The following is a 121,896-nucleotide window of genomic DNA, read 5'->3' as shown; positions in this document are numbered from 1 at the left end:
TGATGCAATTTGAATCCTAGTATCCAAAGTCATTGAGTATCCAAAGCCAGTGCTCAAACCACTACACCACATTGACTCTCACATTTTTGTATATCCCGGGTCAAAATAAGAAGAATTATTACAAATATTTCAAACCGCAAGACTAATTTAGCAGTCCATCTCTGATGCTAGTCAGCCAGATAGCTCAGGAAAGTTCACAGCTGGACATAATGGAGACAACCCCATCACCACCTCTTGTCCCTGAGTGGTTGCTTGTATTTGCTCCTGTGACTGATAATCAAAAGTATATTGCTTCTGCACATTTTCAGTCCTTGTGGCAAATAACCTCTAGGAGACTGTCCTTCAGTGAATCTGGTTAGTTCAGCCTCAACCTTGTCTCCTCCACAAATCTGAGGCTGATGGAGATTGTAGTTCAACAGATCTGGACGGCTGGACTAGTCTCTTTCTATTTTAATTGCTAAGTAGCCATCACAACATCTTCTGGCAATAGACTTCCATTGGTTGTACAGTTCCACATAAGATTTTGCACTAAGAAAGAAATGAAATGAAAGCAGGCATGGGTGTTTTTGTGCATTTCCTGCATGGAAAGTATAAGTAACCCTGGGGTCAGGGAAAGATCCATGCTTTGGACTGAAACTTCCACAATCCTCTGCCTTTATCCATGATGACCAAAGTTGAATTCTAAAACATTTAGAGAGCCAAAGATTCCCCAGCTTGGAAGTTAACACCAGCCTGCCCATATCAATTATGTCTGCCCTCTTCAATGTGGTGCCACCCTGTATGTTTCTCATTTAGGAAAAAAATGGGATAAGAACAAGCCTGCTTCCTAGGAGACATCTGAGTAGATTTGGCATAAACTTTCACTGATTCTTGCTCTACTTCATTACTTGCCTGAAATAGAGGGCTCACATGAACTGAGCTACACTGGAAAACAGACAGGCTATTTCTACACTATAGACTCAGAAGTGGAATAGTTGTCATGTCCTTCTTTATCTCAAAGGTACTGGATCCTTGGGGTATTGTAGTTGTTTCAAGCTTGATCTATTCAAGGACCCATTTCTTTGTCTTTTGTCTTTTGATTATCCACAGCACTCTTCTCCAGCACCACATTTCAAATGAATTTGAATGATTTTCTTATCTGCTTTCTTCACGGTCTAGCTTTTACATCTGTACATGGTGATGGGGAATACAATGGCTTGGTTGAGTCTAACCTCAGTGCTTAGTTGTGTATCTTTACTCTTTTGGATCTTTTCTAGCTCTTTCATGGTTGCCCTTCCCATTCCTGGTCTTCTTCTGATTTCTTGACTGCAGTCTCCAAGGTACAATTTTGCTTTTTATAATATTTCACTTAATATAATTTATTATATTTTACTATTTACTATTAAACTATTATGAAATCAAAAATGTGTTCATGTGGTCACAGCTTTAACATGGTGAGAAGCAAAGGATAGCTGAAAAACATTCTTCTGTGTTACACAACGTTCGTGTTTGCTGCAGCATTAAACATAAACAACACTAAACTTCTATTGGAACTCTAAAAATTGGATTTACTGTATAATGAAATGGGAAACAATTGACCTTTTATTGTGAATCACCCATAAGCCTTTCATGAAATCGAGAATAACTCAGGCAGATTTGTTAATGAATTCCTGTTCACTACTGCTAGTCTCTGTTTTCAATTGCCGTACGAGATAGTTCTATTTACAAATAGCCCAGGGGGATTAGATAAATTTCAGAAGAATAAGGCTTTCAGTGGCTACTAATCATGACAGTTAAATTTTACTTCCAATATTAGAGGAACTAGAGAACCAGTGCGGTGTAGTAGTTTAAGCGTTGGACTGTGACTCGGGAGACCAGGATTAAAATCCTGGCCTCAGCCATCTAAACCCACTTAGTTACCTTGGGCAAGTCACACTCTCTCAGCCTCAGAAGGATGGCAATGTCTAACCCCCCTCTGAAGAAGCTTGATAAGAAAAACTCACGACAGGTTCACATTAGGATCGCCATAAGGTGGAAATTACTTGAAGGCACACAACAACATTAGAGGAACTATGTTTCTGTATACCAGTTCCTGAGGGATATACATAAGAGGATGCTACTGGATTCAAGTCCTGCTTAGGAGCTTTCTGGAGACACTGGTTGGCCACTGAATGGTGGATTAGGTAGACCTTTCGTGGATTAGGTACACCTTTCGAACATAGGCTTTTCCTATGTTCTTTATGTAAAGTTTGCAGCTATAATGTTCAGGTACGCTGACGCATATGCCTTTTACCAAGATACTTCTGGTATCCATATTTTTCCATTCTTAACATCCCATTTGTGTCCATCCTACACAAGCTATCTAAAAGTACAGCTGTATTACAATTTAATTCACATTGGCGGGCATCCTGTTAATGACATATGCAAACATAAGTCCATCTTTTGCTTGCATCTGTCTTCTTTTGGTCATTGCAGAGGTAGGTATTCTCTTTCACCCTTTATAATGACAAAATCCCTTCTAGGACTCATGTTTTGCTGAAGAAGCCCTGTAGGGGATTGGAGAAGTGTCTGGTTGTTCTCCATGGCTAGAGGCAGATTGAGGACATCATCTTACAAGATCCTGATGGACCCCAACAGAAGATGCTATCAGTCTGTGTCTAACTGGGACATAGTCAGGTGCTTCTACCACTGCACTGCTCTCCACATAATGGCTATTCAGGGAGGCTATTGCAACAAATGGTGAGTCTTGAGCGTGGTGAGTGGTGAGTTATAGTGGAGTTCTGCCCATGGAATCCTTATACGATGCTGAGCAAGGTAGGATTTTGATTTTTGATTGCTATGATTCACCTTCTGAAAGGATCTCTGTGAAGTGTGTTTCTGGAAAATAGTAAGGCTTCACAGAGAACAGTTTTCCTCCCTAAGTAACCTGTCTAGCTTACTTTGGGGAAGCCAGAACAGCTATCACTTTCTCAAAGTTTAGCTGTGCCCAGTCCATGAAGTATGTGTGCCAATGATGACTGGACATGCACAATGGCCAAGCAATGCTGACTCTTTTGGGAAAGTGATGGAAAAATGGGGCAGGTAGAGAAGGTTAATGGAATGGAGTGATTTGAATTTGAAACAGCAGCATTCTATGCTGTAATATATTTTTTTAAGGGCAAATATTATGCTGTAATATTTTGTTGCATGTCCTGCAGACATGGATTCATTTTAATGTGGGTATCAGAACTTGGGTGAGAGCCAGCATGGTGTAGTGGTTTGAGTGTTGGACTACAACACTGGAGACCAGGGTCCAATTCCCAGCTTAGCCATGAAACCCACTGGGTGACCTTGGGCAAGTCACATGCACTCAGCCTCAGGGGAGGGCAATGGCAAACCTCCACTGAACAAATCTTGCCAAGAAAACCCCATTAAAGCTCACAAGCAGGAACTGAATCCAACATAGGGTCACCATTAAGTCAGAAATGACTTGAAGGCACACAACAAACATGCAATATCAGAACTGGGAAAGAATAAAGATTACACTAAAAAAAGTGATCAATTTATGTTACTTATTACATGTGGAGAAACAATCCACTGGTATTACTTGTTACAGTGTTGAAAAAAGGGATTTGATAGATTGCTTATTACATAGCTTGTTATTTTTGTTATTTTCCTGAGAGGAAAAATTAGTATTCATAAAACAATTGTGTAAGACTTGAAAAATTCCTGTCAAAATTCCTCTACACATACCTTTAAAAGTAATTTTTAAAAGCAACCAGGAGCTGTTAACCTGTTATACCAATGCAGTAGTGCCACTGTTGTTGTGTGCCTTTTGAAATATAAGTTTGTTACAACCTCTTTTTGCTCATTTTGTAATTATGTTACATGGAACCCCTCTATGCTCTGGAAGGTAAGATCCCATGTTAAATGAAGGAGATCTGAGAGTTCAGGAATTTAAAAGGATGCATTTTCATCATGGTGTAGTGGTTTGCATGTTGAGATCAGGACACTGGGAGACTAAGTTCACTGGGTGATCTTGGGCGAGTCACTCTCTTAGCCTCAGAGAAAGGCAAGGGCAACCTCCTTCTAAACAAATTTTGCCAAGAAAACCCTGTGATGGTTTTGCCTTAGAGTCACTATTAATCAGAAATGACTTGAAGGCATCCAACAACCAATTTTCATTGATACAGTGAACTGAATCGTAGAAGTGTGAGTTATTTAATGCATCTGTTTCAGCACCCAGGAGAGCTCCCATTTCACTTTAGCCTCACGCATCATGTTGTGATGGCATGAGTTGCCTTGCTAAATCAGGACAAAGATCTCTCTTGTTTCCAGAGGGACCAGAGTGATGCCCCTAGGAAATTAACCAAAGCATAATGATGACAGCCATCCCTCCATCTTTGCCCTGAGCAACTGTTGATCAGTGCTGAAATGCATATGAACTTTGCAAGTCTTTTTGCATATGTCATTCCTAATTTGGCTACTAGCTATTCTGTCTGTCCATTACATCATCCTGACAATAGGATGTGTCCTATGGTAGAAAACTATAAATACCAATCTGACTCCCTGCCACCAGTTTTGTTAATGTATGAAAGAGGTTGGCAACTTCCCATGTGTCAGAGGATGTGCTTTCCCCCATCCTCAGGGCCCACACCTTCCTGTTGCCAACATGCTTCTGCTACCCTCCAAAAGTGTTTTTCCAGTGAGAAACATGGAACATGGGAAGTACAATTCTATTGGAAAAAAAGGTGTGCACTCTCCATACACCATGTTTCCTAGCAGATGCATAATGCATTTTCTGTTAGCAGTATTGGCAGCAAGAACAAGGTGGGGATGCCCCAATGGCAGGGACCTATATATGGTTTGTTCACCATGTCCTGCAGACAACAATTGATGTATGTTTCCAAGAGTCAATGTATGAACACATCCACAGAGTATGAATCTGATCCCTATTATCAGATCCATATAAGCCAACATTTCTGGATCTTAAATGCATGCATTCTCAGAAATAACAGCCAAGTGTCTTAGTCAAAGAAAGGGAAGATGTCCCTGCCAGGTGATATTGGACTGCTAGTCATCCCCACCACTGGTTATGCTAACTAGGATAATGGGCATTGTAGCGCAACATTTGATGGGCCACATGTTCTCCACTCTTGCCTTTAGTGATATTATTGTGTATGCCTACTCTAAAACTGGCAAAGATGAAATTCTGGTTTTAAAAAGTGAAAATCCGGGCTGGATTCCTGTTTCTTATTCCCAACAAGAAAAGACCAGTTGAATCAATGAGTGAATGGCGAGTCAGCACACAGTAAACCATTCAATGATTTTGGTCAAGGCTAACGATTTACTCTAGTCAGGGCTAGCAAATAGGCCCTGGCAAAATGGGTGGTCCTGAAGAAATAATTATAGGATTGTGTGCCATCCTTTCCTCTAATAGTAACTTAGCTAGGATAGATGGAGGGGTGTATATAAATACTTGCAGCCTTCTTATTTCTCATAATTGACTTGCGATACTGAAGATCATTCAGATGTTTGACCAGGGAAGAACTCTTTTACTCCCCTAGTTCTATTAACTCAAGTGTCCATAATCTGGAATGTTGGAAAAAATAATCTTGCAAGGGAAATGGTTAACATTTGCATCCAAATTCAAGTTAGAAGAGTTTGCTTGAAGCTACCTGTCCCTCAATTTTGTCATGCCACTGTTAAATCAAAATAAGGTTGTAATCCTGTATATACACACATTTCAAATGTAGCATTCAGAAACATAGCAGTGTGTCTGGAAAATCAGTATGCAAAGGGATCTAGCAGCACCTTTGAGACTAAATGAAAGATAGATGTTGGTAGCATGAGCTTTTGTAGACATCTGAGGAAGCATCTGAAGAATGCATCCGAGGAAGTAGCGCTCATGCTACCAACTTCTATCTTTCAGTTAGTCTCAAAGGTGCTGCAAGATCCCTTTGCATACCATTTCAAAAGTGTCTGGCTGTGTGTAAATTGTAAGGCAACCCAATCTCATCTGTGTGGCTTGTCTGCTGAATTTGTCAACTTGGAAAACTAGGCTGGAATCCAGCTGGTGCCTTACACTAGTAGTTGCACTTTTTTTCAGGGTCATGCAGCACTTGTAAGAGAAGGCAGGGGAAAAAGAATTGGTTCCAAGCACTGTTTCTTCTGTGCTTTCTTTCCTTGGCAGCTGCTGCAGCCTATTCCCCCCACTTCTGCCTCCACTGCCAACAGGACTTTTGCCCTAACCCTCCTTATCACTGGGGGAGTTGGAGAAAGCTCCAGAGTTTTGATAAAATGGGAATCTGGATGTGCAAGGAGAGCAGTTAGCTACTGCCATCTTGTGGCTTTAATGACTTCTACACCCGAAATATGGAGCAGAGAAACTACAGTACGTGTGGCAAATAGCCAGCAGTAGTTCTGATGTCACACTCTGGAGGTGCATTTCTATACAGTTAATACAAACTAGACCCATAGCCTTGGCTGGTGAAGGCTCTGCCACTGTAGCATCCCACAGACAGAGGTAGGCAGGACAGCTTCCTAGCAAAGACGCATGTGACAAGTACTCCCTCAAGATGTGATGTTAGAAGCAGGGCTTATTCTGGATGAGACTGGCATAGTGGTTTGAGTGTTGCACTCTTTAGACCAAGGTTTGATTCCCAGCTTGGCCATGAAACCCGCTGGGTGACCCTAGGCAAGTGACATGCTCTCAGCCTCAGGGGAAGGCAATGGCAAACCTCCACTGAACAAATCTTGCCAAGAAAACCCCATGATAGGGTCACCTTTGAGTCACCATAAATTAGAAACTTCTTGAAGTCACACAACAACAACAACAACAACGCTCACTGCAACCAGTATTTATTGGATGCTTTTGCTTGCCATCTTTGAATGCATCAAGTTATGATCTCTTAGTACAGGAGCATGTTGCTCTTGAGCACAGTTCTCGTATGAGGAATTCAACACAACCATTCCCCACCCAAAGGGAAAGGTCTCCTGTGACAAAGAAGAAGAGGGCTTGAGCATCACTAGCAAATCTAAAAAATTTCCTGACTAGGAATTGCTCACAGTGGTATTTTACCATGAATTATTAACTTGAGCCAGATCAATTCTTTCATTAGATTTTGGGACAAAATACAGAAACTAGAACAAAATCGTTTCATTGTTGTTAAAGCACTTAATGTATTGGGAAGGTGAATGGAGTTTTCTTTCTATGGCACTGTTTTATATCCTATTACATATAGCAGGTCTGGACAATTTGTGAGCTATTGAGGTGGCAACCTGGCTCTCTTCTTGGTTTTGCCAAGATCTTGTTTGGTGGAAAGTCATGAGGGCTGCTTCCAGACTGTGGAACTTCTTATCAATGTAGTCTTGTCTGGTAACCTTCTTTATGCCCTTCTTTTGCTATACAACCCCCTTTTTATTTGAATAATTTGCCCTGTAGAGCTAATTGGGTTTCTCTGCTCCTTCATGGTGTTGTTGTTGTTGTTGTTGTTGTTGTTGAGCGCTTTCAAGTCCGACATGGCAACCCTAAGCAAACCTATCATGGCATTTTCTTGGTAAGTTTCTTGAAAGGGGGTTTGTGATTGCCATCCTCTGGGGCTGAGAGAGTGTGACTCAGTGCTCAAGAGAACTGCTTCTACTACATCATGCTGGCTCTCTACTTCATAGCTTAACCTATATTTAAATTTAACCCTTATCACAGGGGAAATTTAGGTTCCTGAAGTCATGTTTTGTTGCAGAATTCATATAGAACTAGACCTACAGGGGGAGTATTTTATGATTTTGACATATCTGGGAATGCCACTGCAACTTATGGACACTGAGAACATGTGACTTGCCCAAGCATTTTTAGTCATATTTATATTTGAGACCCAACTGTCCATCATTATTTTCACACAGGAGAGTGATGTGTCTAATAATCATATTCTATACTGCATGTTATGGTTTTTGATTTAAATATTAATGTTTCATCATCTGCTTTAAAACTAGACAAAAATATGCAAAACAACAAAAAATATTTGAGTAAGAGACAAATTTAATCTGAAATATCACCTAACCGTTCCAAAACATCCTTCCCCATGAGTGCCCTCCTGAAAAAACAACAACGAATGAACAAAAGAAAGAAAGAAAAAAGAAAGAAAGAAAAAAGAAAGAAAAAGAAAGAAAGAAAAGTATTGCAGCCAAAGTCTAAGCCTAGATATCAAGAACTATATCCCAGTATCAAAAAAGCCTGCAGGAACATTTGCTGATGCATTTTCCTCCTTAGAAATAGGAAAGAGAGTGCTGGGTTGTGTTTTTGTTGGCATCTTCAAAGCAAAGGTATCTGAAGAGATGAAACCCATGTTATCTAGAAATGAATACAAAATAAATGTACTGTAAATATATATTTGTGAAGAAACAGAAGCAAACATAATAACTAACAGATTTTAACTAATGGATAATATAACCAATAACTAATAGATAATGGTTCCATTCACACTATGGAAATAACCCGGTGTGAAACTGGGTTATTTCCACAGTGTTCATGCTGGCCCCAAATACACCTGGCACCATTTTTTGGGGGGGGAACCCACCTAATCCGGTGTATTCAACACCAGGTCTCTTACCACGTCTTTTTTAAAGGTCCAGAATGATCTGGATTTTCGGCAGTGTGAGTATGCTACCGAATCGATCCGGATCCATGTGATTGTTTCCAGAAATGGAGGTACTTCCATTTTTAATTGAACTGGTGCATGTGTGAATGTTGACTATGGTTTAAATGCCCCAGAGAGACTTGGGCACATAGATCGTAGTGGAAACATCAATTTGGTATTGTGTCACCCCAGAGATCCGGATCTCCTTGGGACAAAAATGTAAGTGTGAATGCCCCCAATAACTAACCGAGCCCAGAATCCTATATGAGCTACATTTTCAGCTATGAAGCTGAAAAAAGCTTCGTTTGGAGTGTGGGTAAGAAACTTGCTATAATCATTCTTATAATGCTAGGTATACCTTTCTTTTATAATAAAATAGGGACTATTTGAAAAAAAGTCTCCAGGGTTAAAATGCATGGGGGGATCAATTTTCCTTTAGAAATTAATGACTAAAGGTTGATTGCAGACTACCATTTACTATGACATTTACAACCATTTACTAGAAGAATGCCTAGCAGTTCTCTAGGAATGGTGGAAGTTCAGAGGGCTTTCACCAGTCCCACACCTGGTCTACCTTTGAACCCACCACATTTGGTTTTTGGAAAATCAGCAGGAAGGTTTGATGAAGGACTTTGGGACAGACAAGAGCAGCTCACACTTTCTGAAGAGTGGATCTTTGGGTGGAATGTTAAGATCCCTTACACCTAGGTAGCAGGCCCACCCTACTCTAAGAGTATATCACTATTGTCACTGATGCTATGAGATAATCTGTAAACCCAACTCCTTGCTATTTTCTAAGGACTTGGGAAACCAGATGGAAGTGACAGTTACAGAGCTTGCAAAAGTTTCTTTTTTGGAATGGAAGCTCCCAGATTTTGTGAGTCATGATCCCATCCACCTCAAAAAGTTATGTTTCCCAGCTCTAAACAGTTCTGCTATTTTGCTGCAGGGGCCTGCTAGGTATCTATTGGCTAAGTTTGTGATTTAAATGTGCTGTTAATAAAGCAGAGGCAGACATCATTTGGACAAGAGTGCCCCACTAACAAATATTTCAGGCTGGCATTGTAGTGTACACTGACTCCACATGCCAGCCCCATCCCTATGCTTTGAGACTAAGCCCAATTAAAGGGGGATCAGGCAGGAGAGCAGACCTGACTCTATGCCAGGTTGAGGTCAGTGAATGTCTCTTGGTCCTATCCAGGAGTGCCACAAATCCCAATTGCCTGTATCATATGGGGCATGCATGCCACAGGTTAGCTACCTGTTCAGTAAAAATCTTAAATGGCCTTTTGAGCCACAGTGGAATCTTACATACCATAACCCTTAGATACTGTTAGAATAAATAACGAACCAGTTATTCTACCACTGTTCCCTTCACTTTGCACAAAGGTTCCCCTCCCTCCTTCCTATGGCATAATCTTATTGAATTATATTCTTTTGCTGTCTCAGAAATTCACCTGTGTAAATCTCAATGTTTTCTGCAAATGTAGGGATTTCCTGACTCATTCCAGCAGAGAGGAGAGGCCAGAAGATGGAGCCAGAGACAATATTCCTCCAGGTTTCATCTAGGCTAATGGCAGAAAAATAGCAAGAGACATTGCTTGCCAGGCCCTTTCAACAAGCCCTGTGGAAATTTTTCAGAGGCTGGTCTTGCTCCTGAAGAACTAGAGAACATTAAGGATAGGGAGCATGCTAAGCTTCAGTTTGATTCTCGTTTCCCCAGGACTCAGTCCAAGAGGCTGTTTTCATTGCCAGGACTCATGCTCCAAAGAATAGAATATGGATAGATTTGGGGCAGAGCTCTGTATTACTGTATAATGCCACACAGGGATAATTGTCAGCATCTAACAACAACACAGTCAGACCTCTAGTCACATTTTAAGAATAGATGTCCTGAGATAAAACAGATGTTCATACATGCTCTCTCCTACTAATAAACAACAGTCCCTGATCTGAATTCTTTAAAAGGCCTACAAAACAAAAAATCTGATCAATATCCTCTGCTGGACCAACCTCTACCAAAGGGAGACCATGCAAGCTTTTGATACTACACAGTGCTCTCCATCAGGTAGGACAGACGGGTGTAATTCTCAGTTCACCAGCTAAAAATTGACAGGCGAAAAAGCAAAGGAAAGTATTTACAAAGGGAAGTACATTGGCTACAGTTGGAAATTCTGGGAGCTTTTAGAACCAGGTTATCTACAGAATACAAATAAGCAACTGTCTCATCACCTCTTCTCAAATGTTCCACTATTCTAGGATAGGGCAGAAACTTTCACATAATATTCCCCTCCAAAAGGGAAAGGCATGCTGCCAGAAGTTTCCAGGGTTCACAGTTTTCCTCTGAAATAGGGTAGACCCCACCTTATTTTGGCAACCTCCCAAACCCTAACTTTTTAAAAACTTGAAATGACCTTCCGATCACTACTTCTTTCATCTAGTAGAGACAAGGTGGTCCCTAGACGGTCCAGGATTTGGGTTGGAAATGACGACCAAACCCTTTGAGATTGTCCATCTCTGTCCTAGGGCATCTCTTCCTGAGCGCCCCTTGTTTGACCAGTGCATTCTGTATCACACAGTTACATAGCAGCACCAGCTTCTGGTGGTTGTTAACAATGACACTATGGCTGCAAGTCTGTATGGTTCAGCATAGTGTAATAGTGCTGCATGTGAACCTACACCAGGCTGAGCTATATAAATTCTCCCAAACTTAGGACTTTATCACACGAGGCTAAAAAATGGAATTTTAACAGGATAAAAGCATCTTTGGCCAGTACTTATAGCATGACATTATGTCCATCCTGTTGCTGCCCTGAATTCCATTTGTTACTGTAGTGCACTTTTTCATTGACGGGCAAAACCTGTCAATACCTCTAAATGTCACGAAACATCTCTTCACTTCAATTCACACAGCAGTCATGTGGCAAGATGGGACCCAATTCTTCTCCTCTCTCCCTCTCCCACTTGCTGTTCCAAAAGCAGGCTAACTCTGTGCCTGTCAGGGTTTTTAATTTTTATCTCTGCTGGTTTTGCATACTTAAAGCAAAACAATATAATAAAAATAATTTTAATCCTTTTTGTTGTAATTACACAAACACAGCAAAATTGAAAATAAACAGATCAACATGCATGGAATTAGCCTGCTTTGGAGTAGTGAGTAGGAGGGGGAGAAAGGGGAGACTTGTGTCCCTTGATGGCACTGACAGCCGTAATGTCAGAACTGCAGTGAAGAGACTTATCACATCCAGGACAGGAGGCATTTTCAAAGCAGTGCAGTTGTGCAAAAGAACTGACGTGTGATAAGAAACATTTTCAAAGCAGTGTGTTTCTGTTTCCTTTCATAATGCGATTGTCGTGAGATACAAGGCTGGTGTGATAATGTCCTTACTATATAGTCTCCGATGCCCACTCTGCCATCATTCCATGTGCTATGGGGAGCAGACAGCACTGGAGAAGTATCTATGGTGAGAAACACACTGCAGAAATAATTCAGTTTGAGACTGCTTTAACTGCCCTGGCTCAGTACTAGGGACTCCTGGGAACTGTCGTTTATTATGGCACTAGAGCTGACAGAGAAGGCTAAATGTCTCACAAAACTACAGTTGCCATAATTCACTAACATTGTACCAGGAGAGTTAAAGCCACCTCAAACTGGACTATGCCTGCAGTGCATTCTGGACATATGTCCCCATAGCCAGATATCCTGCTATGTTATGTAGTTGTAAAATGTTTTGTATAATTATTCAAACTGTTATTGTGCTTCATTATTGTGTAATGCTGAGGGTTATGATTGGGAAGAGGTGGGGATTAGGGATTATTTTTTTAATGTGATTTTATTGTAATTTGCTTTTTATTGTCGTTTTCTGTTTTGTAATCCGCCTTGATTCCTTTGGGAAAAGGTGGAATATAAATATATTATTATTATTATTATTATTATTATTGACTGATTACATCAATGCTGAGATCTGTTGGGGTCCACTGGAGATCTCAGTGCTGATGTAATTATGTTGCATCTGGCTGTGAGGACATAGCCAGGTGTTTCTCTGACTGTGTCCATTTCTCACGAGCCACAGAATGGCTGTGCAGGGGAGCTTGAGAAAATTACACTAAATCGGGGGGTTGCTTTACCACTGTGGAGGGAGAAAGAGAATACAAACCTCTGCAGTGCTCCAAAATGGACATATGCAAACGTAAAGGAAAGTACTGTACACAAACATATGTCTCCAGTAGGATGCCTGCATATGTGTTTCAATCATCATCACTGCTGTTCAGTTAACTTTAAGCTACCTTAACAGGAAGACAGCTAGCTGATGAAGCCACAATGGCTCTGGCAAGCGAATACTTACTAAGCAATGGAGAACAGGCACAGTGCCTGCAGCACTGGCATGACACTGCAGATGGAAAGCACAAGGAGCCACAGAGAAGGACCTTCAGGAAGCCTGAATGCTCTGCTATGTACCTCCATGTTGTCTCAGTATGACAAAAGTGAAGCAGCCATCTCAGCCAATGGATTTCAGAAACCATTAGGGATGATGTAGTGACACATTATGATAAACACATACTTGCATTTTCATGTGCATTTTTAAAAATTAAATAACAGTTGCCAGGGTGTTGGTACAATACATGAGGCCACAAGATGGATTGAGGAGCATTTTGTTTGTAGGAAACAATGGTATCTTATTTGCTCCCAATGGCCAACAGCCACCATAGGGTGGAACATTTTCAGGCTTGCACTACAAAGGAAAGGACTGAACCCTGTATCGAGCTATGCTGAGGTCCTAATTCAGACTGATGGGTAAATGGTGTTGGCTGCTACTTAAAATACACTAACACCACATGCTGAATGTAAATTGCAGATTGGATCTGAAAAACAGAATAATCTAAGCCATGGGATCCAGTTTGCCGGGAGACTTTGCAGCAGCTATCCTCATGGAAATGAATCAGAGTTCTGCCACAATACTGGACACAAGACAGAAATGCCTAATGTGGAGGACCCCCTTCCCAATGGCTGCAAAAGGCCTCCCCCTTTCTCCTTCCTCAACAACATCAACTGAACCTTGTTTTACCTGCTGTTCATCTTTCTTCCATATCATATGCTGGCATGAGATAATCTTTCGGGACAATCCCCACCGTGCTGTTCAGCAAGCCAACCCACCAGCCATACATGTTGTATTCCTGGAAATCAAGCAAAGACATCATTAAGTGAAAGGACTGAGACTTGCAGGTTTTAAACCAGCATACACCAAGATTTTTCTTGCTGTAAATAATCCATTAAGGCTCTTTAAGAGGAATAACAACATCTGAAGTATTTTTATGTACTCTCAGGTTATTAGCACACCATAGAAATTTTAAAGTTTGCTACCACCATCTGAAATATGAGAACAACAATAATGTACCAATTTTATATTGTTCCTAGAAGGATTATTGAGACAATACAGGTGAAGTGCAACATAAATGCTAAACATAGTGGATTATTAGTAATGAATAACTACTAAACTGGTTGCTGTATTATTAATGAGCTACTTTACATGTACAGTCCCTTATGTTCTCTATATATTAACAGGACAAAGCAAAATATATGCATATCCCCTAATAATGTGCACACAGGAATGCAGGGTGGGCACCATGTAGTCCTCTATATATTACTGAATTGCAGGTTTCATCATCTCTAGCCAGTGAGGGATGATGGAAGATGCAGTTCAGCCACATCTGATGAGCCACTGTTCAACCCTGTAGGCAAAGATGACTGCAGAACTTGAGGTCTGTTCCCTTCTATGTGAGAGGGAATTGCTAGGTACACAGTACCGCACCTGCTTCCATCGAGAATGACAGAGATCTGTGGCTGGAGATGGAGAAAGGTTTTATCTACCTAACCTAGCACTGTCTTAAGGAAGACTGGAAGGGGGCGTTGCATTTCAGGGTCTTTTTGTTTTGGAAGTTCTTTCCTACACTCATATCCCATTTGACTTTGCTTCCTGAGAGCCTTCTAGTTGAGGTGAGCTAGGAAGGCTGCATGCCATACTTGTTTCTTGCTGCACTGAATTCTGCTGCAATTTGACCTTACAAATCTTTCTGTGTGTGGGAGGGAGAGAGAGAAAATGGTGGTCCATTGCACCCATCTCTACCCAACTTCTTCTCTGCCCTGTGTCTAATTTGTCCTAACAGCTCTTGCTTTGATGTTCCTCTTGCCATAATTAAATAGTTCCTCCAATACATATCTCTGTTGGGGGGCCCTCCACTTCCATCATTTCAAGGTTGGCATTTGGGCACATATGCCCATGTGGGTGACACCAGATTTGGGAAGAGTGGGTAAAAGCTACAGCCATGCTGAGCAGGTGCCATGGCCAAGCAAGCCAGTGCTCCCTGACATTTATCACAGAGGTAGTGAAAAGTGTTTCTTTAAAGCTGCAGAGTACAGTGGAAGTCTACAAAAAATGGGAGCCAGGGCAAACGTCAGCAGAGAAGTACTGCATCCTTGGCAGAGTGTGTGAAAGTTACTCTTTTAGGCAACAGCTTCCAAACACCCAGCCTGATTACTGTGAAAAAAGTGCACAAATGAGCAGTGTAATAACCAGAGGATGTTGCATATTGTTCAGTCAATGTCCAAAGTCTCCAAATGATGTTGAGAAATGTGTACAACAGCAGGGTGTTTCATACTTTTATTACCTGGTTCTTATACATCTCTTGCCTTTAGTCACCATGCTCATTCAGCAGTCAAAATGTGAAATCCTCATGTCCTCCAACATTAGATGGTTTATGCTTATTGACGGGACAATCTATAGTATACCCCTATTTGTGATGCCAGTTTGAGACATGTTCTATGACTTTTAGGTTAGGGGTGATAATCATAAGACCCTCCAAGTCTTATGGAGGCTCAAGTCTATGGAAGCTCATACTACCGGATTTTTTCTTTCACATAGAAGGTTATTGCATGGGGGCAAAACCGTCCCCCGATGTGTTCTAACGAGCACGAGCGCGGGCGCGCACGGAGCTTGATGGGAACCCGATGGGGCCCAGAACGCTAGTTTACCGCACAGTGGAATGCCGCCGCTGCCGCCGGCGTTCCCATCGGGTTCCCGATGTGTTCCAGGAGGCGCCATTTCTGGGAACAGTTTCAAAAGCGTTCCCAGAAATGGCACCTCCTGGAACACGTCGGGAACCCGATGGGAACGCTGGCGGCAGCGGCGGCGTTCCACCATGCGGTAAACTAGCGTTCTGGGCCCCATCGGGTTCCCATCAAGCTCCGTGCGCGCCCACGCTCGTGCTCGTTAGAACACATCGGGGGACGGTTTTGCCCCCGTGCGATAACCTTCTTAGTCTCAAAGGTGCTACAATATCTCTTTGCATACAAACTTTAGTTGCTAATATTCTACATGATTCTTCTGGTTTTTCTGCAATACTGCTATTCCCCTGGATTTTATATTTTTCAAAATAGGATAGAGGAGAGAGAACTAGTATGAAATAGAGGTTTGCTCAGTAAGTCCATAAACAACTCAGATCTTAATAAGCTAATGTCACAAAAGGCAGTAAAGCTTTCCCTGGATTTCCTGGTTAAATATTCCTTTATGGACGAAACTCCCTTCACCAGAAGAGTAGCTACTGAAGGTGGTGCATTACTGACCCAATTAGGAATTCTGCTTCCCAGATGAAATTTTCTTTCAGGCCTCAAACATCACAATACCTAAAACATGAGAGTTCTAGGTATGCATGGTTTTTATGTCTCATTCTCTACAATACAAGGAACTTGGGTACAGAAGAAAATGTTCATTTGGGGGGATGAAACAGAATTCTTAGGTAGGGAAATGCTCTCATTTTAAAACCCTTCAACAGTTACACCCATACCGTGAGCACAGAAAAGCACTACTACTGTATTTTCCTACATTTTTGAGGGGTCGGGGACATGTATTCTTCTGGTGCATCCTGAGGTAGTATAATTCAACAAAGTTTCACTGTTTAACACTGCTGACTGTATAAACATATCCTTAGATAAAAGGCTTTTTAAACATTGCCGAGAAGAACTGGAGGAATTTTGTCTGCGGGGGGGGGGGGGGGGGCGAATATTGTCTAGTACTGTCAACTCTTTGGGTCCAGCCATGTTGCTTGTGGCCTCCTCTTACTGAAGGGTGTCTTGCTGGTTAGGGGAACATGTTCCCAACAACAACTTGTCCATTAGCCTGTGAGAGGAGCCAGGCTTTTCTATACAGTGAGCTCTTTGTATACACGGGGAATCAGTTCCAGACCTCCTCACTTATGGCAAAAAACACAGGACCTCAAGTCCTGTTGATTCCTATGGGCATGTGCTCCTGTGCAGTGTGCAGCATATGCACCACAAATGCATGTGCCATTTTAACTCCCCGGGCTTAAATCTGAGTATGGCAAGTCTGCCTATGGCATAGGTGCGCTATACTGTATTTTGTTTCTTGAGCAGCTGCTGGGACATGTCAAGCAAAAGTAAAGAGGTTCTCTGGGCACATTCAGAATGATTTCCTTGTGTGAAACATCCATATATGGGCTAGCACTCATTGCAGTTAGGTATTAATAACCTAGAGTTATGAATCTGTAATTGGTTTGTATTTAGTAAGACTAAGTAGTCTTACTGTAAGACTTTGTAAATGCCACCCCAGCCCACCTTAAGAGCCATCAGCCGATCATGCAAAGGAGTTCCACTTAGTTTCTGATTGTGGTGCAAGAAGGTAACGTTTCCACTCCATCCTGCCAGTGAGTGAGACTGTAAGAATCAGAAGCAGGACTCCTGTTAAAATTCCTTGTCATAAGCTCATTCGCTGGCAGGAGCAGGGAGGAAATGTGATCCTCCTGCTGCTCCAACAGGAAGCACAACAGATCTCCTTTGTTTGATTTGGTTGCTGGCTCCTAAGGTGGTGGTGGTGGAGTTGGGCCAAGAGATGTTACTTAGTTATGCAAACGTAACTAAGTAGCCCATGTAATCCAGAATTATTAGTAGAATCTTAAGCTACAAGAGTTTCCAGATATGTTTAAGTCCCAGCAACATTCATCAAAAAGACTCTGGGTTGTTTTTCATGCACGTATGTTCACCACTTGTTGGCTACCGTGTCAAATTCATGGTGAATGAGCCATTACAGATTAATCACCACAGACAGAAGGACAGCTTTCGTGTCACCTGATGTCATTTTGTGCACAATGCTTTTCAGTCAGAGTCAATTCACACATCCTGCTGCAGTCATCAAGCACAAAGCAGTCAAGCAAGGTACGTCATGGCATGCATGAACTGAGCCTCAGGCTCAGGGAAAAGGACACAAAAAAGGGGCAACCATGCCAGACGGGTAGATGCAGAAAGCAAAGATGGAGGCACAAACCACCTTCGCGATGTTGATTTGGCCTGAACACTGTGAGGTATTTTAAAACAATTTCAGATTTGATGGATTGCTGGGAAAGCGGCGATTGCTCATAATCAAAAAAAGGAGGAAGGGAATGCAAATGAGCCCAAGCCGAGAACCATCGGCGCCGGGCGCTTTATTTCCCTGTGCTGTGCCAAAAAGAATTAAAACAACATTAAACTCCCAGCAATAATGTTTAAGCTCTCGTTTCCAAGTGCCAAATTGCACCGCTCTGGATCATACAGATGTTCGTTAATTATGCTAATTTTTATTAAACTATTAAAATGGAGGAAGTTGCACTGGCAGATCCCCGGCCCGAGGTGAACTCTGCCTTGCGTCTGGAGGTGCTAATTTGCCAGCTTCCCTCCATAAGCTGCTGATGCTGGAGATTTGTGCTTTGCTTAGTGAGGAGGATTTGGGGAGGAGGCAGTAGGGGGTGACTTCTGCAGCAGAGACCGTTAAGGCAAATTCCAGTGAGCATTAGACCCTTTCCTCCACCTGTATGCATATAGTGATCCAGATTGCACTGATCATCAGGGTAGATTAGGTAAACCATGTGCTGGTTCTGGCAGGACCAGCCCAATTCAAGGGATGCTGCCTATGCATGAACCAACATATGGGTCCAGGATCTTGGTCCCTTTAAAATATATATATATATAAGTAAATAACTATGTACAAGACATATCACAACAATAAAGCAAAATAAAACAATTCATCTCAAGACTTTGAATTATGCTGTGGGTCTCCTTCTTGGGTTCTGTTCAAAGTCAATGGTCATTTTAAAGTCCAGTGCTGTCTTTGTGCAAATCTAGTCCAGAATGTCCAGCCAAAGGTTCAGATGAGATGGAGGTTGTCTTTTCTTGTTTCTGTCTTTGTTGAGATTTATTCATTTGTACCATCTATTTATTTGTTACTTTTATACCTTGTCTCCCCTCTAATGAGCTCTGAGTAACATGCATAACTCGCTTCCCTTGAATTTTGTCTTCACTTCAAGCACCTGAGGTACACCAGGCTGAGAGAATAGCCCAAGGTGATCCAATGAGTTTCATGGCTCAGTAGGGATTAGAGCTCTGATATTCTAAGTTCCAGTCAGTTTTTGCTACCTCCCAGGAATTCCTGGCCTCTGCAATGGCCATTTTCTGTTTTGAAAAACAAGGGTGGCCTTTAAAGACCTATAAAAGTTGAAGGGGGCTGAAACCCCTTGCCACAAATGTGGCAAAATGGGTCTCTGTATCTCTCAGAAGCTTTGGCTGTGCCATTGGCCATTCTTCGAACTCTGCTCTAGACACGATTTAAATTTCCTACAATGTAATGGAACAATGTTGCCCTGTGGCACTATCGGAAACAGTGGCTATACTCTGACATTTGGTGTCACCCAGAGTGGCAGACCAGATTTTCTTGTAAGGCCAATTGCTTTATTTCAGACCTACTATGGTGCTTCCTGCTATGGTGCTGGGTCTTCAGCAGCTCTCTTAAGAATTCCATATGTTGATCTCAGCCCTGTTCTGGGCTGGCCTCCATCTAACTTTGGAAGATACTGGACTGGGAGATACTAGGCCTCAAATCACTTCTGGATGTTGTGAAAGCATCTAGAAAGTACTAGATTTCTCCTTCATTCGAGCAAGGATTAAAAATGATTACTCTTTCTAGTGTCTGGGTTAACTATTTACTATAGATAAAAACCACTGCATAAAAATATGTTTTGCTTGTTGAAATAAAATAGAGATGCACTGTATTAAAGCAGGAAGAAATTGCTGTTTCAGGATTAGAGATTGGATCATAGCCAAAAGGATGCAATTGTGGTACTTCCTTTTTTCCTTGCCTGGCTAGGTGCACAAAAAATGTTCTGTGAGTATTAACTAGCAAATGTGGTTATAGTCTCAAGAACAAATATGAACTCATCCCTTCCTCTTATTTTCAAAATCCAAAGTCAGACAAAAGAATTTAGAATTAAAAGTACCCATTCTCCCCTCTCATGCCACCCACCCACAGCTCCCAAAATGCATGTCAGCAGCAAATCTGCAGCAGCTTCATTGGTGTGCATGTGTGTGTGTGTGTCTGTAGGCTCTATAAAGAGATCACACAGACACTGAAAAACTTATGTGGCTGATGTCCACCAGCAAATGGAAGAAATGACACCTAACACTAGGAGAAAGGGCACATACTGTATAAATGAAAAAAGGATGCTGACAAGCAACATGGAGAAAACCTCCTCATGGGCTTCCCTGTGGCCATTTTACTGCTTTTCAACAGTGTCACAGCGTCCTTTGCATACCTCCTTTCTCAGTGTCTGGATCTCTCTACCATGCCATGAGAAAATGCCTAAGCAAGCAGGTAGCCGCAGGGAGCAGAGGGGGAGTAAGACTGGAAGGAAACAGCAGGCACCCCTCATAAGCCCGAAACGAGAATGAAGACCCCTGCTATAGAGCTGCTTGCTTTTAATTTCCATCTGCCCCCACCCCCACTGTTTCCCCATTTGTGGAATGTTCTGCTTGATAGCTCAGCAACTACCCAAGATGACCACTGAGATGCCTTTAACAGTCAGGACAGAAACATCATAGGGCTGCAGGCTGTACTTAACATACAAAAACAGGCACTGGGGCTCAGATCTAATGGGATGCCATTCCTATTGACCTGGCAGCCTTTCCTAGAATCCCAGATGAAGCTTTTGCTTATAACAACTCTGTGGTCTTGGGGACATTGTGAATCTTCTGCATATTGAATTGGTCTGTTTAGTCCAGCACTGCTGGCAGTAGCTCTTCACCAAAAATCCTTTCATCTTAGGGCCAATCTGACCACTAGGCAGAGTGATCCAACTGCCATAGGTTGCAGAAACTGGTGGTGGGGGGGGGGGTAGCAGCAGCATACCCTCCAACATTTCAAAACTGAAAACTGGGACCTACCTGGCTGAGCAACGTCAGAGTAGGCTCAAGATGGTGTTTCCACAAAAAAAGAGGGTAAACATTAATGAGGAAGAACAAACTAAATTGCTATTTTTAGCAGAGAAGCCTGGGAATTTATATATTGAGTTTAGGAAAGCCTGGGGAAAAATAAACTTACTGGGAAGAACAAGACTCTGCCCACCTCCTCTTCTCTTTCTCCTGTTGAGTTAACAGAGTACAAACTACTTTTGCAGTTTGAACTCAGTTTACAGCAACTGAAGAAAACTGGGGGGAAAGGGGGGGAAGTTGGAAAAGAAAAGAGAAAACAGGACATTTTAAAAGCAGCTTAGAAAATGGGATGACACAGCATCAACTGGGACTAATCCTTCCAAGCTGAGACACTTGTAGGGTATGGAGCAGTGGTGCCACCCCAAGCTGTTCCTTCAGAGCTTCCAGGGTTTACTTCTCTCTTGGAGAAGAGAACAATATATGCCACACAGCTGGCACTGCACTTGCAAATGGAAACCAGATTAAGCTGATCTATTGCATATAGGTGAACTACCCACATTGGAGGGCTGGCTTTGTTCTGTCATAGCTCATGCTTGGCAGAGCTGCTGGGGCAAAAGAAGCCTTCCCTAGAATGAAAGCCAATCCTCTCACAGAATTTGCACTGTCTACTTAGGAATTTTTCTTTCTGGACAGCATCATAGTACAAGAAATACAAGTGTGGTATGTGCATGGCACCATCAGCAACATGGTAACTTTAGTCATTGAGGATGTTGGAGCATTTGCTTCAGTTATGTCATTGATAATCCAGTTTTGCTGTTCTTCTTCAGCATGCTGGAGAACTGTGTTCAATTACCAGATTTGAAGTAGGGCCTAACTGTCAATCCAGTCAGATTCTGTTCATTTCTGTCTTGGTAAGTCGCTTTATATCCACCAAAGCTCATGCAAAAATTAAAAAAACGTTAGTATTAAAGGTGCTGCTACATTCCTTCCCCCACTTTCTACTTTTTAACTTCCATTATATTATTGAACAGCTCTTATTATGAGGAAACTCTTTCTAATGTTTAGACAAAATATATTCTTTTGTAATATCTCTAGGTGTTACTCTTCATGTGTGCTGTTTTTCCATGATCATGAGAAAAGGTTGTGTGGAAGTTAAACAACTCAAATACTGGCTCTAACTTGCAAATTAAGAACAAACATTGGTTACAAACCTACATCTCTTTAGCATAGGATAAATATCTGCTTGCCAACATATGCTATTCTAGCATTATGCAACCCCCACAAGAAATGCAGCAGTGCACAACACACATCCATGAATGGGCCCCATTGTACATTTACATTAAATGGTGTACCCTTTGTGCATCCTCATGGGCGTTATCACATGCAAAATTGCACTTCTGTCACTGTCAGCAGAATACAACTATTGCACAATGTCACATAATTCACCTTGCATGCGTAGAGCCTGATGCATGTTGCTAACAGTATGCCAGCCCCTGTGTGTATACGTGGGAGTGGTGGGATGTGTGTGTTGGATTTCAAGCACATTTTCCAAACACTGACATTTGCTTACAAAAATGGCAAATCTTTTGTTTTCCCAGTGATGGCTGCCTTGGGATTTAGGGTTTATTGGTTGCAAAAGTTTCCTTAAAACCATCAGCTGACCACAATGCTGACTATGAAGAAATACAATGATTTATAGCATTTTCAATGAAATTGTCAAGAGGAAAGGGAAATGGCAACGTGGTCACAGATAAGACTTACTAGGAGTAGGAAACCTGGACAAACTTCACAATATAGTCCATTAGGCAAGAGGCAAAGATGACAGCTAACTTTCTGAAAAAGGAAATGCCTGAAATAGACCCACTCAAAGCAATTCCTTCTTCTAGTCCCAGATGTACAGAGACTGGATATCCTGTGGTTTCTCAAGGCAATACTACATGTTATGAAAGATGCAAGGCCCTGTTTTTTCTCCCTTTCCTCTTCCTTAACATGTAGTAAAAGCAGCCTTGTGTCCTACCAAGGTCATCATGCTGCATGTTAGCCTTGCTGTTGACAAGCAATAATGTGATGTAATGGTGAGGAAACACACAATGCAGTGTCAGAAGATTTAAGTTTTCCACATTATGGAGCAGACAGAACACTAAGTTTAGATGCTGGTTTAGCTGGTAGCCCAGTTTCTGTTTGAGTTAGTAACCTTTGCATGGCTATACTCACTGGAAGTTAGTTTGCATGTGACTGTAGGAGTTTGGGCATGGCATGTCTATTGCAATGTTCACACCCACTTTCTTCCTGCATCATGTAGTCTTTTCTTGTACTCTGGGATCTCATCTGCCCTCAACCCCCTCCCTATCCAGCTCTCCTACATGAAGCTTGTATGATAAGAGCCTCTCTAGATGAGATGCTTCAGATTTAACTGTAACCATGTTGTATCTTTCTTTTTAAAATCCTTTTTCAAGAATGTGAACCTGTGTTGATCATTCATAGGTAAAACTACTTTTAAATACCTAAGAAAGAAGAGTATGGCCTGGTACAGACCACCAGTTTGCGGTGGCCTGGGGCCGATTTCAGGGCTCAGGACTGTGGAGCGTCTGCACGCACCCGAGCCCTATCATGCCGCAGTGGCACCATTATGGTGCAGCCCCATCCACATGGGGGCTGCCATGATGATGCAAACATGGTGCAGCGTTCACACGTTGCAGCACCACATCAATACATGACAGTGCACCAATGGCGCACTCATGGCATCCGCCATGCACACCAAAAAGAACCCACTTTTAGCGGGTACTTTTTGGTGCTGAGGGAGGCCGTGCAGTTTAACTGCAGTGGTGTCCCTCAGGAGGAAAAATGGGCAACTCCAGCCTGCCCTTTTGGGGTGGTCTGTCGAGCCCCTTTCTTTTAAAAAAATCTCAGCTAGAACATGTGTGTGAGCTGGGCTGTGAACTATTCAGCTTCTGGCTTATGCATTAATTTCTCTGCTTGAGAGTTCCACTATCTCTTCCATTTCCCAGCATTTTAAAAAAATAAAGTGTACATTCTTCCTCTCTTTCTAGTGCCTTCTACCTTTCCTAGCATCATTTGTCTTTTCTAATGAGTTGTGCCTTCTCATGATATGTCTGAAGTATGACAGCCTCAGTTTAGTCATCTTGGCTTCCAGGGAATGTTCATCTTGATCTGTTCTAGGACCCCTTTGTTAGTCTTTTTAGCTGTCCATGGTATCCTTAGGACTCTTCTCCACATCACATCTCAAATGGGCTGATTTTTTTCCTATCTGCTTTCTTCACTGTCCAGCTCTCACATCTGTACATGGTAATCGGGCTTCAATAATTCTGACTGCATATCTTTGCACTTTAGGATTTTGTCTAATTCTTCATAGCTGCCCTTCCCATTCCTAATCTGCTTCTGATTTCTTGACCATAGCCTCCATTCTGATCAATTTTTGATCCAAGGTATGGGAAATCTTTAATTACTTCAATTTCCTTGTTATCGAGGTTGAATTTATGTAAATCCTCCATGGTCATTATATAATCTGCTTCCCAGTTAAGACCAGGTGGAGACTGCAAGTGTGGAGGCAGCCTTTCTTCCCTCTCTGTAGTAAGATGTTACCTTTTCTGGAAAACAGACTGGCTCTGTACCCAGCCTTGCCAATGCTGAGCTAGCAATATTTACCCCTCATCCCCACTTTAGCTCTAGTTACAGTCCAAGCGCCTCATAAACAACCCTGATCCTACTTTGGTGATGCAGTTAATCAGCCCCAGTCGCTCACAGAAGATCAATGGCGGGATGACGGATGCCTGAGGAGAAAAGCCAAAATCAATCACAGGCTTATCGGTATATGATTGCTTGGCCCCATTATTAGCGCCGGAGTGTCATACATTATTGTTAGTAAAATGGAGACCTCTAATTCATAGGTGAGCTGTGTCACACATTATTGGAAGGTCGCTTGACATGGGAGGGTTTTATATTGGGTTGCCACAGACATCTGTTTACCTCAAAAACTGGCCCAGGGCTGAAAGCCATCTCAGAACAAAATTTAAAGCTTCTCACAAGAAATGAAGAGACCTGAGCATGGTGGCTAATTTCTAAAAGGAAGAGAGGTGTCAGACCTCTCCTTGTCTTCCAGGGATCCTCAGCTGCTGTTCCCATTCATTCCTCTTGTGTTCTTGTCCAGGGATTTCATTGGAGTCTGAACCAGGGAAATTCCCAGTGGGTTGTGTTTTATCAGGCAGAACTGACTCCTTATGCTATTGCTCCAAATCTGCCTCCTCAGATGGCAGCCCTATATTACCACACAGAGAAGCCATAGTGTGCCATGAAAAACCCATAGATTCTGCCACTGAAGACTAGCTTCTTTTGGACCTGGCAGCTGGATCCAGACTTGGTCATACTGTAAATCAGTGGCATCACTGGACTGATGGTGGTGGGGATACAGACCACACCAATGACACCCCACAAGAGCGGTGACACTCTAGTGGGGTTTTCTACCCACTGCTGAGGAGGGGCAAGGGCACCCTTCGTGGCTTCGTCACTGGATCACTCTCTTCCTGGGGAGAGAACCAGGCTGGTGATGAAGCTAGAGGGGCAAGTAGTGGGTGGGAAGGCATGCCACTATTACTGGTCCTCCTCAGCAGCCCTCCCCCCCCCGGTACATCAGGTGTTACCAAGCCATGTGATGCCACTGCTGTAAATAGACCTGTTCAAAGCAATGGTAATTAAGTCACTCATGCTGTGGCCACAACACTTGAGAGAGGTATTAAGCATTAAGCATTAAGATCCCAAGTTGTTTGGGGCTTTGAATGTCACAACAAACACCATGAATTCAGATTGGAAATGTACTGACAACCACTGCTATTGCTTTATGACCAGTGTTACATGGTGTCTAAAAGGTACTCCAGTCAGTGATCTAGCTATTGCACTTTGTACTAGTTGTAGCTTCTGAGTTATCTTCAAAGGTACCCCTTCTCATGCAATACAATACTCTAATCAGGAGGCTACCAATGCATGAAATACTATGGATAGGTTACCTCTGACCTGGAAATGGCATAGCTGTTGCCCAAAGATGACCCATGCCACTCTGAGTCACAGAGTACACTAGGGCCTCCAGTGATAAAGTTGGATTTAGGACCACTGCCAAGCTATGCACTTGTTTCCTCAGCAAAAATAATGGCCACATATGATTACACAACTTGAAGTGGAAGATGCAGATACTGAAATAGCCAAATGCTTTCTACATGTTGGCACAGTCATAAATCGAAATGGAGACTGTAGTCAAGCAATCAGAAGAAGACTAGGACTTGGAAGGGCAGCTATGAAGGAACTAGCTAAGATCCCCCAGTATAAAGATTTATGACTAAATATCAAGCCAAGATGGTCTGTGCGATGGTATTTCTTATTTTTATGTATAAATATTAAACAGTGAAGAAAGCTGACAGGAAGAGAAACAGCTAATTTTGAAATGTGGTGCTGGAGGAAAGCTGTATGGATACTGTGGGCTGCCTAAAAGACAAACCAATGGATCCTAGAGCAAATCAAGACTGGACTATCCCTAGAGGCCAAAATGGCTTAACCAAAGCTATTGTATTTTGTCTATAATATCATGAGATGGTGTAACTCATTAGAAAAGACAATAATGCTTGGTAGAGTGGAAGATGTTTTTCTTTAGCTTTTACTCTTTATTTTTACTTTAGTGTTCTTTTTTAAAGCTTTACTCTAATTTTTTATATTAGCAGTCCATGGTCTGTGCCACAATCTGCTCCTGGTCTTGTTTTTGCAGAGAATGGAGCTTCTCCATCTTTTGTTTCAATTATCTGGCCTATTTGATTTCTGTACTGGACATCATATGAGACTCTCATACTTTGGACATATCACAACAAATTAGAAAAATTAGAAAAGACAATGATGATTTGGAAGGTAGACGGCAGTAGAAAAAGAGGAAGACCCTATTACAGGTGGATAGAGTACGATATAGAGCACAAGCATGTCTATACAGGACATTTAAACTGGTTTCCCTTGCCATGGCCCTCAATTTGAGCAGTGCTATTGATAAAAGGGTACCTCCAAGCTGACTTGATTGCAATAAACAACTACCATATCACAGAGCTAGTCCAATAAGAAACCATAATCAATGGTATCAAAAACTGTGGAGAGAGCTATGAATATTAACAAGGGTAGCACTCAATTGTCTTTCTTCTGGAGCGGGTTGTTGTTCAGAATAACTAAGGCCATTTTAATACCTTGTGTGTGTACCCTTGTATAATGAAGGTTTAATGGAGGAAAAACCTCCAGTTTGGGGGTATCTGAGTAATTTATATTGATCAATTCTAGGAAAGACAGTTTGAAAGCTGAGCTACATTTTTTAATACAGCAGATATCCTCCAAAGTATAGCAGTTATCCTTCCGGGAATGCAGTGGTTTAAGATGATGGAGAGAAATTATTAAGTAAGTAAGTAAGTAAATAAATACATAAATAAGCAAGAAAACTCACCTAGAGAATGTTTTGGTGACAATGGCACACTGCAATGCCTTTGATTCCTTTTTCTGCCACTCCTTTGATCACATTCCAGGCTGACTTCCCTCCCTTCCAACTGTTTACTCAGTTCTCCTCCTCTACTGAATATTTGTATATTCCAGTGTTTGCCTCTACACATCACAGTGAGAATCAATTATTAAATCCATATGAACCTGCCTGAATTCTGAGATTTTCAGGGACAGTTTTCTCTGCCATTAGGCTGTGGAGCTCCTATCATCAGGAGGCTTGAGTGGTCCCTGTCTGTTTTCCTTCTGCCAGCAAGCAAAGACTTTGATTTCGGCAGGTTTTGGCTACAGCTACCTGTGGCAGAAGCACTTTGAAGGGTGTGTGTGTATGCTGTATTTGTTTTTCTTATTTTAAGTTTCAAGTGCTTCTAGAGAGTTTTTAATTCAGTCTTGTTTTAATGTCATAACTAATTGTTTTAAATCGCTCGTTAATGTTATGAATGAATTTAAGATTGTATTTTGTTTTAACATGTGCTATAAACCAAACCGAAATACCCCAAAGGCACCATATCCCATCTGATTTTGAGAGGTAAGCAGATTCAAACCTGGTTAGTACTTGGATGGGGGACTGCCAAGGACCACAAGGTGCTGCAGACCATTTTTCAGAGAAAGGCAATAACAAACCATTGAGTATTCCTTGTCTAAGAAAACGCTATTTAAGTCCAAGCTGGCATAATTTCAATAAACAAGTGCCATATCACTGAGCTAGTCCAATAAGATATTATAATCACTGATATCAAAAACTGTAATTCACAGGCTCACCATAGGTCTAAATGAGACTTGAAGGTACATATATATGCACATGAGCTGCCTTGGGTCCTTTAAAGGAGAAAGGTAATCAAATAACCAACCAATTCAATCTAATGCCACCACCAGTGTTCACACCATGTTAATTATTTGCTATTAATACTGGGATGCTGCAGAACTCCTGGAAGGGATCTCATAGGAGCAAGGCCAAGGCTTGGCAATATATTTTCAGGAGGATGCAGGATCATTTGGATGGTGGGCAGTGGGAATTGCAGAGATGATCTAACTCTGATGAAAATCTTCTCCAGGTACTTGATTTGAGCAACTTACATTCATTTCAATCAGGCTGGGACAGGGCAGCTTCCCATCTGGGTTGCTGTGCAAAGGATATTCAATTATTAGATTTCATTGTAAAGATGAAAGGCACGAGGTCTCCTGTAATGTGCACCTCAAATAGTTGCATTAAGTCTTCAGAAGCTCTCATGTGTTCAGGTACCTTGATTCTAACACATGATGGAGATTTGATTTGCTCTTAATTTAAGCTTGTTGCATGTAGGGGCCTCAATTATATCTTTATAGGGAAATTCTTCCAAGTCTGGAAGACTCCTATGTGAGGTGGATAATGAGGACTTGCAATATACAGAGATGGTGGTGACAGAGTAAATAATCAATAAACATTCTTCAAAGATTAATGAACCCCACACGAATAACAGAAATAGGCAATCAAAAAGAAATGTCATCTATAGTACACCACTAGTCTCCCCTGTTTTGAAAATGTTAAAATGTAATTTTGAAATAAAGCACTCAAGATATGTTAAAATAAAACCCTGAAGACTTATGTATTGATAAAATTTAAGGCATGGCCTGCCATATATATTATGTTTACAACTTGTTTGCTGGCATCCATAATGGGGATGTTTACAAGGGGGAGAAAAAAAATCAAATTTAATGAGAATTTGCTTGAGAATTCTGATTCCACTCCCCATATTGTTAAAGTGTTGATAGGTTTGCATTAGTTTCTTCTAAGATAAGTGTTTTATATAAAAATATTCCCTTCCAAGTTGTTGTTGTTGTTGTTATTACTATTGTTATTTTCTTGAACTTCCAGCTGCAGAAAGAATCTTACGAAACCAAAAAGCTTGCATGCTGGATTTGCAACATTTTGACCTACCAAACAGTACTCTTTTATGCACCCTGGGAACTTATTCATTGATTTATTTCCCAATGAGTGACAGCTCCTCAACATAATAACAGCAGGGGGGAACGTCTATGGCAGTGTGGTTGTGGTACTGCTGCTGATCCAATGGCCTTTCTCAGTTCTAGGACTGTAACAATACATGTTATTTCTTTTTGTGTTTACGAAGTGCTTCACAATCCTTAAACTGTTCACCCTCATCCCGCAGAACAACAGCAAAACCCTGTAACCAAATTCAGAGACAATAGCCTCAACATTTCTCACCTCATCCTCCCCCCTTTTCACAACCACCCCAAGCCAACAGGATTGTGAAATCACGTGGTGCCACTGTATTAATATTTATTCCATAAAAGCGTGGCTGCTTCGTACCACTCCGCTGCGCCGCTCTGACCGCAGTGCCAACCCTCAGGCACCGCAACACAATTTGGAAACAATGTGACGGAAATGTTTAATCTGTGCAGCCCATCTGTGCTGCGTATTTCTCCACATCTCCCCGAGAGAGGCGCCTTTGAATCTCCACACTGCCTTTAATATTCTCCTAAATCATTCCCCCCACTGCACTTCAAGGGCCATTGCTACAATTTCACAGGTTCATCGAAAGTGCACTGGGGAGGGAGGGGGGATGTTCTGGGGTGGGGGAACAGGGGTAATAGGGCATTAGTTGTCTGAGATTTCTAATGTTTTGAAATGTTCTCTTGTAATAATAATTCCTACTAAAGATTACACCTCTTCCTTCCTGCTGAAAATAGGCAGTGGGAAGGCACCTTTAATAAAGGCTGCTGGCATGATTTCGAGCAAGATGGTTAAAAAATAGCAGGCAAATATTATTTCCTAAGAGCTCAGTTCTATTCAGCCTTCCACTTTCAGGGCAAGGGGCCACAGTCTGTCTTTTGGGCTTCAGTGGGAATTACTACAATCCACAGATCCAGCAGATCCCAGTATATGAAGAAATTCACCTTTCTTGTGATTCAGAGCTTCATGATCCCATACTAGTCCAGGGGAGCCATGGTTAGAATAATCTGCTCCAGTAAATCACTAGACTAATGGCAGCCTCATGGACACCAAATCAGGGCATAAGTCTGCTGTAAATGGAGGACAAACTCTTATGTTCTCAGGTATGTTAGAGACAGCAGCATTCATTCAATAACTCAGCAATGAACCCACTGATTATTCTGCAAAGAGTCCCTTGTACCCAGGCATGTGTACTAAGCACCCTGAATTCTCAAGTCAAAACATGAGCGTTTTCAGCTACTCTGTGGCTCCCTTGACTGGAGCAACATGAAGGCAAAAAAGCATCATGTAGGTGTCTTAACCAGAGCTTTTGAACTACCTCTCCCAGAATTCCCAGCAAGCATGACCATTGGCTGTGTTGACTGAGAGGGGCATTATAGGCATTATAGTCCCCCAAAGTAGCCCTTCTCCACTCTGGATCATACAGCTGTTTTACCCTGAAGCTGCTTTACAAATACTTTAGATCGACATCGCTCCTTCTGTCGGTCTCCCCATTTATGTGTGTGCCTTCAAGTTACATGTTGACTTATGGTGACCCCATGAATTTGGAATATGCAGAGGTACTTTGCCAGTTCCTTCCTCTAAAATATAGCCTACAGCACCTGGTATTCATTGGAGGTCTTCCATCCAAGTACTAACCAGTTGCTTAGACCAGATGGAATCTGGTCCCCAGGACTTCCTAACAAAATATAAAGCTTCTCTTCATTTGGTTAGAGCTTACTGATGTGCTTGTACAATATATCAGCGACCCATGAAGGTGCCAGCCACAGATGCTGGTGAAACATCAGGAATAAACTCTTCTAGAACATGGCCACATAGCCTGAAAAACCCACAAAAAACTATGGATGCTGGCCATGAAAGCCTTCAACTTCACAACCCATGTAATTTTTTAAAAAAAACCTTTCCTTTTCCTATGTACATACTTTATATTGGTGATATATAGATCTTAACCTAGGTTAGTGATTGTGACTGCAGAACCAATGGAAGGGGGATGGAGGAAGGCATCATGCAAGATTCATTAGCAGGGAGAACAGGTGATCTTGCATCTACTGTATGTTTTTGGGTGCTTGGCTAATATAGTCTAGGGGATGTATCAAGATGATCTTTATCAATCTTGTTGAGATTAACAGAAGAGACAGGATAATCTTTTCAGCAGTTTGGCCAAGCGTGCATTAACTTCACTGGCTGAGACTAGGATGGGAGAGGATGTGAATTCAAAACAGGAATACTTCATGAGACTAATCTTATGTATACTCCTCAGGACTGAATCCTACTGTTAGTCTCAATTTGAGAAGGCCTACCGAATCAGTGGAATTTACCTGTGTGTCAACTCACCATTCAGCAATTGATTCAGTCAATCCACTTTGGGTGGGTCTAGCCAACAGGACCCAATCTCCTACTGAAAAATCGACACAGTCATTTCTATTTGGGATGAAACCTCATAGTCAGTAGGATAGAAGAATATATTTTGTCTTATTTTCAGAGCAGATTAATTTATTTCCAAACAAAAAGGATAGTCAGAATTTGCCAATGAAGTCCAATCTTTCAAGTCAAATGAATCTGGGTCTTGCCAGGAACCAAATGGAAGATGACCATGCAAGATCCCCATATACACTACTCTGAACTCCTTGGAGGAAACCAAGTGATAATAAAAATAATAAATTTCTATGTATAACTGCCCTAATCTGACCTTTAGAAGCAGAGAATATTGCAACATATAAAGCTTGGACATAATAATATTATGATATTAAATTACAGCTCTGGAAACAGACCTGTAAAGTATAATATATCTATAAAAGCACATCACTGAAATGTACTGCTAAAATAAACCTTACTTACCTTGGCTACTAAATTCTCGTCCAACCAGGAAATTTACAGTGTTGTCTGAAGTTGCTCAAGCTTCAGTGAACCTCAAAAGTACAGAAAGGCCTGGATGGTCCCCACAAATTGAACGTTGAGGGTTGCAATTTTATAGATCTTAAAGGGCTAATCTCTTATGGCTGCATCTGCACTGTAGAAACAATGCAGTTTGACACCACTATAACTGTCATGGCTCTATCTCATAGAATCCTGAGATTTGTAGTTTGTTGTGGCAGCAGAGCTCTCTGACAGAGGTGGCTAAATATCTCACAAAACTGCAAATCCCAGAATTCCATAGCATGGAGCCATGGCAGTGAATGCAGTGTCAAACTGCATTATTTCTGCAGTGTAGATGCAGCCTTATGAGTAACAGGGGAAAAAAGTGGGCATTTAGGAACAAAACATTCAGGAGCTTTAGAAGCCTTTGTATCTAAATTATACCTGAAATGATATGTGTGTATGCGTGTGTGCATGTGTGTATATATAATGCTGTTTTATCCATCCATGCTAACTGACTGTAGCCCTAAAATCAGTACCCTTTTTTCAGCTGTACTTTCAAAGCAGCAGATTTCCAAATTCCATATTCAACTGATTTCTCTCTTTCAGTTCTCTAAGCTTCGATTAAAGGCTCCAGATACAGAAACATCCCTATGTTTTGGGCACCATCACATTGTCTCAATACAATCTTTAGTCAGAAGGATTTTGCAGTGTTAATGCTGCACAGTGAAAATATTATGAGCACACAGAACAAAGGTGGAAACCATCATCTTCCAGATGTTGTTGAGCTGCAACTCCCATCAGGAGAAGTCAGCACAGTCAATGAGGAAGAATGCTGGAATTTGCAGTACAGTATCTGGAAGGCTGCATCATTCCCATCCCTGTTGTGGATGGATTACTAAACTAAAAGAAAGACTGAACTAAAGCAAGAATACATATTTCTTATTCATGAAAGTGTACTTTGCAAGTAGACTATTTCAAAATGGTAAATTTTGGAATAGGTGACAAATTTTTCAGAAGGGATTTTAAATATTAAAATCTGATCTGTTGAGTTTTTTCAAAATCAGTATAATCTTTATTTGATAGTCTTGTACCAAAAGAAAAAATAGTAACAAGTAAAGAGAAACCAGGTCTATGCTAATTTTGACTTTCAAAATTGTAAATATCTGGGTTTATTACTCACAGTTCAGATCTTATAAGGTAACCCTGATGTCTAGAAACTCTGAAACCTAGATTTAATTCATCAGATCCTTGCCTTTGCCCTTGCCCTTGTTTTTTGCTTAAGGCAATTTTCCTGGGTTCAGGTTCAAATCTCACAATGTTTTATTGCTTGATATTGGGCGCACTATCTATTTCTACTGATAGCTGAGGCACAAGGGATTAAAAAGCGTGTACTGAGTAGCTCTGAACTAGATCAAATGTGAATCAGTGAGTAGATCTAAATTTCAGATCTCCCAAAGTATCATGGATATCCTTAACTTGAACCAAAAATATTAGTAAAAATAAAAAAATGACTGTTTTGAACAGAAGGGTGAACGTACCATACCTCCAATCCCTATCAAGGCAACACAGTATTCCCCTTATATGGATTCTGAAATTAACATTGGAACTTGCCCTTCACAATCTTCATGATTTGACCATGCACCAGATTTGCCCAGAGTTGTTATTGAATATCTACTGAGAAGATCTCTCTCTCAATGGCAGTGATATGTTAGAGTTGTATGTACCACAGATTTGCCATATACCCCATAAAGTAGTCAACTTCTTCTCTCTTCGTGCATAGGAGAAGCTGCTACCCTTTCAGTACTGTTGATGCAAGATTCAACCAACTAGTCTTGGACGGCTTCTGTTCATGGAATGGGTATGTGTGTAGAGGGTCCTGTACATCTCAAGCTACAAAATGCTCACAGAATGTATCTCTCTGTGTGTGAGATGCCCGTCTTAGGCAGCAAAATATTTGAGCCAAACCTTGCAGGGTGGGGGCAAAAGATCTGTCCCTTCTTGAACGGAAACACCCTTCCTTCCTACCAGCAATTTTCAATCCATGGTTATCAAATCTTTGGCTCTTCATATATTCTGTACTTCAGCTCCCAGAAGCTCCAGCCAGTGTGGCCAATGGTCAAGGATTCTGGGAACTGAAGTTCCAAACATCTGGAAAGCCAAAGGTTGAGAACCACTGCCTTTATCCACCCTCTCCGTTCCACACTAGAAAAGCAGAAAGAAAGATGAGATTTAGAATTGTGCCTAGCCCAATGTAAAGATACTTCCCGATATCTATGGGCTCCAGACGGCTGACTGATACAGCCCAGGCCAAGACAATGGACATGGCTGCTGGTGGTGGTAGAAATAAAGTCCAAGAAGGAAAAGACATGCTGCAGTAATGCACATGGAGAGCTTTTGATTTCACAGACCAAAAGTCAAAGAGGTATGGGGTGGCGGCGGCAGACTATACATTCTGCCCATTCAAAGGAAATGAATGAATCTGCTTAAATGAGCTCCAGTTGCCACAGCAAGGGTTATTCATGTGTCTGAGCAGCGTGCATGCATGTGCTAGTGCATGTGTGCCAGGGGACGTGGGGGAATAGGACGCGCATTCCACTTTGCCAAGATTTCCAGGCCGGTGGTGCTGTTTGTTACATCATCTGTTCAACAGAGGTGTTGCTATAGCAGCTGCTTATAGCTTCATTTCCTGGATACCCCCCCAGGGGGGTGTCACAGCCGGATCCACCTGCTCTTTTACCCTACCCTCGGTGGGGTCATCTTAAGGTCGCCAAAATAAATGAACGCCGTTGCTAATGATCTGTTTGCTGGCTGTTTATGCTCCGCGAGTGTCAGGGGCGCTCACATTTAGTAAACTCATTATGGGTCCAATTAGACTTCACCATTGCTAGATATTTAACTCTTTTTTCCCTTTTAAATTAGCATTTTAATAACATTCTATCCAGCAAGGATTGGGAAATGGGGGGGGGGGGGGAGAGGGGGTGCAGGGAACAAAATGACCATTTTTCACGGACAAAAACTTCTTTAGCCGTAGGTGGGACTTTAATGGCAGATCTGCAAGGGCGGCATAAGAACAGGTCCACCTTCCGCCCACCCCCTTTGCTGTGCCAGAGAGGAAACGAAAAAGGGGGTGGGTGGGTGGAGGGAAGATAAAGGAAACATTTCTATTTGCTTTATCACACACTCAATTTCCTAAATTTGTTCAGCAGCCAATTATTTTCCGCGTTAACGTCTTGAGCCTCTCGCATCTGATGAAAATGAGCAGCCATCAGAGTTAAACTTTGGAAGTGACCTGTGAAGGGGTTTGGAATAATTACGTAAAGGAGTCAATTTATTTCAGATTCCCCCGGCTGGAAGAACAATCCACAGGAAAGTGGAAAAAGTGAGAAGGGGGGGAAAAATTAAAAGCATCAAGTGCTGATGAGATGATTAGAATTATCAAAATATCTCCAGACTGGAATCCCCCAGAGGGCCACTTCTTTTTAAAAAGGTCACTCCAATTATTCTAGTGCCTTTTCATTCCCTGAGATGACTGTGCGGAGCAATTCCTCCACCCTTCCCACCCCTCAGCAACCTGTAATGACCAATTCTGCAACAGAAAGGGGTGATGGAAAGGGTAACTTGAGGCATCACATGCACTGATTTTCACCAAGGACCAGTGCCTGTTTAAGGAAATAAGAACTGTTTGGCAGGGTCAGATCAAATGTCTCTTTGCAGTGCAATCCTATACTTTGATTAGAGAGAAGCCCCATTGTGTTCAAAGCATCTTACTCATACGTAAGTGTGCATAAAATTACAGCTTTGATCCAGTACCCTTCTCTAAAAGTGGTAAAGCTAGAAACCCTGGGGAAACTAGGTGAAGGGGCCATCATGTTCGACTCCAGCATCCAGTAAGCAATGATATATCATGTTTAAATATGGAAGCTCTATTTCTAGTGGTCATGGTTACAAAATGTCTCTGAAGTATATAATGTAATTATTTTTAATAGCCATTTACTTGCCATGAACTCTAGATATTTTCTGAGGTTATGCATCTATGTCATCCTCTCACCCCGTATTTTATTTTTTGAATGCTTAAATTCCTGGGCATGCTGGATAGAAGAATTTTGAGGTTATATTCCAAAAAGTAACTTTTCCAAGGTGCACTACTTTCTTCAGGTCTAGGGACTTTATCATATGGGGAAAATCGGGGGTTTAAACAGTGATTATCCCATGAAAAATGCGTGATCGCGATTAAGATTTTCACACAACATTGCGATTAAAGAGCCATTATTCCAGGAATTACCAGGCAATAAACTGCAACAACTCATTCACAGGGAAATCCCTGGTTATTCCTGGGATAATTACTCTTTAATCATGATGTGTGTGAAAATCGTAATTGTGATTGCATGATTTTCATGGGATAATCAATGTTTAAACCCTCGATTTCCCCCCTGTGATAAAGTCCTAGGTTAGCAGATCCAGTTCATTTATCCACTCCTATTCACCAATGATTCTCTTCCATATTTACCTTTATCAGTACTGTATTTATGACAAGTCAACAATCTTAGAAACTTCCCTGTATAAATCTCAAGAAAGAACTGTTGACTGTGGATGGAATAAGGCTTCATATCACATCAGAAACTCCAAATACATGAATCACTCAGAATATGTCTTGTACCTGCACTGCACTATCTTTAACTAGGGCTGCTAACCTTGAGTGTGGGAAATAACAGAATTTGGAAAAATTAATTTTCAGACAACTTTCAGGAACTCTCAGCCTCCAACCAGCATGGCTGCTACCCATGCTGGCTAGATGATTTTGGGTGTTGTTGAACTTGTGCACTTGGAGGCATATCCTTCAGGATTTCCATGCTGCATCCAAGGATTCTGTAGGATAGTGTCACAGCACTTAAAGTTGTGTCAAACTGTTGTAATTCTGCAGTGTGGCTACACTCAAATAATTTTGTCATAGTTTTGTTCTGTACCTGTAATTAAAACTGATAAACTTTATAAATGGGCTGTTCCTGAAGGAAATAAAAACTGAGAGAACTGGCCTTTTGCTACTGATCAGAAAAGCTGCCTAGATTTTCTGAACTGTCTTTAGGAACATGATTAAGTTACAATGCCAGAATTCAAAGACATAGCCATGTTATTCTGGAAAATCAGTATGCAAATTTCTGGTTTCTGAACATCCCCATGGAGACAAATGAACACATAGAACTTAATGAGTGAACCACATAATTCCCACCTCTATTTTAATGCCTCCTTCAAGTTACTACAAATAAAAAATAAAAATAATCCCATTATATATATATATTACAATTCCAGATCAGCTGTGCTTTTAACTTGTTTTTCTAAATTTTCAGAAGAATTTTGGGGATGTTTTCATCATTTTAATTCAAATATTCTCTGGTGGCGAGTAGAATAATAAAATTTGCTAAGATATTAATTAAGTGTATTTGCACCTCTGTATTAACTTCCGCCTTTAAAAAATACTGTCAACACAATCTAGATCCTAGAATTGTATGTAGTAGAGAGGCTTCCACTCATTAACCTTCTGTATTGGAAAATGGACACTCAGTAACAATTTCTTTAAAAATGCCCTGGAGGTTAAAGTGCTGTTACTGTCTGCAAAATCTACATTGACTATACAATTGCACCATACCTCCACATTTAGTATATGGATGAAGACAGAACTATAGCCCAGTGAGATTAGTTTGGAAATATTCACCCTTTGTTCTGGGCATACATTCTTTTTCCTCTACAAATAACTTCAGTCCGAGAGAAAACAACAACAATTTTGCTTACAGAAGGCATTTTCTATCACTGAAAGGGTCCCTTGGCTAATATCTATGACTCCATTGAGAAATCATTCCCCCAAGACCCAGGACATTACAAATATATATGACAGGTTAAGGTATAAACAGATACTGTGTATGCAAGTATATTTCTATTTTAAAATGTGTATGTGCTAGTTAACAAAGTAAGCTCACCTGAAGGAAAGACATTTCTTGACCTACAACTGTTCAGACAAGAAAGAAGTAGCTGGCCTTCTCTTAAGAGTGAAGAAGAAATCAAAGTGCACTCAGAGATGGCGTGCACCATCATCTTCTCAAAGCCTGTATCACCTGCATCTTTATCATTTGAATTGTTTCCCATTTCCTTCCTCTCCTTACTAGTCAGCAGCTAGTGGTGGTGGTGGCAGCATCTCCTTGGGCACAGATGTGAGGTTTTGGATGGGACACAAATGGCTAAAGAATACCCCCTGCGCCTCATTACAAAAGTGAGGTACACATGACTACCAGAGCAGTCCTCGGACAACGCTGGCCTCGGACAACGGAGATGAGCACCACCCCCTACAGTTGGTTACGAACAGACATTCATGTCAAGGGGCTACCTTTACCTTTTATTTATAGGTTATGGACACAAAATTAGGAACAGTTACAGTAACAGCAGCAAGTAGTGTAGTGCGCCTGCGCCAAGCGTGGGCTTGCCATGAGCAGTGTGAACTTCAGCAGATGGCGAGTCTTGGCTTTCTGAATGGGCGCATGGGAATACGCAGCCATTGAAAAGAATGGGACTTAAGGTGCCATGTTTTTTACTATCCGTGGTTCTTTCTTATACAGTTCTTTCTCAACAAAGTGTGAAAGAATGTGACCTCTGTGTTGTTCACTCTGCTGTCCAGGTGCTGAATTTTGATGGGCAATGTCCAAGAGAACAACTGCATGAGAAAAGAAAGCTGAAATGGGCCAGGAGAGTAGTGGTGTTCTCTGTTCCTCTCCGCATGCTGTTGAAGCACTTCTGTTCTCTTCCAGAGGGAGAAGGTTGTAAAAGCACGTATTTTGTTGTGCTGGAAAAATCAGTTTGGCAAAAGCTATGCTTTTATGACAGTCTTTCTCAGTAAAGTGCTATGACATCATGTGGAGAGGCAAGGAGAAAGCCATTTCTCTCCTGATCACTTTTCTTTTCTCATAGCGATAAGGCTCCAAGTCTCTGCTTACTTTTTGCTTACAGTGCTTTATCTTTAAACTGAACTTTGGCCAGGCAGCCTTTCAAAGAGAGGACTATCTTCCAATAAATAGGTCATATGGCCAACTGATTTCTGAGAAGGCAACTGAACACACTCAGATGCTCTTTTAAAAATCTTATGAACATACACTTCACTGTGGAGTGAATGTTGGGGGAAAATTCTTCTGCAACTCCATAACATTTTGTCACTATCCTTCCACATATTCCTGTTCCACTGTTGGGTACCCTGAGATACAGCATGGGGCAGATTCAGGTAGCAGCTATTTTAAGAGCTTATGGTCCACACTGAATTGACTCATCTAATTTGTAAGCCTGAGGGTAGTGCTTGTGTCTCATTTTGTTAAGAGAAGTGAGTTGCTTTGTGAGATAATTTCTCTGAAAAATGGAATAAAAATATAACAGCACATAAAATAAATGAAATACAAGAACCAGAATTTCTAAAAGAGTTCTCTAATTCAAGTGTTTAGGAGACAATGATAGCATAGGGAGTATTGTTTCAGATTATTTCTTTTTTTACTATTCCTCCACACTGAAAAAATATCTAATCTAGTTTATAGAGACAACTTTGTACAAGTTTTCTACTTTCAGGGAAGGTTGTGGATATATATATATATATATATATATATATATATATGGGGAGGGGGGAAATTCAAATTATGGCATACTATCACAGGATTCTACCATCTCATTCTGCTTCATCTACAGATCAGTCATGGATCCTATAATGTATGTGAAATCTGATCTGTGATACCTCCGGGCTTTGAGCTGTAAAGTTCAAGGCTAGGAACTTCTTTCTGAAAAACATAGTTAAAGCCACCACAGAGTATTTTTTAAAGTGGCTTCAGTGCAGTTCCCGGTTTCCAAAATACATACATGACAAGAGAAGAATCTGTATACCAGTGAAGTAGCTACAAGCCTTGGTTTACCATGCTGAACTTTCCTAGGAAAGTCTGTCTGCAGAAGGCAACTCTATAATGGATAATTATTCCCTAGTTATGTTGGTGGAACATGGACTTCCCAACCCATTCCAGAGGTGAAACAGCCATGGAAGGAATCTATTGCATTCATTCAGTAATGGAGTAGCAGCAAGATTGAGAGCCTATTGATGGTGTTGCCCATATGAAAAGATGCACTATAGCAACTAAAGTAATTCAGGGCACAGAAACAGGACAGACACAATGTCATGTGATAAGTACTAACCAAAGGCACTTTTATTCTGTTAAAATTCTACTTTTCAGCTTCATGCAGTAAACTCCTAAGTATGACAGAATCTGAATCCAACCTATTATATGGAAGTACCCTAGAAAACTCAAGTTGTCCCACAATAAGTTATTAATTGTTCAAACCATAACACAATGGCAGCAGGTGTGAAATACAAATACATTATGCTGCATTATGACTTAGTGTTCATGTGCTTGCATGTCATACCACTGCAACTGGTAAATGATGTGCATGTAGACATGCCCTATAGAGATTTAATTTTCAGAGAAACTACCGGTAGTGAGGGAGATGAGACCTGAAGAAAGGTGACACAAGAAGCTCCCTTTAGGAATATTTAACAAACAATTCCCATAAGTGCATTCTCCTCATGACACATTTGGATTTATGGGAAAATTTAGTTGTATAAAAGAAAAACAAGGCTATCTAATGTAATGCATGGAAACATCTGATGATTCTTGCTACTTCTGTTAGATAGTGGTTTTCTTTTCACTCTTTGTGAAACATCTAATATGGTAAGTATATGGTTGTTCTTGTGGATTTTTAAAATCATATGGTTTTAAAATCCTCCAGAGGCAAGAAGAGTGATAAGAATGGAAAATGGGAACAACTGGATGACTGGAAAATGGGAACAATTGGACAGTACATGGTCTTGTTGCATTTGACATTCTGCTTCACAGAAAAGACAGCTTGTGCCCCAGTATTCAGTGCAGTATGCCTATTGTGGAGGAGTATGTTTAGGTTAGGGAGTTGGCAATTTGTCCTCCAGATGCTTTACGCTGTAGAACACAATGCTTAGCTGTTGGGCATGTTTTTGGGGCTGATGGGAGGAGTGGTATAAAACATCTGAAAGGACTCAGCAGTACTTCTGAAACCTTTTCTTCCAGAAGTATTGGCTAGCACTATACAGAAGAAGTGACAGATGTCACTGCCTTGCCAGGTGGCAATACCAGTCCAATACAGAGACTCATCTCATCTCTGCTCACCAGCCTGCAATTCCCCAGAGGAAGAAGCAATGACATTTGAGTATTTTAGGTTATGGCACCTTCCCTGTAAAACCTATATGGAGTTTTCCTACTTTGCTCTAATATTTTAGAAACATATTTTTCTAGGAAGATACTGACAGTGCAAACAACTGGAACTCTCCTGGCCAAGATACGTGCATAATGAAATAAGATATGATTCTGTGTTTATTGGTTAGGTTGAGTTTGGTTTGGAAGAGATCAGAAAATTTGGGCACTGACACCTGCCCGAAAGTCCAAGAAAGAACTTGCTCTAAGCAGCCTGTTTGTTTCTCTCTCGGCAGCAAGTAGAGCTTTGAGAAATCCAGATGGCCCTAATTTCAGGGAGCAGGTGCATTGCTTCAGTGCTTCTGATCCCTGCAGCCCAGACATGTGGGCTACTTTCACTGGTGTCGGTTCCCAGTAGTCCACACATCTGATAGGAACCATGGGGGCAATGTGATTTGCATGGTTGGCTCACTACACTGAGGGCAGGCAGGTATGTGACTCAAAGCAAAAGATATCTACCAGTCTGAGAGACATCTCCTATATACTTCCTTGTGTTCAAGCACCTCTGACTTGGAAGGTACCCTTTGATGTTCCTCCCTTGCACTCAGGCATGCAATTTCTCAGGATTCTGTAGGTCAAATAAAGGAAGTTGAAAATGGAAAGTCATCTCCAATTCCCTGCAGTTTCTCTCCTGCGAAAATGAAGATCTTCAATTGCACAAGGGAGACCTCCAGGAGAATTTGGGGAGGAAACAGAGCAAGGAAAAAGAAAATCACTTTTTTTTTGCAGCAATGGTTTAAATGTTTGCTTTCTGTATCAGCTTAGCTGCACCTTCGAAACTGCTGTTTCATAAATACAACTGGAATAGCACAAGCTATAATTTGGAGATAGCAACCGCAGGACATATCTAGATCCGTTTGCACTACTTTAATTAAATACTGCATTATGGCTTGTGACAACTTCATCACTAAAGCGTAAATGAATGTGGAATTAAAGTGTTACTTAGGCTTTCCATATCATCATCTTTTGGGGTCTTTTTGTTTTGTTTGGTCTGTTTGTGCTTTCTTCGTCTTCTTTTGTTCCTCATTCTCCATTTCTCAGTTTAACAAAGAACAGAGCCATAAAATTAAGATGTTTGTTCATTTACAGATGGAGCCAACATGAGGGGGGTGGGAAGAAAAGAAAAAAGAAAAAGAAAGGAAGGAAGGAAGAAAAGAAAAAAAGAAAGAAAGAAAGAAAGAAAAAGAAAAAGCGTGCCACTGTTACCAGGCTCTATAGCACTCTCTCTTCTGTGGATTCTCTGATAGCAAGAAGAATTCCTTTCATGGGGAAATGCTTGAATATTAATTGCATGTGTGACTCTTATCTTTGAAACCGGGCTCCTTATGGATGATAGTTCTCATGGCTGTGGGATTCTGCCTCTTTTGTGTGGCATTTGATAGCCTACTTTTATTTATTTAATTTTTATCTATTGATTTGTTGCCACTTCAGTACTACCGCACTCTGGATAAATTCATACAAATTTCATTTTGGGTCACTGCAAAGGGTGCAGAGTCCCCATTCTCTGTTGCCCCCTTTCCTCTCCCCTCCCTTATCCCTCTCCTTCCTTTGATCGCACTGGTAAACTTGAAAGGAGTTATGGGGCTAAGCCAAACTTATTTTATTCTCAGAGATGCAAGCCTCGATCCCATCAATCTATCTACTTCTCCCCTAATGAAAAGCCAAGGCCGTGTGTGACATTTTGTGGCACCAACCACTTTAAATGTTACCGACATCAATCGGGTTTTTAAATGTTAGTCGCGTCTCACACGGATTGGGAAATGGTTTTATAATTATCTCCTGCTCTCTAAACGAACTGAAGCATTTCTACTGTTGTTGTTGTTCTGATTTTTTAAAAAAATCTTTATCACAGCCAAATGAAATGACAAAGGCGTATTTATATTCTGAAGCTCAAGGAGATTAAAATTTTTTTTAAAGCATGGCAAGTTCTGTTAAGAGTGTATATGCTCCTTCTCTTCAGCTCTGTCATATTGAAAAAAGTATTAAAGAATTTGATGAGTAATTTTTGTGGGTTTTTTTTTATTTTTGGTAGAAGTGTAATTGGATTTTATTTTTTTAAATCCCTGTTACGATCTCTAAGCCAGTTTAAAATAGCCCTTGGAAGAAAGGAAGGAAGGAAGGAAAGAAAGAAAGAAAGAAAGAAAGAAAGAGGTACGAAACAAGGAAGCAAGCAAGTTCTTAAGTTGTAAGACTGTTTCTTTCTCAAAGACGTATGCTGAAGCAGCCTTTACAATTCATACTATTGAACTCTGCAACCCAAACAAAAATGTTTGCTTCCCATTATCATCCTAAGAAATAATCAACATCCTTCAATAATTACTAATGTGAAGAATAAAAGCTTTTCAATGCCAATTTTCAATAAGGCGTCACTCGGAAGCATCACAATTCTTCCTTCCTATAAGTAACCCGGGCAGATTAGCAAAGTGGTTCAGAACTAAATCTTTGTCTAATAACGGCAGGGTTGGTTTTCACCAAGAGCGGCTTGTTATAAACCTGCCTTTGGAAAATGGAAGGAACGTCACATTTAAAGACACAAATTTCCTTGATAATATATTCGAATGGAAACGCACGGAATCCACTACGACACAGGCATAACTAATAAATTTGCAATATTTCAGCCTCAACAGCCTACAACGGTTCGTTTTAAAGATTTATGCGGTAAAAAATTACTCAGCAATGAATGGAGTTTATTCTGTGCCGGATTGGAAGGTATAAGGAATTAAACTACTGTCTTTAGCAGTGTATTTATTATTACCTCTGTCAAAGAACGAAGCCTTTAACAGCGTCCATGATAAATTTCAGCACAAAATAAACAGGGTGGGGGGAACTGCACACATGCAAACACGTGCACCTATATATTATATATAAATATTGCACACAACATATATTATAAATAAACATTGCACACACCACACACAGGAAAATGCTGCACCCATTTGTCTAGTTCTTTTTGTACACTTGATCATTTAGGTTTCTAAACTCAAATAAAGGGAGAATTTGAAAATGGGATGACTGAAATGGCAGGCTATTTATTATAAGGGTCAGTATAAGGGACCAGAATATTATAAAGTAAAGGCTGATCCTTTAAATCAAAGGATGCTTCCAAAATAAATGAGGAGCTCAAGGCCCAAAAGATTCCTATGTGGCAATTTTTGCATGCTCTCAGGAGAAAGGCAGTTACACCAACAAGCCTCAATTATACCTGTCAAGAAAGTGGGCACGGTCTTATCCAGGTGAGATGGGCGTTTCCTTTCTGAAGTCAGGAAGAAAGCTTGAATGGAACTCACAAGGGCTACTATGCTAAATCCTAACCCCATATTGCCAGCTCAGACTGTCAACGTGGAAAGAAGCAAGCAAGATAAGTAAAGGTGTTTCAATATTCCGGGATTAAAATCCAAATGGAACCTCCCTCCTACCAGTTAACAATCTACAGGGATGTTTTCCTGTTCAGCATTCACTGAAATGAAGTTCTCCGCATAGCTCCTTGTTCATTTCAGACCATTAAGTACTTCAGATCCACCTATTGCCCATTGTGCCGTTCTGAATGGCAGTCGACCTATATACAGCCTGACTACTTTACAGCAGGGTCACCTCTGATTCGCGGTTCATACCTCAAGATCATGGGCTGCTGATTATATTTAACAGCTTTTAAATTCTCTGATGCTGTCACAATAGGAATCCTAAGAGGGTGGATTTCTCTTCCAGCCTTCCGTGCCTGCTTATGAGTGAAGTGGGGATTCCAATCCACATTAGTGGTTGAATTACAGAACCAGGTGGTGGTAGTAGTCCTTCCACTTTAATTAAGAAAGGGGGTGAGACTATTTCCCTCTCTCTCTTTTTCTCACTCTCTTGAATTGTTCAGCCTGCTTTGTCTAGCTTTAGCTTGCTTGTTAATCATAAGGCTTTTTCATATTGACACAATTATAGTGTTATGATTCCGCATTAACTGGCACGGTCCCTTCCTATGGAATCCTGGAAGTTGTAGTTTGTGGGGCATGGCACTTAGAATGTTCAATCAGAGATCTCCAGTGCTTCACAAGACTACCAATCCCAGGATTCTGCAGGGAGCAGCCAAGGCATTGAAAGTGCAATCAGAGCCCTACAATTGTGTGAAATGTCCCATATACTCCAGTATAGTCAAGCCTGGGTGCATCTGCACTATAGAAACAATGCAACTTGACACCACTTTAAGTGCTGTAGCTCCATCCTATGGAATCCTGGGAGTTGTAGTTCTACAAAATCTTTAGCCTTCTTTGCCAAGAGTGCTGGCGCCTAACTAAACTATAAATCCCAGGATTCTGTAGGATGGCATTATGGCAGTTAAAATAGTGTCAAACTGCATTTCTACTATGTAGATACACCTTCAGAAATTAACTCTGGATTAAAAGAGCAGAAGCTGTGTAGAATCATTAACAACGTACGTCCTGAAGGTTAGCTTACATCTTTTAAACAGCCTCAACTCTTTACAATCAGGGAAGTTACAGTGATAAAAAAGGGAATTTCCCATGCTTTCAACATTCGTAATATGGATGTAATGCGTGATTAGGTCTGTATCAGTAAGATTGGAAAACCAAGGAGGAGTGTGTGCTTATTCATCTGGATCAATTACTGCTAAGAACAAGAAAACATACCTGGGGTACCTGTGTTGGCCATGTAGCAAAGTACAGTACAGTACAGTAACATGTAGCAAAGTACAGTAACATCCAAAATCCACAAAACTGTGATACCTTTATTGGCCAACCAAAATCCACAAAATACATGCTGCATGTATTTCTCCTGTATGATTTTTAACATTTTTGCCTGATGGAGAAGCCAGTGGAGCTTTGCCTACAGCATGTATTTGTGCATTTTGGTTGGCCAATAAAGGTAATACTGTTTTGTGGATTTTGGATGTTACAGTACTTTGCCAAGAACAAGACAATGGATCTTCTAGGTATATGACATAAACAACTGAGATCAATCTCACTGATAGTGGGATAACTTGAGAATTTTGAAAGTAGGGAAACAGTAATAAATTCTGAAAGAAGTGTGCATGTTTTTGAAGTTTTCAGGAAAGAGTCTGTTGCAGTGAAAACCATGGTCTTGCGGCAACTTAAAGGCTAACAAGTTACTTTTGTGGCTTAAGCTTTGGTTGACTCCAGCTCATTTCATCTGCTACAATCCTGATATACAGGATAATAAAACAAAACAGAATTTAGGGGAGGAAGGGAAAGAGTGGCATGGGGACAGGAGGAACCACCAATTGCTGTTACATGGCTTTAGACTTATTCATTTTGGAATGGCACAGCTATTGGGCAACGACAGATTATTGCAGGGGTGGAATCACACACCCTGCCCAATCCTGCCATTGCATAACCTTTTTGTCCTTACACAAAACAATGTATAGAAAATTACATGGGAGGAATGGATTGTCCCAGGGTTTGTTTCTGGATGGCTGATTCTTGTCTGAGGATGGTGATGAAGGGGGGCTGTGTTAGGGAAAGCTTTTTGAAGAGGGGATATGAGGTGATGAAATAGCCTTAAGCCTGAATTTGACCGGTGTATGACCGTTGCCTTCTAGCTGACCTCAGAGTCTATTCCCAGGCCTTTCCCAATTCTATAGTCTTCTGTCCCCGTGGGGGTTATTAATGGAAGCAAAAATACCCCACCCCCCCAGGCACCACCACATCCTTCGTCATTGCAATGAAGCTTGTTAAGGGTGGCAAAATGTATGAGGGGCAACACAAGGTGGTGGGGAGGAGGAAGAATGATATTGGGTCTGTGCGCCATTTGCAAAAATGGCCTTTAGTTGAAAACAAAGATCATTGAGGCTTCTGACTCCTCGTCTGCCCCCCATCATCCTCCCCAGACCCAACACCATGCTTTCCCCTCATCTGAACTCCCATAGAAAGGCCACTAGATGTCACCCGCCTCCTCCTTTCACTCCAGGGTTTGGAATAAAACAACACTTTCCAGCAACAGTGGGAATTCATGAGGCTGGAATAACTGGAAGCACAAAGTTGGGGAAGGGAATGCTGAACAACAGAAGTATAACAATGCTGTTGTCATTTTGCTACAGTTCCCCTACCACCACCACCACCCAATGATTTAGGGATTGCAGAGAACAGTGTACATACTGTTGTATTTGTTGAGAAAGGACAAACAGTATTAAAATTTTGGAAAGCACAGAATTTTGTCTTGCCTTTACTCTTGTCTCCCATATGGTAACATTGTCTACTGTCCATATTTCTGTAAATGCAGATTACGTTTGTTGGTATGTAGGAGCTACTTCTTGAGGTGTCAGGTGAGTGGTGAGTTTAGGGATCCTGGGATTTAAAACCAGAGGGCCACGTGAAGCCATTGAGTCATAGGCAAGGGCCTTTAGATGAACTTTAGACAGAATCATCAAGAAGGAAAAAGGAGCAAGATCAAAGCACATCCAGCTGCTAGTAAGGAAGCCTTCCCATATATGATCCATTACTCCTACCACAAATCTTCCTACAAAATCTGGGATATTACATGCCACAACTGTAAACCAAGATGAATAAGACTTGTAGGCCTTACAAAATGTATTTGTAGAATAGAAAGCAAAAGACTCAACAAGTGAGCAAAGCTGCATGCTCCAGGAGAATGCAAACTGTTGCCTCCAAGGTCACTAGCCAAAGATAGATACTGGCAACTGAAATGATTTAGGTGTATACTAAAGATATACATATTAAGAGTACACTTAAGATTGTAAACCACTAGCTATTATTTTGTCCAACCTTTGCCATTTCTTTATTCCCCTTTTAAAAATGTAACTTTCTGTAGCCCTAACCAGCACAGACAGTAGTGAGGGTACATGGGATTTGTAGTCCACCAATATGTAGATGATGGTCATTCCCCACCCTTGATTTAGTTACTTCCTTAGCCATGAAGCTCACCACATCTCACTTACATCACAGCTTTGCACGAGTCTAGAAATGACTAAATTCTCCATTAGGGCTTCCTCATGTATGATCTTTGTTAATAAGGTTCTTGTTTGTATCTGATTGCAAAGCACTTTTAAACTCTTCCATATTCTATACAAATAAACCCTAACAACAAGACACCCCAAATTCTTTTATAGGGATGCAGAACCAAAATCCTGGTAGGGCACTATATTAATATAAAGGTAATTGCATAATTGGTTCTGCTTTCTTAGAGGTTGCATAAATGTGCTAATCATTTTGTAAACACATGTGTGTATGTACACAGCTCTTCTTCACCTTTTCCTTGGTGGTGGGGAACTATTTGTTGCTCAAGAGGAGAACTCAAAGGCACAATGCCCAATGTGTAATCTGTTGTATAACTAACAATGGGATTCAGCATAAATGCATGAGTGTAGTTTACATCAGGCTAAAAATGTTTAAGATTTTGGATGCTTAAGTTCTAGTTATAGAACACAGGACTTTGGGGACATATCTGACATTTTCATATTGGTATTCAATATAGCACCCAGCAGCACTTTGAAATGTTACTTTCTTTTGTACTGCAGCTCCCAGAATCCTTTATCCAATACAGCTGCTAAGATTAGGCTAACTTTGTCAAATGCATCTGAGGAAGTAGGTTCAAGTCTATGAAAGCTCATGCTACCAATTTCTATCTTCCACTTAGTCTCAAATGTGCTGCAAGATCCTTTTGTATACTGATTTCCCAACAAATATAGCTATGTCTTTGAATTTGTCAAACTCTGTATTTGTCACATCATTGGTGGGTAAGAAACATCAAAGATTAAGGAACAGTTCTTTTAAAAGATAAATGCAAAGACATCTGGTAATACTATGGCCAAGCCTGACTGCTAACAGTGGCAATGTCTGCTACAAGCCCTGTGTGTCCCTTAAAAGCACCTGAGGATGCAAGCTGGTTCAAGCTGTTGAGCATAACCACTGACTGCTCTGTTAATGGTGCCAGTGGGGAGCTCCAGAAGTGCATTACTGGTGGCACCAGAGGTATGTTGATAGCTCAGCATCTCCAGCTTTGCTGTGCTCAGAAAGACTGACCATGTTTTAATGTTGGAGCCACAGCATTAAAAAAAGACTGAATATTGTTGATTTTTTTAAAGTCCTGGAGCTTACATAGCACATGACATCCTGTCACAGACCTCAAGGCAACAGTCAAACATCTGCAGGCTACACCTATCCTGGGGCTGGTAATGTCAGCCTGGAATCATGGAGGCTGTGTCAGGCAGCAGTGCCAAGAGCTGTGAGATCAAGGCTAGGGTTTACGAGAGACAAGCTGGTTATGCACAAAGAGGAAAGTCACCTTTCACCTCACCCTTATGAGAGAGATGAATTAGCAGATGTCTAAGACTGAATGTTCTTTTTGCAGATTGAGGGTGAGTGAAGGTAAGCACAATACTTACTTGGGGCTGGCAGATGAAAACAGTTTTTTAAAAAGCCTTAAAAAGCAGTTGTACTGCTTTATACAGGAATGTGCACATCCTTTAAGTTTCATATTTGGGGCTGCACACATATTTTCAGCACACACTGGAAATCACTCTTTATTTTCTTCAGGTATGATGATTTTAGCCTTTATGGGCAGAAAAGGCATGCTTGAAATTAATGGGTGGAAAGTCTTTGAATGTTTTACTAGTTTGCAGTACAGATGCACTGAGAAATGGATGCTGCTACAAATTCCTGTGCACAAATGTTAAAGAGCTGTTTGGAAATAAGTCCCATATTGGACTCCGTGCAGAAAAGAAGGCTAAGGAAAGGCATTTGTAATGTGATGAGCATTCTACCCCAAAAGGTGAGTTTAACAGCATCACCCTCAACTAAAGGAAAAGCCACTTTGAAAAAAGCCACTCATGGCTGAAAATCTGCTTAGGCAAGAGGCTTTTGCCAATCCTCCAAACTCTGCCAGCAATGCCAAGGCCTGTAGCTGAGAGCCCTCTATATACAGTAAGGCTGAACTCCACCTGGCCTAGTAAATAGTTCTGGCAAATTTGAAAGCTTTCATCTTTCTATTACATTATGTCTACCCCTAACAAAGATATAACTCAACTGTACCGGCAATGTTTTTAAATTGTACTTTAAAAACGTAAAGTCTAAATGTGACTGACCAAACTATACTTTACAGGCAAATGTATGTAATAGTAGCCAAAAGATCCCCTTTCAACAGAAGAAGGAGCTTAGATTTTCAGTTTTAAGATGAAGGAAATGCTCAACACACCCAAATGTCTTCTGCCATAAAAGGAAGCCACATGGGAGATTATTACCTATTGATTTGAATGTTGGACTAAGACTCTAGAGACCAGGGTTCAATTCCCAGGTCCACCATGAAACCCACTGGGTGCCATTGGGCAGGTCACATGCTCTCAGCCTCAGGGGAAGGTAATGGCAAACCTCCTCTGAACAAATCTTGCCAAGTAAATCCCATGATAGGTTCACCTTAGGGTCACCCTATATTGGAAATGACTTCAAAAAACACACAACAACAATCACGCTATTGGATTATAGGATTTATAGTTTGTTTAGGCACTAGAGGTCTCTGGGCGAGAATTCTCAAGTCCTGATGAAACTACAAATCCCAGGATACCATTGGACAGAATAATGACAGCTAAAGTAATACCAAAGTGCTGTAATTGTGTACTGTGAAAAGGAACTGGGTTTGTTACTATGCAATGTGTAAATCTGGCCACTGGATGTCACTGGTGAAAAGATCTATACACCCAGAACCAGAGGTTTTCCAACAGAATGTGTATAGGATTCGAGGTTGTTTGATGAAATTTACATTTGACTTCATGGGGATTTCCTGGCAAAATCTGTTAAATAAATACATTTTAAAAATAAAAGTACATTTACATTTGACTATATTGAACACAATTTTGATTTTCACTGCTAGCTAGGAACTCTTGTTATATACTAGATGGGGAATGTCTATGATGTAGAAAAGTAAGAATCTATCTTCTGTTTAAAAATATGTTTAGAGTGAAAACTGAGGTTTATGCAGCCAGTTCCCCTTGCCCCAGTAGTAAGATTGGACAGGTCTTTCCTGCTGGTTTTTGAATCTCAGCCAACTACCCCCCCCCCCCCCAAATCCAAAATCACATCTCCCCATGGCTGATGCATGAAATGTCAGACAGGACCTTAGCAGCAGACGGCATGCATTCCAAATAACACCAGATGGATTTTTATATTAGCTACTATTTCATGTTCAAGGCATAGCGACCACACTGCTTAAAAAAAAAGGAGAGGGGAGAGAAGAAAAGGGGGGGGTGGTGACAAGAAAAAGAAAAAGCCAGCCTGCCTCTGCGGCACTGCCACACTGGCTTCTGTGAGATTAATTCCGCAAAATTAATTGGGACAAGATTGAAAAGGAAATTAAAATGCAGCTGAGTGAACAGGCTTTTCAAACACCTTTTTCTCTCTGTCTCCTGCTTTGCATCTGTCCCAACCCCCAATCCACCAAGGTTTATCAAGCATCAGTTTCCTGCACGATTATAGGTGAGTTCTGTTGGCATGCAAAGTAATTTATGAAAGGCAAACACTCAGGACCAACTGGTTACACGTGAGGAAGTTGTGATGGAGCTCTAATGTGGAGCCACTGAAGGGAGTTAAAACCAGGTCATGTTCTCACGTGGCAGAGGAAAGAAAGGAAGACAGACAGTGTATGCTACTTCGCATGAGAACCTGCATGTGGTAGGGGAAAGAAAGGCAGGCAGGTCTCACTAGACAGTGCATGCTACTTTGTATGAGGATCTGCATGTGGCAAGAGAAAGAAAGGCAGGCAGGCTTCACTAGACAGTGCATGCTACTTCGCATGAGGATTTGCATGTGCCAGGGGAAAGAAAGGCAGGCAGGTCTCACTAGACAGTGCATGCTACTTCGCATGAGGATTTGCATGTGCCAGGGGAAAGAAAGGCAGGCAGGTCTCACTAGACAGTGCATGCTACTTCGCATGAGGATCTGCATGTGCCAGGGGAAAGAAAGGCAATCAGGTCTCACTAGACAGTGCATGCTACTTCGTATGAGGATATGCATGTGGCAGGGGAAAGAAAGGCAGGCAGGCTTCACTAGACAGCGCATGCTATGTTGCATGAAGATCTGTCACAAATGATACCTGTTAGAGCACTAAATTCTACAGTCCTCCCTCCGTTTTCGCAGGGGATCCATTCCAGACTCACCCACCCACCTCCTAGAGAAAACAGAAAATAGCTCATATTTAAGCCCAATTGGCTTGAATGGAGGTGTGCCCCAGCTTGGCGTACAGGCACACACCATGGGCACGTGCCCTATTTTAACCCCCTCTGTCCACCTCCAGTGGGTAGTCAAGGGACACGGATCCCAAGTCTGCGAGAACAGAGGGAGGACAGTATAAACAAACTGGTGTTTTAAAACCTAGGCATAAGGCCTTTAAAATAATTATATTTGAACTGTGAAACATTAAAGGCACCACATCCTATCTGATCTTGGAAGCTAAGCAGGGCAGGATAGAAGGCCACCAATGAATACCAGATGCTTTGGATATATTTTAGAGGAAGGAACTAGCAAAATATCTGTTGCATATTCCTTGCCTAAGAAAACCCTATGATCGTCATGGACCATATGTCAAAAGGTGACTTGAAGGCACCTACACACATACACATTTTGAGGGGAAAACGATAATCTGGAATACACTGAATGATCTGGAAGAAATGCTAAGAGAAATCACAACAGTACTGAAGAAGCAATTAATGAAAATATTGGAAATAACATTTAAAAAAACCCTAAATTCCATGGATGACAGAAGACTAGAAAACTGAAATGTTCCATCTGTTTGTCAGTCACATTTCTAGTCCTTATGGTTGCAAAGATAATATGAGCAATATCTGCTTATGTCTGAGAAAATGAAGAGGGGAGCTATAAATGACCTCCCATGATTGAGGGAAGAAGGGCTTCATTGCTTTGCTTAGCTCCTTGAGTCTTCCTATGTGCAAAGAACAATAAAACTCCCAGAATTAAGCAAAATAAGAGAAACCATGCATGTCTGTATAATGTATAATATCACAGATTCAGGCTTTTATGACAGGATTTTTTTTAAAGCACAGAATCCACATGGCATTGTTAGTATTGGTAAATTGCATTAATAACTGGAAAGCCTTGCATATTTGTGAACTATTCCTCATCAGTAATGTCCTTCCCAAATTTTGTTGTTAACTGGCTCATGGTGACCTTGTGGATAAGACATCACCAAGACCACCTGTCCTCCATTGCTCTGCTTTGGTCCTGCAAGCTCAGGCCCATGATCTCCCTGATTGAGTCAATCCATCCAGCATGCGGTCTTCCTCTCTTTCTACTGTCTACCTTTCCTGGCATTATGATCTTTTCTAATGAATTATGCCTTCTCATGGTGTAGTCAAAGTATGACAGCCTCAATTTGATCATCATGGCTTCCAGGGAATGTTCAGGCCTCATCTGTTTTCGGACCCATTTGGTTGTCTTTTTGGGATCTTCAGGTATCCTCAGCACATTTCAAATTAGATGATTTTCTTCTTATTGGCTTTCTTCACTGTCCAACTCTCACATCCATACATGATGATGGGGAATACAATGGCTTGGGCAGTTCTAACTCTACTGCATTGTTGTGTATCTTTACTCTTTAGGATCCTGTCTAGTACTTTCATAGCTGCCTTTCCCATTCCTAGTCTTCTTCTGATTTCTTGACTGCAGTTTCCATTCTGATCAATGCTTGATCCAAGATACAAGAACTCCTTAACTATTTCAGTTTCCTCATTGAATTTATGTAGCTCCTCCATAGTCACTATTTTTGTTTTCTTCATATTCAGCATTAAACCTACCTTTGCACTTTCTCCTTTGACTTTCCTTAGTAATTTTTCCAAGTCTGCTAGTAGTATGGTACCATCCACTTATCTTAGATGGTTGATGTTCCTGTCTTCACTCTTCCTTCTTCTGAATCTAAACATCCTGTTGTATATTTTCTACATACAAGTTGAACAAATAGGGTGATAAATGCAGTCTTGCTAACCCCTTTGCCAATTGAGAACCATTCTGCTTGTCAATATTCTGTTCTAACAGTAGCCGCTTGTCCTGAGTACAAATTTCTCACCCTGACTTTCAGATGTGGTGGCACTCTCATGTGCACTAGAGCCTGGAAGAAGAGACTCCACCCTCCATAACTGTCATCTTCTGGCCTATGAGGGAGTTGACCAGGCAGGCCCAGCTCCATCAGGGCTAGCCTGAAGAAGAAGAGCCCTCCCTCCAGTCCATCTGCCTTGGTCCAGGCCTCAGAGGGAGAGAAGAATGCTGGACCTGATCCCCTCCCCCTATCACCATTCCCTTCTCCTTTTGTGTCATGTCTTTTTTTAGATTGTAAGCCTGAGGGCAGGGAACTGTCTATTATCCCTTCTGTTGTAAGCCGCCCAGATTCCCAGTGATTGGGCAGCATATAAATAAATCCTATTATTATTATTATTATTATTATTATTATTATTATTATCCACAGTTTTCCGTGATCTGCGCAGGCAAAAGCTTTGCTAAAGTCTATAAATCACATGCTGATTTCTTTTCTTTCCAAATTACCATTCCTATAATCACACCATCTGTAAATCACCAACAAGGCACTTAAGTGTGGGCTACTGGTAACCAGGCATTGGCACTTTACCATTTGTAGCAGCATGTGTTCCTAATGAAAACCTGGAGAACTCTTGGGTTATAAGGCTGCCATGTTGGTTACAGTCCTGGCATCCAGTCAGATGACCCTAAGGACCAATGGCAGATCATGAGGTCCTATAAAGTCCCAGCTTCAGAGCCCATTCCTGACAATTTATCTCTAATGTGAACAGATCACTGAAGTCCTTGCTCTTTCGTCATTGCCATGTATCCTTCCTCCTAGCTGCACACTCAGAGTCTCTGGGTCCTAAAACCAAGTGCCTGGAGCCGAACCCTTGCTTAGACCAATTCATTCATCCACATCTTTAGAAACTGAACAATTTATTCTTCTGCACATTTGAGTCAAAGAAAGCATTTTGTGTCACCATATTCCCTCTTCTTGCACACACACCCTGCCTCTACCTCACACCTGACCAAGCAGCTCAATTACCCTTGCAATTCCTGAATGATTTACACACATGCTCAGCCTATTACTGAGACCAGCAATACTGTGAAGAAAAAAGAGTTTCCAAAAACAACTTTCCGACTCCAGGTGGGAGATTAGAGGTCAGGATGAAAGAAAAGAAAGAAATCAGAATGAGGATAGTTTAATTCTTTTATAATTTCTGAGAATGTTTCCACATTCACTTGTGTGTCGTGGAGCCACTGTCTGTGCACAAATAGAATCCCTGCATGTTGCAGAGGTTTCTTGGAAGTGTTTTAGGACAGACACTTGTGTCATGGAAGAGGCTGGCCAGGTTGGTTGGCTAGTTCACTATTTCTCTCTATAAACTGGAATATGCCCTGAAGAAGCCTTCCCAACACACTGGACGTTATCAGACAAGGGAAACTGGAAGTATAATCCAATGGCAATCTGAACGCAATCATGGGGTTTCATGTTATTGCGTGAGAGGTGATCACACGCAGTTTCGGGCAATGGCAAGCTATTTTTGGGCAATGGGAAGTCAGTTAGAATGCAATTTGAATTCATGTAAATTCGCTGAACTAGCGAATTCACGTGAATGCGTTCTGGCCCTACTTTCTTTTCATTCAAAATTAAGACAAATTCCTCCCGTGTGATAAACTCCATTGTCTTTCATGCTGGATAGCCATTATGTAAGTTGCAGTGCAATACATCTGGAGGGCACCATGTAGGATCTGGATGCAAGCTACAGGAAGAGAGATTCCACCTAAATATTATGAGGAATGTCCTGACACTAAGAGCTGTTCAACAGTGGAACACACTCCCTCAGAGTGTGGTGGAGTCTCCTTCTTTGGAGGTCTTTAAACAGAGGCTGGATAACCATCTGTTGGGAATATTTTGATAGAAGGTTCCTGCATTGCAGGAGATTGGACTGGATGGCCCTTGTGATCTCTTCCAACTCTATGATTCTATAATCCTGTTCTAGAGCATGTTCTTCTTCCTTGGCATCCCTGATACACCCATTGATCATATTAAGTCCAAATGAAAGAGTTTTGCCTTTGGAGATTATCACATTGGGGGGAAAAGAGGGAAGAGAGACTAAATTGTGCCATTGCATGGAAGATTTTCCCACGATGTCGCACTTATCCCGGACTTCCTCTGTGAATAACCTGGCATGCTCCTGCAACAAACAATTCATGGGGAACTCCTGTGAATGGTTTCTTAATAGCATAATTGAAGAGAAATTGTGAGAGTGCAGAGGCAACTAGGGATACCCAGAATGCATTGTGGTGAAGGCAATCTGTTCTCATTACCAGGATTAGTTTCACTGTTCTTTTGAGGTGTGGGGCACAATTTCATCTAGACTGGATGAAAACAATGTGCTGAAGTAATAAATTTTATTTTGCTGTCTTTATTCTGTGCGGCCGGGGAAAATGATTTGCAGACATGCGCCGAAATGCCACATGCACAAAATAATATAAATAATATAATAATATAATATTTATTTATATCCCGCCTCTTCATTCCGGTATCTAGGCGGGTAACAACAGATCAATTACAGTGCACTAGCTATTCATTTACAGATGTGTGTGAAACGCAACTGTGATATTAAATGTTAATTGCACAAATGTGCACCTAGTGAAACTATCAAGTGCTATAGCACTAGCATTGCTTTTTATTTACATTGCCGCGATTATTGCTGAATTGGATGTGGTGTGATAATCTCCTTTGTTGATTGAGGTAAAAACTTCAAAGAATTAAGTCCCTGTTCAATGAATGCAGCCATGTGCAATCCTATGACAAAGAAAATACTTTAATTTTCTCTCTCTCTCTCTCTCTCTCTCACACACACATACACACACACTTTCATTCCTTGTATCCTGCAGCTGCAATGCAGGAATCGTTTAGTACAGTAGTTTTAAATTAAGAAAACACTAACAACATCATGAATACTTTTTCCTTTTCTGCCACAGCAATGACCTGCCATTGTGTAGTCGCAGCTGCATTCAGGATTTTAAATGCATCATATTTACCTACCCCATAGCAAAGCTAATAAGTGGGTGTGGGATGGACATCATTGTGTGAAAGCAGATTATTGCATTAAAAAATTATTAGAAGAATTGTCAGCAAAACAGTCAAATAAGCACAGGCCACCAGGTGAACAACAACAACAACAACAACTCCAAACTACAGATCCACTTCCCAACAACTTTGAAATATACCCTTAACATTAAGCAATTTTTTTCCCCTTGAAGAGGAGGAATTCCTGGGCCAAAACAATGCTTGGAAATATAGTAATAAAACTTCATTTATCATGGTTAATTCAATGAATTTTTCAGTGATTAGCTATTAGCGCCAACAGCACTAATTTTGAGCAACAGTTAGTGTTTCTTGTTATTTTAATTGTTGATTGGTCATTTTTAGAAATTTTTATTAAAGCTTTTTTAATTGAACAACTTAACTATTTCAAGAATACTCAAAGAATTAAACGACAAAGTAATTTCTTTGAACAATTTAATGTTCATACTTTAGTGATAGCACTAAAGCTTGCAAGTTCTGAGCCACAAGCTGTGATGGCAAAATGGCATTTCACACATACCTTGCTGATGATATATATTAAATCTCCGCGCTGGAAGGAGAGCTCATCTGGATGGCCACCACTACAGTCCCATAAACCTTGATAGTAATTTGCGTAACTTCTCATGAATCCTTCTATAACCAAACAGAAAGGGGAGAGAGGGACACAGTATATTAGGAAAATACTACATCAGAAGTTCTTAGATTTAGGTTGTCTCCAAGCAACATTCAAGTGATCCACACAATGTTATAAGACAGTTGAGAATATTGATACTTTGACCTGTGATTCATTCTCTCTTTACTATTCTCTCTTCTTCCCAAACCCAGGCAAACTTTCTATTGACCAACAGAACTTCTGTTCTGTCAGGGTTTAATTTCATCTTATTCATCCTCATCCAATTTCAAACCTAATGGCTGATCAAAGAGAAATGCTTACTGTATACCGGCTTACACTGACATAGGCGCAGTACAGACTGCCTGAAAATGGTGGTCTGCAGGTGCCCATTTTAACTCCAGAGGGATGCCGCAGCCACCAAACAGCGTGACGTCCCCCCGAAGTAAAAAGAACCCGGTATTTCTGGGTTCTTCTTGCGGCACCTGGATTATGTTGTGAGTGAGTGTGCCACTGGTGCACTCACGATGTAATGGACACACAGTGATGTGCAGACACTGTGCATCCCTTATGTAAAGATGGTGGTGACTTAGACAAGTGAGGAGTGTCAAGAGCTGCTGGACATTTGGCCCTCCAGGGCAGGTCCCCAAAGTCTGCATTCTTTACGGTTGTTGTTCTGTGCCTTCAAGTTGTTTCCAACTTATAGCAATCCTACCACAGGGTTTCCTTGGCAAAATCTGTTCCGAAGAGGGTTGCCTTTGCCTTCCTCTCAGGCTGAGTATGACTGGCCCAAGGTCACTCAGTGGGTTTCCATGGCCAAGTGCGAATTTGAAGCCTGGTCTCCAGAGTTGTAGCCTGATGCTGAAACAGCTACACAACATTGGATTAGAAACCATATTCTTTGGCAAGATTTCCACAGTTCTACAACCAGAATAAAAGGATACAGTTTTGCAGGTAGGTGCTCATTTTGCATAACTGATTTGATTTCTGCTATGCACTGGGAAGAGAACTACAGAACTATACAGACAGTGATGTAAGGTCTGTGGGGTCCGTTAATTAATGTTAAAAATAAAATCAACCAAACCTAATCTAATTACAAAATATATGGTGGCACTTAGTCTGGACCCCACCTTCCCAAAATCCTGGCTACATCCTTGATACAGAGCAAACCAAGAGCCAAAGCAGATATTGCTGAGTCTCATGGCTGTGCTGCTGAAAGAAGCAGCACGCATACTGAAGGTGAGGGCATCTCTCCCAAGAGCAGCCCAAAATCTGGCAGTTTCCAGTTGCTAGACATCATTGGCTAGTCTCTCCGAACTTGGCATTTGACAGTAACAAAAGAAGGTGTGTAACTTTTGGGCATGGGTCCCAAGTGTGAATGCTGATCTCTTCCTGACCCCCAACTCACATTTGGTTCTATAAAGCAGGGACAGGCAATCGTGTCAGCCTTCAAAACATGGCTGAACTTCCAGCACCCCTAGCTAGTATGGCCAATGGTGAAGAATGCTAGAAGTTTCAATTCAGCTACATCTGGGAGGGCCATATTTTGCCCACCCTTGCAGTAAAAGCACAGGTACAGCTTCTGGATTGATCCTAGTTGGGTCTTTCTAGTCAACCCTCTGCTTTATGCAAAATGCCTTATTTATTTTCCATGTGTAGTTTAATTCACACACCTGTATCCAATTACACCTTCTTGTCTTGAGGAAAAGACAATGGCAAACCTTCTCTGAATAAATGGTGCCAAGAAAGCCCTATGATAGGGTCACCATAAGGAAGAATTGACTTGAATGCACTCAACAGCAACCCACCATCATTTTTTAAAGTGACTGTGCCACTCTGGAACAGTTTTTAAAAATCTTTTTAAAACAGAAATCTGTTTGGTGAGGGAAAGAAGTTGAAATTGTGTTTGGCACAAGGTCCAGCCAATCAGGACTGTGGATAACTATAGTTAGGAAAGGGGATATAATTTCATTATTTTCAAAAGAGCTAACCCATCCTGTAGCTTCTGGTTTTTAAAAACTGGAGAAGAGATGAACAGTTCTCATGAATCCTGACCTGTCAAGAAGATGTCAGTGAATACACTTCCACAGCAGGGTTACTGCTAAGACGATGTATGCCTGTCTTCCCTTATTCAGCAGACACTATTCATAAGCTTTCACAGAACTTGGAAATAACACATTAAAGGAATCTCAGCTGTGAAGTTTCTTTTTTGGTTTAGCATAGGAAAAATGACAGTAATAATAAGAAAAAATGATTGAAATGATAATGCTGTTACTTTTTCTTTGCTTTGCTATAGTCATATTCACTCCTAAAACAATTCTGGTGGGGGGATTAGTATATTTTTTTACATGTTTGTATTTAAAAATATTAAAAGAAACTAACTCCCCCAGGGTATTGTTAATAAATTATTTAAAACTAATAATAGGAAATACTGAGTAGTGAATTGTTGTTTGTTGTGTGCCTTCAAGTCGTTTCCAACTTATGGCACCCTAAGGCAAGCCTATCATGGCAAGTTTCTTGGCAAGTTTCTTCAGAAGGGGCTTGACATAGCCATCCCCTGAATCTTGAGAGAGTGTTACTCGCTCATGGTCACCCAGGGGGTTTATATGGCCAAGACAAGAGTCAAACCCTGGTCTCCAGAGTCTTAGTCCAACACTCAAACCAGAGTCTTGGTCCAACACCATGCTAGTTCCAAGCTTCCTTTTCACATTCGATCTCTCATGAGAACTAGAAAACTGCCTCCAAAATTATTTATTTAATTATTTACTTTGTGTATTTATCTCCTCCAGCCCCTCTTCAGCCACAAAGGTTCGCTACACATTGTTAATTTGGCTGTTGTCTGCCGTCAGGTTTACAATCTAATGAAGATATGACACAAAAGGAAAAGGGGATGACAGTGTGGGAGTAGATCAAGTCCAGCAGATATTGCAGTTTTTCTCTCCCTCTGAGGCTACAGCAGTGGCATTGGTATGAATGGAGGGCCTTTCATCAGCTTCTGGATTTGGAATATCACATGTCTCACAGAATAATGAACTGTGCATCTCAGAATATCAAAATACATGTGTTAGTAATTTATTTTTTTCACAAGGGTGTCATAACGGCCGTTTCTGTAGTAGGATTTCTAGGACTATGTACTGGTGTCTTTGTGAGCAGGATGTGTTCCTTAGTTGCTCTCTGGTTCACAAGTTAGAGCAAACTAATTGCTACTACTGAAGTCTTAGCTGTGCTACAGGAAGAAAATAAGACAAGGGAGGGGAGATGGATGGACCTGTTTTGATTTGGGGATGAGGGACATCATGATCGGAAAATAAAGTTTGGATTAACATGGCCAGTTTTAGATTACCTAAATTTGCAAGGGGCATTTGTAGAAAGAGATCATGAGCAGGGAGAGTGCATATCCTGGCAACAGCACTTGAGAGAAAGTAGGTCTGCTTTTTTGTGAGATATTGAAAAGGGAACAAGGGCTGATATGCAAAACTGGAAAGAGAGAGCAAAGGAGCTCATGTAGAAAATTAAAAATTTGCTCAGGGCTCAAAAGTTGTGATCTAAAAAAGCATCAAGCATGGGATTCATCACTAGGCAACCATAAATGGGCAGATTCAGGAGTCACACCAGTTTTCCTCCCTTCTGTTTTGATTTTTAATTTCCCTACCCCTAGCTGCTGCTCAAATCTGTCTATGTGCTGAACAACTTGTAATTATTTGAAGCATTGCCCGGGAGGCTGTAGTTGGTTCCCTGTTCCCAGTTCTTATGTAATGTGGAACTACAAGAGCAGCCTGTATACAAACTTTACACAGCTTTTTATCTCAACATGAGCACTGTGCTATTTCAAATCTTATCTCCGCATCAGAGGAGTGAAGCACCACCCCCTACAAGATGCCCCACACTGTTTCCTAAATTTTCCTTTGTTGCTCAAAGTGTCATATCCCCTTTCGATTAGTGCCAGTACAGCCATCAGTAAAGGAACTAGTAGGTGTAACTCTAAATAAACGAGGAGATCACGATTTTGAATGGTTGGGAGCTCATTTTGGGAGTGCAGAGGTGTGTAAATTACATTTCCTTATTCAGGCTGTGAATGCAACTCTGTGCTGAAGGAACTAGAAGCCAGGAGCCTATTTTAGACTCATACTTTTCCTACAATATAACTGGATATTAAGCTTGCTTTCACACTAAGCTCCTTTAGAACTGTGAGGCATTAATTAATTCCTGTACAAACAGCTTCTGCAACCTTAATTGAAAGCTCCCTCCTAGCAGCTTTTTCTCTAATTGCTTTTTCTTCTGGGCAACCAGAGAATCAACAGAGGACTGAGACCTCTTTCACTTGAACAACCACTTTAACTACCATAGCTACATCCTGTGGAATCCTGGGAACTGTAATTTGGTGAGGCACTAGAGCACTCTGGAAGATAATTCTGAGTATCTCACAAAACTACAAATCCCAGGATTCTGTAGGATGGAGTCATGGCAGTATCAGAGTGCTACACCTGAACAGTGTGAAAGGGGCCATAATCACTCCGTTTCTGTTCACACAAGACACCCTTTTAGTTCCTGTTCCACAAGAGACTTAAACATGCCTAGGACGAAACTTGGGGCCCAGATGTTTTTACGAAACTGCTGTGACGAGGAACCTAACTTTATCAGGGTTCTGGCTCATGGGAGCTTTGTAACCACATTTAGTTCTCCGTTGTCACACATCCCACTTACATGCACATTCACACCCCATCCTGAGTGCTAAACCCCATGCAAACACACAAACTGACTTAAGGAGGGAGATTAACTATTGATTTCCATTCATCTATTTGCTTCACTTTTTTAAAATGGTGGAATAGCACTATTTTGCAATATAAAAACTGTATAATGATCAATAATTAAAGCCTCCCCTTGTGGAGAAGAAGAACCAACAAATTAAGGACCAATTAAAGAGCAGTAATCCTGCTGAGGAAGCAATCAGAGACAGAAGATGCAAGGAGGAAGCTTCTAATTAAAGGCAATAGCACTTTGCCAGTCCACACTAGACAGGTTGGCATTGCAACTGCATTTTAAGAGGGGGAGAAATGTTACAAAGCAAGTTTGCGGAGAGGGAATAGTAAAGAAAGGAACAGGTTTGCAGTGTGTTACTGGGACTCTTCAATAAAATGAAGCAAATAAGAAGGATGGCAATTCTAGACTAAGCAGCTATTGTGGAAGCAACTGAAGAGTTTAAAGGCTGGTTGAACTGAAGGTAAGAACTTCTCTCAAGATTCTTTTTGGGTGTTGTATCTAACAGGAGCTTCAGTGTTCCCCAAACTGTTGGTTTCTGTAAAATGATTAGTGATCTAGTTAAAGGACACACACCCCACCCCAAATTTGTGGCACAATGTTCCCTAATACATTTCTGTTGCTTTGCCATTTAAAAGAAAATGTAAGACTTGCTAAACTTCAGAAGCTAAACAATTAAAATCTACATCATGAACTAACCATGGTTAGGAGAGTGTTGGAGAGATAAAAAAAGAAACAAAAATCATTATAACAATTTGCTTGTGTAGTGTCCCTTTTTTCATTTAAGACAACATAAAGCAATAATAAAATGATATTAGAAAACATTAAAATAATTTTTAATAGTGATGGTAGTGGGGGGAAAAGAGTGGGGAAGGAACCCCAAGCTTATATAGGTGAATCCATCAGTGCAAGGTTTATTTTAAGAAGGATCTGTGTTTGAAGAACTATTTGCAGTGGTGACGTTTGGCCGCAGAACATAACAAAGCAGTCATACAAAGCAAACCAAGTCTGAGAGTATGAAAAGTACCACGTGAGGTTACATTTCTTTCCAACAGAATAAACCACACCCCACCTCCATATGTCTCAGAATAGGGCACGCATCCTCTTGTTCATAGAGGGTACCTTTTCTTATATCCTTTTGGCAGATTTGAGACACAGGGCCTAAACAGACAGGCCAAAATAAAGCTGCTTTGGGCCACTTAGGAAGTTTGCTGTTTGAATGATGCAAGTGTCTTAAGAGGCCATAAGCCACACTAAAGCCACGCACCAGTCCTAAGGACATGGCATGGCTTCTGGCCTCTTAAGATGCATGTGTCATTTAAACAGCATACCTCCAAAGTGACCCGAAGCAGCTTTATTTTGTCCTGTCTGTTCAGGCCCACAGTATCTGTTTTGGTATATATTAAGCTCAGCAATGGTGTGTCCCCACAAAGTCTTGTCCAGACTTCCCCAATGTCTTGGTACAGATATAGAAACTAAAATGATCTCTTCAGCCCCCACAAAGAGGATGGGGGTAGAAATACCATCTCCATGGCCTCTATTAACCACTTCATTTGTATGCTGCTGTTTCCTGTGCCGTGAGTATACAACGACACTCAGAACTACAGGAAGCTCAAAGCAGCTCCACCTAAGTGCTTCTTTCCTGAACAACTAGGTCTATAAGTTTTGGCATGGAGAAAAGCAGGTGGGAGGGTGGGGAGAGGGAAGGAGGAGAGAGGATAGGTGGGGACTGGTCTGGTCCAGGAAACAGGCTTTCCGTTCAGCTCCTAGATGGATTGAATTCTGAAGGAAAAGGCAAGGGTGGAGATGAAGGCTCCCTCCCCAGGCACACTGGAAGGGCAGGGTCCCTGTGAGCAGTGACTGAAAAGGCAACAGACCTTCCTTGCTGTCTTTTCCGTTTGGCACAGGCAGCTGTGACTCGTCTTCCACCCTATTGCTACTTTTGCAATGGTTAAGCATCCAACTCCAACTTTCCCTGCCCCTTCACTTTTCTTTTCTTGAGCACTTTGTCGTTTGCTTTTCTCACTCCCTGGTTGCTCTTTCCTCTCCCTACACGTCTGTTGCCTGAATTTTATGGGCCTGGCTCTTTCTCAAAGTCTTTTCAATACTTTCAAATCCAGAAAACATATCAAGGGGTAGCCATGTTGGCCATACAGCAAAATAACATCCTCAATCCACGAAAGGACTTTGTCTCCCAGAGCCCACATGGCCAAAGAGAGGAGTAGCCTCTGCCTGCACTGATATTCCTCCCGACTATCTTAGCTGACAACAACAAAACAACATCTTGACAAAATGTAGGCCTGTGACTTAAAACTGTCTTTTTTTCTCCTTATCCTATATGATTTTAACATCTTTACCACTTTTGCTTGATAAAGAAACCAGTGGAGTCTTGAATGCTTGCATGAAGTATTTTGTGCAGTTTTGGTTGGCCCAATAAAGGCATAGCTGTTTTCTGGATTGTGGATGTGTAAGATACCACTTTCCCCCCATGTTTTCAGTTCTACAACATGCTGATTTCCTGTGCTAAAATTAAAGAAAATGAAAGAAATCCTCCATCTATTCAGGTAGCTTAATTTGATGTGATGGTCAGGGAAAAGTGTCATCCCTAAATTTTTTGTTTAATCTAACATGATGGTAACTGCACTGTGTGCAGATCACTTACCTATCCTCTCTGTATTTTTGGCATCATCTTCATCAAAAGGAGGTGGGAAGTCAAGATCCTCATCTAAAGTGAAATAAGAAACAAAATAAATCTGATAAATCTAGCTAGTCAATCATACCTCATTATGATCAGGATTTCAGAGGCAAGACAAGTCTCAGAACTGACACAAATAAAAATACAAATATCTGGGTCTACGAATCTGAATTGAAAATAATGTAAGAAATTATTTAAATTTAAATAAATTTAAGAAATATTAAAGTAAATCATGCCATAGTTGCCCACTCCCATAGCTCCAAACTCATTTGGTCTCTCATTAAATAATACCAGGGCGTAATACGAACTGGAGCTCTGCCTGGGAATTTACAAAAAGATGCTATGAATACCTTCCTCCTTCTACTATACTATAGTACTTTTTAGAGTCAGACCTGGGGTGTTTGAAGCTTCTTGAGAAATGATTAACAAATGTTTCCAGGCACTGCCATTACTTCTCTCCATAATTTGTTAGCAAATCTTCCATTGCTGCTCACTGTTCCATCTTATATGGTCATGAGCTTTTTATGTATATTCTCATGCACACGCAAAGAGTTTGTCTTCATTTTAGATATAAATATGGGTGTGCAGGATTTTAAAAAAATCCTACAGCTACAGCAATGATGATGGATAGAGCAGAAGTGGACACTGCATGACAGGTGTGGGGAATGCTTGACCTTCCAGATGTGGCTGGACAGGAGTTCCCAGCAGTACTAGCCAACACAGCCAATGTTTGAGGGATGGAGTTGCAGCTCAACAGCATCTGGAGGACCCCACATTCCCCATCACTGGTGTATGGAGACAGCAATGTCGGGGGTAAGAAGAACCTCTATCCAGTTCTAAAGCCAAAATTGAACTATGTGATGAGGTGACATGACCATGCCACTCTGCACCTTAAAGGTGCCAGAAGGTTTCTACTGACATCATATCAGAAACAGTCCTTTCTCCTCAATTTTAATCCTTAAACAGCACATGCATTACCTCCAGATCAAAGAGTTTGCCTCGTCCCAGATGCTTTACAGAGATTCTCTATTTCACAGAGACACCACCGTATGTATGTGGTCAAACATTTGTTCCTTTGTAAAGGATTTAAAAAACAAAAAACAAAAATCTCCTATATCAGGGAGAGGAAATGTCTGGCCCTGCAGATGTTGTTGGATTATAACTCACACCATCCTTCACTTCTGACTATGCTGGTTAGTGCTTTCACAATCTCTATCCATGCCTTACATAATGCTTGATATTTCTCAGCCCTCTCCCCTGTCCCTGGAAGCTTATCTCAGCTTCAGGGTAAAGAGATTTCTATCAAGGAAGGGGCCTGGAAGAAAAAGGTTAAACCTGACCAGGCTGCCTTCCCACATTGCCATAGTAGATGAGGGCTACTAATAAGTATCCACTCAACAACAGGAGGTGCCAGTTATAGATCTCTGGCTAGTGAGGCCCTTGATGAATTTATACTTCTTAATGTGCTTATGTAAACAGAGGTTAAAATGACTGAGAAGCCTGCAACATCTTAGAGGTATTTCGTAATGCTGCAAAATTCTCATTTTAGATATAATGGGAAGCACGTCAGTAAAGACACTGACATGTGTAAATGGTAAAATACAGTATATACATCTGTATACATTTTGCCTGATCCACATGCCCAAGAAATTGTGATCAGGCAATTTTTTTTGGGCGCTATATCTATCTATATCTATTTATAGCTATATCACCAACACCTATGAGATCACCACATAAAAGACTCTTTAGACTATATCGAGGCCCATCTGTGTTTCCTTGCTTATAGATCTTTTGCAACATTTGAAGTGGTCCTAAAGTTGCATATACATTCCTCTTGTTCTTCACCACTTCACACACTCTCAATGAAGACAGCTATGATTCTGATGTGGCCAACATGCAAAGAAGTTTTTGCAATGGTTTCAAAGAACTAATATATCACAGTGGTTAACAGACTGGATTGTGAATCAGGCTTATTTTGGTTGCATTTTTTTCTCCTATGAACTCATTAGGGCTGGAGACAAGACAATACTTTTTAGGAAACCTGAAAGTGCTTTGACAGCAATTTCAATTTTTATGGTGTATGAACCTCTTAACCCTGGTAAAGAAGCCATATGCATTTTGAATTAAAAAAACAAAAGCAAAAAGTCTGCTGTCCCATGTCCACACTGTCACCAGCACAACTTCCCTGCAGTTATTCATGGATTTTTTTGGTACAGTGAAGGAGGAGCATATTAATTTTAAACCTTTCTTTCTTTCTTTCTTTCTTTCTTTCTTTCTTTCTGACATTTCTTTATTGCTTCTTGACCCACCAGGGTTCCCAAGGTGATCTCATCACATGTCTTATATAAATTAATGCATATACACATGGTATAGGTCACCGGATGCACATAGGGACAGTGCAGACAGAAAGCTGATTTAGCATTTGACTTGCCAGACTGAATGTGGGCAGACAGGATAAGTCATGAAGCTGGATTTACTTTGTAGATGATGACCCCACTGTGATTATTATTATGAGTGATTTCTCTTCACTTTCACCTTCCTTCATCTCTTAAGACTCTGTCCCTATTGTTAATATAATTATTTATCTACCTTACCAGATTATTGTAAGGAGTGACCAAGATAATGTATGTGAAACACTCTGAATCATCTAAAGTGCTATATAGATATTGCTGTTGCAGATGATGAACTTATTAAATGTCTAATATTTGCTAAGCTATTTACAGAGATTTTTGAAAAACGTGTCTCTGATGATAGGCTTGCAATCCAACAAAATGATACAAAAGAGAAAAAAAAGAGGTGTGGAGGGAATTAAAAAACATGGAAATTTAAGTACAAATTCAGGGGGTTATATAATTGAACTTATACTGATAAACCAGAAGTGGATAGTTCAGGGAGGAGCAAAATGGCAGCTGCACACATCCAAGTTGAAGGAGCAGGCCCTGCTGTCCTATCTCTCTTTCTACATAGATAATAATGTCGTATTATCATTTCTACTACCATTACACACACAACTTGAGGGGTGATGGGATCAGCTGTTGCTACTGTCAAAAACTCACTATTGACTATTCAGCATACTTACATAGTGGCATTAACATTCCACATGACTTGGTTTGGCTGGATGGATTTGTTAAGTACTCACATCATTGCAATACCTCCTGACCACATGACCCTGGGTACATACAAGCAATTTGGAGAACCCAATTGGGAAAGTCCTTTACCCCCTGCCACTTGTAGACTACATATTCAGTAGCAACCCTTTGTGTAGTGACATTATAAACAGCCCTTGCTCCCTTTTCTGTCTGGCAACAACCTATATACCAAGGCTTAACATATAGAAAAGGAAGGGGAAATGGGTTATCACCTGCTAGCAGAGGGAGGTAATATTTTAAAACATGGTCCATAAACCTATCAATTGTTATTTAAGGCAGTAATAGCAATCACTTGTTATAGCATCGTAAATTTACATGGCACTTTATAAGCATAACACAAGCGGGAAAGCTTCCTTAGCTTTGACAAGTATCTCCGGTCTCACTAAAGAGAAGACAATGAATGAAACACACTGTCAGGAGATGATGGAGGCCATGGGAAGAGGAAAAGGGAGGGAGAGGCGGACGGGTGGGCGGAAGGACAGACTTAACAGAAGGGGAGAAAGGAATCCAGAAGGAAGCCAGGGTTAAGAGACTAAGAGAAAATAGGCTGAATACACACAGCCATTGAAGAAGTGGTAACACTGGGTACATATAAATGAAAGCCACGGTGGTGTAGTGGTTTGAGCATTGGACTCTGGGAGACTAGGGTTCAAATCCCTGCTCAGCCATGGAAACCAACTGGCTGACTTTGGGCAAGTCACACTTGTTCAGTCTCAAAAGAAGGCAAAGGCAATCCCACCCCCAAACAAATTTTGCCAAGAAGACACCAATATAGGTTCACCTTAGGGGTGCCATAAGTTGGAAATGACTTCCAGACATAACAACAACAACAACATGGACATACTTGGTAAACTGGGCATCTGTACCAGTTTACCTAAATTGCAAAGAATAATTTTTACCATTCTTTCTCTTCCCCAGATCGTTGATGAAGTGCAAACACATAATTAAAAGTTCTCTCCATCAAAAGACACTGTGATAATTCATTACTTGATAAACGAAGATTTAGTGAAATTGTTGGCAAGAAGAGGTGGCTGGAACCAAACAGTAATTGTTGGGCTATTAGGTGCATCATCATTATTTAACTTGATGCTTTGACCTCAGAATGAGGTAGCTGGTGGTGTCTATTATCAGGCTTCTGAAAATGGATGCATGGCTCCATTTGTCTACCACAGCCACTTATAATCATGGAGTCACTCATTCTGGTGGCTGTAATAGTATACTATGGCTATGAGTTTCTTAGTTAAGTTTTCAGAATGTCCATATCCTGCTTATACCCATGCTTACCTTAAAAGCATCCCTGTGTTTTCAAAGGGAAAAAATCCATAATTACCTAGAAATAGCAATAGCAAGTACATTTCTATCTCGCTTTTCAGTGAACTAGCACTCCCTAAGTGGTTTACAATGTGTAAGCCAATTGTCCCCAACAAGCTGGGTACTTATTTTATCAACCTACGAAAGGATGGAAGGCTGAGTGGACCTTGGAGCTCTTCTCTAGGTTCCAATTTACAACATTGTGGCTACAATACCATCATTTAACTGCTCACCACAGCTCCTTACAGAAACCTACAGAAATATGGAGGAAGACAATGAACTCCAATGCTGGTGAGAAGAAATCTCTTCCTAGTTCCAAAAATTGTGACTAGTTAGATGAAGAAAGAATCTTTCCCCCAAAAGTTTTAATTGGAGTCGTCTCCCATGCAATGTTTTATTACTAAGTTCTGGCTGTTAACAGGATTCAGCTAGGATTCAACCCCCATCTCTTGATTTAAACACATATGGGAACGACTTAAGGCTTAAACTCGGTGCTATGTGAAATACATAGTACATAGCTGTGCCTCATTTTCTTTCTTATTCCCATAAGTGAGTGAGTGAGGCTTAACTGTTTCCTTCTATCTATTCTCCCTTAAGTTTGCTGGCTGAGTGTGAATTTAGAACTACATTAATAAAAAAAATCACACTTATCACACTTTATGCCTCTCCTGTTGCTGCATTGCATTTCAATTGTTGGTGAAGAGCACCTTTTCAATGACATCCCTCCCCACAATGAAAAGGCGTGCTCCACCATCTAGTGAAATGACACAATGTCGTCTGTAATTCTGATTTATTCACCTTATGTTATAAATGCCTAAGTCTTCCATATCTAGGTGCGGTGGTCTCAAACTGGATCAATCAAACTCCAGGTACTTACTTGGGAGTGAGAAACAAAATGAGATGCAGCTGCATGCTATGTATTTAATGCAGTACTTCATTAAGCCCTAAAACTAGAGGTCATTCCAGATTGGCAGATTTTACTCCTATCCAGTCATTGGTGCATCTGCTGGAAGTGCAGCTGACTCTTGACATGGAGGTGAGGCATAATGCTTCTCTGAGTTTACTTTGTACACACTTAATGGGGAGAGGGCAGATATTTTAATAGTTAAGTTTTAAAAGATTTTTTTAAAAACTGCTAAAATGTTGATGACCAGGTAGGCATAGTAAGCACAGATATATGAATTTTTTGAATTAAGCAAATCTAGCAACAATGTGTTTGTTCTACATACTTTCTTTGACTTTGGTTAGTCCCAGGGAGAAGTAAAGGAAAACTATGTACTCTGATTAAATGACTTCCATTCAGATAGCATTTGAAAATTTTACCAGGCCTTATGAGTCTTTTTGCTGTCTTAAGAGCTAACAGCTTGCTTTAAAAAATGCAAATAAAACCTGGTCTTTTTTAAAATTCAAAATTCTCCATTCAATAGGAAACACAGTCCACATTCAGCACTGAGCTCTCATTTTCAGTGAACAAAACTGATTTGTGACAGGTGGTTAGATGCAAGACCAGTCAGCCACAGGGACTTTTCCCCCTGAGGTCGTATGATAAGTGCAAAGCACACTGGACAACCTGCCATGCCACACTTTCTGGTAGCCAAAGCTTTTCTCCACCACCACTTTGTCTAGGACACAGCTGTCTCCTATGCCTCATTCAAATCAATGCAAACCTAGTCAGGGTCAACCTTCTGTGAATTCAGAATTGGATCTGAAGTTGGAGGGTCACAGAAACTGCTCCCTCTTCCCTGCTCCACCCTCACTGTTAGACGGGAAAGTGGCACCGAAGATCTTTTCTAAATAAATCAGGCTTGATTGTAAACCCAGGCCAATGACAAGATGCAACCTCATTAGCATTGATTTTAAAATAAATTATTGAAAAAGCTTCCCCCACATCACTCCGCTGCTCTGTAGATCTGTGCAGGAGAACTGTAAATGTTATCTTCTTGCAAAGATTAAAAAAGAAAAAAAAAAGGAAAAGGGGGGGAAAAGCAGGAGAGGAGGATGAGGGGGAGTAGAGAAAGCAACAATAATGGAACAATCAAGAATATATTAATATCCTTTCAGGAAACACTATGGGAACAAAAAGGGAGAGGAAATGGAACACACAGGGATGCTCTTCCTTCACCAAATACTGGGACATTTAGGGCAGTATTTGCAGCCCTAGCTGCTGTTCAGGGTCACCCTTAGACTGTGCTGACTGAGACAAAAAGGTTGCTGTTGCTGCCCCTCTTCCTACCCACACATTCCCACCTAGCTGGCTTTTTCCACCAGTAGCAGAGGAAGGAAGCATTTCTGAGATGTCACCGGCCATGTGCATTATGTTCTATGGGCATGACAGTTTCCTTGGCATAGCTGATATTCCTAGAGATCTTCCTGGATCTGGGTTGGGAATGAAATGGGGTTGTATTATTCCCCACTGTGGCATCAACCCATTAATCTTCAAAAGGTACTTCTGCATTAAAAGAAGCTGTGAGGAAGGCCCTGCATTTTTGGCAACCAAGTAGTGCTTCCTGGAGTACTCACTGGCTCCTAAACCAGATGTACTCAACTTGCACACCTGAATTTGCATGGGTAGCAGGGGCAGTAGGGATCCTCATGGATGCACAAAAATGGCCCTGTGGGCTGTATGAAGCCCATGCATTTCCCAACCCTTTTGGTGTGTCTGAGAAATTGGAGGTAGAGGAGCAACTTCTGCTCTCTCCTCTCTCTCATTTTTCTTCAGGATCCATATACATCTGTGCTTATCAGTCAACAATCAACTAGGCATGTGTGTAACTATACAAATCCCTTTATTTTAAAAACACAACCAGACACTCTTAAAGGAGGCTAGCAAAGTGGAATTTCAACAGGATAAAAATGTTTTGGACAGTACTTATCACATGATGTCATGTCTCTCTTGCTGTTGCTTTGCATTTAAATTGTTGGTAGAGTGCACCTTTTCATTGACAGGAAGAAACCATTAATGGCTCCCAATATTGCTGCTATTCCATTAGTCCCCTTGGTGTGATAGGTCCCTTCTGTGCAGTAATGATATGACAGCAGTCATGTGGCATGAGGGTATGTGATTCTTCTCCTGTCCCCCCCTCCTCTCACTTTTCCCAAGCAGGCCAAGGTTGTTTTTACTACATGTCTTTCTTTTTAAAAAAATATTTAAATAAAAATAACTCTGTATTGTTTTTCTATTATTACAGAATCCTGAGAAAAATAAAAATAAGAAAACTAAAAGGCATGCACACACTGACTAAGGCATTCATAAGTAGGAAGGCAGGGTTATGGAGCCAGTGCAGAAGGGATCATGGATTGCCAAAGCAGCACACTTGTGCCAATGAAGAGAAGAGTGTTTGTTGTTGTTATTGTTAACTGTCCTTGAGCTGACCTCGACTCATGGTGACCTGCAGATGATACATTTCCAAGACCCCTGTCCTCCACTGCTCTGTTTAGGTCCAGCAGATCTAGGCCTGTTGCATATCTAATTGAGTCCATCCATCTGGCATGTGGTCTCCTGCTCTTTCTGGCTTGATCTGCTCCAGGACCCATTTGTTGGCCTTTTTGGCTGTCCATGGAATCCTTAGCACTTTTCTCCAGCACCACATCTCAAATGAGTTGATTTTCCTCCTATCCTCCTTCTTAACTTATGCAGTGGCTTGAACGATTCTAACTTTTGTACTCAGTTGTATATCCTTGCATTTTAGGATCTTCTCTACTTCTTTCATAGCTGCCCTTCCCATAGGACTTATAGGACAGGATCTAATTGATAGGACTGGACCACTAAAATGATAGAAATTCAAATGCAGTCCAAAGTGGGGAAAAATGGTAAAGAGGGAACAAATAAGCCATGGGGTTAGGGTTGCAGTTTGTCTCAGAAAACTTGGACAATCCTAGACTGAAGGGGCTAAAAAATGTCCTGGCCAGCTGAAGAGTAAAACACGGGTTTCTCCTTCATTGCAGACTGGTGGATAGGTTAAAATGTGGTGGTAGTGATGAAAACTGTGCAAAAAGACCGGCTCTGGCAGGAACATCATTCCATCCTGCAGCCTCTGCACATGCATAGCATTGCCATCTTATTCTTCCATCCCCTTCCCCTGACAGGCCCAGAAGGTGGAAAAGAAAAGGAGTGAAGTAGAGATGGCCTTGTGCTGTGTGGTGATTGTGTCTACAATTTGAGCCTAGGGTTAGGCAGCACAGTGGAAATTTGCTTCCAAACAGCCTCATGAGAGTAAAGGGAGTCCCTTGAAGCTGCCTGGAAGCCTTCCTCTATTCACACCAGCTAGCAGGGAAAAGAAGGGAAAAAGACCTCTGGTATTGGTACTGAGATTGAAACATAATGGTAGAAAAAGTGCAATGGTTAATGTGTTGAATTTGCATAATCAGAATGCAAATTAATAATATGCATAATTATGATAATTTGCATATGCAAATTAGATGCCTGGATATGAGGGACTAGAATATGGCAAGCCTATGCAGGGAGCACCCTGGAAATCTATTAGTACTTAAGGACTTTGGGGGCACAAGAAAAGATGGGATGGGGAGAAGGAGTGAAGCAAGCAAATTTCCTATGTCTTTAAAACAAATGGAAAAAAATCTGACTAATCTAAAAGGCTCATACTCTTTGCTAAGTAAAATATCCAGTGTTGCTCAGATAGTCCCATAATCAGATCACTAGAATGGGTCCACGAAACAGGTCATAAGATCCCCAGTTTAAACCCCAGACTCTCTGAAATGTTAGACAACATTGCCCTAACTCCCTGTCTCCCTGATCAAGGGTTGTAAGTATTCAGCCTCTCTTGTTCTCTGTCCAGCAGCTCAAATTGCCTGCAGAGCTGTTTAGCAGAGTGAGACCCAGACATTTCCCCATGGAGACTCCTCTGTCTCGCTTTCTCTCTCAACTTTACTGGAAACTCTGCACTCTTCTCTTCTCAAGCTGTGCTAACCACATTAGTAGAGCTTTCTTAATGGACTCATGGCGGTTTGTTGAGTCCATGCTCTTGGCCTCAAAGCGAGCCAAATTTCACCAGAAAAGTCTCTTTGGCTGCCTACATCTGAGGTTCACCATCTTCTGAATTCAAAGAAAACAAGGAAGAAAATATACTTTGGGTATCAAAGAGGGATTAGAAAAGAATCCAGAAATCTCTAGTCAACTTATTGGACCTGAATCAGGATGCAGAAGTGAATGTGAACCTGGGCTGTCCCCTACCATCTGCTGCAGGGCCTAGTGCAAAAATCTCTTTTTCACATATAAGGTCTCAGAATCTGAATGTGATTTGTAGCAACCGAGACTGTAGGGTATATGAAAATTGCTTCTGCACTGGAAACCATAAATGGTCACCAAATGCTTGACAGTAAATCTAAAGTTTCTGATGCAAAAGTCCAGCAGCAGCCATTTCATCAAACTGCATTGGAGGGAGACAAGGGAAGCAAGTCCACCTGCAGGCTGACTGAATAAATCAGCTTGTGTAATGTTTTCTGGCACAAATCAATCAGGGTAGAAGTTCTGCTGTAGATGCCCTTCTGCAAAGAAGGCAAGATTTGCACAAACAGAAGAAGAAGTTGCCTTATACCAAGTCAAACTACTCCACCATCTACTGCAGGTGTGGGTAATCACAGAAAGTCATACTCATCCCTTTCCCCAAACATTCAACAAGTATCCACACATTTATTTACCTCTGGTTTTAAGAAAAGATCATGTCAACTGTCCCAAATGTACACTCCCTGAAACAGCCTTCCTTAAGGATTTTGGCAGCTGGGATTCTAAATCTTGGGGCCACATTTCTTTCCCAAGTATTGGAGGGGGGATCTGAGGGCTACATTGGGGGCATGTGACCTGGAGGCTGCACATTCCCACCGCTGCTCTATTGTTTAATCTGATAGACTGCAGGTTTTTTAGAGTTTTGAGAAAAATAATTTGAGCATTGGAGTATGACTCTGGAGATCAGGGTTCGAGTCCCCGTTCAACCACAGAGTGACCTTGGGCAAGTCACATGTTCTCACTCCCTGAAAACCCCATGATAGCTTCATCTTAGGATTGCCATAATTGGGAAATGATTTGAAGGTAAACAACAACAATAAATCACCACCTTGTGCACCTTCAGGTAGCTTTTGACTTATGGTGTCCCTAAGGTGACCATGGGGTTTGCCATTGCCATCCTCTGAAGCTGAGAGCGTGTGACTTGCCCAGGGTCACCCAGGTTTCATGTCTCAGCGGGGATTCAGACCCTGGTCTCCAGAGTCATAGTCAAACACTCAAACCACTGTGCCACTCTGGCTCTCTACCTGGTCCTTTTAACTGGAGCTTATAGGGAATAACAATCTACATACAAAGAATCCATTCTGTGTAAGAGCTCAGATAAATTTCCTTTTCTGACTACATAATGTTTGTTTCAAAAACTAACTTTCTGAGCTCTACTCCATGGTTGTCTCAATAAGAAGGGTGGAGAAGGAGGGAAAGCTCTTCTCGTGTATAGAGCTGTATGCTGAGCATGTTGTCCTGTAGTGGCTGCTGGCTCAGTGGGGCTCTCACTGCATCATTTTCAGGCAGCAAGCCAAGACAATGGAATCCAAGGCAGACAAACTGAAGGATAGCAGCTGAAACATTAATATCATAATTAAATGCCAGGCTTTCCCAGCTGCAGGGATCCCCTAAAAGCGTATGATAGATAGAAGCTTTCAGGAAGAAAGCCACTGATGCTTTTTCCTCAGGAAGGTGCTGCCAAGCAAACCGCAAACTGGCCCTGCTTCCATAATGAAGATGAGCAACAGGCTGACTAGTCTTCCAGCCTGGCTCTCTTCACCCTTTTACACTCACAAGGTCCAGCTTATTGCCCGGAGGCAGAGACAGTGCCTTGTAGCTTTAACAGATTATACTGTTTGCTCTCAAGTGGACCCGACTCTGGCGACTCTGTGGATGAGATATCTTTGAGATCCCCTGTTCTTTGCTGCTCTGCTTAGGTCTTTCCAATCTGGTCCTGTGACCTCCTTGATTGAGTCTATCCAACTCTTTCTGTTACCCTCTACGTTTCCCAGAATTAATGTCTTTTCAAATGAGCTATGCCTTCTCATGACGTGGCCAAACAACCTCAATTTGATCATCTTGGCTTCTAAGGATATTGGAGGCTTGAGGACCTATTTGTTTGTTGTTTTGGCTGTCCTCTGTACTCTTTTCCAGCACTGCATCTCAAATGAGTTGATTTTCTTCTTATCCACATTTTCTTGGTCCAGCTCTCAAATCTGTATGTACATGGTAATGGGGAATAAACTACAAACCCCAGAATTCTACAGCAATTCCACTGCAGGCAAAGTGGAATACATTTGGCTGAGCCAGCAAGCATTCAAATTAGTCCTCCTGCACTGTACAGGACAACGTGCTCGGTTCACACAAAAGCCTGTGAAGAAGAATGGAGTCTACACATTGACTCCAATACTATTGTTAAAGACAGCTCAATATTTAGGCTACAAGCAGGAAGGAGGAGACAAGAAGTTAAGAAAACTTTTGACACAATAAATTTGCTAGTAGAGTACTCTTTGCTGCTTCACTGCAACACTCTAAACACAAATATTCTACTAGATGAATCCTATGACATCAGTTCAAGTGTCCAGGTAGGATAAGGTGAGGAGATTTCAGCAAGGTCCAGTTCCAAAGTCTTGGGTGGTTTAACTATAAATCATAAAATACATCTTATTTTAAGAACATCTGTGGAGGGTTAGAGATGGCAAAACTCTCTTTAGCTCTGTTCAGAATTAGTTTGATATAACCAAGCTTACTCCTCCGAGTTTTCTATTTGCCATCTGTTCAAGAGAATTATTCTTGTTCATAATCAGTGCATCTACAAAAAAAATATAGATCCTTGGGAGGCCCCAGGTGCCATAAAAATGGTCCTAGGGGCTGCATGTCACCAGTGAGCTGCATTTTGCTCACTCTGATTTCCACTGATGGTGCCACACATTTGTTCACTTATATCTTCTAGTGCCCCTTCAAATTTTAGTTCTGAGCACTTGATGTGGCTCAGAACTATTTGTACTGGTAAATGTAATTATGTTCCTGTTGCATATACCACAAAAATTTCTAGGACCAAGATGGAGTTTTAGAGCCACAATGGAGACAGAAACCATATAAAAGGTTTGAAATAACAGAGGTTTCAAGCACATGTTTTTCATGTTACCGAGTACCTGATCTAACTAGAGATGACAGGGACTGAAACTAGCACATTCTGCTTTGCAAAGCATTGTGCTTCATCACTAAGGTTTGATCCCTTCTCAAGAGTACTGGTGGAGCAGCTGCCAATGTAGTGGGACAACAAGACTACCCCATTTGTTATCAGTACGTTGAAGATTAATACAAAGCAGTACTTTTCAATTAATCTCTTAAATTCAATGCCACAGGAGTTTTGTGATGGCCACTATCCAAAATGGATTTAAAATAGATTGCATGGAAACACAGAGGATAAGATTAATAGTGGCCATGATAGTAAAAAATGTGGTCTCTGTGTTCAGCACTCCTTTGACTAAACATGCAGGGAGGCATGGAAGTTAACCTCATAGATTCTTTGTGAGCGTCTTTGTGGTAACTGGCAGCCCAATGTCAGCAAGCAGGATGCTACGTGGCAGGGCTGGAAACGCATGGCCCTCCAGATGTTGCTGGGCAGCAACTGGCACTATCCCACACCATTCATTATGCTGGCTAGGCCTGTTGGGAATTGCAGTCCAACAACATCTGGAATGCCCACCACTGCTGTGTGAAATGAACTGCAAGTCTGATTCAATGCTGCAATACTAAAAATTCATCAGAGGTTGTGTTTGTTTCCGGTTTTGTGTAATATGTTTTTTTTATTATGCAAATAAAAATCTCAGTTGTGGTTGAATGTTTCTTTCTTTTCTTTTTTTTAAAGAATGGAAGAGAGTGAGACTAGAGTAGAGGAATGAGAGAGACAGAGAGAGAGAAAGATAATTTCCTCAGCAAGTCATCGTCGCTAATGAAGTTTTACAAAAACAGATACAACCAAGGAAAAATAAAATTTCACAGGTGATAAATTTTTCCAATTTCCGAGGCAGAATTCGATAGGATTGTTAAATTAAGAGTGAAGGTGTCTGTTAGGAGGCAACGAACAATGATGGGTAATTTTATAGAGTGGAAAATTGAATCAAATTGCAACATTAAAACACAGCTCCTTGGAGGATCTGCCCTGTATGCAGGCCTGCACCAGTACATTGCTGGGAGAGTTGCGGAAGGGATGTAGAAATGAGTTTGCCTCTATAGCTGTAAGCTGCATGGAGACCTGGCTTCAGAAGTCTTCAGAATCACTGAGTTTGAAAATGGACAGAAAATGGGGGGTTGTGAGGGAAAAGATTGCCTGCAAGATCATGGAAGGAATCTACTTTGCTCCAGTTATCAAGTAATCCAGACCAGCATCTCAGCTGGGTCTCAAAGCTGAATCCTAGAATGTATTAAAAAAGGAAGCTAGTACCTCTGAGCAGGTTCAGAGTGTCTTCTTCTCATGTAAGAAACGATACAGTGCTGTTCTTCTGTTCCAATACACTGTGACTCTACAATAGGAACTGGTATGTGCAGAGCATTTGGAATACTGCTATACACATGTAAGGAGGGCAGATGCAGAAGTTCAAATTCCAACATGTGCACTTCAGCACATGTCTAGGTGAATCATATGGCAAGGATACTGATATAATTCTATTAGCTTACATACAGATGTGATTGGCCACAGTATTTAGCAATTTATATGGACACATACCTTCTATGGGGCTATTCTAGAAATGTTTAGGATATGTCATTGCTCCATCATTAAAGCTCTATAGTTGTTAACTGCTGTCCTGATGGCCCCGACTCATGGGGAACTTGAGCCATCTCCAAGCCCCTATCCTCCACTGGTTTGCTTAGATCTTGTAGATTCAGACCTGTGGCCTACTGGATTGAGTTCATCCATCTGGCATTCAGTCTTCTTTCCTTTGTAGTCTTTGCTTTAACTTAATTGTCCAAGATGATGAACATATTCTGGAGATTGGGTCCAGAATTTCTGATAGTCCCCTTAGAGGGGAGATAAAAACCCAGAATGGATTCACTGTCCCAGTGACATTGCAGCCACCAGCTGCTAGTGAAAGAGTCATGCCCTTGGACAAGTCTTGCCTTTTTGCATCCAGGTGAGTGGAAGTAAGCAGACATGCTGTATGATGAAGTTGTTTATTTATCCATCTCTTTCTGAGGAACAGTTATTTCTATTCTGATGCTACTGGTCATCTGCATACATTTTATGAACACAGTGCTCTGCTGTGTACAAGTACCTCTGGATTAAGGGTGTAGTATACAGCAAGAAAATAGTGTTGTGGCTGTACCTTAGCACGCTGTGTCTATCCTGTAGCTGTGTCTGTTCTGTAGTAGCTTTGTCTTCCATCTGTTCCTGGAATGCTCCTTTTCATTGATGGGCAAAACCCATCAATGTCTCCCAATAGTGCTGCTTTTCCATGGTTGCTTCATGTGTGATAAATTCCTCCTATTGCAGTTCCGATATGTAGGCAGTCATGTGGTGAGAGTGGATGTGATTCTGTTCCTCTCATTCTGTTCCCTCCATCTCATGGGTGGCACAGTGGTTAAATACCGCCACTGCAGCCAGAATGTTTTGAGTTTGATTCTGCAGGACTCCAGGTTGATTCAGCCTTCCATCCTTTTTTGGTCGGTAAAATGAGTACCCAGCTTGTTGGGGGCAATTGGCTAACACAATGTAAACCGCTTAGAGAGTGCTTAGCACTATAAAGCGGCATAGAAATGTAAGTACTATTGCTATTCCCAAGCAAGCTGTTTTTTTCCTTTTTATTTCTTTTCTTTTCTTTACTTAATCAATTGCTATGATCGCACAATTGAAAATAAAATAATAATTAAAAATACAGATTGAAAGGTATGCTGGAAAAGGCATAGGGCAGGAAGGTGGGGTTATGTAGGCCACCATGCAAAAGCATGAGCCCAGGACTATAGCAGCACCATGGCATATTTGAAGAGCTGAGCGGTGCAAAAATGATTGTCCCCAAACTGGTATGTTTACATTTCTTACACTAACATGACTGTGGTACCTTTGCAGGCTAGTGTGATAAAGTCCTAAGTCTGTAGCCCATCTGCAGTCCTTGCAACCACTATTCCAACTTGATGTCTTTGCATTCACTACCAGATGTCTTGAAGGGCTTCCCTTTGCAATTTGGGCATTACAAATGCAATTTGCATTACAAAAGGGTGTAACTCACCCTAATAAAAGTATAAATGTGTTTTTGTGTTGGGGCTAAAACTACACAGGACTCATGCTTTCCCACTACAAGTATTCTCAAGTCCAAGTATATAGACATTGGCTGCCATGACCGCAGTAGTAAGACAATCTGTACACATGCACAGACACTTTCTGTTCCTTGGCAGCAAAGAAATGCCAGTATGACCATTGCATGACTCCTCCCCTTTTTTTTCCAGGTCCAGTAGGCTTACACAGGAGTGAGGAATCCTGCCTTTCCAGATGTGTTTGGATCCACAAGCTGAACCCAGCAGTTCCCAAAGTCAGGGATGGTTAGAGTTACAGACCAGCCACTTGTGCTTCTCCCAGAGTAGTGTCTACTAGTGGATTTCTCCTTTTAGAACAGCAGAATCCAGTGAGATGTTTATCACACTATACTCTTAAAGTGCTACTATTCCACTTTGACTGCTCTAGCTGCCTCCTGTTGCATTCTGGGATTTGCAGTTTTAAGGAGGGGTATTTAGAATTCTCAGGCAGAGAACTTCTCTGCCTGAGAATTCTAAATACCCCTCCTTAAAACTGCAAATCCCAGAATGCAACAGGAGGCAGCTAGAGCAGTCAAAGTGGAATAGTAGCACTATAAGAGTATAGTGTGATAAACATCCAGGGAGAAGAGATTCCCCACTAGAGCCTTCTATATGTCCCCCAAAATGGCTCCGAAGGGTTAGGCAATCTTCTGCAGCCAGTTTTGAGAAGTGAGAATGGCTGGAGAGGAGAATAAAATCCATACTGACCCACCACTATAACCCTAGTTTTAGCTTCTGATCTAAAAATAAAAACAAGATGCTGGGCGAAACTGAGACCAATTTTAAAGATTTTGTGGGAGATCTCGGTGGATAGCTCACATTCAGGATCTGAATGATCAATGCTTCTGTGACAAGATGAATTCCCTTTTAGTAAGAATTTACTAAAAAATAAAATAAATTCTGCAGCATTTGGCTTGGTTTTCTTGTCTGAGTTGTCTGCAGAAATTTGCTCTTTAAACCCCTTCTTGTGGTGGATTACTGGATTTCAGAATGTTCCGTACAGGAAAAGCACATGTAGCTATTTCATAGCTCCAAAGCTGTAATCAAAAGGTAGCACCAAAATTTTTCTTTCTCTCTGGTGTGGTAGTCCTCTTCTGAATAGCAGGAATGTTTCACATACAGAAAACTGTTAGTGCAACCCATCCTTATGGGATCTGATGAAAACACATAAAATGAGGATAGATCTATGTGCAGAAATGTAGATTCTTCCTGCCCTCCATGTATTCATGCCAAGTTTGCTGCATGTAGATACTGAAGAAACCCTAATCTGACTGGCAAAGCAGATTTGCTTTGCCATTATGTGTGCATTGGACATGATGGTGATGCAGACTGAGGCTGTTTTGCCATCCACATCTTAACAGAGAGCAAATGAATATTCACATCAAAATATTGTTATGAGTTCTGTTGTCTTGATTAGCATGAATAGGCCCTATCACTATGGTTTCACCTGAGAGACTAATGGGTAATCAGGGACTTGACAAAAGAGTGTTAATGACTAGGGATGTTTTCCTTAATGGCCTGGAAATCTCTCCCCTGCTTTCAGAATGTCAAACTGAACAGAGATAGTGGGAGAGGCAGTGAAACCGTTTGTAACAACTTTCTGTCTTGACAGAGGCAAAGAGCTGTGTTTTATTGTGACTGGACACTCTTAGGATCCATGAGAATGTCAAGAGCTGCTCTATTTGCTTTATTGAATCTAACATTTGAAAGAGAACAGCTTCATTTCTATGGTGCTTTCTCCAAGTGGAGACTAAGGGTCTGAACAGACAGGCCAAAATAAGCTGCTTCAGGTCACTTTCGAGGTATGCTATTTAAATGACACACACATCTTAAGAGGCCGGAAGCTGCGCCAAAGCTGCACTCCAGTCCTTAGAACTGGAGCATGGCTTTGGAGCAGCATCCAGCCTCTTAGGACACATGCATCATTTAAACAGCATACCTCCAAAGTGGCCTGTCTGTTCAGGCCCTAATTCAAAGGGATGCTCAACACCCAGAGCTATGTTCTCACCTTCTTCTTTTCTTTTTTAGTCTGCTGAGATGCTATACAAATATACAATTTAGTATTTCAGCATAGCATTCTGTATTCCCTGACCCCCAGCTTTAAAAACAACAAAAAGTGTGTGTGTGTGTGTGTGTGTGTGTCTGTGTGTTTACCTCTGCTGCCCTTACTGAAGTCCTAAATCTATTCTCCACAACTGCTCCCCAACTGGCATTGAACTTGTTTGGCAAGGGAAGTTCCTTTTCCTTCTGGAATGCCAAAAACAATGTAAGGAGGATTCACACAGCTCCCTTGACTACCCCTTTGTTTTACGTCTGCTGTTCTCTGCAGTTGCAGATGAACCAAAATAAGAGAGCCTGTCAACAGTCAAGAAAATAGAATAAACTTAGGAAATGACAGAGCAGGAGACAGGACAAGCCTGAGATGTTTTGCTGCCTGAGGTAAAAGACATGATGCTCCTGTAATGTTATATTGTTTGTGGTGTAGTGTTTGGGGTGCCAGACTAGGATTCTGTGAACCCATGTTTTTCCACCGAGCCACAGAAACTCACTGGGTGACCTTGGCAGGACACGGTACCTCAGCCTCAGAGGAAAGCCAAATTTCCTCTGAATACTGTGTATACGCATGTATAATTGTAGAAATTTTAATCAAAAACTGACCAAACAAACTTGGGTCAACTTATTCATGGGTCGATGTAAGTAATGCACCATGACTCTTATGAAAAAAGGAAAACTTCCCTTCTCTGAGTAGAGTGATAAAATGCAAGAGCTAAAAGAAGCACTAACCTTCTCTACTCTTTCAGCTGCAGTACTGCTTCTGGCCTTTTTAAATGTCTGGATGGGAAAATAGTGGTAGTTGTAGCTTTGCACCAAGAGAGTAGAGTCGGTGCTTCAGAGAAGGAGGTGATTCCATTTTTGATAGGAGTTAATGTTATACCTTAACTTTTGCCTTTACATCTTTTTTGACATGTGCATGGGTTTTTTTTAGCCCTGCCTATGCCTGGTCACTTCCTGCACACATCATACAGCCACCATTTATTGTAGTTCCCTCTTCATCCATCAGGTCTTTAGGGTGAATACAAACAGTTATGCCTGCCAGAATTTTGTACATTCTTTGACATCATTTTCCTTTGCTTCATCTTTTACATCCTTTGTTACATGCCCATATGTTTTACTCTCAACTTATCCACAGGTCATATCAAATCCATAATTTTGGCCCCAAACTCTGCTCTTGAATTATACATGAGTCCATATGGTAAATCACACCAAGAGAACTTTACAAGAGGGGTGCTATAACTCAGAGTTAATTTCAAAGCCCATAACAACAACAGTGGTAAGAGGTATTGTATGAAGATTGAGTGACAGGTGTCAAATTTTGGAGGAACTGAATTTGCACAAGGAAGGTGATGACTTAAACAGTGGTTATTAGAGAAGTTGTTGTAATGATATGGTAAGAGTGAGAATAACAATGTCCAACAGAATTAAGTTTTACATGAAGGCAAAGAGGAAAAAGATCTGACTTCCGAAAGGAGAGAGAAAGACTGTGGGAGAGGAAATTGTTTTATGAAATAATGTTTGGTTGTCTGCTAGTGTATTAAGATAAAAGAAACTGCAAGTGCTTAAGTGCTGGAGATTAAAAAGTCAAATAATATCTATAAGATGTCTGGGCCAGTGTGGTGTAGTGGTTTGAGCACTGGACTACAACACTGGAGACCAGGGTAGTATTTCCCGCTCAATCGTGGAAATCCAGTGGGTGATCTTGGGCAAGTAACAGACACTGAGCCCCAGAAAACCCTACGATAGGTTTGTCTTTGTTGTTAGGCAAACCTATCATAGGGTTTTCTGGGGCTCAGAGTGTGTGACTTGCCCAAGATCACCCAGTGGATTTCCTTCAAGTGATTTCCACTTATGATGACCCTAGCATGAGGTTTCCTTGGCGAATTTGTTCAGAGGAAGTTTGCCATTGCCATCCTCTGAGGCTGAAAGCATGTGACTTGCCCAAGGTCACCCAGTAAATTTGCTTAGGGTTGCCATAACTTGGAAACAACTTGAAGGCACACAACAACAAGTAATATTTTAAATAGGCATGCCAAGGGCAAGAAGAGATTATTATAATAAGAACATCATTGATGAGATGGACATTAGAAACCCCTGAGAGTAAATAATGGTTGGTTAGATGGAAGAAAACACAGCTTCGGAAAGTTAGTTCTTTTGGAATAAAACTCTCAGATCCTCCAGCCAGCAATAACCCTAACTCTTCCAAGCTGAGATCAAAGATCTGACTCCCAATACAAAAGCTCCACAAGCATGGAAAGACAGTTCACCTGGAAGGATTTCATAAATGCACTCATCACTCTCTTCTTTGGCATTCTCTTCCTCCAGATCCAAAGTGGTTTCTTGATGAAGGGTTACACTGGGCGAGTCAAAGCTGTCTATGTCATCATAGGCCTCCTCTTTGTCATGGCTGTCATCATCTTCCTCCTCACAGGGGATAACAAAGGACTTCATATCTAGGAGAAAACGGGAAGTAAGGAGGTGAGGACCCATAACGGAAGAGGTAAAATAAAGAGGAAAACAACAATAACATGGGCAACACAGGCTAATTGTTGTCGTTTCTTAGGATCAATCCACACAATTATTTTCAGCTGGTAAGATATGGGGTTGAAAGAACTTGGATGGAGGTTCTTCTCTGTCAGAGTTTTCATCCTTTACCTTCTTGGCCACAGGGGTAGGGGTTCTGGGACTTGTAATCTCAAAAAGTAATACTTCCAAACTTTGTTCTATGACAGGTGCATGTTGGGTTCTTAACTTTCACTACAGGCCCAAATTCTATTCTTCTGCACAACTTTTATGATTACAAATAAGAATAGGGGAAAGAACAAATTCTGTCCTTAAATTGAGCTATCATATGGCAAAATGAGTAGCACAGCCAACCTGTGCTCCAAAGAGCCCTCAGGGCTCTGCATGCACTTCCCAGATGCTCCGCAGCCACTCCAGGAAAATGAAAGAAATAAAAACTGAACACTACTCCTAAACACTATTAACTTGTAAGACATAGGATAGGCCTCTTAGAGGCTCTGCCATAGAAAGTGATTCTAAAAAAGGCTCCACAAGTCAAAAAGGTTGGGAACCCCTGTTTTGAAGGAATATAATTTAGCCCTGCTGAAACAGATCTATTTCTGGAAATTATACCCTCTCCCAGTGAATCATGCCTCAGTCCCCTCTACTTCAATTCCTGGTAGCAGCAATTCACAAGGCTAAAAACATTGAAACGAAGTTTAGCACTTTATTGCACTATAGTGTTATACTGTCATAGCAACACATTAGTCCCACTAAGACTTATTGCACGATGCAGTAATAATAATAATAATAATAATAATAATAATAATAATAATAATAATATTTATTTCTATACTGCCCGGTGGCAAAGCCAATCTGGGTGGTGAACAACATAAAAATTTACAGAATAAAATATACATAAATATTTATACTCCCTTCCCCCCCTTAAAAAATATTAAACACTTAAATGTATTAAAATGAGACTATAACAATGTATAATTATACTATCCTAAACTAAACCCCCAAACCCTCAGTAATCCTCACCATCAGGGGATGGGGCCACGAGAAGAATAAGGAAAATCGGGGAGCCCGGGAGCCTGGGCCGGGAAAAAATTTAATCTGGAAAGGCCTGCCGGAAGAGATCCGTCTTGACAGCTTTTTTAAAGCTGTCTAAAGATGTTAACTGACGGATCTCATCCGGCAGGTCGTTCCAGAGCTTAGGGGTGACAACAGAGAATGCCCTCTGAGAGGTAGCTGCAAGTCTAGATTTTGAAGGCTGCAGCAAATTCCTCCCAGAGGAGTGGAGAGCGCGGGGAGGATTGTACGGGAGGAGGCAGTCTCTAAGATAGCTTGGACCCAAGCCATTTAGGGCTTTAAAGGTAGCCCTTCTGTTGTTATCCTATGGAAGATCATTTGGAAATTATTTCTTTTTATTAAAACAGAAAGCTCAATAATGACCTCCTTTACCACTTCTGTTATGCTACGATTTCCTCTGTGTAAGTTAAATTGTGCTTTTATGTCAATTTTGGGTAGTCAAGGTGTGGTCAGTGGGAGTGTTGTGAATGTGGCTTATGTACCCTTTGCTTACTAGTAATCAGGGAGAAGGAGAAGGGATGGAAGCTGAGAAGGGAAAAATGCTCACTGCCCACTACCCCGCCTCCTTGTCCAGGAGAGTCACCCAGTTCTTGAACCTCTCTCTCTCTGGCACACTTACACTTTTTTCTTGTCTGCAGACTTGATTAATTGCTGGTAATTAATAGCTACTTTAGGTGATGGCTTTCATCTGCCAGCAATTAATCCAGTCTATCCCAAATAAGGAAGTTCTCTCCCCCAAGAAGAAAAACCTTTTAAAACGAAATCTGCTTTTAAGGTATATTTCTGTAGGGGGGGGGGAATGAGTGGTACGAAGTGGCACTAGGTGGGCAGTGTCAAGTGCTATGTGTGAAAAGGTTTTAGCATGAACAAAGGTTGCAGTGACAGAAAGGATATGGAGATATAATAGAGAAAAGAGCCCTGATTGTTGTTATTGTGGTTAACTGCCCTCAAGTTGGCTCATGGCAATTTTATGGATGAGATGCCTCCAAGCCTTTTGGATTTCAGAAACTATTGGCCAACATGCCCAAAATCTCTTAAAGGGCACTGTTTGAGGATCACTGCTTTAGATGAACACAGGCTCTGTGGCCCTGCAATGCAGTTTAATTCCTATGAAAAAATATTTTTGCTAATTAGGAAATTGTTTAGAAGAAATTCAATACTGACTGTTTTCTTGTTGTTAGCTGCCCTCCAGTCAGTCCTGACTCATGGCGATCCTGTAGATGAGACATCTTTAAGTCCCACTATCCTCCACTGCTCTGCTTAAGTCCTGTGGATTTAGGCCACTGGCCTCCCTAGTTGAATCTAACCATCTGGTGTGTGGTCTTCCTCTCTTTCTACTGCCCTCCACCTTTCCTAGCATTGTTGTCTTTTTGAGTGAATCATGCCTTGTCATGATGTGGCCAATAGCCTTGGTTTCATCATCTTGGCTTCCAGGGAGAGTTCTGGTTTAATCTGTTCAAGAACCCATTTGTTTAAATATAATTACACAAATTGTGTGAACCCATGCATTGAATCTGTGGCTCTCACTAGAAAGAAATGTGTTGGGTTTAACCTGGGAAAGGCAACATTTCCTATAGTCTGAGACCCATAGCCTTGAATATTTGGGCATGGAGGCTGGCTGGCTAAGGTTTCTCAGAAGCAACTGTGCCTGTGCCTATAGGTAACAGCTTGCCATGTTATATGTTCTACATAACATGAATGGACCCAGGCGCATGGCCTAGTAGTGAAACCTGGGTGGATCTGTACTACTACTCTATCAGTTTCATACTATCATGGCTCCATTTTAAGGAATCTTGGATGTCTAATTGGCGATGTACTTAAATTCAATAGCTAGTGTAGCCAATATCCTTCCCATTTCATGTGCTTTAACGGAGGTTGAAGCAATTGGTGAAACAGGCTTCCAAAAAGCTTCTGAAACTGCCCTCTGCCCTTATGGCAAGCTTGTTCGGGGAGAAGGGAGACTCCTTCCTCCAACAAGAATATTCCTGAAGCTATTTCTGGAGACTTCTGCTTAGCAGGTAGCTTGCTGTGGTCTGCTATTTTAGTTCCTGCCTGCTGTGGTCTGAATTAATTTGGGTAATGATGCTAGGTTGGTGGGTATGATGTGTAGATGATTTTGCCTCAGAGTTGAGAGGGAATTAATTTCTTGTCTCTCCCCACTTCCATGTTCTATGAAAACTAGCACATCTTTTAATACACACACACACACACACACACACACACACACACACACCCCCCATAGCCCTTTAAAACAAATGTCAATACAGACCAGCAGAGGGCACTTTGAGAACACACTTGCTCCACAACTCACAAGATACCTTCAGCAAAGAAGGTGCCAGTTTACTTTTCAATTAACCCACCACACCTCCAAGGGTCGCTATCATCAGGGTTTTATTTTGTGTCTGAAACAAATGCTCAGGAAAGATGAGGTGCAAATAAAGTAGTAGCTTAAAAAATAACTCAACCAGGATAATAAAATGTGTGTGTTGGGCAGGAGGAAAGGAAGAGGGCATATCTCAGATTTCATTCTTTGCTCAGTCTTGTACCACTTCTATGCGGTCACATTCTTGGACCTCTAAATTAATTAATCTGAAAGAGCTACCAGATTTTTATCTCATATCCATAAATACTTCAGAGAATTAGGACTCACAGCCATATGTAAAATACAGAAAAGGTGGGAAAGTTACCCTGGTTTACTTTCATCATTATAAGTATGACACTGTGACTTATAACTAAACTTTGAGTGTATCTACACTATTCAGTTATCACAGTTTGTGACCACTGTAACAGTCCCATGTTCATCCTACAGATTCCTGGAAAAGATAGTTTGGGGATGTATTTGGAATTGTCTGCTACTGAGCTCTCATGCTATAGTTCACAGAAGTGCACTAGATCAATTGTCCTTCAAAATATTTTGCAATTCAAATCCAACTCCCATTCTTTAGCTTGTTTTAAAACACCATTCCTTGGTTCTTTAGCTCTGGGTTTAAGTCAGAACTCACACATTCATCTTACACAGTGCTCAGAAAGCCTGACTATGGACCACTCTAGCTAGCTGGGGCTTCTGGTATTTCAAGTCCAAAACATCCATAGGAACAAAGCTTGAGAATAACTGCTCTAGAACTCTCTAACAGAGAATTCCAGTCAGACTACTCATCAAACTACACATCTCAGGATTCCATAGAATGGCTCCATGATGTATCAAACTCCTATAACTGTGTGGTGTGGATGGACCCTCTGTTAGGTGATCTTGAGTATGTCCCTTGGATATGTGAATTCTCTTCTCCCCTTTCCATCACTGTTTCCACACTGTATTCAATAATGCCAAGAACGTTCTACTCTCCATCTTGCCTGCACTCCTCCTTGGCCCTTAGACGTGTCACAGCATCTGGCTTTCTGCCATCTTCTTCCCTTTTCAACTTCTATAGAGTGTAAAGACGACTGGGCAGGAGAAGTCCTATCTAGGCCATGTGACAATTAACACCCTGTTAGGAAGTGAAGTTAATGTTAAATAATTGTGTTTTTAGTTCAGGGCTACTAAAAGTGATCGCCTGTGAACTGGTGTTGCTGAACAAGTCATCAGCTGGTCCACAGTGAGCTTCCAGAAAAGAAACAGTTGAAGTCATTGGGCACAAATGTGGTACTAGTTCCTGGCACACTGAGGAAAAAACCTGCTGGTTCCTCCACATCTGATAGCATGAGAAGTGATAGTTAAGTGGATTAAGTAAGAAGAGGAGGGAGTCAGTTGATGCCACCCATTGGTAGAATGCATTATTTTTGTGCAAATTAAAAAAAAAAAGAATAACTTTAATGAACACAATTTTCTTTCTAGGAAATGAAAACATAAATGTAAATATTATTGATTAAATGGGTAGAATAACTCCCCCCCCCCAAAAAAAAACAATAAATTTAAAAAAACATTTTAAAATATGTAGGTGTTTATGTATGTGCATAACACAGAAATACACACCAATGGCATCTTGAGAGATATATCTATACTGATGTTTCTGATTAAAGATTGCCCTCTGTTTTCTGAGACTTATAGACAATCTTATCACCATGTTTACATGGATTTCTGGCTGAGGAACAGAACTCTATTTCAAAAAACAGACACAAACGCTAGGATTCTTAGGAATGTTTGCCTGGTTTGCTGTATAAGGATAAGAAATCTGTTGAAAACAAAGACATGAAAGCTATGGTTCTCAGTAGTTTAAAAAAAGCTGAGTGGTAACATAGTCCTACCTAGGAAAGGAGGGCTCCCTGTAGTCTGGAATTTATATCCTGCTCAACCCCTAGATTCAAGACCTTGCCTGCATAACTGATATAGGGGACTTCCTAACATAGCTTTTATCATTCACCCAATGACATGGTCTCATCTGCCTCATTCACATATGGATTGGGTCCAGACATCATCTGGAGGAATTTGCTGCACAGTGTATTTTAACAGCAGCACTAAGAACTGTCTGTTTGGAAATACTCAAGACATCACTTGAAGAATACAATATAGTAATGACTAGCAACACAGGAACATAGGAAACTGCCTTATACTGTATCAGAGCATTGGTCCATCTAGTCTAGAGATATTATTGCACATCAGTTTTCACCCGATCCAGGCACAGGCTGGGAATGGGTTTGAATGGGTGCAAAAGGGTGTTATTGCACAGCAAAACACCACCGATGCCACTTGGAGACTAAAAGCCACCCCCCAGCTATGCTTAGCCTGCCCATTTTGAAGTACAGAAAGCTTCCATCCTTGCAAAATGGGCAGGCTAAGTGGAGCAGGGGGATGGCTTGTAGTCTCCCACTGGCAGCATTTTTCTGTGTGATAGCACCCGTTTTCACCCATTCAAGACCATGCCTAGATTGAGTGAAAAGTGACATGCAATAAACTCCTAGAACTGTCAACTATGACTGGCAGCAGATTTTCTGGCAGGATTCCATCGTACTTTCCCCTGGAAATTCATAGTATTTTCTGATGGTGTCCCATTCAAATACCAAGCAGGTCCAATTTGCTTAGCTTCTGGAACCATACAACTTCAGGAACGTTCAAGGTGGCATGTGACACCACACAGATATAACCTTCATATCTTTATATATTCCCTTAAACACAGAATTTGTCACACTGAACAGTGTGTTATCAAGTGATAAGTAACCAAGTGATATACACGCATATGTGAATCACAAGTCTAGCCCATTAATAAATGTCACTGATCTGTCATTAGTGACTTACCTTTTAGCAGAAATAGGATCTGGTCCACCCAGTCCATAGCTTCAGTAGGGTTAGCAGCAGTGAACTGAAAAAGAAGAATTCAATATGGTCATTATAAGATTTCTATAGAGAATCTGAATCTACTGATTTAAATATGATTGTACACACAAACAGCATCAACTGACAGAGGAGAAACCATAGAGAGCACTATATCATAATTCAAATTGCTTTTTTATTTTGTTTTGGTGTGAACACTTCATTAATGGAATGTTCAGAAATGCTTGTATCACAAAGAACTCATATTACCTCTTAACATCATTTGAAATACAACATGTTTTCATATAGGCAGTTTACACATTTAGTGGCAGAATCATTGAGCGATGAGAAATCTAATGATATATGCATGCATGTGTAAATGAGCCTTGTCTTGTAAGTTGTAATGTCCTTGTCTGGACAAATATAGTGCAGTGCCCTTCATATAATCTGTTCCTCTTTCTACACAGAATCTTCTCCCCTTTCATCACTTTTAACAATCTGATTCTAAATGTGTTCATCTCAGAGCTTGTAAAGTTATTTCTGGACTACAACTCCCAGAAGCCCTCAGTCAGTATGTCTACTAGCTGGGCTGAATAGGGGATTTGGGGAGTAGTAGTGCATAAAAGTTGCTTTTCCAAGTTGTGGTCCATCTGTTTAAAAACCTTCAGAAATAGAGGTACCTGGCTTATTTCCTGTGTGAGAGATGGTTATTCTAAATGCAAATGATTATTTTAATATCACACAAAACAGACACAAAGAGCTCACATCCATCTTGCCCTTTGCATCCACTGGGAAAATTACTAGAGATTGTCCTTGCACAGATCCAGTATGGTTAAACAACCTTAATCAAACAACACACCACAGTTCCAAAACAAAGTAGTACATGTAGACTGAAAAGGTATGAAGAGGACAGTGAGGGATAACTCATTGAGAGGGGGCAGAAAACAACAAAAACATCAACATAAGTGGATTGCTTATGTGGGTATGGCAAGGAGTGATAATTACTGCTGACATAAATACATGCAAGACTAAAGTTGTGTGTGTTATTACAGATTCATGGTTAAGAGGCAGGCAAAGCTAACATTATTATCAGGCACCTCTAGGTGGAACCCTAAGGTAGTGCTTTGAAGGGGGAGCTGCTTCATTCCCGCAATGATGCTTTCTTTCCAGGCCAATACCTTAGGATACACACTTTTGCTGGTCAGGATCAATGAAAGAAGGACACATTGGGGGAGTGTGCATGAGCACTGAAGGAGGGACCAGGGCAGATATGAACACAAAAATAGCCCAGTATTCTCTTCCTGCAGTGGCCAACCCGTCAGTTCTGGGAAGTCCATAAACAAGATATGAGAGCAACTGCTCACATTCCCCTATAGAAGCATACATTCTGGAAGTGATGGATGACTCTCTTCTCTAGAAGACATAAATATCCTTAAAGTTCATGAAGGGAGGATGCCAGCCTCTCCACCTCCTTAGAACAAAACAGAATTTCTTACTTTGAATCTAGGCTTTGTCTAGGCCATTATCAGCAGAAAGAACCCTTTCCATACTTGTCAAACCTACCTCATATGTGCGTTTACCAGGGCACGTCAACTCAAAGCAACAATTTCTCCTAGAGTCCTTGCGCAGGTGCAAAGCCAGCTGGGCACGGTAATTTTCAATGGCAAACATGCCTTTGGGTTGCTTGCCTGCACAACACAAATAATGATGATTCAGCACAAACATTCCCTGAATTTCAAGCTGTTATTTTAGTTTTGTGTTTGTAACTTCTTTAACACATGATTTGGCCTAGGATGGTGGGTCTTTTGTATCTGCTGAGGTTTGGTTCTAGGACCTTGTGTGGATACCAAAATCCATGGAAGCTCAAATCCCATTAAATACAATGGTGTTGTAAAATGTGTCACTTATATAAAATGGCAAGATTAAGGTTTGCTTTTTGAACCATGAATGGTTGAATCTGTGGATACAAAACGGTCAACTGTACATATTTCCTATAAATTGGGGGTGGGGAGATTTAAACTGCAACATGATGGCAAGAGAGAAGAGTACGTATTCCCCTGAGCATTAAACACCCCATTCCTCTTCCCTCATCTTTGGTGGAGGTTTACTTGGTGAAAGCCCCACTGAGATGGCAGGGTACCTATCTCACAGGATGTGAGGAGAAAGTGAGGATGAAGAGCACTCTGTATTCTGCTTTGTACTCACTGGAGAAAAGGCAGTACAGAATATAATAAATAAATAAATATGGCAGGAACGTAAGAGATACATTCAAATACATCACTGGGATGGCGATCCAATGTGCTTCTTATGTCTGTGACACCAAAAGATCTAGTCAGGCTGTTGCTTTTATTAAGTTGGAGCATGACTACTTGGGATCAATATGGCTGTGTATACCTATACATGTGATAAACTACCACAGAGGATGGCAATAGTAAACTCCCTCTGAAAAACTTGCCAAGAAAACCCCATGGTTCACCATATGGTCGGAAACAACTAGAAGGGACACAACAACAAGAACAACAAAGGAAAATTTTGTTTAAATCAAATTATAAAGCTAATAATAAGCATCAACCCAAGCAGTTCCTGTTCTCTGTGTGTGTGCATGTGTGTGTGCACGAACGCACATGCACACACATGTGCTCACCTCCACTGTGAGTTAGCCAGCCTATTGAGATAATGTCCATGATCTTTTGAACTGTGATGAGAGATCCTTGTCACGACCAGCCTCCAGACTTTGAATACTCTGTCAGCTATTTCCTCCTGTATGTTTTTAACCTGCTCGGCATTCAATCTATCTGGGTGGGAGGCACAGTATATCCCTAGGCCATCTATCTAAGTATGCCAAATTCAGTTGGAAGTATTAGCTTCCTGTTTATATGCATCTGATGGAGCATAACTGAAAAATATTTATACATGCTGACACAAAGATTATATATGGTCACTTAGGGGAGGGTTAAAGCCAGTCTGACAACTAATGGGGGGAGGAATGGGCAGCACTTTATTTACACAGGGCCTTGTGTCCGTATTTTTCCTTTCCCTCATTCTTTACTGACAAGGGTGTTAGAATACAACCAGACTATGTTCTTCCTAAGGCCATATCTAAATGGCAGAGTCTCACACTGCCTGGTAGGCAATTTATCACTCAGCTGGAAGAGCCTATATGATACAATGCTTATAGAGTTGCATGTGGATCAGAGAGACCCAGATTCTAATCCATGACTGGCTGTGAAACTCATTGGGTAAATTTAGATATATAATTCTTCTAGTGTTGTTGTGATGACAAGGGACATTAAACCTGCTGTATCTCTCTCTGAGATCCTTGTAGGAAGGGTGGTATAAAAGCAAGAGTGGAAAGGAGTATCATCATATAAAGAAGGTACTGAATTGCACTGCATATAGAGCAAAAATGCCTGGTTCATCCTCTAATGTAAAGAACTGGAAACTCATGAATACTTGTGAGTTCATAACACTTTCTTTCAGTTTCTTTCCCTTCAGTGCAATCAGATAAGGATATGAAAGGGCTGTGGGTGTGTCATGAGCACCACATACTTTTTTCATTCGCATAGTAGTAAAAGGCCATATTGTTGAGAACACACCATCGCTTCTGCCACTCAGAACCAAAGATTTTAGGGTCTGCGAACAAGAAAGGAGAAGGAGGTTAAATAAGGTCAGAGGAAAAGGATGGGAAACAGGAAATTATTCTCCTTCTCCAAAAGAGTTCCCAAGGGCTATGTCAATCAGAGACTGTTGTTGTTGTTATCATCAATCCCTGCCACTAAAAATGAATGCTACTACTGCTAGTAGGCATTTTGTTCAAGCCAATACCGTGCACAGTTCCGCACAGAAAACAAAAGGGAAACACATGTTTTTTTCTGTTTACTATAAATTGTAAGGAATTTGATAGGAACTGAATGCAAGTTTTTATGGGGAAATTTGCACCCACCCATGTCCATGTTTACCATTTGTCAGTTGTGCCTTTCCAACACTTATATTTCCCCTCCCCACTAGCAGTTATTACACACTGCCACCTTCCTAAACTGTTACTTTCCATAGACAGCAGTGCTATCTGGCCAATTAACTGTTTAGAAGACCATACAGTTGGCTCTCCATATCCACATATTCTTTATCGCCAGATTTAAGCACCCATGACACAAACATATTTTTAAAATATACAAAGTCCAAAAAGCAAAGCTTGATTTTGCCATTTTCTATAAAGGACACCATTTTATTATCCACTGTATTTCATCGGACTTGAACATCTATGGATTTTGATATCCACAGGGGGTCCTGGAACCAAACCCTAAAGAGCCCACTGCATTAGGTGTTTAGTTTTTCCCTCCAACAAGGCCAATCCCTTAGAGTTATGTGCCTAAATATTGAGCCAATGTTTACCTTCTAATGATGAATCACAAAACAAGACATGTTAAATGCAAAATGAAGAAAAACATGTCCTAGAACAAACAGAAATCTTTCACATATTTATTTATTTATTCAAGGATTTATATCCCACCTTTCTCCCACAATGGGATTTGTGTCCCATGGTCCAAGTGGGCTGGGACACTTTATTCTGGAATAGCAGGATGAAGCAACTCCCCTATCCAAAATACAGTCTGATCCTGGATTTACAGCAGCTTAAAAACTAAGTTTTCTTTGACATAGGCTTTCATGGATGTTACCCTACAAAAGGTATATACCAAATAAAATTTAAGGCACCATCTCTTTGTTGTTTTCACTGCAACAAACTCAACCAACTACAATGGGTCCTTCTTATCCACTATGGTTTGGTTCCAGGACCCTCTGTGCATATTCAAGTTCCATTGTATACAGTGGAGTAGTAAACTGTTGTCCCTTGTATAAAATGTCAAAATCAAGGTTTCCTTTTTGGATTTTTAAAAATATATATTTTAAGGCCATGGATGGTTGAATCCATGGATGCAGAATCTGTGGATATGGAGGACTGATTGTGCTCCCCTCAAACATCTTTCAACAATACCGCTATTGTTACCCCACCCCAAACCTCTCCTTTTGTTGGAGGAAGTAACTTGTGATACTGAAGGAGTTCTCCTTTCAGAACATTCTAGAAGACTCTCCAATTATTTCTTAGCCACTGGCTTCCAAGAAGACACACCTTTGTGCTGTGCAAAGAATGTAAATTTGCTTTAAAAAGGCATGGCCAGAGCTGCATCGACTATTTTAATATACACAAAACCACATTTTGTAGCTAATGTGTTTTGCACCAGTATTTTGTGCATGGATACTTCACACTGCATCCAAATTGTTTCATAACAAGATCCCCACAGTCACTGTCCAGAGGTCTTTCAGTTTGCCACAAAGAAAGGAGGACTGTGAACTGAGAGTGAATGTGGGCCAAACACTGTCTCTCAGCTTAACCGATCTCAAAGGGTGATGGTGAAGTGAAAATGGGCAGGAATACAATGGGTATTGCCTTTAACTTCTTGGAGGAAAGGTGGGGTGGAAACATGCCAAGTTAAATATATACTTAAATACATACATGCACACAAACATAAATCAACAGAAGTTACTGTGGTTTGATGGATTTTTACCTCTGGATCTCTTCTCCAAGTATCCTTGTTTTAGAATGATTACTTGATCTTGAGTATACTTCTGTGAGTTGATCTCAGCTTTGGAAAAAACCAAAAGAACAATTCTGAATTTAAAATGGAAAATTAAACTTTCTAGTTTGGGAAATGCAGTATTTATCTACAAAAAGCAAGGAAATCCAGTGAAGTACAAGCCACCTTACAATCTCAACTATGACCAAATTCACATTTTCTTGAACCAGTGTGGCATAGTAAATTAAATGTTGGACTGTGGAGACCAGGGTTCAATGCCCCACTCAGCCATGAAACCAACTGGGCAAGTCACATGGTCTCAGCTTCTGGGGAAGGCAATGACAAACCTCCTCTGAACAAATCTTGCCAAGAAAACACCATGATAGGTTTTCCTTAGAATCGCCATAAGTCGGATATGACTTGGAGGCACATTACAACAACAAGGTTTCAGAATCTAAATGCTGAAGGCTGACAATCAGCTTCCATACACCTGGGTTCCATTAACAAGCTGGTAAGAGAAGTATGGGCCATTCAAGTGGATCATCCCATGAGCTCTTACCATGCCAGTGCCACATCTCTTTTGGAAGCCAGTCTAAGTATGATACTGAATTTCAGTTCTGGCATAGCATGATGATCTACCAATTCCATTTTAATTGGAACACATCTGTGCATGTGTAAAGTCCCAGCTGAAAGTTGAAGCTGTTTGGAATCCATTTTGGACTATGACAGGTTGTCACTGTGAGATGACTAACTGTACAATATTATGCAAGTGTATTTAGAAATAAATCACACGGAGCTCAATGTGGTTGTAATGAAAAATCAGACCCATCTCTTCTCCGAATGACACTTCTTTGGCTGAAGAAGCTCCTCAGTCTTTATTGCCAAACCTCTCATTTAGTTACAATATTTTGTACCATACCACACAGACAAATGGAAAGGGAATCCCTTCACTTTATACTTCTCCATATTTTGTTTATTTGAAATTTGATTATGTGCAAAGTACTGCAGTAGGGACCCATAAGAAACCTCATACAGTCAAAATCTTATCTGATCAGATCCTTCTTTCCTTCTCCACAGGAAACACTATAAAAATAGTATTATTTAGGGAAGCAATTACTGTCTCCCTCTTCAGTGAGATGCTGTCTATCCTCTACAAGTTGATAAATATTTTAGATTTTCAGTTAAGTAAGTGTTAATTAGTCAATTTTTAATGCTTTGTTTTCTTTAAAAAAAGGAATGCCTCATTTATTTACTGTTCTCTGTCTTATATCTTTAATAAATGTACCTTTAATTAGAGCTGCTGTAAGTGCCTGGTGTATTATAACTCAGAATATGCAAGCCTAGTCACTCATCCATATGTTAAACTGGTAAAGAAGTTGCTAGGAAATCTCAGCCAGCTAGACTACAAGCTGAGTTCAGAAAAGTTTATTTTTGGACTACAAAACCCAAGCATTTCTAGCCACCACGGATAGTTTCCGGAGATTCTGGGAGTCCAAAAGCAACTTTTCCAAGTTGCCTCTCAACTTCTTGATATGGGTGCTTTCCTGCTCTTGAATGTCTCAAATACAACAAGGCTCATATCCTTTTCCAGCCAGAAGAAAGTTTTAAACAGAAGAAGGTGATGTTTAGCCAGGGTTCTGTAAACTGGCAAAGTTTCTAGCAAACATTCCTATGTGAGAGACAGGTGAGTGTGTCTATGCGTGCGTGCATGACAACAAGAGGACTTACTTCCAGTTGTGTGTATACAGGATCATAGCCTTTTATATGTGCTCAATGAAGACCTTATGCACATTAATAGAGATGTGTGTATGTACACTGAGCCCAATGTGTCACTGCTTCAATCTGTGTGTCCTCCAAATGCAATCCACATTCAAAGTCCGTGGGAAATACTTCAGAACTAGAAGTACAGCTTGGAAAAGTTACTTTTTTGGACTACGACTTCTTGAATACCCAGTAAAGCTATAGTCCAAAGATGTATTTTTTCCAAGGTTGCATTTGAAGGCTGCCAGAGATTTGTGGACTGATAGATGGATGTATTAATCAGATACAATTGACATGCGAATGTCACACTCTGGAAACTTCCAATCCCAGATGTTTGCCCATGGATTCTCAGAGGCAAAAAAAGAGAGACTTTTTGCAATACTTTTAAGAGGTGAAGTAATCCTAAGCATTTCAGATAATGGATACTCAACTTTTGGTTTTGGATATATAATGAAGTGAGAACATTCTCACTTCTTATTACAGACCACTGCATACCATGGAAGCATTAAACACACATCTTGGCTCATCAAGCCTGGCCCTGAAAATCGATCCCTGGTCAGTCTCATCCAGAGATTTACATCCTCTCTCCCGACATTTACATAACCTTTTGCCTAGTCTGCTTATATATCTTGTTAATTAGGTGAAAGCTCTGTGTGTAGAGTCAATTAATTCTTCCAGTTCCTCAGCTTGAAAACTGGAAAAGCAGAGGCCCCAACCTAGAGGTCTATGGTGATAACATCAAGTCCTGACCAGAATATTCCGCTGCTCCAAATGGAGATGTATCTCACAAAGGATCGATCCCAACGTTGCAAAGATTCCTGGGACTTGACTCTTCAGTCAAGTCCAATTTACTCATTCACATCACATTTTTTGTGGCATTACAAGCCCATGTATGTTGCTTAAATGGCACCCACAACCTACTGCATCCACTAAATATAATCAGATCATCTGTGAACAACAGAAAATTGTTTCTGCATGGAAGACCGAGCTTTATATATGATGTAGAAGATAACACATTATTGTTTACATGATCATTTATCCCAGAGAAGAAGACATGTTACTGAGAAACCTTAATATGACCAGGGTGTCACAACTGTGGAAGTTATTCAAACCAGAACCTAGAAGAGTTATTTTTGGACTACAGCTCCACAAATCCCACCGCCAGTGGCCATGCTGGCTGTAAGGTTTTGGAAACTGATCCCTAAAACTATATTTTCCAAGCTTTGGTTCTAACAGCATAGTCAAAGCTACAAACAGCCCTTGCATGTAGAAAGCTACCATACCAGGAAGAAAGATTTAGTATAGACTTCTTCTTAGATTAATTTATGACAGGTAGCAAGCATTTAATATGGGAAAGGATTCAAGGAGAGTCACATACATCATACATCTGTACCCTTAAGTGGAACAATCTAGAATTTTACTTCCTCTGCCAAGTGACTGTGTATTTTGTATACATTTACCTTGGCTTCAGTTTATTTTCTCTAATCTGTTCTCAGAACATCAGTAAATTCGAATTTAACTGTCCTACACTCATCTATTCTCTTCACTTAAAGGCTAGTTTCTAATGCCAAACTGGACTTGTCACTTCATTTCCATACACAGAGACTAGTTTCCAGTGCCTTTGTTCACAACCAACCAACATTAAAACCAGACTTGCCACTTCATTTCCATACGCAAAGGATTTGAAACTTGAATTGACATTCTCACACTGTTGGTGTATATAGGGCTGTCCCTGGCTTTCCACTCAGCCAAATGCATCTGAGGAAGTAGACTTAAAACCACAAAAGTTCATGCTTCCAACTTCTTTCTTTCAGTTAGTCTCAAAGGTGCTACAAGATTTCTGTACATACTGATTTCAGTATTGTTATGACACCACCATGAATGTTCCTGTAAACTGGTACTATAAGAACCAAAGAACCATGGCAGCAGGAGGGTTGTTCGATCCAGATATGCTGTGCTCATGTGATCAATTTATTGTGGAACAGGAGTCACACCATATAATTGCAATTTACTCCAAATAATTGTATGGAAAACTAGAACATAAACATTAGAGGAGGACAACTGAAAATAGTGTTAAAGCTCCCCACTCTATAGAAAGAGTTCAACAATTTCCATGCAGGCCAACGAGGAGGTGGGAGAGACACATACTAGCTTTGAACACTAAAAGGGCCATGATTGTCTGATGGCTTCCTGCAAAGCAAACTATTCCCCCCTCTTTCATCTCTCTATTCCAGTCTTCCCTTTCATCACCATTCTTTCTTCTTCCATTCCATTCTCATGTTTCTAAAATGCACAAGGCATCAGGAAGCTTAGACCAAGCCAGCTATGTTATGCATATCTTCCAGTTCTAATCTTTCTTTTTCTGACTTGTTGCATTTGACAGGAAGACAATCATCCCAATTCCTAATGGGTTCTAACCACTTTAAACATTTAAATGTATGAATACATTCAGTGTTAATCAGGCAATCTATGGAGTTCAACCACATTTGGGGAATGGTTTATTTAATGAATTAATAATTTAGCAAATTAGCAGTTTCCCCAAGTCTGAAAATACACCACAACAAAAAGATAGACTTAAGATGCAGAACAGAACTCAGCTGAAACTCATGCTATGAGTTTGACTGAGACACCATCACAATCAAATCCTTTCCAACAACACACCCGAAATACACAGTTCATTCTGTGACTACTACTGTTTGAGAAAGAGCTGGAGAAACTGCAACATATAACTTCATTGACCTCTGCAAACACTGTGTCTGGAGCTTGCTGTGAAATTGGAAGCTTAAGCTGTCAATTACCAAACTATACACCAGTTTAACCCTTCCTCATTCTACCTCCATGGTGTTTTCTTTATATGGCAATGCAGGAGACATAATGTCTGGGCATTTCCCTCTTATTTTTAAACTTTTTTAAAGTCAGAAGCTCTAAAGTACTCCAGATCAGACTGAGTGACATACTGTACTCTGGAACTGAACTAGCCAGACCTAAATTGATCAGCAGGACTGGTCTGAGTCATAGCAATTAGTTCAATAATTAACTTAGGAGTAGAAAACTGCTTTTAAAATAATTGACATCAAAAGGGAAATGTGTTGTTGTTGTATGCCTTCATATAATTTCTGACTTATGGCAACCCTAAGGCAAACCTATCATGGGGTTTTCTTGGCAAGATTTATTCAGAGGGGGTTTGCCTTTGGCTTCCTCTGGAGCTGAGAGGGTCACCCAGTGGGGTTTCCATGGCCAAGCAGGCTTCAAACCTTGGTTTCAAGATAGTCACATGCTCAAACCATTACACCATGCTTGCTCCTCAGGAGGGAAATTTCCAAGAGAGGAATTGTGGCTTTTAAAATTTTGTTCAAGTGAGACAAATGCTGCCACCTGAATATTAAGAAGGGTGAAATTCAACATGTAAGGAAGTGATCATGAGATAGCACAAAGGAGTTAAGGTTTAGTAAGAACATTAGTGTTTGATGAACAGAAGGACCAAAGAGGAGAACAGAGAGAAAGCAATGAAGATTGATAAGAAGGGCAAGATCAGGAAAAGGCTTAAAGGTTAACACAAGTTTAAATTTAATGCAAACCATCGAGGAAAACAGTGAAGGGAAACCTATAGAGGTGTATGTGTAATTAATATGTGAAGAAAGAATTATTAAATGAGTAGAATTGCTGAGAAGCATTTTAAAGGTAAAGCCAGGATGGACTATGTGTAAAATGCTACAACAAACAACATGTGGAAGGCTGAATAAAGGTAGAGTAGAGCTAATAGCATAGTAGAGATAATATTGTTTAAAAATAAAGGTTTTAGAAACTTTGAGACAGAAAGAACCTACAAACATGAGCCAGAGCAGTAATGAGAAACGAAAGAAAGAAAGAAAGAAAGAAAGAAAGAAAGAAAGAAAGAAAGTGATGACACTGAACCTCTTACATTCCCAAGACTGAATGTGTTGCTATTAAGTGAGAAAAAGTAAAAGGGAGCATTTAGAGATTAAAATTTTTGATAGGAGTGAAACCAAAAAATAACAGTACTACTAAATCCAAAAGAACAAAGAGAATAAAGATGTAAAGATTTATCAACTGTATAAAAGGAAGAAAAAAATCAGGAAAATAAATAATCATTTGCAACTTAACATACAAAAGATCATTACAGATTTTATATGGAGTGGTCTCAGTAGAATGTTGAGCTCAAAATTAGGCTGAAAAGTGTCAAACAGGAGAAGAGTGGAACTGATGTACTGAGAATACATAAACTCTTTTGAAAATGAAGAGAAAGAAGGTACAGTAATTGTAAAAGAAATGGAGCTCCAAATAATAGTGTGAGTTATTTTCTACAAGAACTGGAAAGAATAACATGTGTAAAGCAAGTAGGGACAACAGTGGAAGAAAGACGTTACAGAATATTAGTTGGCCATGGTAGCTGAACATTCTGGTAGTTGTCCAAAAATGTGATTTTTCCCAGCTTCTAATCTTGGGTCATACGTTTTTGAAAGAAATGTTTTCTCTGGTAGTTTCATGACAAATAAGGAAATGCCACAGAAACCTTCTACCTACCCATTTATCCCTTGCTAGCTGTGACAATGAAGGAAACATATTCTGCTTCCAAAATCAGTCAGGAAAATAGTGATCTGGGGGGAAAAAACCTGGTTTTCTCTTCATAGCCACCCCCTCCAAATCCCAGAAGGTAAAGAATTCCACCCTCTGGACCATTAGGCTGTGAGTATGGCAGATGTCTATGGAAGCCTTGGTAATGTTCCAAGTAGTAGTAAATTTATCTCAAAGTCATTCTTCTGCTATCTAAAAGTGCTTCTGATCTTCTCCCCAGTGGCCATGTTCACAGCTTTTTAAGTACGGAGCCCATACCAGAAGGGATTCCTTCTTGTTTTACCATGCAGCTCTCTCTTAACATGCCAATTCATCCATGTTGTCAAATTTTCCTCCTCTACTTGTCTCTTCCTTCACAGAACTATTTTCATTTTAGAGTTTTATGACTCTGCAAAACTCTGGGGGTGGACATAAATCTTTGCAAATGTGTCTCAAGGTGAGCATGAGGCGCAACTGCAGCAACCAAACATAAGAGTTCATTTGTGCAAATTCCTCCCCCCCACACCTCACACTGTGTATGTATATGTGCCTTTTGGCTGCCTGTCGACTTATGGCGACCTCATGAATTTAATATGGTTTTCTTAGGCAAGAAATCCTCAGAGGTGGTTTTGCCAGTTTCTTCCTCTGCAATGTAGCCTACTGCCCCTGGTATTCATTGGCAGTCTCCCATCCAAGGACTAACTAGAGCTAACTCTTCTTATTAGGGGAGAATTGGAGTTTTTCTTCTCTTCTTCCTCAGTTTAGGAAACCCCATCTTTTAAACGTATTTTAAGGAATGGAACTTTCCCCAGACATTCAAGCAACTGTTCAGGCGCATGAGCAAGCACTAGAGTATACCAGGAAAAAAGGGGGAAGAATCATTGAGCTTTCTCTTCCCCCAGGATGCCAGTCTTGAAAGTAAATAAAGGCACCAGATCCTGTCTGTTCATGGAAGCTAAGCAATGTTAGCTCTGGCTAGTATACTCATCATCTCAGAGGACCACAGAAACGATTAGTAAAAGTGGCACATCAATACTGACTTGTCCTTACCACACTAAATCTAGCTGCCATGCTCGCCTAGTAGAAGTAGTTGGAAAGAGGGATTGTATGCAACTGAAGGATGGTCCTTCCTTTCACTGGTAACCAAAGACTTGGAGAAGGATGAAAAGTAACGTCCAATGAGCAGCATACAGTTTTGGATGATGTTTGCACAGGCCATCGTAGGTTGCTGCTGAAGACACACTCCCAACTGGAACAGAAAGCCCTCCTGCTCCAAATGTAAGGTATAGCAAAAATTTGGACTGCTCTCCAAAACTGTGACCCCTTTTCAAATTGAGCTGCATAAATAAAGTATGTCTCTTTAGTGAAATCAATCCCTGCCTCCTTCCCTTGTGTTGAAAGCCTGCAAATCTAAATGTCATTTTGCAGCACACATTTATAATTAGCATCACAGACCTGGTACACAGGGAGAAATTTACCAGTATGAATATTAACATTAATGTGCCCAATGCCAGCTCGTCGATCCTGCTGGCAGGAGTGTAAAAAATGCTTGAGTGAAACTTTTATTTAGATGTTAAAAGATTCCAACGCTCAGCAGGGGTGACAGAGGCTGCCCCTGTGAGTTCCCATCACTGCTCGCGCTCGAATTGAATTACACCAGGGGGAAGGCGGGAAGCTGACAGTGAGCTGCTGCACTTATTTAATCTCATTTGCTATCAGAACATTGTCAGCATGGGGCTTCCCTTCGTCTCCATTCCTCACGAAATAAGTCTGCAGGAAAACAGTCTGGGCTGTTGCTCCTTTTGCAGAAGCCAAAAGCAAGAAGCTTACCCAAGCAGATCCTGGACACCACCTGGCTATCTAATCTGACCCAAGGTTGTGTTGTGTATGTAGGCATAAACCAACACCCCTCCGCATGCTCAAAGCCCTATGAAGTGGTTGTAGCTAGAATTCATTTCTGCTGAATTTTCTGTTTTGCCTCATCATCATGAAGACAGCAAGCTTAGTTTTGCCTGCCTTACAGGCACAACATGGACATAAAGAATTGCAAGTACAGTCAGCCCTCTGTATTGATGGATTTTGTATCCATGATTTCAACCATCCATGGCTTAAAATATGTATTTTTAAAAAATTCCCCAGACAAACCTCGATTTTGCCATTTTATGTATGAGACATTATTTTACTGTACATTGTATTAAATAGGACTTGAACAGCCACAAATTTTGGTATTCACAGGGGATCCTTGCATCAAATGCCATGGATACCAAGAGCCCTCTTATCAACCCTACATCCTCCCCAAAACAACAACAGTGAAAGCAACTCTGAAAGAACAAACAGCACAACTTGTAGCAGGAGTTGCTTTCTCACCACTGTTATTAAGTAATGATGATGGGAAATTACCCTTTAAATTTACTTTTAAAAAGTAACTTTCCAGGCTCTGCTCACTCGATTGTTGTTCTAGATTTTCTAAAAAGGGATTTTCTTAGCAAGATTATATTCAGAGTGGATTTGCCTTGTCTTCCAGAGGCTGAGAGAGTGTGAATAGCCAAAGTCACCCAGTGATCCGAGAGGGGATTCAAACCCTGGTCTCCAACTTTAAATCTTTACACCACCCTGTTTTTCCTAGTGGGGATTTTTTGTTACTGTTGTTTTGTGTATTCAGGTTGTTTGTGATTTATGGCAAGCCTCAGAGGGCACCACCTCACACCCTCATGTCCTCCAAGTCCCAGGGACTGAGAGGGCACCACCTCACACACACCCATGTCCTCCAAGTCTTGTGATGCCGTTGCCAGGCAGGGCTCCGAAGGCAGCTCCATCCTCCTACCTGTGACCCAAAGAGGTCAAACCTATTTTAATTTTGACCCCTGCCTACTGCTAAGTTGTGCAGGTCTGCCTTATATAGACAGGAGACTTGCACATAATTCAGAATTTACTGTATTATATTAATCCCATGTGGATAAAGTTTTCCTTCCTATAGAATTTAGTACAATATGTCTTGGAATTATTCTGATTACAGTTACAATTCAATTGTCATGTGCAAGCCCTATTAAAATTAATAAGGGCTATGTAGAACATTACTATCATTTTAGTGACTCAAGAAAATGAACAAGATTGCACCCCACAGCTGTTTTTTTAAAAGGGAAGTAAATACCCTTCTTGATCCCCAATTATCTTTATAACATTGGGGTCAGGTAAGCCGCTGCAGCTGTGAAGGAACTTTGTAGAAATCTTTCCTACTTTCTATGTATTTTAATCTGACAGTTGGGTTCCTTTGCCAGATAGTCTTCTGTTTACAGGAACTGATCTTAAAATGAATCAGTGCAGAGCTTGGAAGTAATTGGTTGCAAATAACTAACTAGTTGCAAATAGGTCTCCCCTGCCCTCCAACTAGGGAAACATAATGCCTTCTGAGTTGCAACAACTCAGAAACAACCCATAAACCAACTTTTTACATTTTTTGTTACGGCCATCATCTCATTAAATACTAGTGGAGAAATATCACATGCTTTGTATCCAGGGCTGCATTGCTGTCTCAGGCTCTGTAGTGTATTTTGTAGTGACAAGATGGACAGAAGGGGCGTGTTTTGTACAACAGACAAGTGGCTCATCACATTCAGCTGTTTTAAAAGTAATTAAGGCCCGGTAACTAAGCCTGTGGGCAGAGTCACAGCGGAGCGTCCGCATGCTGGACACTGTCACCCCCGCTCCCTCATGCCATGACACTGTGCACCATTCTAAACAAAAAAATGATTTTAAAGCATTGTAACTACAATCCTAATTAACCACTTTTTTGCACCCTTAAACTATATCGTAACTATCTTTCCAAGTGCTGAGGCAGACAGGTGTACAAATACCAGCAGAGCATGAAGATATGTGTCCTTTATGTCTAGAAAAAGGGAACGTGGATCACATGAAACTTTTAGGAAGCATTTCTAGCCAGTGCTGTTTGCTGGACATCCAGATGGAATGTGTGGCAGCCTATAAGAGTCCTTCCCTTGGACATTTTACATCCAGGATAGGCATTTTTCAAACCTGGAAATAAACCAGGCCAGAAGACTTTTTTGGGGCAGGAGGGAGTTGTTTTCAAGAAAATGTAATTGAAAAATTGGGAGCAGTGTAGCCCTCCAAATTCCCCTGATAGTCCCATAATCCCTGGTAGTTTTGCTCCCTTGCTATATAAAGTAGACGCGATGCAAGTTGAAAGCACAGTGTGAATGGGGCAAGTCTCAGAGTCCTATCACGGGAAAACACAATTAAAAGAACTGATTACTGATTAAGAAAAGAGTTCCCTGATCTTGTCAAGTCAGACACTCTTCTACTTTGCAGGGTGGTGATCTGATTTATAGCACACAGCTGGTACCATTCAGAAATATCACTATTCACTGTACTCCCTTCACTCCAACTCCAGATCATCTTTCAGTAAGCTGCATAACAACAGTTCATCCCAACAGAGTTACCTAAAGGATTACACTGTTTGCCTCCTTTCACTACAAAACTGTTGATTCATTGTTATCCTTTTCTTTCCTTTTCACCAGCTACTGATCCGTAAGAGGCCTCATCCTTTTATCTGATAACATTAAATTTTCCTAAGAGCATCTGATGACAACTTTATCAAAAGCTCTTTGAAAGTAAGTCCAAGCTTATAATGTCTTTCAGATCACACGTTTTTAAAAAGGAGAGTGAAATGTAAAACTGGTGAATTAACATTCACTGACTGGTTCAGTTCTATTACTTATGGCTTGAACTGGGATAAAAATTAATATTTGCATAAATTGGAATATATCACTGAATTCTAAAGTTAGGATTGTCCAGGCCACAGTTTTCCCCATTTCTTTCTATGGCTGTGAATGCTGAACAGTGAAAAAAATTAATAGGAAAAAAATTAACTCATTTGAGATGTGGTGCTGGAGAAGAAATCTGTGAATACCATGGACTGCTAAAAAGACAAATTGATGAGTCCTAGAACAAATCAGACGTAAATTCTCCATAGAAGTAAAGATGGCTACACTGAGGTTGTCATACTTTGGCCATATCATGAGAAGACCTGACTCACTAGAAAAGAAAATGTTTGGTAAAGTAGAACGCCATCGGCATTTGAAGCTCAACATGTCCAAGACAGAGCTTGTTGTCTTTCCACCTAAATGCACCCTTCAATACTCCTCTTCTGTTTCTGTTGACTTCTCTATTCAACCGGTCCAGGAAGCCCGCAGTCTTGGTTTCATTTCTGATTCTTCTCTGTCATGTATCCCCCAGATTCAGGCCATAGCCAAGGCCTATCGATTCTTTCTCTACAATATTGCTAAAATCCATCCATTTCTCTCGGCCTCTACTGCCAAGACTCTGGTCCAAGCTCTGGTCGTCTCATGACTAAATTATTGTAACCTCCTTCTGGCAGGGCTTCTTCTCTCTCACCTCCGTCCTTTAATTTCTGTCCAACATTCAGCTGCACTCATTATTACATCTGCTGGCCACTTTGGCCATGTTTCTCCTCTATTATCATCCCTTCACTGGCTCCCTTTCCCCTTCCGTATTCAGTATAAGCTTCTGCCGTTGACTTTTAAAGCCCTGCATGGGCTGCCCCCCCCCCCTTATTTATCTGAACTTCGTTCTCTTCACATTCCCACTCGTGCCCTCTGTTCTGGTAGTCAAGGTCTGCTGTCCCAGCCCAGGCTCTCCACTGCCTCCTCCCAGATTCATTCCTTCTCACTTGCTGCCCCTCACTCCTGGAACCTTTTTCCTCCACGAGCCGCACGGGTCATCACTTATTTAACCAATTTCGAAACTGAGTTGAAGACTATATTGTTCAGGGAAGCACTCTCAGGTATTGTGGGATAGTTTATCTGATTGTTATCTGATATTTGATGTTTTTAATTTGTTGCCTGCTTATTTTATCTAATTCTATCTTGTATTATTATCTATTGTTTTATATGTATTTTGTAGAATGTACGCCATTGGCAGGTTTCATTTTTATCGATGTTATTGTTTGCATGTACAGCGCTGTGTAAATCTACAGTGCTATATAAATTAATAATAATAATAATAATAATAATAATAATAATGTGATAGAAAAAGAAGAAACTCAAACTCCAGATGGATAGACTCAATCAAGGAAGCTATGTCCCTATAACTGCAAGACCTGACAAGGGCAGTTGATGATAGCGGGACTTGTAGGTCTCTTATTCATAGAGTTGCCATAAATCAAAGTCAACTTCACAGGAATAAACAACACCAATCCACTGCAAAATCATGATAAACTGAAGGCCTATTGATTTCCAGGGGTGACTGCTGCCTTCCATGTCAGTGTTAGCTTAATTGTTAAATGAACTAACCATGTTGCTGAAACCTATGCCCAGAATAAGTTTAGCACCTTGGATAGTTCCTTCAACATTCATATTAGAACTTGAATGGATTCACTACTTCAGGAAACAGCAGCCATCACTGTTGATTTCAATGGGTCTGCTCTACGGACAGTGAAATCTGAGTGCAACCTACTACTATTCTAGTAATCCAATAACCAAGTAGGTTGTAGAGCTGTTACTTTAATCAAAATGTAACCAACATCTTTACAGCTTATTACTTTGTCAACCAGTTCAAAAAAGGTTTGCTGTCTGTCTTTAGCATTATCCCCACCTGTATGCCCTGCCAAAAAAAAAAAAGCCGTTGCAGGTGATATGTACTATTTACGATTGTAACTTCAGAACCTTGAGATTATGGACAGGAAAGGACAAGATAAGGAAATATTTCAAAGGAAAAAATAGGAAGCAGCATGCGAGAAATGTAATACAATTGTCAGCATACGGATCATCTTAAATTGATCCTCCATAAAGTTAATTTTATTGCATCGGAGTAAATAAGAAAGTGTGTGAGAAGGGATCAGGCAGAAATATTTTATGTGGACATTTTTGTAAGAAGCTAGTAAGCAGAAATTCAGAAAGTGTGGGCACTGTCAGGAAGGTAACTACATTGAGTCAATGCTAGGGTGACAATCAATGATTGTAAATCATATGGAAAAGACTTGTTCAAGTGATGGATTTATTATCAGAATGTAGTCTATTGCATTCCTAAAGGCATGTTCAAACTGAGCTTTTCTATCTTATTTTTAAAATGTGTACATACATCATTATCAGTCCATTAAAGGGCCTTCAAAACATTTTTTATTTCTAAAAATATACAATTATGTCCCCTATGTTATGTGAATTAAAGCATCTGATTGGAATATGTCACAGATTATGCATGTACAGGCTGTACTATTTGTTTGGTAACCCATTCAGCAGTACAGAGAAGTTGCAGAGCTAAGCAGGTAATACAATCTACAATATTTCCCAGTATCACATGCATAAATGGGTTTAATGGTCAGGGGTTCTTATGTTATGAGGGCTATGGATCCACACTAAATCTTTGGAGTGGGAGCTCAAGAGGTGCTCAGGAAGCTACAATGCTAGAAGGAAAAGGAGAGCTAGGTGTGGATGGCCTCTGGCTCTTTTCATCTTCTTGCGGCACTAACTTCTACAATGTCTTCCTGGGTTTGTATCCACTAGTGAAGCTGCAGCTACAAATCACTTCAATTCTGTGTATATACACACAAAAATAGCTGCTTAAATCTAAGCATTGCCCCTAAGTGTTAAAAATGTATATGAGATTTTGTATGGATTTAATATGAATCGGTACAGTCTGTGTGTGAGGAAGAGAGGGACAGACAGAGAGACAGGCAGGCAGAGACAGAGAATTTAAATCCCATCTTTCTTCCAAAGTATTCAGTCCAGCAAGTATCATGCTCACTAACTTCTACAATGTCTTCCTGGGTTTGTATCCACTAGTGAAGCTGCAACTACAAATCACTTCAATTCTGTGTATATACACACAAAAATAGCTGCTTAAATCTAAACATTTGTTGTAGTCACTTACATATTATCCAAAAAGAGAACAACAGTAGGCAACAATTTCCATAAAATTTGCCTATGGTACCTTGTATGTATACATGCAAATCTAGAAATAATTACTATAGTTTAAAGAGAAATAAGAGACATCTCCCCATACTGGATGGGGATGGTTATGACTAGGTGGCCTGTGTTTGCTGTCCAGATGCTAACAGTTGATGGGCAACTTTAAGGGCCCTCCTACGGTCCTTTATCTTTAAAACCAAATTGGACCAGACAGATCCTGGACATTTCAAACAGAGGACAGTGCTCTGTACACATGGTCATCCTAGACAGATTAGTCTGGTGGCGGGGGGACTATATGTGATGGTAATAAGTAAACTAGCCAAGAGCAGTGATATGGAGGGAATTCTCTAATTTAAAAGATAGAAGCAACAGGCAGATGGGATGCTAAACCCTTCTCCCACCACCACACTTCCCCTGAAATCTCTTGCCTGTCCCTCCTGTTCTCATCTTTCAGTTGGATTTATTTCTAGTCTCAGAAGATGGCTAGAAAATCAACACCTGAGGAGGTTGTGAGGAAGAGCAGTAGTTGTACAGCACGTAACCCTCCTCTTCTGTTTGAAATGTCTGTTATTTTACTGCTCTTTGGTTAGTCACCTGTGGCCTCAGGTGAAGGACAAGATGGTGTTCACTCTCTCTCTCATACACAGATGCCAACTGGACTGGCAGTTGAAACTTAGTTCAACACTTGTGATGGGATAATGTTCTCCACCACACCTCAGACAGGACCTCAGGAGAGGTTGTGGGGAATATACAGTCCTGGCTTCCAACAAAAGGAGTCAGCCTGGGAGTTCAGCAGAAACAGCTACAAGGCTGCCATTACTGCTCCCCATCATCTGCTGCCTAAGACCCTAACAGTAGGGCCAGCCTTGTCTGCTATTACAGAAATGATTTTGACATCATTGTGTGTACTTCTGATCTCGGGCACAATTACTTACTTGCCCTATGAATTTTATGCCTGAGGCCTGAATTGTGTTTACCATATCCAAGTGTAATAAACACAACTTGTTCCACTGATGCATTAAGTTTCCATCTTGGTGAGCCAGTTCACCAGCGTTACCATGACTGTTCAGATCTATCCTATTCAGGAAGGCTTTGAGTGACTGGAAAGAGAGAGGCTGGCTTCCACTGCAGTTTTAGTATTTTATGAAGTTAGTTGGATCGTTTATTGCTTTAATTGTTACTGTTAATTTTTACTGTGGTTTTATTATTTTGTCTGCATTGCCATATACTGTTATCAGCTCTGTGAGTCCATTTGGGCTGGTAATGTGGCAAATAAATTTTGCTGTTAAGTAAATAAATTCATTCTTTAATTCCACAGCACTGCAAAAATTTATGAGGAATGTGTTGGGTGGGAAGCTGTATTGCCTGTCATCACTATTCATGTCACAGGGAAATCTAACTGGAGTCTCTGCTCAGTTACAACCACATGGCAATAACAGCAATAGCTGCTTTATTTGAGGAAAATGGATACTCCCCTCCCCATATTGTACCTTGAATATTAAGGCATCTACAACAGAAGTGCTGTCCCTCAGGGAAAACATCTGGATTCTATACAACAATTAAGAACTGTATAATTCATAAGCCTCTCTCTCCATGCTCGATAGAAAGGCCTTTAGATTAGGATGATGCCTTCCTAGAAAAAAATGACCAAATACACTTACCCTCTGTATCCACAGATTCAACCATCCTTGCCTTGAAAATATTTCTCTCCCCCCAACAAAAAAAATCCAACAAGCAAACCTCGGCTTTGCCATTTTATAAAAAGGACACCATTTTACTACACCATGGTATATAATGCAAATTAAGCATCTATGGATTTTGGCATCCATGATGGATACTGGAACCAAGCTCCAGTAGATACCAAGGGCCCAGAGTATTAATAAAGGAGAGATTTAGTAGTAATGGGAAACCACCATGATATTACATTCTCTGCCAAGAATGCAAGGTCCAATAAATTCTTTGCTCGCCTTTCAGACAAGTTTATTGTCTACAAAGTAGAGGAGGAAACAAGGGAACTTTTGTGTTGGATATGATCCTAACCAATACAGATAAACTAATCAACCGGATGGAAGGAGTAGTAACCTTGGGTGGAAATAGCCATATTGGGATTTGTTATATAGAGGAAAGAAGCCAAATGTGAATAGGCACACACTCTGGACTTCAAAGAAGATGAGACCAGTGTTCAAATCCCTGCTCAGCCATGACAATCCACTGGATCATCCTGGACAAGTTGCACTCTCTCAACCTTAAAGACAGTGGCCAACTTCTTCTGATAAACATGGAGAAAATCATAGGATGGGATCTTCATAAGTCAGAGTCAACCTGAAGGCACAAAACAACAACAATCAATCAATCAAAAGAATCATGGAGAAAGTTGGGACTTTGTTAGCTTGATTACTCAAGCCTTCCTGGAAGTAGAGAAGTAGATGTCTTAAATTCAGAACCATTCAGTCCAAGCTGATGAAAGCTGGAGTTTGACAGTGATTCTCTGGCCACATGATAGATCGCCTCCAACTATATTATAGTCTGGCTGGGGGACTGAAAGTTGCAAAAAGTAGCACATCCAAGCTGTGGTTACCATCTGCCCTCGGGCTTGAGTGACATCAGCCTGTGAAGGTATTTCCATTGTGAGAGATTCTGTACTATTCTTGGATTCTATTCTTGGATTCTATTCTATTCTTGGATTTTCCTAAATTAATGTGAGAAGCTCAAAATATAAGAAGAATGTGAGAATCAAACCAAATAATATTGACTAATTTATAACCAGACATGCTGCATTTTAAAAGTTCTACCATTTCCTCTCATTTCTTAGAAATTTAGTTGCACATATAAATTTTAAACGACATAAATTTGAAATACAACATTGGATGGGGACATTCCAAAAGAAGGTGGCATGTTGTATCTGAGTCTGACCATTTCCACCAATTCACTATGTTGTGAACTGCAAAGCCAACATATCAATATCTATTTGCACAGCTCACTAGCTAAAGCCACATACTTCCAACTAAAAGGAAAGGAATGGGGGGGGGGGGGATAGAAAGGAAAAACAAGTTTTGGCAGCAACAACAGTTGTGAAGTTGCTATAGAAATAGGAGATTCAGCAAAGGCAGAATGACTCCAACTTAAAGTTCTGCTCTATTTTGTTTGGGTGATTGGCATGTCTGCCTGTACCACTAAAAAGTTTTAACACTACAATTCTGGGGTGTGGGGGAAGAGATCAAAATCTTTTTCAATGATGTATATACCTCATTCTCTTGTTTCTCTCCCCCCCCCCCCCCCAAACATAACATTATGTCAGCTGCTCAGCCCTGCTTCACTATTGGGACAACTTGATTTACCATGTTAAAAGGCAAGCCCTATAGCACCTCATAATGAAAACATTAAAGTTAATGCGTCATAAGTGAAGAATTTATTACCATTAACTACTATAAACAGTTATAAAACACCCGTCCTTTCCTGTCCAGAAGACGCAGGACTGTATTAAGCTCAACTTACTTTGCTCAATCTTCACTAGACCGGTCATGTGTGCTCTCAAACTGGTCACCATTTATTGTTAAAGCAGACTACCTCATTTTCCAGGGGAGTGAGGAAAGCTTAAAGCACCTCCCTGCTGCCTCCCCTGTTCTCCATTCATTTTGTTCCTCAGGCCGCTTGGAGCAGACAGATGGGAGAGAAAAGTTCAGGTGACACGTGTCTCGATGGGCTTATTTAAGCATTGCTGAAATATATGCTCAACAAAAGCGGCTTTTCCTTGGCTTGCAAGCCATTACTCAGAGAAGGTTGATGTATAAGTAATAACATATGGGCAAGCTGTGTGGTGACACCGCCAACACACTAGCTCACTTCAGGATGTCTTTTGGCTGAGTATTTGCTGCCAGCACCTTCAGACTCCACGAGTTGCCTTAGATATATGGAAGATCCAAGAAATAGAAGACCTTTCTCTCAAATCTTTTGGTTCTCACCCCTTTCTTTTGCCACCACATTGGCTGGGAACCTTATATAAGCACCAACCAGTCTTAAACATTTTGGTGGCTATCTGTAGTTAAAAAATATTTCATTCAAAATCCTTGTCTTCCAATATAAACACATAGTATAAAGAGCCACAGCCAACTGGAAACTCCCTGAAGATGAACTACATAAAATCCACATCTTGTTATGTTTATTATAGTTTTACTCAACACATAATGTTGTGGCATGCTAAATTAGGTTACACTAAAGAGGCCCTAGGAGCATTCCCACATCTGAAAGACTAATTAATGTTTTTCAGCATGAGCTTTCATGGACTATAGCAGTTTTCTTCAAATATACAATGTAAATTTATGTTTAAATATCTGATGTGCTTTTAACGTGCCAGGAGATTTTGATACTGAAACAGACTAACACAGCTATCACTCTTAAAATGTCCTTCAACTGAAGAACTCACATCTCTCTAGTTGGGGATGGGGCAGAAAAAGCAGAGGGAAGGTAACTGGGCAAAGATAATCACTGACAGAGACGACCCACTTGTCTGCTGCCTCCATGCAGATAAATGCTCCACTCTCCCCCTGCTACTCTGCAAATGTTCAGACCCAATACAAATTCTTAGACCTGAATCTACTAACAAATATCTCAATGAGAAGTCACTAGTCAATGAAGAAAATTCCCCAAACCAAGACTCACGTTTACTATATCTTCCCTGTGAGGTTTTGCCACTGCAAGACATCTGATTGCCACCACTTTTGATATTTCTTATTTTGTCTCGTCCCTGACACACTCACTTATTCTAACGCTTTCCAGTCATCAGCATTTATTAAAATAATGTCTCCAGATAATGGTAGCTAGCCAATCCAATTTCAGGTGAGGAAATGTTTGGAGCAGGGGAAAAGTCACAAGGTACAACAAACAAGGTGCTATTTTTCATGTGAAAACATGAAGATATATAGGTATCATCTGACCTGTGGGAGGTTGTAGGGAGTTCTCTTTTACCTCCAGCCATGTCACTCAGGTGACCTCCGCTATTTGTGACATCTTGGCTCTACTTTGCCCAAGGGATAAACCAGAGCAGGTGAAGGATGAATCTGACCTCACCTCTGCATCATCTCATGACTATGGACATAAATCAGACATTTACCCATCTCTTCATGAACCTGAGTGCCAAGAATCTTTGTGAAAAGACAAGAAGCATTAAATGAATGGCAAATGGTTTCTTCCCCTTTCCTCTCTTTAAAAAGATTATAACTTTCCTCTCCTCTCCTCTCTCTTTGGATTTAGGAGTGGTGCTTTATTTTACATAAAAGATATCTCTTTCAGGTGCTGACCTGAATATGTGTATAAGATGAACATGACAAGAAGTTCAACAACCTGCTTGCATTCCATATAGTTTTAGAGCTAATGGGCTGGAAACATTTCTTCCTGTTTGAAATAAGAGCAGAACAATGGTTTATATCTGATGGGAATCCACAGCCTGGGACCTGAAAGACTTTTCTGTAATGCCACATTTATTTGGGGTTCACTGATTGTACCTGTCAGAGGCAAGTTCCAGTGTTGAGCCCTGTCCCTGAAAACATGGCAAGTAAACAATGGCTCAAATTAAGTTACTTGCTGAACTCTTTCTCAGTTCTTAATTCTTTTGCAAAGTTCATTAACTTAGCAGAATCCACCCCCTTCTGCTGTGCAACCACATTCTTGATTAGTGATAAAACCAAGAGCAAATCCAAATTCTGAACCTAAGCCTTCAAGAGTGTGGCTGAATCCAGAAAAAAAATATTTAAGTCCCCATTCTCTCAACCCTGGTTAGTTTTAATCAACCAGTTTGTTCCCTCTCATCTTCCCATTTCTGACATCAAACATTGGTTTGTGACTAAAACAACTTCCTTAGATTTGGATGAGAGTGGTAGCTGTCTTTGGACATCAGCAGCATATTTGGCTGTATTAAATCCCTAAATTCTGGACAGCCTGCTCAGCAAGTTCATGATAAAGTACAATGGGGATAAGACAAACCTGAAGGAACTCAGAGGCTCATGGCCATAAACTGAAAAAAGTTCTCCCAGTTCTACCTTCTGAGGTTGCCCTCCCAGGAATGACTATGGCCACTGCAAACTTGTGCCTCTAAGTACTATCCCATAGAGGTGGCATAGAGGTATATTATTACAAAAGGTATCAAAAGGTCAAGAGGTCCACAAGACTTAACAAAGACATACGCACCCATGTCCAGTTCTAGAGCAAATAATGTACTGAAGTGTCCAAAGTTGCCTCTGTTGACTGGTCCATCTCATCCAGGAATCCTTAGTACTGGGTCATGACCAGAATTTGCTCAATAATGGGATACAGAAGATTGGCCAGAAATTACCCATTTTGGTGTGATTCTGAGTGGGCATTTTCTGGAGAGGCCTCATATCTCCTTTTAGGCACATTAGAATTTTGCCTTATTTTAAGAAAGTGTTTGTCACTTGTCTCATCCATTGAGGCTGCATCTGCTCTGTAGAAATAATCCAGGTTGATGCCAATTTAACTGCCATGGCTCAATGCTCTGGAATTCTGGGATTTGAAGTTTCATGAGATATTTAGTCTTCTCTGTCAGAGATATCTGGTGCCACAACAAACTACAGTTCCCAGAATTCCAGAGCACTGAGCCATGGCAGTTAAAGTCATGTCAAGATGGATTATTTCTGCAGTGTGGATGCAGCCTCAGTCTGTTTCTTGCTTTTATACATCAGGGAAAACAACAAACCCACACACATATGGCAAGTGTGTGCAAGGACTGATCTAGTTCACATTTGTAGGCTGTACAAACTGAAAAGGACCCATTATCACAGAAGCGAGGGCCGGACTTGCATCTGCTGGATCTGAATTAACTACAAATGGCGTTTAGCTGTTCATTAATTTAATTAATAAATTCTTACTTACTTACTTACTTACTTAAGAATGTGTAGTTATTTTGTTAAAATTCCCTAAATTTTCTTTCCTGAATATACTGCCCCTTTTTAATGCCTTCAAAATCTTGACATAAAGCCACACCTCAGAAGTTGGAAAGTTAGGAAGACTTCCTGTGAACCATATCCTACCTCAGCAAAGGATGAAAGGACAGTAATCTTTGTGTGGGAAAGAAAGGAAGGAGGTTACTAAAAGCCCTTGGTGCTGGATGGTATGTGGCTATTAGATAAAACTGCTTTCCTTTTGTTGAGAGTGAGAGTTTTGCTAAGTGCAGTTTATCTGTCCAGGACAAAATCATAACAAACCCTTTGCAGCTAAATGAAGTAACTACTTCTGCTCACTGCCCTCCATAAACCAAGGCACCCACCTTGGAATGATCAAACATAGAAGAAGAAGAAGAAGAAGAAGAAGAAGAAGAAGAAGAAGAAGAAGAAGAAGAAGAAGAAGGGAGAAGTAAGGGATCCAATTGCAAAACTGAAAGAAGTGAGAAAAACAGACACTAATGTCTATTCTAAAATGCATGTTTACATTGTGGGAACTAGCAAGGCATGATTGTTTGAGCATTGTACAGTACACCCTTCCCTTATGCGGGGATCCGTTCCAGAACCCACCCACCCCCACATAAGGGAAAAAACATGTATGCTCAAGTCTCATTAGAAGTAATGGGGTTGGTGCATGTGGAGCGCCCCATTACTTCTTCTGGGGTGCGAAAGGAGTTTTTCCGGCATGGCTTCCAGTGCATGCTGGAAACCACATATGGTGCGCCTGCATATAACGTGAGTGCGCTGTACTATGACTCTGCAGACTCAGGTTCAAAATCCTTGCTCAGCCATGGAAATCTACTGAGTGACAGTGGGTAAATCATAGTCTCTCAGCCTCAGATGAAGGCAAAGGCAACCCACTTCTGTGGTACCCTGTGATAGGTTCGCCTTAGGATTCCTGTAAATTGGAAACATGAAGGCACACAACAACAACAACAACAACAACCAGTATTTCCTTTTAAAATAAAGATGAACACTGTAATTGCCACATATGTGTGCTCATACATATGAAAGTACAAGAATTCAGTTTCTGCTTTGTTAGAATCTGAGAGTCTAACAAACAAAGTTCCTTTCCTTCCCTCTTACTATTTATACTCTACACAATAAGTTGAAAAGCTTACATATCAAGAAAAAAGATAAGAGAGAGAGTTCCTCAGGTTTACAATGTTAAAAGGCATGATACAGACATTCAACATAAAAAGACATGGTAAAGGTGTCAGAGAAGGAAAAGGGAAAACAGTCAGGCATAAGTTTTTAATGTTATAAGGCTTCTCAGCTTGGTAAGATAGCTGCTGGATGAAACTGAGGAAAAGCAAAATGCCAAGGAGCTAACTTTTCTGGATGGCTTATAGAGGCTATGTTTTCCATTTCTCTCTCTGAATACTTTCTCTAAGAAAACTGTATGAAACTCATGGGGTCACCATAACTCAGCAGGAGACCTGAAGGCAAAATGGGAACTTTAATCTTCCAATGAAAAAAAACTAAAATAAAACAAAACCAAATCAAAACTGTTAAAAAAACAACTGGACAAGGAGGATGGGGACAAGATACCTTACACTTACATGATGTGTGTGTCTTGCTAGCTCTTACTTGCATCCCCCAACATCCCTGACTGAATCACTTCTACCTCTGCCAAGAGCAATGGAGGAGGGAGACACAAAAAAGTCACACATGATGGATCTGAACACCTTAATTAATGTAAACAAGGCAAAGTGGAACATCAAATAATGTCTTCAGCTGCTTGAAAGACAAGAGGAAAGATGCAGGGAGTGCTGAATGAAAAGAAGAGGCCTTTTGATGTGTGGCCCGACAGGTCCCCCATTGGTAAATGGAGACGGCCTCTGTATCGCAGCTTATCCAAATATTTTCATTTACTGTCACAAACTGAGAGAAGAGGTTGATGGGCTTGGACTCTTCAACTTTCAGCCTTCGCCCTATAGCCCTTGAAGGACCAGTGCAGGGAAATGGGGGAGAGAGGAGCAGGGATCTTTGCATGCAGGTTACTTAGCTTCCTTTGGAGATTGGAAAGTAACCAGTTACAAATAAATTGTTACCTGTAATTAATTTCTGTTCACAGTAACAAAGTATAAATATGTGACATCATTATTGTTACTTGGTGAAGTATACTTTCACTCTTTTTGGGGTGCAACCCTAACATTTACAATTATTACTATAATTATAGGGTTTGGCCTCACTAAATAGTGGAAGAGGGATACCAGATGGTTCAAGTGATGGTTTGTGCTTCCATCTTGTACTTTGTCCTGTTTTGCTTTATGGCAATGATGAGGTGGAAGTAAAGAGAGTGCAATACCTACCAGAAATCAGTGGCCTGAAGCATTCAGGTTATCAGTAACTAATTTCCTTTCAGAAACTATAACACTGGCAACATCTAACTATTTGGTGTGCCTCTGAATGGTAAATTTAACTAATCATTTTTAAAAGTAACTTTCCAAGTTCTGGTTTGCTTTGATTCACTTTATAATCCCTTCATCTGAAAGCTCTTCAGCATGGCTGTTCCATAGTAAAGGTTGCCTACAATTATCACCATTCTCTCCTAGCCAGGTTTTTGTCCCTTCAACAGCTAAAGCACCTCGTGCAGTACAGGGGAAAGGCTGAAAGAATCCAGACATGTGAACTCTTTCTCTCGACCTGTGATGGTAAATAAAAATATTTGGATAAGTCACAATACAAGAACTATCTTTATTTGCCATGGAGATGGAGATGGAGAACTCATGACAGGCACAGTTACACCTGAAGAACCCCTGTCATGCTGCTGTTAACAAGAAGTCCTGCCAGATA

At 40.8% G+C, this 121,896-nt stretch overlaps 1 protein-coding gene across 1 annotated transcript; it reads right to left on the bottom strand.

Annotated features, from left to right (window-relative positions):
* Positions 1 to 7,997: 7,997 nt before the first annotated feature.
* Positions 7,998 to 115,667, bottom strand: LOC149309076 (src kinase-associated phosphoprotein 1-like). The gene is made up of 10 exons (XM_089532054.1): positions 115,640 to 115,667; positions 97,857 to 97,934; positions 95,842 to 95,925; positions 93,856 to 93,980; positions 92,278 to 92,341; positions 85,718 to 85,903; positions 65,604 to 65,666; positions 58,094 to 58,206; positions 13,661 to 13,769; positions 7,998 to 8,308 (listed from the first exon to the last, which is right to left on the bottom strand). Exons 1-9 carry the CDS (start codon positions 115,665 to 115,667, stop codon positions 13,668 to 13,670), a joined length of 843 nt encoding a protein of 280 aa, XP_089388180.1. The 3' UTR covers positions 7,998 to 8,308; positions 13,661 to 13,667.
* Between the last annotated feature and the right edge of the window lie 6,229 nt (positions 115,668 to 121,896).

The sequence above is a fragment of the Sceloporus occidentalis genome, unplaced genomic scaffold, assembly GCF_023333645.1.
Source record: "Sceloporus occidentalis isolate IW3139 unplaced genomic scaffold, rSceOcc1.0.p SCAF_7, whole genome shotgun sequence".
In the NCBI taxonomy this organism is placed as follows: Eukaryota; Metazoa; Chordata; class Lepidosauria; order Squamata; family Phrynosomatidae; genus Sceloporus; species Sceloporus occidentalis.
Note: the sequence above shows the minus strand (reverse complement) of the source record. Positions and strands in the feature narration are given on the sequence as shown.

Coding starts and splice junctions, on each gene's coding strand:
- LOC149309076 (XM_089532054.1), bottom strand. CDS start 115,667: ATGACCGGTCTAGTGAAGATTGAGCAAA. Junction 97,935..115,639: donor TCTAGTGAAGATTGAGCAAA/GTAAGTTGAGCT, acceptor TTTTTTCCAAAG/CTGAGATCAACTCACAGAAG. Junction 95,926..97,856: donor CTTGGAGAAGAGATCCAGAG/GTAAAAATCCAT, acceptor TCTTGTTCGCAG/ACCCTAAAATCTTTGGTTCT.